Source organism: Enhydra lutris, unplaced genomic scaffold (genome assembly GCF_002288905.1).
Source record: "Enhydra lutris kenyoni isolate GAN:26980312 unplaced genomic scaffold, ASM228890v2 scaffoldscaffold82, whole genome shotgun sequence".
Taxonomy (NCBI): Eukaryota; Metazoa; Chordata; class Mammalia; order Carnivora; family Mustelidae; genus Enhydra; species Enhydra lutris.
In genome coordinates, this window is record NW_019154166.1 from 307,340 (window position 1) to 442,698 (window position 135,359).

Consider the following 135,359-nt stretch of genomic DNA (forward strand, 5'->3'; position numbering starts at 1 on the left):
ACATAAAATCAGCTGTTCTAAGGAATGCCGAGGCCCATTCTTTGCAGTGGTAAACACACACACACGCACAAGTATGATGACTAGAAGAGCCGTGAGCTGATTTCTTCAACATTCCAGCCGAGGGCTGCGGCTGCCGGACTTGGCGTTTCTAAACCACAGAGCCCACTTTCAAAGTCATTTACTTGGGGGGGATGGGAGGAGGCTGAGGGATAACACCCCTGTATTCCCGACCCAGTTCCACACTCTCAGCCTTTCAGACAATCACCCTTACTCATTCTTGCGCTGACTTCTTGCGTCGTCGTTCAGGGTGTGCAAACGAGGACAGCGCAGAGGTGGGAGGCCATGAGGACCGCCCAGACTCCAGACCGAATTCCTCCCCTTCGGGTGCTGTGAGTGCTGAAGAAAGCCAGGCCCGGAGGACTCAGACCGACCCACTGTTTGCCACTTGATGGGAGAAGACACTGCCCTCCAAGAAAGGCATTGCCGCCCCTGGCTGCCTTGTGGGGCTATCCTGTGGCTGGTGTAGGCTGATAGAATTCCATGATCAGAGCACGAACCGCTTTCTCCCTGCCTGCGTCCCTCTCTCTTCCTTCTTCTGGAAGGCAGTGTGGCAGCTGCCTATAGCCCCCGCGGCGTGTTTGCGGGGAGCCCCACATCACCACCCCTACAGCTCCCAGCCCGAGAGCCGGCACACCTCCCCGGCCTGGCCCTGGCTCCTCAGGCCGCGGGCAGCAGGGCTGGTGGCCCCGGCTCATCAGCCCTCAGGCGGGCAGAATCCCAGAGGCACATTCCACACCAGCCCCGTTGCCCCCGGAGGTAACCAGCCTCCCGCTCTTTCTCCTGGCTCGCTCCTGTTTGCTCCCCGCTTTACGCCCCCATCCCTTCCCGGGTCCTCCTGCCTCACCCGACAAGCAAGCCCCGTGCCTTCGAATCTGTGTCTCAGGCCTGCCTCAAGCCAATCCAAAAGAAGACGGGGTACATCGCCAGGTAGCAGCAAAGGCCCTTGGACGTCCAGCGGATCCTCACCATCCGAAACCTCTCTTACCCCTACAGTCACCTGACCTGGCAGCAAGCTCTGAGCCTCGTGCGGGAAAGGGCACGGCAGGGCACTTCTGTGCCCACTTGACTCCTCCTTCCCCTTAGTTCGGCTCCTTCAGGAGGAGAAAGGGCTTCATGTGTCAGGCCGGCGTGAACGTCGAGGGCAGCCACCGTCCCTGCCGCCGACTTCCCTGCTGCCCGTAGCTTCTGACGGTGGAAAACCCCGCACGCACGAGTAAACACGCGCGTGACAGCCCCGCCGCCCCCTCCTCTCTCCACCTCACGCTACCTCGGAGCCAAACCTGAACACTCATTTCACCGACAGCCTTCGGCATCTCTGAAACAGACGGACTCTGTTTTATAAGCGCAACACCATCATCGCATCCCAAATCACAGCTGCTCACCATCACCACTCAGTGCTCCCACATCCCAACAGTCTCATTACTGTTATTCCTCACCATGGCTTGTCATTGCTACCACTTACAACCCTATACTCGTGCAGCGCCCTGGGGCCTCCGTCCGTAAAGCATCTGCCTTTGGCTCAGGCCGTGATCCCGGGCTCCCAGGATCGAGTCCCTCGCGGGCTCCCTCCTCGGCAGGGGGCCTGCTTCTCCCCCCTCCTCTGCCCCTCTCCCCACTTGTGCGCACGGGCTCTCTCTGCCGAATGAATAAATAAAATCTTAGTAACACAGAGTAAAACTGTAACCTTTTAGTTTACAGTCTGCTGAGTTATAATCGAAATAAGGTCCATCTCTTTCAACTGTTCATATGTCTCTCAAGTCTTCTTCAGTGGATAGGATGCCCTCCCTCGCTTTTTGTCTTTCCTTGCAAGTTGCTTGTTGACGAAATGGGGTCATTTGTTCCTATGAAACTTCCTGAGGTCTGGATCTCCCCGATCATGTCGTCATGGTATCATCTTACACGTTCTCCTGTTCCCCCTGTGCTCCCTAACGTGGTGGTCAGAGCTACAGATTTGCTTGGATTGGGATTCAAGTTTGTTCTGAGACCTCTTCCTATGTGGTATTGGGGATTTCCATCAGGAGGCACACAGGCTGATTTTCTTTATTTTCTAGTGTCTATTTTGATTAAAACAAAGCTGTGAGGGGCGCCTGGGTGGCTCAGTGGGTTAAAGCCTCTGCCTTCGGCTCAGGTCATGATCTCAGGGTCCTGGGATCGAGCCCCGCATTGGGCTCTCTGCTCAGCAGGGAGCCTGCTTCCCCCTCTCTCTCTGCCTGCCTCTCTGCCTACTTGTGATCTGTCAAATAAATAAATAAAATCTTAAAAAAAAAAAACCAAAAACAACAAAGCTGTGATGGTCCCGCTGTCGTGGGACAGAGATCTGTGACTCACCTTTTGTAACCTCTGTGGTTCATTCGGCAGGTGCTTGGGGACTGTGGACTAGTCCGTCTCTGACAGCAACAGGGTTTTCCTGCTGATCACAGAGAGGGCAACGTCAGAATGGGACAGGGGCCGGCGAGGGGGCCGTGACTCAAGCTGTGAGGACACGGCCCCGGCCGCAGGGCGAGGCTAACCACGTGTAGGTGGTTCAGTATCCCTGAGCCTGGGTTTGCTCAAATGTAAACTGTGGTAAATAATCACATTGTAAGTCACCCACCAGCTCTGGAACACCCACGCTCTCGGTGCCAAGACATTTCCCCAGCCTCCTTTGGACCCCGGCTTCTGGGAGCAGACTCAGCAGGAATGTCCATCACCCCCACCTGCGGCAGAACCCCCCGGGGGCACCTGGGAGCGTGCAGCCCACCCAAGCCCCCGGAGAAGGACTTTGCCAGGGAGCCAGGGCTGACCTAGGACAGAAACACAGGCGCTCCGATTCTAACACCAGGCAGAAAGGAGACAGAACGCAGGGCAAGAAAACACGTCTGGCTTTGACTCCTCTGATTTTTATTGTTATCTCCCTCTGGTTCCCATCAATGAAAGAAAAGCAAAGCCCAGGACTGGCCCTGGCAGGGGCCTGTGGAGGGAGGTGGGGCCTCGGAGAGAAGTCTGAAGCTCGGGTTTCTCAGTCCTGCCTCCAGGGGGGCTCAGTGCATGGGACAGCTCAGGCCCCCAGCTCCCTCCACAGACATCCTCTGTCAGAGGAAGGAGCTGGGTGGGCCTGGCTCAGGGAGGAGCAAGGGGAGGGCCAGGCCAGGGCCGACCTGCAAAGGAGGCAGAGCCTAATCCTGTAGGAAGGGCTCCCCAGGGAGGCCGGGACCTCAGTCAAAGGGGAGGTCTGCACATTCCCTCTGCCCCACAGAACCTGTTAGGCCGCTGTCTTTAGCTCCTCCTGGGGCCAGCCCAGGGCCTGGCGGGAGACGCAGGTGGGCCGAGAGGTGGTGGCAGGGAAGGCTTCTGCAGGAGAGGGCTGGCTTCTCCAGGTGGGAAGACAGGTGGCCCCCTGCTCGAAGCCAGAGGAGGGCCCTGTCCCTCAGGGGTAGGCAGCCAGGTCTCCTCAAGGCCATTTTGCACTCCCAGTACTTACTCTCAGATTGAGGAGTAGGGTGGGAATCCTCTGGGCCCAAACTCCTGCTCTACAGATGGGAACCGGGGTCTGGGAGAGGCCCGCCCCTGCCCCAGGCCGAGGGGTATCTGATATGCTCACCCGCTTCTGTCATGGCGAGCTCTAGGAGAACAGTGACCTACTTTTTAAATTATTTGACAGACACATAGATGAAACTGAATTTCTAATATTTTGGTGAGTTTGATAGCATTTCACAAAATTCAAAAGACACAAGAAAGGAACTCTCTCTCCCTTGGCTACCTCTCAGGATGGCCTGGGACCCAGGCTGTTTCTTACTTACCCCTGCAGGGAGAGTGGATACATGCCAACGGTTACTTTGTGTGTTAGACCGACTCTGACAGTTAAGTAAAAAAAAAAAAACTTTTTTTTGAATTTTTATAATTTATTTTATTTTATTTTGGGGGTTTATAGATTTCGTTTCAGAGGGAAAAACAATTTAAAGATTGATTTATTTATTTATCAACCTATTTATTCATTTGACAGAGACAGTGAGAGAGGGAACACAGCAGGGGGAGTGGGAGAGGGAGAAGCAGGCTCCCCTTGGAGCAGGGAGCCCGCTGCAGGGCTCGATCCCAGGACACTGGGATCACGACCTGAGGTGAAGGCAGACCCTTAGCGATGGAGCCCCCCAGGCGCCCCTCCTTTTTTTTTCTTTTAAAGATTTTTTAGACAATTTAAATACAAGTCTAAACACAATTACTCTGTCAAAGGCAGCAATAAGGCCAAAACGTGCTCTCACTGCCAGATGCCCGCCAGCGTCTTCCGACTCTCCTGTCAGGGAGGAAAGGGGGTCCGACGTTTCATTCACTCACGTCCTTCTTCTCTGCAATGCAAGCTCCATTTCTCACAGACTCGTTCACTTCTCTGCATCTCTGTCAGGAACCGCAAACCGGAATCCGTCCTCCACGGCCATGGCAATGTCCGCTTGCTCGGACTAAGTCCAGGTCTTTCATGAAGCAGGAATTTACCGAGAGCTGTTCTGGGTCAGTCTTGGCATAGGGTTTCAGGACGTAAGGAACACGGTCATGATTCCCGGTGCGTCGCTATCCTGGCAGTACCACTGCGTGACTGGAAACTGCAGGCGCGCCCAGCCTGGCCGTGGGGCCCCAGGCCTCGTCCTCCCCTGCGGGGCCCCGGGGTGAGGCTGAGCTGCCAGTGGGGTCCCCGGATCGAGTCCCATGTTGAGCTCCCTGCTCCGCAGGGCGTCTGCTTCTCCCTTTCCCCTGTCCCTTCTCACCCCCCATTTGTGCTCTCTTTCTCTCACATAAATATATAAAATCTAGGGAAAAAAAGCACAAACTTTGGGTGCTGTACTGTCTGCTCTGTGCTTTGGTTTTGCTCATAACAAATCTTTTTTTTTTAAAGATTTTATTTATTTATTTGATATAGAGAGAGATCACAAGTAGACAGAGAGGCAGGCAGAGAAAGGAAGGGAAGCAGGCTCCCTGCTGAGCAGAGAGCCTGACATGGGGCTCGATACCAGGACCCTGGGATCATGACCTGAGCCGAAGGCAGAGGCTTAACCCACTGAGCAACCCAGGCACCCCACTTATAACAAATCTTGATCATATCATTTAACTGTAGTACCTCCCACCTCATTCTTTATAATAACACTTAATATTTAATTGTATGGCTGGAGACAGTTTATTTAACTGGCCTCCTATTTAGGCTCTGAACTTGAGGACAGTGGTTCCGTGGAGACCCTGGGGCCGACTGTGTGTGTCTTTGGGCACCTGTATACCTGTGGGGTGACCTTTGGAATGTGGAATTGGAATCGGAGAGATTCGGTTTATTTAATCTTCAGACTGAAATCTCCATTTGCCCTCCAAGGGGGTTGTACCAGGAACTCCCCTCTAATTCTGGGTGGTCCTGCCTGTTTTCACACACCTGTGCTGACCAGCATTCACCTTTGTTTGTTTCCGTTTAGCCAATCTGACAGGTGAACAATGGTACCTCGTAGTGTTAATTTCCATTGCTTATATTATGAACGAGGCTGAGGGTCTGAGATAGAAAGCCAGAGGACAGGTTTGCACATGGAATGGGGTCCGGCCCCCTCCCCAGACTGCGCCGCCCGTGCTCCCCTGCCTCACCCCAGCGGAGGCAAGGTGGCTGAGCAGCCTGGCCGCTCAGCCCTCCCCAGGGCTAGCTTCCCCGCCCCCGGACCTGGGATGAGTAACAGCTTCTCCTGGCTACCAGAGAGGCTTGCTTTATGCAGTGCTTTATCCAGGCACCCTGCTTTGTCCTGCTTTTCTGTACCCCAGGGCTGGGACTTGGCCTCAGATGCGGAGGAGGGATTTGCAGCAGGGGAGTGGCAGGAGGAGACCTGCTTTTATGGAAAGTGGAGCTGGGGTAGGTGTGGGGTGGGGGGAAGGCAGCCGTGGTTCAGGTGAACCAAGCCTGGGGGCGCCGGGGACACAGACCCCGAGACACATTAGAGATGGCCACGCAGGACTGATGGGGGGAGCAGAGGAGGGAGAGAGACAGGCAGGGGAGAGGGAGGGAGGGCGGAAGACGAGTCGGAGTTCGCTTGTGGGACGGACAGAGGACACGAGGAAATGTTTGTGGGATGGATGTCCTCCTCGTGGCTGCCGGACTCCAGCGGTCACATGGCCTCTGAGGGACGGTGGACTTGGCTGGTTTGGCCAGAGCAGGTTAACTCATCTCCAGGGTGTCTCCTGCTCCTGGTTTCCTGCAGGACAGCGAGCATGGAGCTCACTTAACTCCTGACTCACACCCTGGTCTTGCTCCTTTCATGGCACCTCTTCCTATCCCTCTGGCTCAGGGAAGCGTGGACCGGGGGTTGGGCTGCTGACCTGGTGGCCAGACCAGCTAGAGGAGGAAGTGGGTGGCGGACGGGGGATGGGGAGGCAGGGCTGCACCGAACTCAGGCTCCAGTCACAATCCAACTCGAGTGTGTTTGCTGCTGGCCTGAGAGCAGAGGTGGCCGACCAGACCTGGAGGCCGTCACCCTTTGCAGATCTCTGTGTTCTAGATCCTTCTCTGACTTTGGCCCATGTTTCTTTTGGCCGCCCCTCTCCCCGACAGTTCCCAATCCCAAATTGGAGCACCCACGATAGGCACCTTAGTCTCTCTGTCAGGGTTGACAGATCAATTTCCACGTCAGAGAGTGAATGATCTTTCAGTATAAGTACAGCCCAAATAGTGCGTGGGACATACTTATACTTTTTAAAAAGTTGCTTCTCTGATATTCAGATTCAATTGGGTGTCCTTTTCTGAACTGTGCTGACTCTGGCAACCGTGCCAGGCCTCCCCCAGTGGGTGGGGGCAGCCCCACCACCCGACCACTCTCAGGCCTCATCCTTTAGTGGAACCGTCACCCCATGGGAGCACCCGGGGCTTCACCTCCAGGCAGGCATGTGGTCCCATGACCGCACTGTGCGGGGGTTTCACGCCCTTTCAGGAAGGAATCCCAGCCCTCAGCCCTCCTCTCCAGAATCCAAGCTCCTGGCAAGCACCCACTCAGAATGGGGCCTTGGGGTTGGGTTTCCAGCAGTCCCAGAGGCCAGAGGAGAGGGCAAACCTTCTGAGGCCCCACAAGGGGCAGACAGGAGGTGGAGCGGGCACTTGAGGTGATTTGGGAAGCCAGTCCCTCTGGGTAGAGACCCGGCCCCCTCCCCTTGATCTGAGTTCCTGGGGTAGACCCCTTCCTCCCCCCATCCGAACTCCCGGGGGGAAAAGATGCACCCCCATTGAGCTCCTGGGGTAGAGCCCTGCACCTCCTCCCCCCAGCCCTGCTGCAGGGGTAGAGACCAGGCCCCTCCCTGGATCCGCACCCCCCGGAGGGAGAGACCCAGGCCTGCCCCCTTGCACACTCCGGGGGTAGAGCCTCCCGGCCACCCGCAAAGGGCAGGGTTGCCGCTGCACCTGGGACACTCCAGTGGGCCATCCCCAGTGGGCCATCCCCAGTGGGCGACACTTCAGCGCACGTCAGGGATGCGTGGGAAAGCCTGAGAAATCAGTCAAAACGAGACTCGAGTAAACCTAACCTTATTCTCAGGTGCTTTACCTCAACGTCTCACCTGCAGCTGGCGGAGGGTGCTGAGTCGCTGCGTTTTGAGTTTTGCTTCTCCTTTTAAAGTGTGTGGGCTGCTGGGGGTGTGTGTGCTTCAGGCCCCCAGGAACCTGGAAACCTGTAGCTGAGTGACTGAAGCCACGCGGCTGTGGGCCGTCTTTCCACACAGTCTCTGTTTCGTAACTCCGCCTTCCTCTTACCCAGCTCTGTCCTCCGCGAGGCCTGCGGGAAGGTGCACGAGAACACGGAATGACCACAGGCCCCAGTTTTATTTCAAAGCTGCTGCAAAGGGAGATGCTTTGGAAAGACTCAGTTGAAGGATGTCCTCTGAGTAGAATTTTTTTTTTAAGATTTTATTTATTTATTTGACATAGAGAGAGACACAGCCAGAGAGGGAACAGAGCAGAGGAGTAGGACAGGGAGAAGCAGGCTTCCCATCGGGTAGGGAGCCCGATGTGGGGCTCGATCCCAGGACCCTGGGATCATGACCTGAGCCGAAGGCAGATGCTCAATGACTGAACCACCCAGGCACCCCTAGAATTTTTTAATATGGAAAAAAAATGAGATAATCATCTCATCATTAGACTGGACTTTTAAAACCTGGGGAACCATCATTAGCCTGTTTAGCAGAAGGAAGGCTAGTGGTGCGCGTAGCTCAAACTTCCAGAGGAAGTCTTCATCTCAGCAAGGTCTACTTAAAACCGTCCCGGTGCTCTGATCAGGAATGGCACTTACGGAAGGGTCAAGGACCTCCATCAGGTTCTGCCCCGGGCGAAGCGCGGCCCTCTGTGAGACCAGGCCCTCTGGGGCTCATCTGTGAGGGTTGCCCTAGGGTCTGTGGAGCTTCTGGGCAGCTGTGCAGGATGGTCAGGGACAGAGCTGGGACCCCCCCACACCACGCAGGGAAACCTCCGCACACAGCCCTCTCCGTAACCCGCACCTGCCTTCCTCAGTGACACCCAGGACAACAGAGGGCACAGGGCCCCCGAGGGACACGCACAGCGCACATCACCGGCTCCCCAGGCTCCCCCACCCCGCCCTCACCACCCCATGCTGAACAGCACGCCGCCACCTGTTGCTGGCTGCAGGGCTCCCCTCACCTGAGCGGAGGAGCAGGAGGGTGACAAGGCCAGCCTTCAGTACCTGCGGACACCTGGACCCAGAACCCTCACACCTGAGAGCTGCCTCCTGGCCAAGCTCAGAACTCTTGGTGCTTGGTTTCTGCAGTTTTCTAGTGGGTCGGACAGGCTTATCCTCCACTCTGGGAGCTCTGGGAGCTCTGGGAGTCCCACCAGCCTCCCAGACATGCCGGCAGCTTGGGTTGGCGGGGCTGAGCATGCAGCAGTTCCTGCTTCTAGGGCTGGCTTGGGGTCCCCCCAGGGAGGAGCTGGGACTAGTGAGGGGGGCTTTCTCTCAGGTGCTGCTGTCTGTAGATGAGGAAAGTGGCTTCAGGAGGCCACCAGGTGCGATCCCTGGGACTTTCAGACAGAGGCCAGACCCTTTCCAGAAATTCTGAGGAGAAAATGCAGCGACCAACAAAGCCTGTATTGTCCTCACCTGGAGACCTACTGTCCTGCCTCCATGAGACGCTGGAGATGTGTGAGGCCATTTCTGGTCGCGGCAGTGACATGGGGTGCCACTAATGTGCCGACTAGACTTTTGAGACCAGCGCAGTGGGGTGGAAATTGGTCCCATTCAGGGAGAACGGTCCCCACCCAAATATAATGACCCTCCGAGAAGCACCCGTAGGATTGGATGAAGTTCCTTCCAAGGGGCTTTGCAGCCACGAGTGGTTGCCACGTTGACATGCAGGGTAGGTGATACACAGAGACCAGCACAGCAGCATGAGGCAAGGAGGATTCAGGGGTAGGCGCACACAGGGGTGCTCACACACACCCAGGCACACGCGAGTGCACGGGCAGGCACACCCACGGCTTGGGCATACACCGCATGTGCACACAGACACTCCCTGTTACACACAGGAACCCAGTGGCCAGCCGTTCTCTGGGAGAATGTGGGTCAGTAATGGACACAGTGAGCAGGGAGAGGCAGGAGAGAGGAGGGCACCGTGGGGACAAGGTGAGTGCAGAGACTGGCCTGCATTTGGAGACACCAAGACGCACAGCTGCCCCACTTCCCTCTAGAAACTCAGTCTCTCCCTGGCCAACTAGGATCAAGCCTCTTGCTGGGGCTCTGCCCACCAGCAAATGTATTTGGAGCCAAGAAAATGCCACTTGTTTTGAGTGATGGAGTCAGCTGGTAGCTGGCGGACACTGGTCCCTTGGCTGATTCAGACGTGTCCGTCCGTGCCCTGCCTCCCACAAGCCTCTGTGCAGTGGAGCTAAGTGTGCATACGGGGTGAACGGTCCTGCACGGCTCTTGGATGTCCTCTTTCGGAGCCCCTGGCCCGGCCACTCGCTCTGCCCTGACCGCACCTGCCCCCTGTGGACATCCTGCTCCCTGCCCTGGCCTCCGGCTTCCTCCCGCTCCCTGCCCTCCTTGACCATGATTCCCACCTACATGAGGATTTAGCTCTATCCCATGGACCGTCACCTGACCCAGCACCCCCCTCCCCCAGCTGGTTTCTAGGTTGTCTCGGGCCATGTGTGTGACCCATGCTGGACAAAGTGCTCCTGGGGACAGAGGCCGGAAGGGGCTCAGAAGACCTGAGACAGAGAAAAGCTGTTTGTAATAAATGGCTGAGGATGCTATGGTGGGAATATCTAACACGGGGGTATTTTTTGTAAAGCATCACATTTCAAAAAATCACCAATTACCAAAGTTCTGCTTCAAGCTCAAGAATAGCCCCAAACACCTGGGTGTGTTCTTGCACATCCAGGCCCAGATCAGTGTGCACAGGTACGGACAACACCGGTGCGCTGTGCCGACATCGCAGGTGGACGTGGACGGGGCCGTGTGGACGTCGCAGGGGTGCATGGACGGGGGTGTGCGGGCATCGCAGTTACAGGTGGACAGTCCTGTAAGGTGCGTTGGTCGCACTCACGGGGCAAGTTCTCTCTGAGCCTCAATCTCTCTAACCCCGACACACCCATACCGGAAGGTCTTCCTGGAGGAGGAGGGGGAGGACGAGGGGCATGGACTATCTGTCCCCTCTGGGAAAGTACCGCCTCCCATAGCAGGGCCCACCCTCCATTGGGCAGACTTCTCCAGGAGGGGTCAGCGGGGTGGTGGGAGCGGATGGTGGGCTTCTCTCCCCACGTCTGTGTTTGGTGACGTGGAGAGTTTGTCATGGTGGGAAATGATCCGAGACACCCCTCCCCACTTAGTGGGGTGTGCAGCAGCCCCCGACGCACACCCGTGGAACAGGAACAGAATCTGGTGTTTCCTAGCTCTGCTTGGAAGCGCTCAGTCGGACCCTGCCGTGCACGTCACAGACAGCAGAAATGCAGGAGGGGGACAGGCTGGGGAGCAGTCCCTGCTGTGCCTGTGGGCGCTGCGTGACACGGAACGGGGCCCCACTCTTTTGACCGTGATTCACCTTGGCACTCCGATGGGGCTCTTCCCTTCACCGGGAAACCTGCTTCTTTCTCTGCTACGGTCTGATCCTCCAGGCCCAGCCGGACTTCTGCCCGCTCTGGGGGGCTCCTGGCTGCCCCTGCAGGGTGTGGGGATGCGGCGGAGCCCAAGGAGAGCCCCAGCTCCGCTGCGCGCTGGCTGTGTGACCGCGAGTGACCTCACCCAGCAGAACCGTGCTCGCTCTCTCTGAGAAACAGGAGAGGGTCCTAACGCCGGCTCGGTGGGAGCATGCAGCAGGCACAGGCAGGCCCAGAGTCACGGCTGGTAATGGCCGTCCCTCGTCCCTCCTCCCGTCTAGCACTGGGCAGACTGCCGGCCCCCCTGACTGGCCGGAGCCACCATCATTGTAACAGCACCAACTTGGCCAGACTGACCTTCAGCTTGGATTGAAAGAGGCAAGGTTTATGCTGTTTACGAGAGAAACACCTAAAACAAGGATAAGGAAGGTTGAGAGTAAATAGAAAATACTCACCGAGGGGCACCTGGGGGGGGGGGGGCTCAGTCGTTAAGCCTCGGCCTTCGGCTCAGGTCGTGATCCCAGGGTCCTGGGATCGAGCCCCGAATCGGTTTCCCTGATCGGCGGGGAACCTGCTTCTCCCTCTCCCACTCCCCCTGTCCCTCCCGCTCGTGATCTCTCTCGCTCTCAAATAAATAAGTAAAATCTTTAAAGAAATTTGGGTGAAGTAGTGTGGTTTGCGACTTATATCAACAAAGCTGAACCCCGTATAAGGGTCTGTATGTCGGCTCATCTTGACCTCATTCTGCCTGTGTGGCCCCTTCTGGGGGAAGGAACTCTCCCCTGCTTGTCCTCGGGTGTTTGACAGGGACCCGGAGACTGTGTTCCCATGACTATCCTTAGCCCTACGTCCAAATGTGCCCCTGAAAAGCTGCCCCTTCTCTTCTCGGGCTGGATGGGATCAGGACAAGGGTCCTGGGGAGAGGCGTAACCTACTGGAGAGAACAGCCCCTTCAGTGTGTGCGGTGAAGGTCATTTTCACTAAGGACCAGGGTCTCGGGGTGTGTCGCCCTGAAGCCCCAGGCTTTCCCGCCGCCGCCGGCTCTGGGTCTGTCTCTCAGAACCCACACTGATCTCCCCGGCTCCTGCGCACGGCTGCTGACAGAGCATGTTTTATGTGTGTTTTATCTGAAGGGTGAACCTGCCTCTCCCTGGGGGGCACTTGTCTCTCTTCTAGGAGCCCCGAGTGACCTGAAATGGTGTTTCCTCCAAACCAGGGCTCTGGAAACTCTGGTCTGTTGCGAATCTGGCTGATGGCCCGTTTTGGTGGAGCCCTGAGCTCACGATGATTTTGACATTCGCTTGTCTAGAAAAAGATGTTTCCCTTCTTCCCCCAGGACGTCCCTAGCTCTCAGGAGAGGAATTCCTCCAGCCGTGATGGCCCCCACCTCATCAAGGGCATGACAAAACTGCGCCCTGTCGGAGGACGCTTCCCTTGCAACGTGTGGGTGCCAGGAATGCACCCGGGGAAGGACACGGACCTGTCCCGTGGGACAGAGGGAAGAGAAGGGGATCCGCTTCTCCTTTCCTATCCTCCTGCCTCCAGCCCCGATGCTGCCACGGAGGAGGGGTCCGCACTGGAAGAACCGGTACCGTAAGTCTCCACCTGACGGGCAGATGGGAGGACTGAGGCCCAAGGACAACCCAGAGTCCAGCCCCGGGGCCTTTGCCCGGCTGGCCGTGTCACTGGAGATGCCTCACTTAAGGGTCGTCCCAGAAGGCACGTACTGATTGGAGTGTCCCTGGAGACCCTCTCAGGGGCACGCTGACTGCGGAGACTCTCGCCTGGGAATGCGGGTCTCACCTTGGTGTTTGGCGACACCTGGTGGTCTCGGGCCACTCAGCGCCGAATTGCCTTAAAGGCCGACGGATCCTCAGAAGCAAAGAGCTTACCCGGGCAAAGGACTTCATTTCCTAGAGAGGGTTCGGAGAGGAGCCTGACCCACCTGGAACCACGCAGCAGTTCCTTCCTTCCTTTACAGAAACGCGAATGAACGCAGCCTGAGGGCCGTGTACTGTGGCGCTGGTGTACCGCGGCTGCTGAGACTGACAGCGGAGGAAAAACATGAACAAATGAACAAGAAAACCATTGGACCGTGATACGGAGCTGGGACAGGGAGGGACTGGGTGACGTCCTTAAGTGGAGTGGTCAGGGAAGGCTTCTTGGAGGAGGTGACCTTGAAGCTGAGATCTGAGTAAGAAGAAGCCTGGGGTGAAGAGGTCTCCCAGAGCAGCACTCCAGGGGGAGGGGGCAGTTGAAGTCCCTGAAATGGCACTGAGCTTTGAGGACCAGAGAATGCCATGTAGCTCTAACCCAGCGAGCAAGCAGAAGGATGAGAAGATGTGAGGCCAAGACTGTAGGTCAAGGACACAGTAAAGGGCCTGCAGGCAGGGGAGGGGTCTGGTTTTACTCCACCCACGGTACAAGGCCTGGGGAGAAGGTGTTCTAAGCAGGGGAGGGACTTTACAAAGATCAAGGGCTTTGAGACAGCGTATGGACCTAGCGGGGCAGTGGTGAGCCAGTCAGCTTCCCGCCACAGTGGCACAGGCCAGAGGAGGGGGTCCAGGACGAGGCTGGCCATGATGGAGAGGGAAGACGGGATGGACTCAACCGTGTTCTAGAGGCAGGTTGGCCAGATTTGCGGAAGGCCTGGATGTGTGCGTGGAGGGAGGGACTCACTCACACCACCTGTGCCCCACGTGGATGACCGGGCCACGATAGATGCAAGAAGGCCAGGGAGGGGCATTTCAAGGGGGAGGAACCAGGAAGTCTGTTTGGGTCATGCATTTGCGATGCCTAGTAGACATCCAGGTGGAGGCATGGGGAGATGGTCGGAGCTGTGCTGAGGTCCCGGGAGCTGGGAGGGTGGAAAGAGGTGGGGGTCGAAGTCTCAGGCAGATGAGGCATGACCAGGAGGCCCACCGAGGACGTGGGCGAGAAGTGCTTCTGACTTCCTGGCCACAGAAGCTGTGAGAACATATTGTTGACATTTTTACGACTTTACTGAAATACCATCCACATGCCATTCAATGCCTTCATTTAAAATGTGCGATTCAGGTGTGGCTGGTTTTGTTCTTTTGGTCTATGCAGGTGCGTGCAGCCCTGACCGCGGCCAATTTCAGGACTTCTCGTTACCTCCAAAACAAGCCCTGTACCCTGGGGCTGTCCCCCTGCTCCCCATCCCCCACCCACAGGGAGCCCCCTGGTGTGCCCAGCGGAGAGCACCGTGCGCAAGCCAGACTCCCTCGGCAGGTCCCAAGAGTGCCTTGGGTCACGCTTTTGAAACTGAGAGTTCTGGCTCTTTTGCTGGTGAAGGCCAGAGCAGCAGAAACGCCGTTCTGACGTGGGGTCGGCTCTGGCTCCCAGGCCACTGGCCTGAGAAGTGCGTCTCACTCACTCATTCAGACAGGCTGTCGGGCGCTCAGTCTTCCTGCTCTGGTCAAGGCCCCCAGCTGAGGCAGAAAGGGCTCATCCATGACCTCTCCCTCAAAGGGCTCGTTCACCTGTGCAGGAGACAGGAACTCCCAGGAATGGGCAGTAAGTATCATGATAAAAGTAAGCACTCAGCCGGGGCGCCTGGGTGGCTCAGTGGGTTCAAGCCCCTGCCTTTGGCTCGGGTCATGATCCCAGGGTCCTGGGATCGAGCCCCGAATTGGGTTCTCTGCTCGGCAGGGAGCCTGTTTCCCCCTCTCTCTCTGCCTACTTGTGATCTCTCTCTCTCTCTGTCAAATAAATAAAATATCTTAAAAAAAAAAAAAAAGTAAGCACTCAGCCAAGCCTGCAGGCTTCCTGGAGGAGGCAACCTCTGAGCGGGGTTTGGAAACACAACCAATAGGAGGAATATCCAGAACTGTTACCCAGTCCGCAGAGCCCACGTGAAGAGGGGCCTCAGCAGGCCCCAAGTCCTGGCTTTGTGGGTGCAACTTTGCCCTGGGACCTCATGGCCCCGACGCAGATGCAGCTTCGCCCCCTAGACCCCCAAAGCCCTGTGGTGGGCACAGCTTTTCCCTCCAGGACCCTGCAGCCCCGACGTGGGCTCAGCTTTGCCCCTGGGATCCCCGTGGCCGTGAGGCTGGCAGCCACAGGTGTGGGGCACAGACCTGTGTAGCTTGTTTTGTCCCCGCATTACTTCTGCGTGTGATTGTAAACACCCGCGCGTCACTGATTTTTCCTTTCTTTTCTGCTATTCCAGAAATCTGGTACATGCGGAGGAGGGGAGCAGGTAGGTGTGCACGGAGGGTAGAGCACGGCTTGGAGCCAGACAGGGGGTTGCGCAGGCTCCGCGCCTAGCTTCCTCGTCTGACCGTCACAGCCAGTCCCCGGGGCGGCTGCAGGCCCAGCCCAGGGGAAGTGCTCCGGAAGTGTCTGCTGTAGAGTTACTGGCCAGTAAGGAAAGAAAGACAGAGAAGATAGGGAAACCACGTCCTGTAATTTTCTGTGTGGGACCGGCCCGGTGACCCCTTTTGGGTGTATCCCTCTGCACTGTCCCAGTATGTATACGCTATCCACGTGGCCGGTTCCACCATGTGGCGTGCGACCACACGGGCGGGACACTTAGTTCCTTGTAGTGGCCCATGCTCGCTCGTGTCCTATTAGCAAGCCACCTCGAGTGACCCAGAAGCTCAGGGCCTTCCCGCATGCCCTGCGGGGCCTCGTGCCTGCGGTTCCAGCTTGCGGCCACAGGGTGTCACTGTGGAAGCCCGGGCCGCCCGTACCCCGGGGAAGGATGCTCTGGGGCCCTTTTGAAACTGCCCTATGCCCAGCGAGGGGCGCCCCAGGCTGGAGGTCCCAAGCATACAGCTCTCTCTTTCCCGCGCACCTCCTGCTAGCTCAGGAGCTCCAGGTTAGGACAGTTTCCAGCACCTGCTGCCTCTTAGACCCAGACGTGGTGGGGATCCCCAGTGGGAGCTGGTCTCGCCCTCCCAACACACTTCTCTTCCTGGGAACGTAGAGGCCAGCTGGGCACTGCTGTGGTTGGCCAGTCATGGAAGACACTTGCTTACCCAGTGGACACCTGCCCTCCTGGCCTTCCTCACTAGGGGCAGCCTCCTGGGAGGCAACCCTACCCGTGGGTCCCGAGGAAGTGCTCCCTGGGGCGTTTGCAGGGGCGGTTTCCTCCCTGATCAACACACGTGAGCACAGTGGGGAGAAACCTTCCTTCTTGTGTGTGGCCAGCCTGCAAACTGCTGTCCAGTGAACTACAGGTCCCATGATGACGCCCGTGCCATCCCCCCAGCAGTGAACCAGGCTGGCCTGTGTGACTGATGGGGTACAGCAGAATACGGGCCCCCAAGTCGGGTCCACAAAGGCACTGACGTTTCTGCGCCGTCCCTGTTGGATTGCTCGCTTGGGGGGAGGTCCAGCCCCCTCCCTGGGAGGACACTCAGACGCTGCTGCGGAGACCAGCGGAGCCCAGAACCAATGTGCCAGCGTGTGAGGGACCCATCCTGGAGGTGGGCCCTCCAGCTCCAGTCCGGCCTGCAGGCACTGACCCCTTCCTGTGGACACACAGGAGGCTCTGAGCCTGGACGCCCAGCCAGCTGCCCCAAATTCCGGATCCACCGAAACTGTGAAAGGTAATTACAAATAAACAACTTGGTTCTTTAAAGCCCGAAGTTTTGGGGGTGATTTGTCATACAAACGCAGAGAGGTACCAAAGGCCAACACCATAACGATCTCAGGGAGGAAGGGGGCAAAGCTCAGAGTCTCTGATGCTGTCCCGATGCTGTGGGGTTTGCCACCCCCGAGCCCTCCTGCTTCCCTGCGCCCCCCCCCCCCCGGGGAACAGTTCCTGTCTTCGTGTTGCCATTGCTGGGTGGGCTGTGCCTTGGGGCCCACGCGCCCTCCCTGGTCTGTCCTCTGAGAGCCACCCTAGGAGTTTCCGAGGAGCGATTCCCAGGTGATTTTCTGTCGTCTCTAGTGTGTGAGGCTGGACATCACCTTCATTTTTTTTTTTAAAGATTTTATTTATTTATTTGACAGAGAGAGATCACAAGTAGACAGAGAGGCAGGCAGAGAGAGAGAGAGAGAAGCAGGCTCCCTGCTGAGCAGAGAGCCCGATGCGGGACTCGATCCCAGGACCCTGAGATCATGACCTGAGCTGAAGGCAGCGGCTCAACCCACTGAGCCACCCAGGCGCCCAACACCTTCATTTTTTAAAAGGGACCCGCATTTAAACTCTGCCAGGTCCCCCTCTGGAAGGGCCTCTGTTCAAGATACTTTCAAATGAACCGTGTTAGTCCAGTGCACGGGGACAAACCAGCCAACCGCCAAGGTTGCTTCATATTTATTTTTATTACGTTTACCTTGGCGAGGTCATTCTGCACACACCTTTTGTACCCTCCGACGCTTCGCCGCTGTACCCTGAGCCCATGTGAGGTCGCCGCAGACCCATGTTAGGTGAAGTGTTGTCCGTTATTCAGGACAAGTCCCCTGAAACCTGGAGCCCAGAAAGTTGCCCCTTTCTTTCTTTCTTTCTTTCTTTTTTTTTTAGTATTTTATTTATTTATTTGACAGAGATCACAAGTAGGCAGAGAGGCAGGCAGAGAGAGAGGAGGAAGCAGGCTCCCTGCTGAGCAGAGAGCCCGATACGGGGCTTGATCCCAGGACCCTGGGATCATGACCTGAGCCGAAGGCAGAGGCTTAACCCACTGAGCCACCCAGGCACCCCAAGTTGCCCCTTTCTTGATAGTGTGATCACATTTACTCTTTCTAATTGTGGTAAAATACACATCCCACAAAATGCACCGTGTTCACCCTCTGTCCGTGTCCAGTTCAGGGGCACCAAGCCCATTCCCCTTGTACGGCCTGCACCACGGCTTGTCTCCAGGACCTCCCATCTCCCCAGACGGAAGCTCTGTCCCTGTTCCACACTGACCCCCAGCACCCCGGCCCCTCGGCCCCAGCATGCCCGCCCAGTCTGTCCACACGTCTGGCTGCACGAAACCGCACAGAACTTGCGCTCTGGGACCGGCGTGTGTCACTGGGCGCATCCCGTATCTGTGCTGCGGCGGGTGTCGGAAGGCCCTTCCTTCTCAGGGCTGAGTCCTGTCCCACTGTACGGATGGGCCGCAGCCTGCCGACCCGTTTGCTCGCTGATGGACATTTGGGCTGTTTCTGGCCTTCAGCTGCTGCGACCGGCGCTGCTGCGGGCATTTGCCTGAGGCCCTTCTCTTGAGGCTTGGGCGCACGCCCACGGGCTTTTCAGGGAAAGTGATTTTGAACATGTCACACCTTACTTAGCCGAACCCACAGATGCCTCAGGCCGGACACCCCGGCTCTTGCGGTGGGTGGGAGGGGACAGCCACGCCGTGGGGGCTTGGCAGCCGGCACGGGCCCATCCAGCCCCTTCCTGGGACGGTGGCTGTCTTTCTCGCCCGTCGAAAACAGCATTTCCCTTCCCTGTTTCTGCTCCTGAGAAGCAGGACTGCAGTGTCCTGGCTCGCATGCAAGGCCCGATGGTGGCCCCATCTCCTTGGTGATCCCTGGAGGAATGAGCAGGTCTGCTCACTGGACCCTTCAGGGAGCGTGCAGCCCCACCGACAGATAGACGAACACCAACCCGGAAGTCGAGTGGACCTTGGGGGTCTGTCCAAGCAGTGGGGGTGCCTGGGCTCTGTACCCGAACATCCGAGACTGTGTCGTCCTGCTGGTCCCCAGCTTTGCTGCCACGACGCCCCTGGGCACAGCCTCCTCCAGACCCTCCCTGCCCCGGGGACACATCCCATGTCCTTGGTCGGAGGCTGCCCTCTGCCCTCCTGGCTGAGCCCTGCCTGCCTGATGGGACGCATCCTGGGAGCTGGGAAGCCTGGGGCGGGCTGGTGTTCTGGCCTGGCGGAGCGAGGGCCAGACCCTGGAGCTCAGTGACCAACAGCTCTGTCTCATGCTCGTCACGTGCAAAGCTCTCGTGTTGTTGGCAGGACGCAGGCACCTGCGTGCACGTGCCGGGTCTGTTCTCACGCACTCTACCTGAGGATGGATGTAGCTCGGCCTGTCCCGCAGCCGAGGGTGGGTCCGGAATCGACGCCTCCGCCACCTGAGCCAGGGGAGTCCCACTTCACTGAACGGCCACCCCGAGCACTTCCTCAACACCAGGCCAAGTTCTGGGCAGTTTTCAAGGATGACCTTGTCTATGGCACAGCAACCACGCAGCCGCAGGAGCAGGGGTGCGTACTGGCAGGACCCGGATCACGGGTGAGGAGCCTGGACTGTGCGGACCCGAGGGACGCCCAGTGACCTAGCCCTGTGGGCAGGCCCTCGGCCCTGGGGCTGCTCGGCTCTTCTTCCAGGGCCTGATTCTGAGCTTCCCCGTGCTGTGCCAAGACCAACCCACCCCCTGGGCAGCGGGAGCGCCCCTGACCCACAGTAGTAAAGGCCAGCCTCCTCCTCCCCAGATGCCTCCTATGAGTCCCCCCTGCCCCCACACTGGGCCAGCGGGGAAAGCTCCATGCACTTGACCCCGATGGTTCGATGGTTCATTGAGTGACTGTCCCCGTGAGGACCCTGAGGCCCACAGGGGTTGTGGCCTTGCCCTAGGCATGGCTCGGAAGAAGCGAAATTGGAACTTGAGCCCTGGCTGGTCGTCCTGCAAAGCTCACGTTCTTGACGTGTCTCCAGACTGGCTTTTTCTTGGCTTGCTTTAGCGCGTTTTAAAAAGTCGCAGTGAACGTCACATAATGTTAAGACTTTAAACGTTTCAGAGCACACGGTCCAGCGGATCCAGTGGCATTCGGTCCTTTCAGTGTTGTGACACCACCACCTCTGTCCGGTTCCGACACATCCCATCGCCCAGGCGAGACCCCAAACCCACCGAGCATTTCCTGCTCCTCCCCAGCCCCTGACAACCACGAGTCTGCTTTCTGTGTCTGTGGCCTTAACCATCCGGAATATTTTGCATAAATGGAATCACACAGTGTGTGACCCTGGTGCATGATTTCTGTCACTTAGCATAGTGTTTCGAGGGTCAGTGTGCAGCCGCGAGGATCAGGACCCCATCCCTTTTTGTGCCTGGACAATATTTCGTTGCATGCACAACCTGCATTTGGTTTGCTTGTTTTTTTGTTTGTTTGCTCTTGGTAGGCAGCAAAGTTTATCAAGTGGTAGTGAAGTTGATTGAAAGATAGAGTACAAACTCCAGAAGAGGGAGGGGACCCGAGAGGGCTGGCCACTTTGCCTGTTTACCAGCTAGTGGGTTTTTGGGCCGTTTCTGCCTTTGGGCAATGGCAAGTAGTGCTTCTGTGGACAATCATGGGCATGTACTTGCCCGAGTCCCTGTTTTCAACCCTTCTGGGTATACACCTAGGAGCGGAATTGCTGGTCGTGGGGGTAATTCTAAGTTTGACCTTTTGGAGAACCACTACAGTGTTTTCCACAGAGGCCGAACCATTTTCCATTCCCACCAGCAATGTATGAGGGTTTTAATTTACCCACACACCCACACCAAACTTGTTATTTTTTTTTAATGAAAAAAATTTTACTCCCAGTCATCTTAGTTTGTGTGAGTGGGTTTCTCTTTGGGTTTTTTTTTAAGAGACAAAGCATCTTCCATGACACTATTCCAGTGAGAACATTTGCAGACCCAAAGCAGAGCCCACCTGGGAACTGCTCAAAGGACGTCCATCCTCGTTGTCGTGCTGACTAGCCTTTCCTTAGGGCCGAGAGACCCTGAGCATCTCTTCACACGCACGTTGGCCCTTTGTGCATCCTTGCAGAAACATCTATCCAAGTCTGCTGCCTGTTCCTAATTGGGTTGCTCATCATTTTGTGCTTTGCTTATTGGGAAATAATCTCCAGCTTATAGAAAAATTACAATATGGTACGGAAAACCCACGCCAACTTTACCCAAACTCATCTCCTCTTCACATCTTGCCCCATCGGCTCTCGTGCGGTCTCTACCTTTTTTTCCCCTGAATGACTTGAGGGCCAGTTGCATATACTGCGGTCATTACCCTTATATACTTTGGCATAAGGTCTTCATCTACACAGCCATGTCACCATCATCAACTTCAGTAGGACCATGCTGGCGTCTGTCTTCTGGGTCTCCCGTCTTGTCAGCTGATCCAGTAACACGCGATTCCCTCCAGTGCAGAACCCGGCCTGGACACCCTGTTGCACTAACTTATCACAGCTCTTCCATCTCCTTTAATCTAAACAAGCCCTTGGTCTTCCTGAGTCCTTGAGGACTTTGGTATTTTGGATAATACCCTTCCTTAAAGGGGCATCTGGATGGTTTAGTTGGTTAAGTGTCCGACTCTTGATTTCAGCTCTGGTCCTGATTGCAGGGTCGTGGGATCAAGCCCCGTGTCGGGCTTCCTGCTCAGCGGGCAGTCTGCTTGGGGTTCTCTCTCCCTTTGCCCCTCCCCACCCCCATGTGCACGCTCTTTCTCAAGGAAATAAATAAATCTTAAACAGTGAAAACAGTCTCTTCTGAAAAGATCGTGTTCCACACCCGCACCGTGCAGTCTAGCAGTTGCAACCTTGGTATTGACCCAAGGGAGTGGAACCCAGAGCGCACACAAGCACTTGCACACAGATGGTGTGGATGGCTTTATTTACAACCGCCAGAACCTGCAGTCCACCAACATGTCCTCTAGCAGATGAACGGATAAATAAAACGTGGTCCATCCAGACAATGGCGTATTATGCAGCATAAACATTAGTGACTCCCCAAGCCATGACATGACACGGAAGCCCTGACAATGCGTGTTGCTGAGTGAACAAGGCAGTCTGGAGGGGCTCCCTACCGTTGATTCTGACCCTGCGGCTTCCTGGAAGACACAGCTACGGGTTGGTCCAACAGGAGTGCTTGCCAGGGGCGGGCAGGGACGTGGACAGCGCACAGAGGAATTTTAGGGCAATGGAACTTCCCTGCGTGGTACTCTAAGGACAGATAGACCTCAGACTCTGTTCTAACCCCCAGAACGTGCACCATCAAGACCGAACCCTGATGTAAGTGATGGGCATTGGGTTACTCACGTTACAATGTGAGCGTAGGCTCATCAGTCATCACAATGTGCCTGTGGTGGGGGTGTTGACAGTGGGGGAGACCATGGGTGTGAGGGGGCAGCGGGTGTGTGAGAGAACCAGCCGGCTGCTCAATCTTGCTGGGTCCTAAAGCTTCCCTAGAGCATAGTCTAGTAAAAACAATACCATGTCCCGCAGTTTGGGTGTGTCTGACATTTCCTCATTAGATTAGGATGGTGGATTGCTGACGGGAACCCTGCCTCGGTGACATGGGGCCAGCTCGGAGCCTCTGGGGGGATACGCACACGCCCTCTGCTCTTGGCGGTGGTGTTCCTTTAATCTTTGGTCTGGACATTGCCTGGTTCCTCTACCACACGGTTACGGCCCCTATAAACATCCTGTAAAGAGACCCTTGGAGACTGTGCCGTACCCAACCCCTCTTCCAAACCACCCCCTGGATTTTGAATCTGTTGTGCTCCTGGCGACAGCCCCTCCACCACTCCTCACTCCTCTGTTCCCCGCCGTGGGGCCCCAGAGCAGAGCAGGTGCCTCACTCCCAGCTGGGTGCCGCTCTCCCGGCCAGCACCCAGCCTTCCCGGTTCGGCCCAGCTCATGTCCTGTGCTCGCCGCCCAGGTCCTGTGTGGGCAGCTCTCGAACCTCTTTTGGAGACTAGGGCTCCGAAGACTCAACTCATTTCCTGTCGCATGAAGCTTCTCTTCCTCACTGCAGCCGCCGAAGCCACAGTCTAGGTCGAGGGGACCGTCATGTCTGGCCACCCAGTATGGGCCCCCCCCGCGGGCCTCAGAGCTGGGGCTGGTGAAACCTTGGGGGCCAGTCGGGGGCGGGCTCGGCAGGAACCTGCGATAAGATGCTGAGCAGTTAGGGCAGCTGCTCTGAGGTCGGGAGGCCGGGAGCCCACAGGAAGTGACTCAGTGCAGAGCCCATGGGCCTCTGCTCCGACACCTCTGGGACAGGAACTCAGGCTGGCACGGCTGGCGGCATGTCGGCAGAGAGCTGGGTGCCCAGGCCGGGCAGGCAGCCTGGGACCTCGGGCGCAGGTGTGTGGGCCCCCCGGACGGTGTCCGGCCCCTGGAGCCTGTCCCGCGGGAGAGCTCATGCAGCTGCCGCAGTCCTCTGCTACGTCAACCTGCTCAACTACATGAACTGGAGCATCATTGCAGGTGAGGTGGCCCCGGTGGACGGCACCCTGGGAAGCACCTGTGGCCAGCGGCTCACGGCTGCCCCGCCCCCGGCCAGCACCGCACGCCCACGGGGCCCCATGTCCTGCAGACCGTCCCCTTGTGCAGGGCAGCCCTGCCCTTCTCAGCCTTGGAGGGGTTCCAGCCAAGCCCCAACGGGGTGGGGGGGGCACAGAGGTCCCAGCCCAGCCCCCACCCAGGCGTGTGCACATAGCGGGGCGGCGAGGGCCGCAGGGAGGACCGCTCCTTTGGGGGAAGGCCTGGAGGTTCGGGTGGGACGCTGAGGGAGGCCATGGCAGGCAGGGTGGGCCGGAGATAGCGGGTCGTGTGCTTCCAGGACCGGGGGTTGTGTGCAGGCCTTGCACATTCTGACCTCTTTCCTGGAGGCCCTGAGGCACCCGCCTGCTCTTCTCACCCACATTCACTTAACTCATTCATTCGCACATCCAGTCAAGACGTAACCCCCTTTTCTCTCTCCATCACTGAATCATTCAAGACCGACTGAATGACCCTGTGGGCGTGGAGACCCAGGAAGGGTCCGTCCATTGGTTCCAGAGCTTGGGAATGCCCACGTCATGGGGCCGAGGGAAGCCCAGACCGGGCTGGGTGGGGGGCTGTATGGGGTCACCCGCAGCAGCCCTGAGGCCAGGACCCCGGCGACCAGACACAGGCTCAGCCCACCAGGCAGGGACAGAGCAAGCAGGATGCGAGCTGTAGACGCGGATCCATCTCTGGGGAGCTCGGAGGGCGCACACAGGACTGAGCAGGCTGGACGTTTGCCGGGTGGCCCCAGGACAGCAACTGAGGGTTCTGGCCGAACTCAGAATAGGGGGCATTTGGGTGGGTCTGAAGCTGAGAAAGTTGGGAGGCAGGAGGTGGGGTGAGGGGAGGGTGCTGGGCAAGGGGTCAGTGTGGGTCCAGGTGACGGAGTGGGCGGTGTGCTCTGGCGAGGTGGCCAGAGTGGAGACGGCAGGGATTGCTTAAAACGGTCTTGGGACCAGATCACAGGCTTCCTAGGTGCCATGCTGGGATCCTGGGGCCTTCTGTTGAGGCAATGGGGGCCACAGACAATTTTGGGGGGGAGACAAGAATGAGATCGGTGCAGGCAGAACAAGCCCGGGGTTCCGGTTCCGGGGCTGCTGCGATGGGTTAGGCAGAGGCCCAAGTGGGTGTGGAGGTGTGTGGGGCCAGGGCCCAAGCTGAGCCTGGAGGGGTAGAGAGGCGCGGTGGCCACGCAGGCTGCGGAGGCCCCGAGTTCCGCCAGCGGAGGCCCTTCCTGTTGGGACTTCCTCCCACAGGGTGGAAAGCAGGGCCGAGGTCACTTGCCGGGACGAAGGAGGCCCGGAGAAGTGAAATCATGCAGGGTGAGCGGCAGGGACCCCTGTTGGCGGTTTTCCCTGCAGCTCCAATGCCTTGGGGGGAGCAGCTCTTCAGCTGAAGGGGAGGCTGGGTCCACTCCCAGCCCCGGAGGGCTGGGAGGAGCCCGGGAGCGGATACAATCCGGGGCAAGTCCTCTGTCTTATTTGTGTGATTAATGATATTAAAAAGGAAGGATGGAGGGACAGGCTGGGACGGCTGCATGCAGCGGCATTCGGGCCCAAAGCAAATGTCTCAACAAGAATCTTGTACTTGGTTTCTCTGCTTCTTGGCCCTGCTGACAGGTCTTGGAGGTGCGAGTGGGGCCCTATCCTCCCCACGGCCTGGGCATTTCTGCAGACCCCATTTGTGGGCAAAGGGGACTGCCTCTGGCTGGGATGCCCGCAGCACAGCCGTGGGCGTGGCTAGAGCCCCGTGGGGACCCTGACGGCCCCTGCCTCTGAGGGGACCTGCAGACACCTGCAGGGTCCAGCTCGGGTGCCGGCTCATAACCGAATGACCGCAAGGATTGCTAAGGGCTTCCTGACGCTGGGGCCTGAGCCTCCCAGCTCAGCTAAGCAGGTGCCTCCACTCTGACGAACCCCTGCTGAAGTACTGCCAAAGGCTGAGGGGCGCTGCATTGGCCTGTGGCCTGGGGGGAACTTGGAAGGGCTTTTGAGGCCCGGCTGATGTGCAGCAAGGGCCTGTCTCCCTCAGGGAGTTGGGGCTAAGATTGGACCCAAGTGGGACCTGTCTCTGAGGCTCTCGGGGGCACCGTCTCTCTGCTCATGCCTCCGGAAGCGCATGCTTGTGTGTGCGCACATGCAGCCCAGGGCATGTGTGTCTTGGTGTGTCCGTGCTCACGCAGGTATGTACATCCAGGAATGACTGGAGTTTGTACCCAAGCGGGGCTGCCTAGTCATTAACACCGTAGTCTAAGTAAGCTGTGCACTGTGCAGCAACAGGGAGCTGTCGGCCCCTTGGAAGAGTATGTGAACAGCAGCCCCTCGTGCATGCAAATGCAAAGGCCTGTGGCATGCAGATTCCGTGTGTGCGCGCGCGCGTGTGTGTCTGTGCCCCAAGAGTGTGTTTCTCTGTGCATGCCCATTTGTGTGGACGGATATGGATCTGTGTGTCTGCCTCTCTGTCCCGGGGTGGGTGCTCATGCGTGAACGTGGGCATGCGTTTGGGCCTCTGGAGTATGTGTTCCTGTATGTGTGTTGATGTGTGTCTGTCTCTCTGGGCGCCGGTCCCCCCATCTGCACGCATGTGTGCTTGCACGTGCGTGGGAGGGAGGGGACGAGAACAGTGGGCCGTGTTCTGTGCTGTGCTGGTCAGCTGGTGCCCCATCCCACAGGCGGGCCAGCTGCCCTTAGAGGCCCAGGGAGCCCCTTCCCACATCCTGAGCGCTGTCCGTCTGTCCACAGGGATGCTGCTGGACGTACAGAACTTTTTTCATATCAGCGATAGCAATGCCGGTCTGCTTCAGACAGGTAAGGACTGAGTCCTTGCTCTGGAGCTGGGACCCGGGGCTCATGCTGGAGTGGGGGTCAGGCTGAGCCCTGCCGCACACCCCTGACACAGAGAAGGGGCACTGAGGACGCGTGGGGTTGGCTGTGAGGGCCAGCGTGGGTGGGAGGACGGAGAAGGTGGGCTGAGCCCTGGCACCTGAGCAGCTGTCTTGGGTTTGAGCACTGGTGCTGCTGAAGGAGCAGGGGCATGGGGCTGGAGAGCCTCAGGCCGTGCTGACAGGTCACTCATCCCTGCCCGGCTCAGCGCAGTGCCAGAGATTGGCTGGGGCTGGGCAATCCTGCTGTGGGCTTTCCTCCACGGACCTGAAATTTCTGGCCTGCAGAACACAGACGGACGGACAGACAGAGATCTGTATTTGCCACTGGGCTCATATGGGGTCCAGGAGTGGGGAGCAGCGACACCTCCCATTCCAAGGTCACACACAAACACGTAACTAGCCCACGCGTGGCTCCTGCCTGTGCTCCCCTCCCGTAATAGTCTGCAACCCCAAACCTCAGAACAAGTCTCTTAGGCTGGGGTGTGGGGTCCCCGGGGGGGCCAAAAACACTTTCTTGGGTCCACATGAGTAGAGTTTTGAAAGAATCCAGTTACAGACCCTCAAGCCTGGGTTTTTCTTTCCTAAAATGGACCCATCTGAGAAAAAGCCTCTGGTTCTTCCTTCCCACCTCTGTTCAAGCAGAGACCATCCCTCTTCCCTATTCTGAGTGTTTCTTTAGTGCCCTGCCCTGGGGTGAGAAAGCCTCTGGGGTACCAGACAGAGGGGATCCCCACGGGTGCTCAGCTTCTGCGGGGTGGGCCGTGGAAGCCAGGCAGAGAGCGTGTCAGGAGAAACTCACTGGGGAGGCTTCCTCCAGGCCACACGCCCGCGGCCCAGTGCCAAGGCTTATCTGGCTGTCCTGCTGGCGCGACGGCCGATTTATCTAGGATTTACAGTTCAGAAGGGAGATGTCTCACGGATGGGTGTCAACACATTTATTTCAATTAGCAAAGATGAAGCCAGCATTTTAACATCTTTCTGACAGGCAGTAGGCCTGATTTGTCGGCTTGATCTGGCAAATAAGGACTGGTTTTGCCCTTTAGAGCCAATGTGAGGAGACAGAAGCCTTTTCCCGTCAGGGATCGGGTGGGGTCAGTGATCACATCACATTTCCCAATGTGACCCGCAGCCCCAAGGATTTGGATGAAAATATAGTCAAAAAATACCATAGTGGTGGAAATCACATCCTTTGCAACTATTTAAACTTATGACAAGGATGTTTTAAATGTCGGCTGAACACACGTGTAAGGGTACATAGTTCGAGAAGCTTCTCTCTTAAGGCCCTGGGCAAAGAGCCAGCAGACCTTGGCTTTAGACCACGTGTGTTTTCCAACCGCTCTTGTCTCGAGGCAGAGGCCAGCAGTGGGTGCCGACCTTCGAGGAGCCAAAGTGAGACCCTCTGGGCTCAGTCCCCACAACCTTCTAGATTACACAGATGATGGCCGTTGAGTCACGATCCGTCTTCCCTGGTCTTCCCCCTGCTTGGTGAGCAGGGTTGTCACCACGAGGCTCCCATAAGTGAGATGCCGTGGAGAAAGAAGCATGTGCACGTGTGTGCAAGTGTGGGGTGGGTTGTGCACGTGCCCGGGGTGTGCGGTAGGTGAAGGGAGGGTCAGCACTGCAGAAGCGGCCCCGAGAGGTATGTGGAGAGAGCAGGGGGCTGGAGGCCTGACGACCAGGCTCTGTCTCTCCCTTGACCTTGGGGGAGTCTTCACTGGGGACAGTCATGGTGTAAGACCTCATGTAAGACCCAAACCCCCCGCTGATGTTTGTCCACAGGGCGCGGAACGCAGGAAGCCCCTAACTGAGAGGGCGTGGCTCAGCTGTAAGATGGGGCAGAGGGTGCGGTCAGTGGCTGTCCGACTGGACCCTCCCAATGGGACAGGAGGCTCCTGGGGTTGGTCCACTGATGGGTAATATCTAAAACCAACACTGATGTGGCCTTCACCGCGTGCCAGACACCATCTCAAGTGCCCTGTGAGACCAACCCACTCACCCTTCACAACAACCCCACAGGGTTGGGGATTCTTGTTATGGTTGTGCCCGTTCTCCCCATGACAAACCTGAGCCACAGAAAGGCTGTGCGCTTGCTGAAGGTCCCGCAGCCGGGATTCAAGTCCTGGAAGCTGCCTGTAGAGCCCTCCTGTTCACCCCCTGCTCCTTCACTCCTTCCATTTTGTCTCCCAAGTCACCGAATCTGGAGCTGCCAGGAGCCAGGGTGTGCACCTGTGTGAGGGTGCCTTCCCCCCAGGGCAGCTTTCTCCATTTCAGGGCATCTGCAGGGTGAAGCTGTTTATATCGATAAGGGATCCCTGCCCCAAACCTCATAAAACTATTAGAGGATTCAGGGAAATATTTTTACAACCTTCGGGGAGAGAAGATACACCTTACGAAGACAAACAACCCTGGCCAGAGGAAGAGTGATAGGTTTGAGTCTACGGAAGCTACACTCTTCTGTACCACGGCAGTTGACACCACAAATGCAGTTAGAGACGACAATGGGCGACAGTTACGAGGCGGTCACCTAAAGCTAGGCGCTACCTGTCCTATGCTTTGTTTCATTTCATTTTCTCTGTAACCTTCTGTGGGAAGCACAGTTACCATTTCCTATCACTGACTGGAGGAGGACAGAAGAGTTAAGGAGCTTGCTCACAGGCACACAGGTTAGGGTTAGGGTTAGGGTTAGGGTTAGGGTTAGGGTTAGGGTTAGGGTTTTCTTTGGTTCAGGGTGAGAGCCCAGGTCGTCTAGTCCCACGATCTGCATGGTAATTTCAAACGGCAGAGGATGTGAGCTCGGGAACCTGCTCAGCTTCACTGGACAGATGGACGATGCAGACTGAAACACCAGCGAGACACTGTCCGCTTTTCAACCGTTAAAGGAGCAAAAACAGCGCGACCGATGCGTCAGGTGCCAGCCGGGGGCATGCCACGCGCTTCTGTGCCCGCGGACACGGATACGGCCGTGTTGGCAGAAGCTGTTAAATTCTAAACGCCACGGACACCGAGGACCATTTTCTGTGGGGGTATTCGGTCGAACCGTATTAAATTGCCAGATTTTGTGGGTCAAAACTGGCCTAATTTCTGCAAACGCGTGCGGCTCAGCGGGATGCTAGAGCCGCCCGGGAGGTGGGAGGGGCTGGGACCGCGCGGGGCGGGGCTGGCGCTCACTCGGCTCGGGCCGCGTCAATCATCTGCGCTCAGTGAATGGAGGCCGGGCGTGGGGGGAGGCCTCGGCGGAGGCGGGTCCAGGCCTCCAGCTGCACCTGCCGAGGGGGGACTGGAGACGCGAGGGTCCCCGTGCGCGCGGCGAGTCCCACAGACGCGCGGCAGCTTCTCCCGCTCGCGGGGCAGCCGCCGGGCTCGTTCGTCCCGCCGCGGGTCGGAGGGTCCGCTTCACTGAGTGAGCAGCACCACGGACGGGGTCCGGGACTGGCCGCCGACCCCGCGAAACCCTGCTGGCGGCCGAGCCACAGGCCGACCGCCCTCGCCTCCCACCGCCCCCACCGCCCCAGCAGGGGTGCGGCAGCAAAATCGGACCCGGCCGGCTGGCGAGAGGAGGGGGGTTCTGCAGAGACAGGGTCCGGTCAGGGAGCCCTGGGGGCCCCCGCGCTGCCCCGTGGCCACGTCCGACCTCACTCCGGGCCACAGCCCCGCGGGCACTTGGGGGGCTGCTCAGAGCGGTGCACTGAGCCCGCCCGGCCCTCCACTCCCCTTCCCTGTCCCCTGACTCTGGGCGTTGGGTTATGGGTTAGGCGGAGATCGGGGGGTTGGGGTACATTTTCCTCCTCCTGGCCCTCGTCCACTGCTGCGGTGCCCACTGTGGCATCCGAGCCCGGTCCCTCGTGGGGTCCAGGAGGCCCGCGCGCCCTCTCGCCGCAGCGGGGAATGCATGCGGCCCTGCCCGTCCCCTCCAGTCTTCGTCTGCTGCCTGCTGCTGTCCGCACCGGTGTTCGGCTACCTGGGCGACCGCCACAGCCGCAAAGCCGCGCTGAGTATTGGGATCCTGCTCTGGTCGGGGGCAGGTCTCTCCAGCTCCTTCATCTCCCCCCAGGTAGGTGCCCACACCCCTGCCAGGCCCCTGGGGACCTGCCTCCGCCTGGTTTCTCCCTTGGAAAGGCAGATGCGCTGGCCTCCGTCCATTCCGGGCTCTAGGCTGGCGGCAGGGGTGCCCTCCAGGGCCTAGGGAGGACCCCCTTAGATGCTGTCCACGGGAGCCTTCCTCTCCTGCACGATCCGCTGCTGTCTGTGGGGGGCGTGTGCGGGTGACCGCTACTGTCCATGGGAACTGGCCTGCATGGCAAAGGTTGACGCTCAGAAAAAGGGCTCCCTGGGCATGGGGCCGGGGGTGGCTGCAGGCATCAGCAGGGGGCGCCCGTGTGATGCTGGGGGTCCTGGCGGGGAAGCTAGCCAGGGGTCTTTAGCCCCCGGCCCCTCCTCCCCTGGGGGCATGTGTCCACACTCTGGTCCCTCCCCCCATGGGTGATCCTGGGACTCACTGGGGTCTTGTGTTTCCTTGCCCAGTATTCCTGGCTCTTCTTCCTGTCCCGGGGGGTTGTGGGCATAGGCTCTGCCAGCTTCTCCACCATCGCGCCCACTGTCCTGGGCGACCTCTTTGTGAGGGAACAGCGGACCCGGGTGCTGGCCGTCTTCTACATCTTTATCCCTGTTGGAAGGTTGGTACCACCCAGAACCCACTTCCCTAGGTGGTAAACTGAGGCCCACAGGAGCCAGGACAGAAGCTGGACTGGGGATGGAATTTGCATCCCAGCCCTCCCCCTTCCTTGCCATGTCCCTTTACTTCTCTGGGCCTCAGTTTCCTCATCTGTAAAGGTGGTGAGGACACAGGCCGGTGGGCTGTCTTAAGGGTTAGATATAATACAGGTGTTCCCTCTACCCTAGGACACTGGGGAAGGCCTGCTTGGGGCGTGTGTGGGCCTGGGCCAGGCACCCCTGGGGTGGTGAGGGTGGGGGCGGGTTTGTGTATGTCAGAGTGGGATTTGCAATCTGACCTCTGAGCTCTAATCCGGGTTTCCTGGAATCGCCTGACTCAGGCAGGGCTGAGCCGTGGGTCTTCAGATAGGGCCGTATTGGGCAGTGGTGCAGGGGATGGGCCTGGAGCCAGAGGTCACCAGTGACTTGACCAAGGGCAGCGGACACCTGGGCCTCACGTGGCTCACGTTTCCCGTGACAGGGCTGTGAGCAGCAGCAGCTCCTTGGGTGGGGACCCCAGCTCAGGCTGGCCTTGCCGGCTTGTACCTGCCCCCCACCCTCACTGCCTGTCCTCCTTGCCCCTCTATCGCAGTGGTCTGGGCTACGTGCTGGGGTCAGCCATGTTGCAGCTGACTGGGAGCTGGCGTTGGGCCTTCCGAGTGAGTCCAGCCTCCTCTTCTTCCCTCTGATCCCCCTGGGCCGGCAGGGACTTTCCAGCCTCCCGTGGCCTTAGCCACGTGGCATGGTCGCTGGCGCCGTGGGAGGGATCAGACCTTGGCAGCTTCAGACATTCGATGGAACATGGCTGTGGAGGTCACGGCCCTGGGTTCAGATGCTGGCTTCTGGGTTTGCTAGCTGTGTGAGCTCAGGCAAGCGGCTTGTAACGTGGGTGGGGGGTGTACGTGCTGCATCGTGGGGTCTTGGGGAGGGACAGCCAAGGGTGGGAATAGCCTGGGGCAGAACAGACCTGGCAGGCGCAGGTGCTGAGTCCTCCGGTCGGGCTCATGAGCCCTGAGGGAGTTGTGCCTACTGGACACATTAAAGGGAGTCCTAAGGGGACACTACTCCGCAGAGAGATTGTGCTCCTAGGGGTGAGGAAATGTCAAGCTTTCCGTATACCCAGCAGCCAAGAAGTGAGCCCCCTGCCCCACCCCCAGGGCACAGAGCCCCCCAGACCCTGGGCCACGTGGCTTGTCACCGGCAGGAGCTCCTGCGTCCCGGGTGTGTTTGTGTGGTCCTGAGCTTTCCGGGCCCTCCCATGCCCAGGTCATGCCTTGCCTGGAAGTGGTGGCCTTGATCCTGCTTATGGTGCTGGTTCCAGACCCGCCCAGGGGAGCTGCTGAGAAGCAGGAAGAGGCGGCCGTGGGGGACCCGAGGAGCAGCTGGTGTGAGGATGTCAGTTACCTGGGGAGAAAGTGAGTGTCCCCGCTCCTCCCTGCGCGTCACTGAAAACCCCCGTCTGCCCAGCAGCCCCGCCCGGCCCCGCCCGGCCTCCAGGGAGCCCCAAGGATCACAGCCTTCTCCCTCCTCTGAGTTCACCAATGGAGACGCCCTTCCCTCACTTGGAGGCCCTCTTTTCGCCCTGCCGTGGGACAGTAGGGGCTGGGAAGGAGGCGGTGCGAGCCTGGATGCTGGCTCAGTCGCTGCCTTATCCCCGAGTGACCTGAGACTTGGAACCTTATTCCCTTCCTTTATTCAATGGACGTAATTCTCCCAGGGCTGCCGGGGGGATGCTGGTTGTTCATCACTCACCTCTGCAGGCCTCGTGGGAGTGCGTCCATCCGTGTTCCGGGCATGGGCGGGGAGGCAGACAGGAGTCAACCGCACTCCCAAGCCTCCTGATTTACTGGAATGTGGGGCGCGGACGGGACCGGCTCTCTTTGATACAGAGCCATGCGGCCAGTGGAGGGCACTTGGAGGAAGGTGGGGGCAGCAGGGACAGCTTCCTGGAGAATGTGCTCTTGGCTTGGGGCCTTCTGGGAGGGGGAGAGCTGGTCCCACAGAGATCAGGGAGGAAGGGCCGGCGAGAAGGAATGCATGGAGGGGGGAGTGCAGGGCTCGTGGGCGACGCCATGAGGATCCGGAGCACCCGGGGGGCCAGTGTCCCCGGGATGGGGTGGCGCGTGACAGGAGCAGCTAGCCCGCAGCCCTGGCCCTCTCCCAGGGGTCTCAGCCAGGGCACTTTCTCTTGCAGCTGGAGTTTTGTGTGGTCGACCCTTGGGGTGACGGCCATAGCCTTTGTGACTGGAGCCCTGGGCTTCTGGGCCCCCAAGTTTCTGTTTGAGGCCCGTGTGGTGCATGGACTGCAGCCTCCCTGCCTCCAGGATCCGTGCAACAGCCAGGACAGGTGAGGGTCCTCTGGGAGTCCCGGGCGCTGCCCAGGTCAGGGGGCTCCTGGCGGGCAAGTGCTGAGGCCGCTCTGAGCCCCCGAGCTCAGCGTCTCTGTGCAGAAACCAGGACTCGGGACCTCGGCGGCATGGCAGGCCCAGATCTGCTCCGGCTGAGGTCCTAGGGCTCTGGGGGGCCACAGGCGAGGAGCCTCGTCACCTCTGGGCCCCAGTTCTCCCGCTCTTGGGTTGCTGTGGGGGTCCGAGAGGCACTTGGTAGGGGAGTGAGGCTTCTGTGGGGCCTGTGGGACGATGGGACCCGTGGCGTGAGGCCTTCCCAGTTCACAGATGGCAAATCGAGGTCTGGGGATGCCGCATCCCTTCCGGGGCTGGGCAGTTTGCACGTGCACTCACGTGTTCTCTGCCTCGTCTGGGGCCCCAAGTGTCCCGAAAAAGCTGCCAGAATGTTGGGGTGGGGGAAAAAGCCACCCGGAGGGCAGTGTCCTCCTGTCCCCACCTCGTCCTGTGCTGTGCCCAGGCCAACATCTCTCCAGCTCAGTCCCAGGCCCCCGTCACTGCCTTTCTCCTCCTCCTCCTCTTCATCTCCACTTGGCTTCTCAGTCCCCAGAGGCCGAGCTCCTCGAGGCTCAGGGACATGGTGTGTAGCCCCCTGACACCTGTGTCCACCTCCTGCTCCCTAGCCTCCCCTCTGTCTCCATCTTCCCCACTGGAGCCTGGAAGGAGCTCACGTGATTTCTAGAATGCCCCAGGCCTCCTGCGCGTCTGTGCCTTGGCCTGGCTGGCCCGCCAGGAGCTCCCTTCCTTTTTCCCACCGTCGCTTCTTAAGCCTTCTTGTTAGTTCAGGCCGGAATGGGGAGTATTTACCTGGAAGACCCTCTGAGCGTGTATGACAAAACCCTTTGCTCCGTGTTATGGAGCGAGGAGATGGGAGGTCAGAAAGGTTAATGAGCTGCCCAGGCCGCAGACCCAGCCTCAGACCCATCTGGCTCTGAGGCCGGTGCTCCCAGTGCTGCATCCTGGAGCCGCCGGAGCCTCCCGTGACTGCTGGGGACTTGAACGTCGTGGCCCGGGACAGGGCAGGTGCTCACGTGGAGCCTCAGGGACAGAGCGCAGGAAGGCAGCCTGCAAGGTTGTGCTGCTGGTCTCGGCTCTACCGCTAGCACATTCTCTCCCGGGGACACAGATGGGGGCCTCAAAGTCCCACAGCAGCCTGGACACGTCGGGGGTCCTGCAGAGGCCCGGACACATTGCGGGGGGACAGACAGAACTCATGTTCTTGTCTGATGCTCTCTGGCTCTGCATCCTGGGGCAAGTCAGCTCCCCTTTCTCAGCGTTGGCCTCGTCCTCCGACTGGGCTCCTCCATGGACCCTGTGTGGCCAGCGATGTCCTAGGCCCCAGTGGCAAGTGGCCCAGGTGTGGTGCTTAGAGCAACAGAATTGTTCTTCAAGGTCCCGAGGCTGGGCCTCCAGAGGGGTTTCACGGGGCCAGAGTGGAGCTCCGAGAGGCCGCACCCCCTCCAAGCCTTCAGGGGACGGTCCTCCTGCCTCTTCTCCTTTGGGGGCTGCTGGTATGCCCTGGCAGGTGGCTGCATCCCCAGTCTCTGTGGCCGTGGTCCTGTTGCCTTGTCCTCTGTGTCTCAAGTCTCCTTGAGCGTCCCTCTTACAGAGATGCTGGCGGTGGCCTGTAGGGACCCTCGAACATGGAGGATAATCCCCATCCCAGAATGCTTAACGGAATCCCATCGACAAAGTCTGTTTTGCGCCAAAGTCTGTGTCGCACGGGTTCTGGAGGTTAGGACCTAGCCATTGTGGGGAGCACTATTCAGCCCATCACAGAGCAGGTAGAAGGTCCCAGTGCTGGGGTTCCACACCCACCTCAGCTGTTAGTCCCCTCTCCGTGGTTGGGGTCACCCCAGGGTGAGGACGCAGAAGGGCAGGAAGCTCCAGGACACAGGATTCCAGCTCCGGCCCTGGGAGGACTCAGACCACTCAGAGCTGGTGCACAGGGAATGGGCTTTGTGGGGGTAGTGGGCTTCCCGCCCCTGGGGCATGGAAGTAGAAGCTGGACTGCTGCTTCACCAGGCCTGTTGTGCAGAGGGTCAGCATAGAACTTGCAGGACTTTTTTTTTTTTTAAGATTTATTTATTTGACAGAGATCACAAGTAGGCAGAGAGGCAGGCAGAGAGAGAGGGGGAAGCAGGCTCCCTGCTGAGTAGAGAGCCCGATGCGGGGCTCCATCCCAGGACCCTGGGACCATGACCTGAGCCGAAGACAGAGGCTTTAACCCGATGGAAGAGTAAAAGTCTGAAGTGGGGACAGAAACTCATCTGGGGGCAGAAGAGGTTGGAGCTGGGGGCACAGGGTTGAGGTCAACCAGGATGAGACCATGAAGGAAGGGCCACGTGCGTCACATGGGCTGGCACGAGTCCGGCGGGTGTCTGAGAGCTGGTGGACGGTTTCCGGTGGGGATTGGGAGATCTATATTTTGGAACACACGCTCTGGGGACCCGTGGGGGTCTGTTCTGGAGGGCTGGCTCTCCCCGGGCAGGTGCTGGGGAGCCAAGTGCAGCTGGAGGGGGAGTGGGTGGCAAAGGGAGTGCGGCAGGAGGGGGCAGCTCGAGAGCTCTGCCAAGGCCACGTGGAACAGTGGGGTTCGGGAGGGTGTGTGCAAAGCTTGATGAGGGCCGGGTGTATCCTAGGAGCTCAACAAATAAACATTCCCGTGCCTCCATTCCCATCTGTGTGCGGAGTGAGAAGGCGAGCTGGTTGGGGCCAGAGTGGGGCAGCTGAGATTTCTGAGGGGGGAGCTTCGGGATGGTGGGCGGTCAGAGAAGCTCCCTGGAGGTGGGGGTGGTGGGCCGGTCGCCCCCATGGCTGGTGACATCCCCAGGATGAGGCAGGAATGGGGATGGGGGAGGGGGGGTATATGGGCCCCTGATCAGGACCCTGAGGACCCCGGAGCCTTGGTTTGGAGGGAGAGGGAGGGGTCCACGGCCACATTCCCCATAGGTACCCAGTCCTGCCCTGGGGGCTGAGCCCCAGGACAGGGCCAACCCTGCCTGGCTCATGGACCCTGCTCTATTCTTTGTCCTCAGCCTGATTTTTGGGATACTCACTGTGGTGACCGGCATCATTGGGGTTGTCCTGGGAGCAGAGGCTGCGAGGAGGTACAAGAAAGTCAACCCACGGGCTGAGCCCCTCATCTGTGCCTTCAGCCTGCTTGCCGCCGCCCCCTGCCTCTTCCTGGCTCTCATCCTGGCCCGGGTCACTCTCCTGGCCTCCTACGTAAGTGAGGGCCCCTGGCGCGGTGCAGGGCGTGGGGAGTGGGTCGCCCCTGTTCATGGGGGCTCCTTCCGTGCCCGGCCTCCACCTCTGGAGCCGCCCAGGGAGCATCTGGTACCCCCATTTCACAGACGGGTAAACGGAGGTTTACCAAGAGCAGCACACCTGGGAAGGAGCAGAGCTGGGCTTCGAGCCTGAGCCGCTCTGACTGGGACTGATGGCTCGGATACGCTGGGAGCTCGAGGACACAGAGGGTGTGAGGCGGGGCATGAGGCCCGCATGGGCCGTGGCCGAGGCCAGCGCCCCTGTGGGATGGTCTGACACTAACCCATGTTCCCATCACTGCCTCACACCACTCACGCCTCTCGGCCTCTGCCAGGGCACCACCTCTCCTGGGCGTCCTGAACACCGCTCATCTGCAAGGCCCGGCGCAAGGGCTTCTTCTCCAAGAGCCTTTCTGGACTGTCCCATGCTCATGCTTGGGCTCAGCACACGTGTGGGTCCACCGGGCACTGCAGTGTGTTGGGGGGCTGTGTGCACCCCCCACACGTGGCTCCCCATCCCCCAGCCCTGATGGTCCCACCCAGTGGGAAGGGACCCATGATTCTGCCCCCCCACAGACGGGCTCCCCTTCCCCTCCCCTCCCGTCCCAAGGCCCTGGGGTCCCCACAACAGACACAGATGCCCCTGAGCAGGCTGGACTCGGAAGGCAAATCACAGCCCATGGCCAGATCCCACGGCCAGATCCCATGGCTTTTCCTGTTACCCTCATGCCCTGGAAAAGCCAGGTCCCGTATCAACCACAGCTTTGGCTCCGCTTTCCCATACTCTGTGGCCAGGCCCAGAGCCCCACACTGGGGCAAGAGGGAGTTGTGGCCGGCTTAGTTGGGGCAGGATTCCCAGAGTCTGGGGTTGCTCTGCTGGGGCCCAGATGCTGCTGGCTCTGTGCGCAGGGGTCCCTTGTGAGTCTTGGAGCCCTGCTATTTGCATCGTCTGGTTCTCGGCGCGCAGGGGTCCCTTGTGAGTCTTGGAGCCCTGCTATTTGCATCGTCTGGTTCTCGGTGCCGCAGGGGTCCCTTGTGAGTCTTGGAGCCCTGCTATTTGCATCGTCTGGTTCTCGGTGCGCAGGGGTCCCTTGTGAGTCTTGGAGCCCTGCTATTTGCATCGTCTGGTTCTCGGTGCAAGGTGACACTGTTGCCTCTGTCTTGGCACGGCTCCCCCTGCTTGTTTCCAAGGTGGCCTCCCTTCGGCCACTCCTGCCTGGACCCTGCAGGGCTCCCCTCTCGGGACCCTCAGGCCCGTCTCCCCTCTGTGGCATCTGTCGGACCCCTGCCTGCGCTCGGAATGTGCCCGGCCCTGTCATCCTGATGCTCCTGGGCGACGTGCTGGGGTGCCCTCGCGGTGCTGTCTGGCGTGGGAGGGTGGGCGTGTTGCTGGCGTCCTCTGACTGCGGTTGGGCCACCCAGAGCCCCTCACCCGCGTCCTCACTCCTCAGATGAACGCCCTGCAGCGCCTGGGGTGGGGAGGGGGTCGGCGCGCTCCTCCCTGAGCCTGACACGGGGGCTGGCGCGTCTCTCGGTATGGGCGCTGCTCGCCCGTGTCCAGCCGTGGGTGGGCTTTGGCTGAGTCCCTGGCGAACAGACAGGTCCCACCGGCTCGCGTTCTGCGCGTGCCCCCACGTGGCCCTCATAGTGCCCTGTGGGGAAGGGCTTCTCCCCGCCGCTCACAGATTGGAAGACCGAGGGCCAGAGACAGCGGCACAGACCATGGGACAGAGGAGATGGAGACTCAGCCCGCAGACGCTGTACTGATCTTCTGGTCCCTGAGGGGAGGAGCAGAGCTTGGACGGGCACTGGCATCCTGGCTGAGAGAGCGGGAGCCTGAGTGGGACCAGCATCTCGGCTGGCGGGGGCCGCGTGGGCCTGACCTTGAAGGCAGATGGAGGCCCACTACGGGCCTGTTCCGGCAGCAGCCGGGGCCCGAACCCCTGCCAGGCCCGCTTCTGCCGTGGTCCTGGCTGGCTCTGGAGACTGCTCCTTGGCTGTGTTCAGGGGACACAGCTGTCTCCCCTCTGCAGCCTGGCACCTCTCCAGAGCTGGACGGCTCGTCTGCGGATGACGCTGCGCCCTGGCTGACAGGGCCAGCGGGAAAGATTCTCAAGGCCTGGCACGGGGGTGAGGGGCTGCAGGGCAGGACGGCGGGCAGGCCCGGGACGAGTCCCTCCTTCTCGGGTGCCGGGATGCTGCTCCTTCCTGGGGCTCGTGCTCAGGCCCGGCCATGGTACCGACAGCATAGAGCCCCCCTAGGCCAGGCTCCAGCCTTCCAGGAGGAGAGTGGAACCTTCTGGACCTCCTGAGCAGAGGCCCTCTCCGTGCTTCCGTCTGTGCCTCCGACGTCTGATGGATGTTCTGGCTCGCGATCCGGGTCCTGCCCGCCCGCCCGGCGCCGGTCACAGAACCCTCACACGTCCTGGCCTGCAGTCTTCTGCTGGTGCCCTCTGTCTGGCACAGCGCATGCCTTCTGTCTTTCTCTGGGCCCTGTGCCAGGAGCTGCCTTCCTGGGCTGCTGGCCTCACTGCTCACCTACCACAGTCTCTTTTCCCCACGTGGCCAGGGACACCGAGGACCTTCCTGGGCTCCCTGGGGCCTCTGGAACCGGGTCCAGCTCCTCCTGCTGGCTCCCAAAGCCCCCAGTGGACTCCTGGATGGCCTTCACAGCCCAGTACCCCCTGCAGGCCCCTTGTGGCTCCCTCCCTGCCCCATCCGTCCACGGAGCCTCTGCTGACCACTGGGCCCCACCCTTGCTCCACTCCTGGGGCTCTCAGTGTCTCTTGCTCAGGCTCTGACCCCTCTCCCAGCCCCGGGGGACCCAGGGCGGTTCCCATCCTCTCCAGCGCTGGGCCTGTGACACAGCACCAGGAATTCACATCATTCATTCACTCAACAAACACGTGTGAGGGGCGTGCTGGTGAGGGGCAGCGGGTGACACGAAAGCAGTGTGGCCGCTGGGGGTTACGTCCTCCCTGAGGGAGGCAGTGGGCAGGTGAGTCACACAAGCGCATGTCGCGTTATTTCCGAGGGCGCATGCTTAGATAAGGAAGACTGGTGAGACGGGAGCGTTGGGGGCTGGCTCCCCTGGAGGTGGTGCTGGCTGAGGACCTGAGGCCTCCTGCAGGATGTGAAGGGGGGCTGGGGGGTCACTAGGGTCCTGAGGCAGCCACGCACCTGCTGGGTTTGGGGAACCACGAGGACCCTCTCCTCAGTGTGGCGGGACAGACAGGAGGACAGGAGGACGGGGTCGCATGGCGCCTGCATGCGTCGGGTGGGACCAACTTTGACTGGGAGTGAGGGGCATTTGCATGGGGCGGCGGGGTGGGGGGTCTGTCCAGGTGACTGGGCGGCTTCTCCTTTACCGATACGGGGCACTCACCACTGTTGCGTGGTAGCCCATCTTGTATTCCTAGCGTGGACCATGTCTCGGTCGTGGTACCATCACCGGCTGGTGCCTCTGACATGGGCTCGTGGCCTTGTGGCTGGGACCTCGTCTGTGTCCACGAGGGACATTGGCCTGCAGCTCCCTCGTGATCCGTGGTGCTGGCATCAGGGGTCGACCCTGTGGAAAGCCCCGGCAGGTCCATCTTCGGGAAGAGTTTGGGAACGATTTGCATTAATTCATCTTTAGACGTTGTCAGGAGTCACCAGCGAAGCCGTCGGGTCTGGGCTGTTGCCGGTGGGAAGTCTCGTGAGACTGACTTGGCGTCTGCTTGTGATAGATCAATTAAGGCTTTTTATTTCTTTGTCATTCTCGATAGTTGGCGGCTTTCTAAGTGTTTGTACCTTTGTGTCGGTGTCTGACTTGTCCGTGGTAACCCCTTCCAGACCCGAGGTGTCCGTGAGGTCGGCAGGCATGCACCTCTCCCTCCTGGTTTTAGTGACGTGTGTCTGTCCTTTCTTTCCGGTCCGGGTCCGTTTGCTGCCCCTTTTGGTTTTAGTGATTTTCTCTGTTGTTCTTCTGTTATCGGCCCACGTTTAGTAAAGATCAGTCTGGCTTCTGTGGACACAGGCGTGGGCAGTGCTAGACCATGGCCCTGACCCAGCCGAGGTGGCAAGGCGTGGGCCACAGCTGCCCCACGGAGGCGGGAGAAGTCCGTGGATCACAAGGAACCTTGGAGAAATTCCCTGATTACTCCGGGGGGAGCATGGGGGGTGTGGGAGGACGAGGAGGGGCAGGGACTCACCTCCTGGGAGAGGGCCGTGGGCAGGCATGCTGGGTTTGGAGGACGCGGTGGCCGGAGACGGGCGTCCCAGGGGTGGTGCTGATGGAGAGTTAGACGTGGAGTCTGGAGCTGTGAGACACAATGTCACCCCTAAAACCTTAATGGGCAGGGACGGGCTGCGGCCCACCAGAAGGCCTGTCAGCAGGTTTGGGGGACGTCCGGGGTCAGTGTCAGAAAGGGTGTCCAAAGACGGCTGAGGGATTGCCTTGTGTTCAGAAGAAGAGTCACTAGCGTCTCTTCCGTCCGTCCGTCCATCGGCCGTGCGTCCCTTCACTTCCCAGCCCCCAAGAACCAGACCAATTCTTCCTGCATCGTCTCCGACCGTCCGGGGAGACAGAGCTGGCTTCCTGGGAAGGGTGCGTGGAAATGTGGGCACGTGTGCGCGTGTGAGCGTGCGTTGCAGGACGGACATATTCTGGTCTGTAGACGTGTGTGTGGACATGTGTGGCCTCGTGTGTGTGCATCTCTGTGTGACCACGCTGTCGTGCCAGATGGGGCTGGCACGGGTGTGCATGGCTGAGGAGAGCGTCTGGCCCGCTGCTCAGCGAGGATGGATCGGCGCAATGTTGTGCTGGGTTTCCGGGGAGAGAGGGTCCCTGAGCTCATGACGTCTGGTCCGGGACCCTCCCCGGGGGGCCCACGCCCGGAGCCCACCTCCGCAGAGCCTTGCCTCTTGCCCCTCTGCCCTGGCCTCTTGGCAGGGGAAGTAGGCTTCGCGGCTGTTAACGAGGATCCAGACATGCACAGCAGGTCTTGGCTCACACCCCCTTCCCTGGCCGCCTTCCCAGAGCTCCTGCCCTTCGGAGGAGAAGGGGTTCACCGTCGCCAGCATCGCCACCGCTGTGGCTGGAGGACGGCCTGAATGTCGACCATGCCTCCTTGGGCTTCGTGGTCCAGATGGAGGGGCAGGGGTCAGGGGACGGGAGCCCTTGGGCACCGAGGCTTTGGGGACAGACGCACGGTGTTCCCACGACCGCATCACTAGCTGTGTGAGCTGGGGTGAGGGCTGGGCTTTGCTGAGCCCCGGTTCTCTGTAATGTGGGGTACCCGTCCTGACCTATTGGATTCCCCGAGGAGCTTGATGAACTTCCGAGCCTGCGCCAGTCACCAGGGGCACGCGAGGAAACCCAGTGGTTTAAAACAACAGAAACACTTGTTTCGCTCGTAAGTCTGCAGTCTGGGTGGGTTGGGGTGGGGATAACCTATCTCTTTCCCTCTTGAGGTGAACGGGGCAGCATGGGGCAGGGTCGGGAGTCGGACCAGCCGCCCGGGTCCTCCGCTCGTGGCCGGGGCTTCCTCACAACACGGCGGCTGGCCCCCAAGGTCCGGCATCCTGTGAGGGCCTGGTGATGCCATGCTGCCTTTTGACCCGCCCTGGAAAGTCCTGCAGCAACACTTTGTCCACATTGTGCGTTTCGCTGGGGCCACGGCTGCTTGCTCAGAATCAAGGGGGGGGGGTCATTCTTTTGATGGGGCTGCTGACAGAGCAGGTGACATGTTCAGCGGCCGTCTCGGAGTAACTATCTGGGGTCCTCTGGGCACGCAGCTCTGAAACCCCACAGGTGTGGGCCACCCTCACACAGCTCCTAGTCCCACCTGCTCCTCTGGCCTCACAAGTGGGAAACTTTGGTGTGGGGTCTTCAGCCTCCCGCCCATGCAGGGCCCCGAGGGGCTCACGGTGCAGAGCTCAGCAGGGCGAGGTGGCTGGGAACGAGCAGAAACACTCACTCACCAGACATTCCCCAAGCCCCTCCTGCGTGCCAGGAACTGTCTTGGGATCTGGGGATCCCACACTGAACAAAACAGGCAAAAATACGTAGGTAGCACATTAAACACGTGTGGTAAGTGGTACACTAGGTGGGGATGTGTTCTGTGGAGGACGACAGAGCAGGGAAGGGGGACAAGGGGAGGGACTGGGGCCGGGCCAGGTGGTCAGTGAGGACTTGCCGAGATGGTGACACTCACTGGCAGAGTGAGGGATGGGGCCGGGTGGATGTCAGGGTGCAGTGGGGAGGGAGCCGCTGGCGCAGGGGCCCTCGGGGGAAATCATGGCCAGTGGGCTTAAGGAATCGTGGTTGGAAGAGGGGAGCCGGGGAACAGCAGAAGATGTAAGGTCAGAGGCAGTGGCCGTGGGTGCAGAGTCCTGTCCGTGGACGACCGTGGCCTCAAGTTTGGGAGATCCGGGGAGTCACTGCACAGACACGCACTGGTCTGTCTCGTGGGTTTGTAGCAGGGACCTGTTGCCACATGACAAGTCGCCCTCGAAACAGTGATTTGTTACTTCTTACGCTTCGGTGGCTTGGCGGCTTCCACCCGCCCTCCCTCGCGTGGCTGCCTGGGCTTGGAAGACCGGTGGGCTGGAACGTCCATCTGTCTCCTGTCTGTGGGCAGGGGCTCCTGCCTTCTGCGAGTGGACGTGTCCTCTGCTGTGTAGACTGCCTTCCCGCGGGACCGTCTCAGGCCAGCGCTCCAGGGAGGGGCAGACGGAGGCTGCCACAGCTCCCGAGGCCTGGGCCGGGAGAGGCACCGCTGCTGTCATAGCTCATCGGTGGGAGCAAGGTGCGGGCTGGTGGGGTTCACCGTGACTGGCAGCGTGTGGGCACCAAGAAGCACGATTACGTGGTGGCCGCTGACTTCCTCGGGATTTGACGGGGTCTCCCTGGAGGCCACGTTGTCGGTAGAACGAGAACGGACCAAGTCAGAAACAGGGAAACCAGGCAGGAAGCTTGCGGGTAAGACAGGCACGGGCTGGCCGTGGTGCGGGCCCAGGCTGGGGGGAGGACGTGTGGAGACGAGGTCGGATTCTGGTACATTTTGGAAGTAGAATCAACAGGATTTCCTTGTGCCTTGGGAATCGGGGGGGGGGGGGACGAGCAGGGTGGCCCCGGGGGCTGCACGCCGTCAGAGGCCGACCCGGGACATTGAGGGAGGTGCGGAGCTTTGTTTCCGATGGGGTGGGATTAAGAATTTGAGTTTCGACGTGTAAAATTTGAGATGCCTCCTTGGACATTCGCTGCAGACATCCAGGCGTGAGTCTGAGCCTCAGGAGGGAGGTGTTGGTGGTCAGGTGCCGCCGCGAGGCTGAGTGGGCGGCAAGGGGTGCCCATGCATGGAGCGGGAGGCCACGCGGGACTCTGAGCGCGCCAGGCTGGGCCGTGGGTGCCCCCCGCTCCACCGCCAGGTCCAGAGTGGGGCGGACAGCTCAGCCCGCCCCACCGCACCCCATTCCTGTCTTCCTTCGCGGGGAGCTCGAAACACGAACGGCAATGCGGAAAAGCACAGCGAGGAATGTAGCAGTGACCCACGTTCTTGTCCCCAGAATTGCCTCCGCTCAGCATCTGGGCCCCGTTTATCAGCTAGGGGACCGTCACTCCCCGTGTTTCTGCAGACGCACGCACACAGTTCATGTTTCCTTCGGTATTTTGTTAAACTGGGGCACATAGGAGGGTAATTTCAATACCAGAAAGACTGAGAAGGAATTCGTGACCTGTCCTGCCCCGCCCTGGGCCTTCACTGGCTCCGGTGCATTCAGAGCTGAGCGATCATCACATCCAGCTTGGAACACTTTCACCACCCCAGAAAGGAAGGTTCGTGTCTGTTAATCAGTCCCTCCCCGTTTGCCAAGCTGCCCCTCCCCCAGCCCCGGGTACCCCAGTCCACTTTCCGTCCGCAGCGATCTGTTCATGCTGCATATTTCCTGGAAACGGACTCCTCTGTTTAGTAAACTTACATGAATTTTCCTGAGGAAACTGAAGCGAAGTAGAAGGGATTGTTCAAGTTCAAATGACTTTTAAGATTCTGGACTATCTGGTGCATCCCAGCGTTGGGAGAGGACACCTGCCTTCGTTCGTGTCCGCCTCCCGTCTTCCCTTCCGAGCTCCCGGTTCGTGTTCTGTGATCATTTTCACTTTTGCTGGAGTACAACCCCCACACTCCAGGCATGACCCTCACCGTCGTTTGGGGGAATCCCGCGCTGAGTGGGCTCAACGCCCAGCAACGTCCGTTCCTGGTCTTCTCTCGAGTTCGGCTCCTACCTGGTGGTTTCGGGGCTGAGGTCGTCTGTACTGGAGAGACTGCTGCTTGGGTCTGTTTGTCTGTTTGTCTGTGAGGCCGTGTTCCCGTCGACTCTTCCTTGAACAGCACTGACTGGCTCTGATACCCTGGGATCAGTTTCCTTCTCTGTCACTTTGCATTCCTTCTCTTGTGTTTTGGCTCAAATATTGCTATGGAGGATAAAGTTAGCCTAAATTTTAAAAAAGATTTTATTTATTTGAGAGAGAGCGTAAGCATGAGTGCGGGAAGGGGCAGGGGAGAGAACATCAAGCAGACACCACTGAGCACGGAGCCCCACGCAGGCTCCATCTCATGACCCATGAGACATGACCTGAGCCCAAACCAAGAGTCAGACTTTTAGCCGATGGAGCCACCCAGGTGCCCCTAGTTACCCTAACGTTTAAAAAAATGTTGGTTCTTTTTCCCAGCTGGATATCTGAAGATTTCATTAATTATTCTTGAAATTCAGTGTCCCAGTCAGTGAATGAGTTATCTCGTGTTGTGTAGCAAATCACCCTGAACTCGGCCGTTTAAGACAATATGCGTGCTGTCTCCAAGCCTCTGGGGTGAGGTACTGGGCCGGACCTGGCGGGGCCCTCTGCTTCACAGTCTCCCCCAGGCTGAGGTGGGTGCTGGCCCAGGGTCCACAGTGTCATCTGAAGGCCCGACGGGGCAGGGACCCATGCCCAGGCTCATGGGGTGGTCGTTGGCAGCTCTCAGACCCTTGTGTGTCGTGGGCCTCGGGCCTCGGTTCCTGGCTGCTGGTACTTGCCGTGTGAGCCTCTGTCTCCCAGCCGTTCACGCCTTCAAATGTGTGGGCTGGGAAGACGCCAGCCAGGTCCGTTGATAAGGGAGTCCCGGTCTGCTCTGCCCTTCTCATTCCTCTCCGTCTCTGTGCTGAGCCTGGGCGTGGGCTCTGCTGTGTTGCTGAGCTTGCTCTGACCCCGTGGAGTGGCTCTCCCAGGCTTCTCTGGGGTTCCGGTCAGGCTCCGGTCAGGTCCCAGTCTTCTCTGGGGTTCCGGTCAGGCCCCAGGCTTCTCTGGGGTTCCGGTCAGGCATTGGGAGTCCTCGTCTGACGTCTGGCACCGGCGGCCTCTGGGAGGTAGATCAAAGCTCTGGTGCGCACAGAGTCCTCCTACCTACCTTCCCTGTGAGCCTCTCTGGCCTCGAACAGAATGGGGTCATCACTCACCTTCTCTGCTTCTCCCCACTTCTCCCCAGCAGCCCCCCACTGGTGCCCAGTTAGGAGTGGGAATGAAGGACTCCCACTCAGTCTACTCCCCCAGTGGTGGGGGCTTCGGGGAGGCTGGGCGGAGAAGTTCTGCCCTCCAGAACTGTCTGTCTCTCTCTTCACTCGGCTACCAGTATGCCACGTTTGTGCCATTAGGTTTTGTTCTTGGGTGAAAAACAATTTGTTTCCGACTCACTCCTTCTCCCTTCTGGGGAGAAGGGAAGTCAATGGTACCGTCCAGCCCTCTGTCTGTGCCTGGGAGTTGCCCCAGACGATGGGTAAGGCCCCTTCCAGCCTGAATGAGATCCAAACTCGGAGTCTCTACCCCGCTCCAGGTGCCCGCTCAGCGGTCACCACGGCCTCACCCTCTGGTAGGGGATGCCACCCCCCTCAGCCCTGAGGACTCCAGAGCAAGGACCCGGGATGGGGGGATCTGTCCCGCCGGGAGGAGCTCCGGGATCTGTCCCGCCGGGTGGCAGGCTCAGCCACCATGTGTGGCCACCACAGCTATGGTCAGGGGCTGCTGAGGAGCCTCTGGCCGCTGGGGTGGCCTGGCAGCTGGGCTGTGCAGGTGCCCCAGCTCTGGGGGGCCGTCCAACAACCCTGTCCTGGGAGGGCTTTTCCTTGTCTTGCATCTTGAGCTGGAGCAGCCGGCCTTGCCAGGGGCTGTGTGGAGAGACCAAGAGGGACCACCTGCCCTTCCTCTGAGGGCCGTGCCTCACCCCCCCACCAGGATCTAGCAGGTGTCTCTTCTTGGACAGGCAGCAATGCCCACCTAGAGGGCCGCAGTCTGCTGAGTCTTCCAGGAGGATGGCAGAACCCAGCCTGCTCATGGCCTCGTTCCCCGCCTACCTGCCTCCCAGGCCGCCGGCCCCCCAGGAACTGAGCGGGACCCTTGCGCCCTGAAGCCAGTCCCTGCAATTACTGGTTGGCAGGCCCAGGGGCAGAGTGCGCCAGCCCGGCAGCTTGCTGGCGGCCAGCGTGTGCCGGGGCCTGTCATGCCCAGCTTAGCCACACAGGGCATGGAGCTGGTCCGAGGGAGGGGAAGCTCGGGTCTGAGCTCTGTCCCCGTCTTCGGAGCCCATGGGGGATGCTTGCTTGCCATCCCCCTTCCTGGCGAGGCCTAGGATCCGTGCAGTTCAGAGCTCAGTTACGGCCGCTGCAGGACGACAGCCCCTCCCCACCTCCAGGCTGAGCACCCCCTCCCCGTAGGCATTTTGCCTTCCCTCCCGCTCCCTCCCCACGCCCACCTGTGTGTGCACGAGGAGAGGTGTGCACGTCCGCGAGGCCACCAGAACACACATGAACCCGCTCACCCGCCCGCAGGCCCGTCCCGGCACAGACGCCGCTGTCTGGCCTGCTCGGACGCCGCTGTCTGCCAGCACATGCCACACGCAGCAATGCTCTGAGTCATCGCTGTTGGCTACGCAGCGCATGCTTGCGGTGTGAGTTGTGTGTCCCAGGTTATGCGTGTCCGCGTACGTGTGCAAACACGGTGTGCACATGGTGAGGTCTTGCACACATGTGCATCTGTGCACACTCGTGTGGCTGCAGTGTGTGAGAACGTGTGCGTGAGTCATGGCAGGTGCGTACGGGTGTGAGCACGTGTCTCTGGCCGGGGTGACTAAGGCTGGGACATTCATCATCACTGCTCCAGCCCCAGGGGCCGTCTTGGGTCTGAAACGGGGAAGCCAGGGGCTGGGGGGCTCCAGGCAGCGTTGCCAGGCCCTCTCTCCCAGGAACATGAGTCGGGTGCGGGGCGCTGCACAGGTGCTGAGGGAACAAGGGCAGGGTCAGATTTCCCTTTTGCCAGTCCCCTTGGGGGCCAGGGTCGGGAGGCATGGTGGGGCCTGGGAACTGGGGAGGAGGAGAGGGAGGCCTGGAGCAGGTCAGCCGTGGCAGGAGGGGGGCCGATCTGAGCGATGATAGGGAGCAGAGTGGACAGCAAGCCTGGAGGACCCCCACCCCACGTCCAGCTCAGGTGACCGCATGCAGCAGGCTTTCCCAGACAAGAGGCAGCCACGGCGGGCTGCTGGGGGCAGCCTGTGCTGGGGTCTGTCCTGGCTGGCGCGGCTGCACGGGGTGAATGCCGGGGTGTGGCAGCCGGGAGGAGAGACAGAGCTCAGGACCAGCTGATGAGAGGTGCCCGGGGCCCTCTGGGCATAGGAGGGCATCCAGGAGGTCCTGGGGCTGGACAGCCGGTCAGACTGGGGCCCTTTGGTTGGGGTGTTCACTTGAGTCTGAGTCGGCCACGGGAGCCCCTGAGCTCCAAGACCCCATTTGCACGCAGCCCACGGGGGACACAGGGGCACAAGGGAAGCCCACTGCCCTCTGGGTCGGGGGAAGCAAGGCCCAGAGAGTGGTGACCTCCTAGGGTCGCTGGGCAAGGCAGGTGGGGCCGTGGCCGCCCCTTCTTGGGCGAGCCCTCCTGGTGCCTGGGGAGCCTGTGTAATTAAGAGGCCAGGAGACAGCCGCTCCCCACTCCCTACCCGGCCTTTGCCCTGCCAAGCTGCACTGGGCAGTTGGGTGGCCAGGCGGTTTCCAGGTGTGTCTCAGGAAACCTGGCACCCCTGGTGGCTTGTGGCCGCGGCCTCCCTCCGCAGGCTCTATTCTGAGGTCGGGCTCCACCCTGCTCCAGCTGGAGGAAGGAGAAGGCATATTTCAGTCCTGTGGGTGTGGGGGAGCCGGGAAGAGACACGGGCACCCTGCCCAGGGTGCGGGGTGTGAGTACAGGACGGACGACCATCCAGGTGGCTCAGGGAGGGCCATGAGACCGAGCTGGCTTTCATGTGGCCGCAGAAGGCCTGGGTGGGACCCCGTCAGGCTGAGATGTGGGTCTGAGACCTGCCCCAGCGACTTCCCGATCCCCAGCCTGCGGGTGCCCAGCCCCGGGCTGCAGAGGTCCTCGGTCTGGGTGGAGACGGGGGCTGGTTGCACTGAGGGAGCTCGCTCTGTTGCCCCCAGCACGGGGGTCCCCCCAGCATGGGGGTCCGTATTCCAGCTGCTTGCCTCCTGGGGAATCCTGCCCCTTCTTCTGGGCTCCATGCCACCTCCCCACAAGGCCGCCCCGTCCTGGGCTTCCCTCTGACTCCCCTCAGCCAGTTTCTCCTTGCAGAAGGCCAGAGGCAGGAGTGAGGTTCTCCAGAAAGGGGCTTGGTGTCTAGGCCTGGGAGCTGGGTGTAATGACCCTGGACCATGCAGGTGGCCGAGAGGGTGACGGTGGACGTGGCTGGGGTGTGGGAGGCGCAAGCCAGCCTCCTGCACTTCCTCTGCCCTGGGTGTTTGCTGGCCTCCGGGAACCAGAGCGTGGTTTGCCCTGGGCACAGCCCCGTGACTCCAGGAATGACTAATTCCGCTCCAGCAATAAGCTCTTGGAAGCTCTGAGAAATGACTTTCCCCCCACTTCTTGCTGCTTCATTAAGCTCTTCCTGAGTGAGTGGAATGAAGGCTGTCCTAATCCCCTGGCATGGGGCAGGGGGCTCGGGGGGCTGGGCAAGACAGGCCCACAGTGGCCACCCCCCTGCCCCGGTCACCGGCAGACCCTGGGGTGGGGCAGGTGGCAGGGCGGGGGTGGTGGTGCAGGACGGGGCCTAGAAGTCCTGGCCCCTCCTGCTGGGCCCCAGGCAGGACCTCAAGGCCTGGGCCTGGGGGCTGTTCATCAAGGCTCGGGGCCCGGCCCCATCCCCTGGGTCCTGGCTGGCAGCCTGCCCAGACGGGAGGGTCGACCCACCCTGGAGGCCGCCGGGACTACAGACGGGGTTCAGCCTCTCTTCCCCCACCAATCTCGCCTGCCCCTGTCTCTCTGCAGGCGGGAAGAACCAATGCAGGGGGTGTTGGTGACTGGGGTCCTTGTCCACAGGTGTTCCTGGTCCTCGGGGAGCTGCTTCTGTCCTGCAACTGGGCGGTGGTTGCTGACATCCTGCTGGTAGGTGTGGGGGCTGGTCCCGGGGCCTCTTGAGGGGAGGGGGCTGGAGTCTGGCTCAGGGCTGGGAGGACCTTCTGAGACCGTGGGGTAGGGGACCAAGGTCATCCTGGTACTCTCAAACATATCTACTGACCATCATCTCCATTTTGCTGATGAGCAGGTGGAGGCTCAGAGAGGGCCGTGCCCAGACCAAGGTCACACAGCATGCAAAGGCACCGAGCCAGAACAGGAGCCCAGGCTGGGTCTCAAGCCCCCCCTCTTCCTTGACCGCACTTCTCAGCAAGCCAGCTCTGTGGCCTGGGCTCTGGGCATGTGGACGGGGATGGGGGACTTCAGGGTGATAGCCACCGAGCTGGGGGGGTGGGTCCGGCTCGGGCTGAAATGCGGCTGGTGCCAGCCCAGCACGTGACGCTGCTCTGCCCAGAGTGTGGTGTGGCCCTCACGAGCCTCGTGCTCTCCGTCAGCTTCCCTGTCCAGCCTCCTGCCTCCCGCCAGGAGACGTCAGGGGAGGACTTTGGATGCTGGCGAGATTTGTTCAGGGCCCCAGACCTGGGCCTCCTCCTGCCTCCTGGAGGGCTGGCATAGTGCAGCCCACACCCAGGAGAGCCAGGGAGCCTGGCGATGGGCTGAGCGCAGTCCTGAGGCAGCTGGGGCCAGGGCCTGGCCCACACCTGGACTTCAGCCTCGCCTCTGCCATTTCCTAGCCGCCTGTGACATGGGCAAGCCACTCTGTGTCTTGGGCCTCAGTTTCCCCATGCGGACAATGGGGTGAGATACTCGTGGGTTATTACGGGTGTGATGTGACAGGGGTGCTGGCCACGGCTCTGCCCGTTCCGTCTCCTGGCTGCCCAAGGACTCCTGTGCCCTCAAAGCTGAGTTTGAAAGGGCCATGCAGGCCTGCTTGATTACTGCTGTTGATGGAGAGGCTCACTCCCTGCCTAGACATTCCGCCCCCCATTCCACAGCCCAGGCTCAGTGGGTGTGGACAGTGCTGCCCTTTGACGCCCTGGAGGTGTATCAGCTGCAGGACTGGTGGGTCTTTTCTGCTCCTCCCTCCAGGCAGAGGACCTGGGCTCCTGCCCAGACTTGGCCGCAATGAACGGCCTTGGGCCTCAGTTTCCTTCCTGTGAAGAGAAGTGTTCATGACCAGCCTGGTAGGGTCAGCCCGGTGGCCTTCAGGAGAGCTCTCCGTACTCGGGAATGTGCCGGCCAACATCTAACCTGGGGCTGCCCATTTTAGGCTCGGGGACCTTAGCTACCCCCCATACTGGCATCTTGGGAACCCACCCCTGCAGCTTCCTCCACCCCACAATGCCGCCCGCTTTCCACATGGCAGCCCTGCAGATATGCGAGGACAGCACCCGTGTCCCCCCTCCCCACCCGGTGTCTGTGTTTGCAGGAATGATTAACCTCCAGGACCTTTGCAGGGCTGTGCCTGTGCTAGGGGCAGGGGAGGGGAGGCGCGGGGGTGTGGGGGTCAGGGCCAGCCAGCCGTGGCCTGACCTGGCTGGCTCTGCTGGGGAGCTGTCTGGAGCTGCCCAGGGGGCTGTGCTCCCTGCAGTCCTCCCTGGGCTTGGAGGCAGCCAGTCTCTCCACCCCAGGAAAGCTTTCTGCCCCCCCTTCCGGAAGCCCCTCAGTGAAAGGTCGCCTTTAGACCCTGCGGGGGTCTGAGCTGACTGATCCTTGCAGTCCTTGGAGCTCAGAGAAAGTGGGGAGGCTCCAGGAGGGAGTGCTCTTGGGCCGAAGGCAGGCGGGGGACAGGCTGTGGGGGGCCGCGGAGGGGCAGGTGTGGAAGGTGACAGAGGCCTTGAGTGCAAGCAGCTGGGCACGGAGGGGGCTTGGGGGTAGCTGGAGCCCCGAGGATCGAGGATCGGAGGAAGCTGGTTTCCAGCACTCCGGCAGGGGGCTCCTCAGGGGCAGGGAGGGTGGGACCGCAAGAGGGGTCTAGCGGGGGTGGGATCCGGGCTAGAAGCCTGCACAGGAGGGCAGGAGGCCCCGTGGTCCAACAGCTGGCTGCCTGCCCTGCCTATCCTGAGGGTCGCCTGGCATCAGCCCACGACAGACAGCCTGCTCTCTGGCCCTCCGGTGCACAAGGAGAACCCAGGCTCGCCCTGGGGCAGAGATCTCAGGGGCTGGCTGGGCCAGGGGCTGTGGCACCTCAGTGAGCGTAGGAACCAGGTGTGGGGATCTCCTTACAAATTCTGCTTCCTCAGGACGCAAACGTCCCACGCGCTCCTGATAGGGACGCTCCTCAGAGCACCCGGGGAGAACACCTCTCTGACACAGCCGGCTCCCCAGTCCGCGGACCCCCTGCAGGCTCCGTCCTTGATCCCATAACCCTCTGACGGGAGGCTCACCCCCTGAGCCCCAAGAAGCCCCTGCCTCCTGAAGGCTCATGAGGGAAAGGGTCTGGCTCCCTCACCCACCTCCAGCAGCCCCTCTCTGGAGGGTCCTGCTCCCTGGGAGGTGGGGGTCGTGTCCCCCCGGGCTGAGCTCCCTGCATCCCTGACTAATGGTGTCTCCAGCTCTCTCGCGAGGCCCACGAGGGGGGCCTGGAGCTAGGCTCTTAGGGAGTAGAGCAGAAGTGGAACTCACCATCTCTCCCAGGTCAGGTCGGTCCTCTGGGGTCCTCCTCTGCCAGTTTCCTCTGCCCCCTGAGGGCATCACCGTCCCGCTCTTTCTGCATCCCGTACTCTCAGTGCCTCCCTGTTCTGCCCACCCGCCCATCCCACCCTCCCCAGCGCAGCTGGCTGTGGGGGCTGAGTGGGGAACACAGGAGGCAGGCTGCCAGGGAGTGCGTACCTGGTGGTTGCCGCTCTGACGTCCTGTGGGCCCTTGGCCGATGTGGGTTATGCCCCAGGCTACAAAGGGAACAGCTCTTCTGAGAAAGGGGAGTCAGAAACAGAGGTGCTTTGTCTCAGAATAAAGTGGGCCTGCCGTTTTAGGAGCCCAAAGCTTGTCCTTCTAAAATTGCCAGCTTTGCCTGCTCCCCCCACCCCACCGGTGTCATTTGGTGGCAACAGGACAGAACAGGTTGGGGACCTACCACTCCTGCCCCCCGATAGCAAGCGGCTGGTCTGGGCCCAGCACTTCCCAGGGGCATGGAAGGGACCTGACCGAGGGTCTAAGCCGCTGGTGTGGACTTCCCTGAGGCCTACCCTCCAGGACCAGTGGTGCGTAATCCCCTAAGTATGGGCAAGAAGGAGGCACGAGGGGCTGGTGCAAAGCTGAGCTCAGCTCCTTCTCTGGCCTAATGGCAGGTCCCGGTGCGGGGGGGGCAGGTCCAAGTTCTCTGGCCGCCTGGACAGAGTGGCTCAGTGTTTGGCCCGGGGCCCCCGGCATCACCCATTCCCCCTCCCTCTGCCTCAGCTGCGTGCAGAGCTGAGCTTGTCCTTCTCTCTGCCTTCCAAGCGTCCCACAGTGCACAGAGATCACAGGACAGGCTCCTCCTTGCTCGTAACAGCAAAGCGGTAGACGGCCAGATCCTGGAGGAGTGGGCCGGGCTATTTCCTGGCAGGGTGACCTGGAGAGGTGACCCACCCTTCCCAGGGAGAGTTCCCTCATCTGTGACACAGGGATTGTCATCCTACCTCCCTCTTGGCGTGGCTGAGTGGATGTAGATGTGCGGGAGATCTATAAGACGCAGACAGGAGACATTTCATCCACGTTACATGTGTTCCATCTTTTCACCTGGGCTCAGGTTATGGACATCTAGGTCTTGGGGAAGGGGCTCTGGGGGGAGTACCTCCTGTTGGGACTGTGTGGCTGCTGCTTGAACCCCTCCCCTGGCTTCCGGCTGGGTTCTACTGGGCTCGTCCGCTTGGCTGACTTTCGGCAGGTCCCCTCTGAGCCTGGCGCCCTGCTGTGCTCCAGGGAGCGTGAGAGAACACGGACGGGGACCTTGCTGCCCAGACAGTGTGGGAGTAGGGGGAGGACAGGGTAGGGGGTGCACGTTCAGTTGGGGTACACACAGGGGCTGTAGGGCAGGCCCCCGAAATCTGGGAATGTCCGTCCTGAAGGACAAGTAGGGATGCTCCAGCTGGGCCAGAACGGGGAAGGCTGGCCAGGCAGAAGGGTCTGGAAGTGTTCTGGGGTCAGGGGCATTATTTCGGTCTGCTGTCCACAGGAAGAATGGTAATGAACCTGTCCCCCAGTAGGTACTCTGAGTACCCCTGTTTGGGGATGCAGACCCTGAGGTCACACAGCTCGTGAGTGGGGTGTCTGGGATTGGAGCTCAGACATTCTGTTCCAGAATTCATACCCTCTTCCAGGGGTGGCGTGGGGGTCTCTCCAACAGGGCTGTCTTTGGTCTCTGCCCAGTGTGGCTTGAACTTCCTGGGAGAAGGGCCCGGCCCTCTGGGCCCCGTCTGGACACCCACGCGTGCCCATGCGGGCCTGCACTCCTGCCTCCTCGCCCTGAGCTGGGATGCCCCGTCCCTTGAGTCCCAGCCCGGCCTGGTCCCTGCCAGCCCCGCAGCAAGCCCATGAGGAGTGGGGCCTCATCCTGGACCATGGCATCCCCAGCCCTCGGAGGGGCCTGATGTCCCGGTAGTGGGGCGTTGCTGACTCCCCGTGGTCCCACTGGCTTGGCCAGCCTGCCATAGCTCCCGGGCGGTCCAGGCAGGAGCAGGAGGCGGGACGGAGGGGCGCCCGCGCGCTGCCCTCCTCGGGAGCTCCCCTGACGCCCTTGTGTTTTGCAGTCCGTGGTGGTGCCCCGGTGCCGGGGGACAGCCGAGGCGCTTCAGATCACAGTGGGCCACATCCTGGGAGACGCCGGCAGCCCTTACCTCACTGGACTTGTAAGGGGAGGGTTCCCAGCGGGGGCGGGGACAGCCGCTGCAGGCCGGCAGGCAGGCAGGCAGACGCAGCCTGTCTCTGCAGATCTCCAGCACCCTGAGGGCTGCGCGGCGTGACTCCTACCTGCAGTCCTTCCTCAGCCTCCAGCACAGCTTCCTGGCCTGCGCCTTCGTCATAGCCCTGGGGGGCGGCTGCTTCCTGCTGACCGCGCTGCGGCTGGAGACGGACCAGGCCCGGGCCCGGCAGCCTGGCACAGGTACCCCTAGCCCTCACCCCTGTGCCAGGCTCAGGGCTGTGCCTCACGGGAGCAAGCGGCACAGGCCGCCCCGAGCAATCTCACTTGTTAATTTGTCCATTTGTTCAAAAGTGGCCATTAACCCCCTCGTCCCCCCAGCTATGTGCCAGATGCGGGGGGTGAACACCCAGGGTGCTCTAGGGCAGAAAGACAGACGAGAAACAGACAGGAAGAGTAGAAGACAGGGTACGTTCAGGGTGATCATTGCTACGTACAGAGAGGCGTAAAGTAGACCAGGGGGGGAGGGGGAACATGTGGGCGTGGCTTCCAGCTCTTGAAAGATTGTCCTAAAGGTCCTCGATGCACAGGTGACCTGGGAGCAGAGGCTTGGAGGAGTGGAGGCAGGAAGCCATGCAGCTCTCTGGGGGGAAGGGGCTCCTGGCAAACAAACAGCCAGTGCAAAGGCCCTGAGGTGAGTCTGTGACTGACGTGTCTGAGGCCTGGCAGGGACGCCATTGTGGCTGGAGCGGGAGCAAGGGGATCAATGGTAGGGATGAGGCCAGAGCAGGCAGCTGGGGGCCTTGTAGGGACCATGGCTTTTACTTTGAGAGGGAGCCCCTGTGTCGTTTCCTGTAGACAGGCCCTGAGGTGTTTTATTTATAGTGCGAAAGCACGACTGTGGTTGCTGTGTGCAGAACAGACTGGGGAGGTCAGCGTAGAAACAGGGGGGCCACCGGATACTCTGTGTCATTAGGGGAAGCAGTGGGGCTGGGACCTTGGGGGTGGCCTTGAAGGTGAGGAGAAGAAGTCGCATCCGGAGTGCATTCTGAAAGCAGGAGTGAGGGGTTTCCTGGCCTGGTCCCAAGGCACCTTCAGCCTCCCCTTCCCTCCCACAGGGACCCCCGACAGCGAGGACGCCGAGAGCCAAGCCCTGCTTTCCGGCACAGGTTCCATCGCCAAGGACCTCTGAGGCCCCCACGCCTGGCGAGGAGGTCCCACTCCCCTTGCTGCACCCCTCCCTCCGGCCCCGCTGCCTTACTGCCCCAGCGCCCGTCTGGCCCAGGCTCCAGGACCCCGGCTGAGCCGCACCTGCTGCAGCTTCACACCCGGCCCGGGCGCTGGCCGAGCCTGTGGGCTGTGGATTGAGCTGTCCGCGCCCTCTGCGGGAAGCCTGGGCAGCTCCAGCCTGGGGCCTTGCGCCTGGTTCCCTGGGCCCTGATTCAAGCATGGCCGGCACAAAGCCCACGGATTTCTGAACAACCAAGTTATTCAGAGCTTCCAGGTGTCTCTGCTGGGAGTGGGGGCAGGAGAGGAAGAGGAGGGCTGCTCCCCAGCCAGGACCACTCCCTCTGTGGGTCAGGAGGGCACAGGGCATACTCCTTTGCCGGGTCACCCTCTGAACAGAAAGCGGGGGGCAGTCTCGGAGGGGGGCTTCCACTCTGGTGCTGCTGTGACTTCAAGCCCCCAGGGGAGGCATGTTGGACCCCGCAGGGACTCAGCTGCCCTAGGACCAGGCTGGGGTGGGGAGACTGCTCCGTCCCTGGGGCACAGCGTGTGGGCCGGGCTGGCTCTGTGGGACTCGCTGGCCGCTGGGTTTGGAGCAGCTGGGCGCAGCAGGAGCCCAGCAGCTTCCAGGCCGGCAGCGCTGGGGAGGCGTGTTCTTCCTGCCCCAGGGGCAGGAGCATCTCTCCCCCTCCCCTGGGCCTGGCCAGCGGAGGCCTGCCTCCCGGCACCAGACTCACGCACCCCTCCTGACCCTTGCTGGCTCCGTGCTCGCCTCCCTGCCCCTACTGCTGGAGGGCGAGCTCTGGGTGCTGGACCCTCCGGCTCAGCCCCCCGTCCTCAGCCCTAACCCTCAGGAGTGGCTACCCCGAGGCTGAGCAGCCCCTCACCCACAGTTTCACCCTTGGAGCTCACAAAATGGGCTGCCCCTGAACTTGTGAGGAATAGCCTACACCCAGTCACACTGTACGCAGGGGTTCCCACATCTCCAAGCAGTTTTCTCCTACCCCCAACTTGTTTCTGACCTTGTGTACCCTGAGAGAGGGTCAGAGTCCGCCCGGGAAGGGCTCAGTCCTACAAAGCTGCTCCCCCAGCCCCGCCCACTGGACGGGCCAAGCATAGGTCCCCGTCGTCAGCTGTACCCCTGAGTGGCCAGGGGCAAAAATCCAAGGCCCCCGAGCCCCCCTTAGGTTCTGTTAATCGGCTAGAGCGGCTCACGGAGCCCAGGAAGCCCGTTTCCTCGCCAGATCACCGGTTTATACTAAAAGGCACCACTCAGGAGTGGCTGGCGGAAGCGAGGGCCAGGACGCGCTGCGGGGCAGGGGCAGAGCAGTGGCGCCCCCTCCAGGAGCCCACCCACCCGCATCCCCACGCACCCACCCTGTTGCTGTTGGCTTTCGTGGACGCTTCATTACTCAGACACCATTGATTAACCCATTGGCTTTGGTGATTGATTCAACCTCCAGCCCATCCGCCATCTGTCGCCAGAGGTCAGGGGGAGGAACTGGGAGTTCTCCCGGCCACCAGCCCCCCTTACGTGGGGCCCAAATGCCCCCTCATTAACAAACAAAAGGCACCTTTAGGTCTCTCAGCATTGAGGAAATTCCAAGGGTTTTAGGAGCTCTGTGCGGAAACAGATGAAGACCAAACGTGTGAGTCCCCGGTCAGACTCGGTTTCTGCTGAGAAGGAGACGCCCAGTCTGGGGGGCGGGCAGGATGCCAAGGACCCACTGGGCAGCACCGGCTGTGACCTGGGACGCTTCCTGTGCCTCACACTCCCAGCTGTGTGTTAAGAGGGGTGTTGAGTGTGGCTTTTCCAGCCCCCATTGTGCGATTCTTACAGGCTGGGCCGAGGCCCGCGGAAGCCCTGCTCCGAGGCCTGACCCTTCCACCCTGCACCCCTGGAAAGGAGCCCTGAGAGGCTCCCAAGAGTCAGAATGGTCACCCTACCTCCCCCACGCCAGCGTCCAGCGGCTAGGGAGGATGATCGGAAACAGGTGGTGGACGGAGATGTTGATCCGACCCTGCCCCTGGACCTCACAGCCCGACACAGGCAGGGAAACGCCAGGCCAGGTGAGGCACACCACCCCTGTGGGCAGAGGAAGGGGTTCTGTCCCCCGAGAGCCTCTGCGCAGGTTGGGGGGAGCTGGCCAACAGCAGAAGAAGGTGTGAGGGAAGGGCACTCCCCCAGGAGAGGGTGGGCCCGACCAAGGTGCGGGGCAGGGAAGGCAGAAGGCTTCTGTGGTCCTGTGGGGCTGTTTGCTTTGGGGGCAGGAGAGACTGGCTGGGACTGGGACTCGAGTCCTGAACCCGGGGTTCCTTGACTCAGTGCATCCAGGGGTTTGGGTCACTGGGCTCGGCAGGGTGGGGCTGGCTGGGACTGAGCTGGACAGAATGACCAGCTTGGAGTTTACGATGTTCTCATCTCAAGTTTGGGGGCAGGGTGGGGGCCTGGGCTGGCGGCCTCTGGGAGGTGAGAGACTGGGCCTGCTCTGCTGGCTGTCCTGGCCAGCTGCTCACACTCCCACACTCCTGTCTCACCAGGCGGTCACTCAGGCCTTGCCGCCCCGGGGCCACAGGTGCCCAGCCGCTCAGCCGAGCGGAGGAGTGGCCAACCCATCACACCTGTCTGGCCTAAAGGACAATTCTGAGTAATCCCGGAGGCCTGGAGACTCTTGATAGCCTCATTCGTGGGGCGTGTACGGTCAGCAGGCCCAGGCCCTCAAGCTCGACCCACTCCCTCCGCGAGTTCACGGCTCGTGCCAGACAACACGTGCTTTCCAGCTCCCAGGTGTCATCACGGCACGCAGGTGTGCGCGTGTGCTCTTCTCTGCGTCTGTGGGCCAGCAGGGGAGGCTCGGCGGCGGGTCCGCTCTTCTTCCACACGGCCCTCAGGCCTGGATGGTGGGGCACGCGCCTTGAGATGGTCACACCAACCCTCGAGATGGTGTCCCTGCAACACCGGACACGGGTGTTTCTGTCCCATCCCCTGGAGTGCCCGCCTTTCCTCCCCGTCTGAGCGGGAATGTGGACAGTTGGGTTGAATGCGGCCTCTCGACATAGAGCTGGCGGGCGGGGGGTGCTGAGGGGTGTTGCTGGCGCCAAGCTTTCCCCGTAACACAAGAAAGTGTGCCCCCTCTGTGCGACTCTGTCCGGTGGGGCTGGGGGGCTGTGTGCAGAAGGAGCTGAGTGGTCATGCTGGGCAAGGGAGGGATTTGCTGGAAGCATATTTGGGGCTCAGAGAATTAAGGGACACAGTCCAGATTCAGGAGGCCGGGTTCAGTGTACGTCCTCTGTTAAAGGCTCTGAAAAGTCCAGCCCCTCGGTCAGGAAACCTTGTGTGGTCCGGGCATCATGCACAAATGTGGAAGGCCTTTAGCCACCCCTGAGTTCAGGGGAGCCCTCTTCCAGGGGACTGTCCCCAAAGTGCCAGACAAGCTTCCCCGTTTTCTTGCCACCCCACTCAGGATTTAAAGCCTGGGGCAAGAGAGTCCAGTGGGACCCTTGGGCATTTTTTAGCTCCGTTAAGCCCAGGAAACCAGGGTGCTGCTGGGAAGGGGGGAGAGACTCTGAATATCAAAACAAAACAGCAGTGAAAGGAAACAAACACAAGCAGAGACGGTGTCCATCATAACCATCTTGGGCAGGCCACGGGCCCCCTCTCAGATGCAGCCTCTTGGCGGGACCGGGACCGGGAAGAAGCTGGGCTCAGAGTCCTTCAAGGGATCCTTTGTTTCTGATAGTCGGAGTTCCCGATCAGAGGAGACTGAAGCTTCGATCATTTAGAAAGCATTAAAAATGTTCAAATGACAGAACAGGGACTTCTGTGTTCGTGGGGACTCAGCCATCTGTTCTGGGCAGGAGAGAGAGGCAGGGACAGAGCATTCTGAGCAGAACTCGCGAGGCAGGCCCAGGCTGGGGGATGGAGCAGACTGGACAAGTCCCCTGGACGGCAACGGCGGGAGCCGAGGGGGGCTGCCATCTCCCCGGGGCTGGGTGCTGATCTGTGGGAAAGGTAATCAGAGGGTGGAGGCAAATGGCACATGGATGCTGATGGAGGGTAGAGTCCGTCAGGGAGAAAATACCTCTTCTAGAGGGGCCAGGAGAGGAATCTGGTGGCGTGTGAGTCACTCAGAGCAACAGGGAACTCGATGCAAATCAACACACCCTTCCTGTGCACCTGCTAAATGTCATTTACTCATTCAATCAACAAACATGCTCCGAGCACCTCCTCTGCACTGGGCTGTGGGGAGGAATCAGATGGGGTACGGGCCCCTGAGGCTCACGGTTGGGGGGGTGAGGTGTGCTGGGGGGGGGAGTAGACTTTTGTACAAACATAACACAACGAGTTTCGTGGGAAGGAAGCATACACAGGTTACTCAAGTAGCCCAGAGGAGGACATTTTCCAGGTGGGTCAAGGAGGGCTTCCTGGAGGAAGTCCTGATCTGTGCTGGGTTTTTGACGGAAAGGGAGAGGAGTGAGCTGGGTAGACCCCGGAGGCAGAGCCCGACTAAGGGCAGGGGGAGGGGGGCTCCCAGGTGACGCTCTCCGTGGTCCTGAATGGCATTGCGTTGAGGGGAGACCAGAGACTATGTGCACGCACCCCAATTCCTGTAAGCTTCCAGGCTCCGGAAAGTGAGATATCCATGAGTTCAGGGTTAAGTTTGAGAGCCGGCCAGTAGGATCTGAGGCTGGAGATTGGCATGGGTCATGAAGGGTTCTGATGGGTCTTGGAGACTGTGTTAAGGAACTTAGATGTTTTTACCCTATGGGCAATAGGGAGCCGTGAAAAGGCAGTGTGCAAGGTAGTCATGAGGTCCCGTGTGTGATTTAGAAAGTTATTGGCAAAAAGTAAGGAGGAAAGACTGGAGGGGGATGTTGGAGCAGATGGTCTTGGGTTGCAAAAAGGTAAGATGTTGAGTTGGGTCAGTGAGCAACGGGACACTGGGGTTTGGAAGACAAAAAGTGGACAGGCCCCAGATGTGGTTGTCGAGGCAGAAGGAGTCCCCCGTGGCCCCAGGTGCCCTCTGCAGTGACAACGAGGAGGACGGTGCTATTTGGCAAGAGATAAGTGATACCGGGATGGCATGGCTTAAGGGAGCGATGGTGAGTTCAGTTCTGATTGTGCTGAGTTCAGGAAGCTGTGGGAGATCTGGGTGGGGGGGGCGTGAAGATGAGGCCACATCTAGAGATGGAGGTTGGGGTGTCCAGGGCACGTGGGTTATTGCTGAGAGCCTGCTGAGGGCGAGGGTGCCCACTTGAGAAGGGAAGAGACAGGCCTGAGCCCTGGGGGATGGGCAGAGGGGACCGAGCTCCCCGTTATCAGCCTTGGGGAAGCTGTTGTTTCCGAGGATGCTCTGCAAAGCTCGAGACACCATACCGGATGCTCTGTGGGTCATGGGGACACGGCAGCCTACACCTCCCTCTGGGAGACTCACAGTGTATGCCCTCCGTTAAAGGCTCTGAAAAGTCCAGTTCCTCGGTCAGGAAACCTGGTGTGGCCCAGGTATCATGCACAAACATGGAAGGCCTTTAGCCATCCCTGAGATCAGGGGAGGGACCTGGTGGAGCTCAGAGCAGCATCATGGGGCAGCAGAGGACACATTGCATCAGGGGCAGGCACACCTGGGTTCAGTGCAAGTCCATTTGCTCACCAGGCGTGTTACCTTGGACACATCCCTTCTCTTCCCTGGGCCTCAGTCTCTTCACTGGCACTGGAGATAAGGGCCCTGCAAGTCATCTGGCTGATGGTCCATTGATACTGCCAGAGGCTCTCAGGAGACTGCAGTGACTTGCTCAGGGCCATACCAACCAGTCTTGTCCTCCCTGTCATCCTGCCCTCGGCGGCCCAGGATCCCCCCAGATACTTGCTCTAGAGAGTGTCTTGGAGTTAAAACCTCAGGAAACCCCACACAGTAAGAAGAGCTGCTCAGAGGAGCCCCAAATTTGAAAGGCTCGAAACTCTGACCTCTTCCTCTGCTCTGGGCCTACTGGGGCCTGGAAAAGAAGTGCTCCCCTTTCTGGTCAAGAGCTTAAACCATCTCCCCAGGCAGGCTATGGTTGGAAGGAGGAGGACTTTGGTGAGAGGCAAGGGGGCTTGGGGTTGTGCTTTGAGCTGTGGTTGTGTCTCCTTCACAGCTGGGTGCAGCCCCACAGCTGGATGCTGTCCCCTTGCTGGCACCCCCCACAGTTAGTAGGGGACACTGCCAGGACTGAGCCCTAGCCCCACGGAGCTCCTAGGTCTGTGCTGGCCTATTGAGCCCCGGTCGTCCCAGAGCGCCCAGCAGAATTTCCCTTATCCGGCTTCAAGCTGGAAAGAGGCAGCAAGGAACTTTCAGAATGGAGTCTGTTTCCTGGCCCTCCCATGACAGTCATCCACACCCAACACACCGAAGCATATTTTTAGTCACTTTGCAGGATTTAGAACACACCTCGAAGGCGCCAAGAAATACCACCAGCCTGGGGTTAACTCCGTTCTCAGCAGGGAGAGGGTACCTCGTGCTGCCTCACCTCTTAGGTATGCTGTGACTCACCGTGGCCAACACTTTCGTGGGACCTGCACCTGCCTGTGGACATGGGGTCCAGAACAGACCTCAGTGGGGACGGAGCTCCCATCCCAGGAGGGTGGTATCAGAGCGCGGGGTCAGCACCAACGGGGCCACGAGCTAGCTGGATGTCCATGAAAGGGTCTTTTCTGGACGCAGGGACCCGTCTGTGAAACATGGGGTACTTCTGGGTTTCCAGGCTCTGTGTGGTGCTGACATTCTGCCCTCAGCACTTGGCATGGGATTTTAACTTCAGCCAAAGCCTCAAACAGATGGAGGGGCTGGGTCTGGGGGTGGGACACAGAACCACAGCTCCTCTGAGATGGGTTGTGGCCCTGAACACGGAAGTGACTCGACCACTCTCCCCCGGAGCAGGACTCGGCCTCCTCCACAGCGGGTGGCGACCACTCAGACTTGCAGACTGAACCCTGTCCTCCTCTCTACCCGCGGGAGAGACGGGCACCCAGAGAGATCTGCGGGCCTGCCGGGGGTCTTCCTTCCGGGGTTCGTCCCTTCCCTGCGCAGCTGGGAGTCCGCAGCTTGGGGAGGCCCCGTGGGAGCCCGGCTCCCCTTGCCAGGGGCTGCCTCTCGGGGGCGGGGGGCTCGGGGAGGGTCCCGGCGCGCACGCGGGAGTGGGACCAGGCAGAGGTCAGGAGCTGGAGCGCGGTTTCCCCGGGGCGGTGGGCAAACAGCGGTCTGCGCCTGGCCAGGCCCCCGCCTACCCCGCGCCGGGCACGCGGCCGGGCTCTCCCCAGGCCGACTCCATCAGGGCGGGGGGCCGCGCGGCTGGGCGCCCCGCCCACCGCCCGAGACCCTCTCGCCGCTCGGCAGACGCCGCCCGCGGGAGTGGGCGAGCCCCGGCCCGCCCCGGCCCGGCGACCGCGCGGCGCACTGCGCCCCCGTCGGCGGCCCGGGGCAGCACGTGCGGGGCGGGGCCGGGCCGAGCAGCGCGCCGATTGGGCGCCGTGCGGTAGGCGGGGCCGGGCCGCAGCTGTCAGCGCTCCGGCGGCGGCGGCGCATCGGGGGACGCTGGCCGCGCGCAGCCGGGCCGGAGCGCAGGAGCCGACGGGCCGGCCGGGATGGTGCAGCGGCGGCTCCGCGGTGCACGCACGCCCTGAGGGGCCCCGGGCTGGGCCCCGCGCCCCCCGCGCCCCCCGCCGCCGCGGCCGGCATGATGTGCCTGGAATGCGCCTCGGCGGCGGCGGGCGGCGCGGAGGAGGAGGAGGCGGACGCTGAGCGGCGGCGCCGGCGCCGGGGGGCGCCGCGAGGGGCTGGAGGTGGCGGCTGCTGCGGGGCGCGGGGCGTGGGCGCCGCTGGAGTCGCCGCCGCCGATGACGAGGTGCAGACGCTGTCGGGCAGCGTGAGGCGGGCCCCGTCCGGACCCACCGGCGCCCCCGGCACCCCCGGCTGCGCAGCCGCTGCCAAGGGCCCCGGCGTTCAGCAGCCCAAACCAGCCAGCCTGGGCCGCGGACGGGGGGCAGCTGCCGCCATCCTCAGCCTGGGGAACGTGCTCAACTACCTGGACAGGTACACCGTAGCAGGTGAGCGGGTGCCCCTCCCGCCCGAGAACCAGGACCCCCGCCTGGAGGCACCCCGGGAAGCCTTTGGTCCCCGGGTCCCTGTATTCCAACCTTACGTGGGGTTTCTGAGGGCTCAGTGCTCTGGCACAACTGGGGCAATCACAGGTCCAGTCCGCGGACCGACTCCTATCTCCCCACACCCCGCCCTGCCCCGCCCCGCCAGGGGCCAAAGGAGTCCCCATCCCCAGAGTAGCCCGCGCGTCCTCGCCAGCCCTTGACGTCCCATCCGTTGTCCTCTTCTCCGAGAGTCTCCTCTGCGTGTCTCTGTGTTCTCGCCTCCGCGCCCCCTCCCGCCCCAGCCGCAGGTTCCCCGGCTTCTCTTCCCCTTCCCCCAGCCCGGGCGGTCTGTCGGGCCCTAGCGGGTCAGCTCCTTCCTTCCTCCGCCGCCTCCACTCCCCTGCGTGCGAGCGGCGAGTGCGCGCGCCCCTTGCGGGTGTGCGCCAGGGGAGACCGGGTGTGTGTGCGCGCGGGCGGCGCGGATCTGTGTGTGAGCGCGTGGCTGACAAAGGCTCGGGGCTGCGGGGAGCCGAGGGAGGGGCGGGGCGGGTCCGCGGCGCCTGGGGACCCAGGATGCGGTTTGCAGCTGGCCCTGGCTACAGGCCTGAAGACGCCTCCCCCTGCTCTGTGGCGCTTGGGGCCTGGGGTAGGGCACAGGCTGCTGGGGCTGGAGAGGGGTCCCGTGGGAGCGTCTCTGGGAACCCGCCTTGGGGATAGGGTGGGGGTCGATAACCCTGCTGGTTTCTAGTCCCAGATTTGCCCCTCAGGTGCTTGGTGTGTGACCTTGGACCAGTCTCAGTGTTTAGGTCTGTTTCCTGTTGGTGAGGTGGTTGATCCCTGGGCCCTGGGGGGATGGATGGGCTTCTGGGGTTCTGGCTGCTCACTCCTCCTCCCCCGTTCTCAGGGCTCTGCAAGTAGGGCCCTTCTGTGGACTGACCTGCCTCTAGGTGAGAATGGTGTAACCTTGAGAGGAAAGCACTCTGGCCAGCCGGCATGGGGGCTCCCTGCAGGAGAAGAGCGGTGACTACACAGGGCACCTGGGCCCAGAACCAGCCCAAGCACAGCCTAGCAAAATCTGGAACAACCAAAAGAAAAAAAAGAGAGAAATAGGAGGAGGAATTTTGGATAGACTGTAAAGAGAACTTTGTAGGTTGGGGGAGAGGAGAGAGGAGAGTCCTGGTGTAAACCGTGTGGCCCTGGGTCCCCTTCCCTTCTCCTGGCCTCAGTCTCCTCTGTTGAGTGGGGTTTTGTGTCAAGTTAAAGAGAAGAGCTCTGATGGGAGATCCTCCCCCACCCCCCACGCTCAGAACCCCCTGGCGCTCCATTCTCTCCCATTCCAGGGAGCTGGAAGCGAGTGCCTGTGGCACCAGATCCTGTGCTGGGCCATGCCCGGGAGGCTCTTTGGTCTGCTCAGCAAGAATACTCCGGACATGCTGCCTGGGACCTGGGGGCTTAGGTGTCCCCCTAAAATGGGGAGAAGTCAGAGAACGCTGGGGACTTCTGAATATAGATGAGACTAAGGCCCCCGTGCCCCCCATTTCCGAGATGGCCCAGGAGGTCGAATGAGGCTGGCACTCGGCCCCCTAGTAAGCCTCGGCCTGGGGGGAGACTTCCCAGTTCCCGCTGGACGCTGAATGGAGCTGCTTCTGGCTTGTGACACTTTACTGCTTGTTTTTTTCCGGCCCCAGACCATCCCTCCCTGGTGTTCTCAGGGACAGTGACTCTGCCAGGGACTGAGGGGAGGGGGTGGGATCAGGGAGCTGTGGAGCTTATCTGCCCAGCCCTCCTCGGGTCCCAGAGTCAGCATGGGAGCACGAGATAGGAAATTTCGAGTGAATGGGTAAGAGGGGGATGGAGAATGGCAGCTAAGAGGGGCGTGGGGCCGTGGGGAGGAAGGCCCGGAAAACCCTGTGCAAACAGCAGGCCTGGGCTGCCTGTCCCTCCCTGTCCCGGCCGGCCCCTCCCCCAACACCCAACAACATACACAGATTTCCTCTCCGGATAAGCCTGGCTCCCTCTCCCTCTCTTTATGGCAGACTCCCCCAACGCCCCTGCCCCGAGTTCGGTTTGTAGGAAGATTCCTGTCTCTATGACAACTGGTACGGTGTGATGTGTTTGGTGGGGGAGGGCAGGAGAGGGCTCATCGTAGGCCCAAGTCCACCTGTCGCTGGCTGCCCCAGCTGGGACACGAGAGGGGAGGCAAGCCCTGAATGGCTCGGTGGTCTTTGACATTCGGCCCACCTGGCCCCGAGAACCTCCCCCACGTGGCCCTGGCCTCCTCGTCAAAGAACGGAGGGTTTCCGTCTCTGTCTTTAAAGCTGTCTTGCGTCTTTCTGTCTTTATGGTAGGGGCCAGCTCTGTCCAGAAGAAATATCATGCAAGCCACATACATAATTTAAATATTCCTAGCAGCCACATCAGAAAAGTAAGAAGAAATAAGTGAATTAATGTATTTTATTCAACCCGATTTATCTGAAAGCGTCACCATGTCATCCATATAAAAGCTATCCATGGGACAGCTTGCTCTTTTTCTCATACTGACGTTTGGAACCCGGCGCATGACCTACAGTTGCAGTGCACGTCAGGTGGGTCCGGCCACGGCGGCTGGGTCACTGCGGTGGGTGGCAGGGACCCCATCTTCGATGCCAGAGCTGGAGTTAGGCTCTTCAGCTTCCCGGCTGGGTGACCTTGGGGGTGTCCCCTGAGCCTTCGGGTTGCCGCATCCTCCTCTCCACCTCCTGGGTTGGGGGAGTCCAGGAGGATGTTCTTAAGCACCTAGGCCAAGCAGACCCCCAGGAGAGCTGCACCCTGTCAGTGCTGTCCCCGCCGGGCCTCTGCACCCGCCAGGCCGGCCCTGCACCCTGCCCATGTTTGTGTGGCGTAGTCCCTTCCAGGTCCCTCTGAGAACCCCTCCCTTCTTCAGCAGGCCGGTCTCCATCCTGGGAACTGCAGCAGCATCTGGCTCTGTCCCCGCATTCCCAGCTAATTATGGCCTCTCCTCCTCCCCATGAGAACCCCCTGAGGGCAGCAGGCCTCAGAAGCAGGTGAGAAGGGCCCAGCCCTGGCCCTGGCCTTTCTTTTGGGGTGGCTTCAACTGAGTAAAATCGACGTAGCCCATCAGTCACCTCTAGATGCTTCGGTCCATCTGCTGTGTGCACAGAGGGGACAGGCACCTATTAAAGCTCGCAGGGCAAGACAAGCGGGACCAGGACCCCACCCCCTCCTGGGGCAGCGTCCTCTTGGTGGCGGTGGGGGTGCATGGCCCCTGCTTCCGGCCAGGGCAAGGGCCCTCCGAGCAGGTGCACTGTGGCTCGATTTGACAGAGGCAGTGTGAGGCCCCCCTTGGGCACATGGCTCTGCTCCCGGGGCCCCTATGGACCTTGCGGCCCCTGCTCTCCACTCTGAGTCCAGTCATGGCTAGCAGCTCAGGAGGAAGAGAGGCCCATCTAGTGAGGGTCTTGGGGTCCCTCTCCCCAGCTCTGTGTCCTGGTGCCAGGGCTGCCTCTGGGCTCCCCCTCTTCCATCTGTGAAATGGAAGCAGAGCCAAGGGTGTAGGAGGCATCACTGGGCTCCTGGAGACAGGCCCAGCCGGAGGTGCTGGCTCAGGCCTTGTGCACCGCCGGAGAGTGGCTGTTGGGAGTGGAGGCCCTGCCCCAACTTCCCTGAGACCCAGTTTTCTTTGCCTCTGATCCAGGCTGTGGTGGACGGGGCACTGGAACTGGGGCAGGGTAGGGGCTGTGGAGGAGAGGCAGAGCCCTGCCCTGGGGGAGCCCTTTTCTGGCGTAGAAGCCGTGGCTGTGGCCCACAGCAACTGCTCCCCAGCACAAACCCAGGAGGGCCCGTGGGCCTGGCAGGACACCTGAGCTGGGGGTGGGATGGGGTGGGGGGTGCTGCCAGCCTGGGCTTCTGGCTATGGTCAGCCTGGCTGAGTCTGTCCGCGGCTGACAGATGGGGAGGCAGAGGCCCAGGGCTGTCCAGGGTCACTTGGCTGGGTGGAAGCCAGGTCAGGCTCCCCGCTCTGTGGCTATCTTCGTGGATAGAGATGGTCCACACCTCAGGGGGCCTCATCCCCTTGGGTGGCCCGGCCGCAGCCACGTCAGCGGTAACTTCTGCGGGGCGCGGTGTCCCAGGGCCACATTCCAGAGGGCCTGTCTGGCAGGCCAGCAGGCAGGTGAGCGGCCGGGCCGGCCTGGACCGCCAGGGCCAAATGACTCACCGCCAGGGCCCGTCTCCACACCTTCCGGCTGCGCTCTGGGCCTGTCAGAGGACATGCCTTGAAACACGCTACTTGGTCTGGGACCCAGGGCATTACCGGCCAGCTCTGCCTCTGTTTCCTGCTTTGTGAGGAGCGGCAGGGCTGCAGGTTACGGTCAGAGAGGAGGGGCTCCCATTCTTCCCCGGATAGGAAGGGGCTTGAGTTTCTGCCTGGGTATGGGGGCCTGAAGCCCTGCGGCAGAGGGGATGAGAGCAAGGGAGGTGACAAGGGCCCTGGCTGGGTCCTTAGGCTCCCTGTATGGCCCTGACTGTCCCCGTCCCCCCAGCCCAGCTTCCTGTTCCTGGCTGTGTCGGACCTGCTATGTCACCTAAGGCAGAGCCTGACCCTCTCTGAGCCCTGAGTGCACCATTGATGGTTCTGTCCCTCCCTTTCTGTGGTTAGGGTCTTGCTCCCAAGGGTAGTGTGAGGCACGTGGTCCCTGCTGCCTGCCCTGTCCCCCCACCAGCTCTGCCTATGCCCTCCTTCCCCAGGACAACCAGGCCAGTTCCCTAGTGGCTGCTAGCAGCTGAGCCCAGTCTCCCCTGGGGGGGTCTCCTTGGTGCCTTGGCCTCCTTCCGGAAGGCTTCCCAGCTTCCAACCACAGCCTTCAGCACACCTGCCCCATTTTGAGGGTCCGACCTCAGTCATCTGCATGGGGGGCTGGACAAGGTGCGGCCGGGTGCCAGGGGTGGTTAGACCCAGTCCCGCCTCAACCCCGCGGGTTCTTCTAGACTGGGGGCCCTGGTGGGTTCGGATGACCCTGCTGAGGCCCGGGTCCTGGTGCTGGGGACAGTGAGGCGCTTCTCTTCCCACCATGGCATACAACAGGCTGTGGGCCCTGCATGAATGGGAGGGACAGGGGGATGTGGTCTGGGGACACCCATCTCCCCCTACACCAGCCCTGGCGGAGGGGTCTCATTGCCCCATGTGGGGCAGAATGGCTTCTGTATGTTCCGGAGGTGACTCTCGGGTCTCCTCTACAGCCTGGTCCTGGGCCACACGGTGAGGGCCTGGCCCTCTCCTGGCAGCGGGGAGGCTGGTGACAGGAGCCCTGAGGGTAGCTGGGTGAGGGGCAGAGCACCTACGTTGGGCAAGAAGTGAGCAGCGTGGAGGCTGGGAGGGCGTCCCCTCACAGGGGTCCCTCCGCTGCCCTGGGGACCGGACTGGGGCCGCGCCCTGCCGACGGCGAGCTCTGTGTACTCATCATGGTCCTGTCACCGTCCAGTGCGGGTTTGCCCAACAGGCTCCCGTGAAGCAAGGAGCACAGGCTGTGTCTGGGACGCTGCCGTTGCCGGGTCGCTCACTGTTTCCAGCAATCATGTGGGCAGTTGGTATGGAGGTAGAGAGGGGTGTTGGGTGAGGTGAGGGACACTGGCTGGCCCCCGCCTGGCCTGGCAGCCTCTGCCCCACGTTCCCTTCTGAATGTCCATCTGGCGTCTGAGAGGTGGGAGCCGCCGTGGGTCTCAGCCACTGAGGCTTTATCTCCCCCCTACGCCCCGGCCTCATCCAGGGTCTGTGGGTCTGGATAAGCATGGCCCTGGTGGTCTCGGGAGAGTCCCTGAGCCGGTCCAGGGCTGGGGGTGTGTCAGGGAAGGAGTGGCTGTGCAGAGCCCCCAAATTACTAAGGCCAAATTGGTTCCAGGAAAGCTGGCCCCAAATGATAGACTGGAACCTCGGGACAGAGGCCAGGCTGCCTGTCCCTGCCCACTCTGGGCACGGAGACTCGGTGGGAGTGGGGGGTCTGGGCGGTGCGGGGGGTGCTCCTTCCTAGCACCCGCAGGAAGGGGCTGCTGCAGCTGCAGGGCTCTTTAGGGCCACACACTTGGGGTCTGGGTCCTCTAGGGCAGAGGTGGGTCCTCTCCGTGAGGCTGACCCTGAGGTCCCTTCCTGCCTTGTCAGCCCAGGGCTGGGGGCCTTGGCCTCACGGTCCCTGTAGAGAGGACTGCCGAGCTGTTCCCACAGAACGCCCCCGGATCTATCCAGTGACGTGGGGGTAGAGGTCAGTGGACCTGGGTGTGTATATGACAAGTGTGGAGGTGGCAAGGATGGGGGGCCCTGGGGAGCTGTCTGAGGGGTGGTCGGAGTCTCAGAGCACGGGCCAGATGCTCCCAGAGGTCCCTCAGTTCCTCCCCAGGGGATGGGGGCAGGATGTGGCCCCACAGAAGCCCTGGAGGCAGGATAGATGCGACTGTGCATGAAAGCAGGTCCGGCTCAGGGACAGCCTTGGCCGGTCCCCTCGGGCTGGGGGCGGTGGGGGGGCGGTGCCCGCAGGGCCCGCCTGTGGCTCACAGCCCTAGCCATCCAGAGCCAGGCCCTCGGGCTCCTGTAATTATCGGGGCGGGAGCTCTGGCTGAGCATTGGAGTGGCAGTGATCCTCCCAGAGCAGCTAGCTCTGAGCTCTCCACAGGGGACCCAGTCCCTCTGAGACGGACCAGCCAGTGGCAGGCGTGGCCCATCCCTTCCCAGCCCCAGCCCCTGTCTTTCCTGCCGTCTGCCCCATTTTGGAGAAAAGAACTGTGAGGGGGGACTTTGCCCTGCTCTTTGGTCATGGCCGAGGCGCCCGTCCCTGAGGACATTTCGTAACTTACTGATGACCTGTTGTGTGCCAGGCTATGTTCTAAGCACTTTGTACCGATTAATGCATGGAAGCTTCACAACCAGGTGACTCAGATCTTAGAATTAAGACCTATCACAGAGGAGGATACAGACACAGGTTAAGTAATTTGTCTTTTTTTTTTAATTAATAGCTTTATTTTGCCTCAATATACATTTAGAAAATAGGTCTAAGGAAAGGTTTCGTGTAATAGACCAGAGGACTATATACAAAGTGAAGAGTTGCAAATCAGCGACACCAAGGGCACAGACGGAGCACTCCTCCCCGAGGGCCACAGCAGCCTAGGGCCGTCCCATCAGAGGGGAGGCAAGCTCTTGGACGGCTTTTGAGTTCAACTGAGGAATTGTGCTGATCTTCAGGAGTTTGCCGTTTGCATACTTATTCTTGATGGCAATGAATTTTGTTAGGTTTTCATTAACTTTCACTACATTTTTGGCCATGTGCTGCATGACTTCCAACACTTGGTTCTCTGTGTATCCAGTATAATACTGCTGCTTTAAGTTCCATTTTCCTTGGCTCAGAACCTTCTGGGACAGGCAGGACGCAGCCGCTGCCACCTTGGAAGGGTGATAACGCACCATGTCGTAGTCAATGAGAGTCAGCTCCATAAGTGGAGAAGCCGAGTTTAACCCAGATGGTCAGCCTCTGGAGGCCGTGTTCTTGGGAAGTCGGCTAAGTTGTCTGCTGCTCTGAAAAAGGCAGGGTGAATGTGGGGTGTGGGCATCTGTGTTTGGGGGCGTGCCCAGCCCTGGCTGACAAGGCGGGAAGGGACCTCAGGGTCATGTGGTCCAGCCTTGCATCTGAGGCTGGTCTGGGGTGGGGGCTCCTGAGGTCAGTGTGATTTCCTCTTCTACCTTGGTCTTGGGGAGGCCTCCGTGATTGCAGCAGGTCAGGATCCGGACCTGGCTCCTCTGCGGTCTCCTGGGCACCAGCAGTGGCGGGGGCTGTGACACCGTGAATATCTGTGACCAGCTCCCACGTCAACTCTTCAACAAGAGCATCAGAGGAGGGAGGCAGGGGTAATTGGGAGACATGACCTTGGGTCTGGCCCTGGACACGGGTGGAAGCGGCCCCCCCCCCCCCCCGCCCCCAGGAGGAGGGCCCAGCTGTTGTCAAGGCTCAGAAGCCTGAAGGCTGGGAGGTGCATCTCACAGGGGCCTTGGACTGGCCTGGCCAGTGGCTTCCAGTCTCCCTGGCAGCGGGTTGGTGAGTCCCGGTTCTCCCCTCTAAACTGTTGGTTGTGCGGACCTGGGCCATGGGGCCTCCCGTGCTGGAAGTCTGGGCTTCACTGCGGTGGCACGAGGCAGCCGTCACCCTCAGCTAACCCAGGGAGCACCGTGGTGGGTAGCATTACTGATGTTGGGGTCGGGCCAGTGAACGGAGAGGAACTTGTGGGTGACTGCTCTTGCCAGAGCTGGCGGCCCCGGGCCTCAGTGTCTGCTCCTGAGCCCGGGACTCAGGCGGAGATGTACAGTGCAGGCAAGGTCAGGCTGCAGAGGGGTGCTGGAGACCCAGAAGGAGGCCGGGTGCAGAAGAAGGGGGACTCTTGGGGGTCACTCATGGGGCTGCAGGGGTGAGGGGGCTCTGGGCTGGGGAGCGCCATGAGCCACTCTGGGGATGGGGAGGAGGGTGGGGCCAAGCCACCAGGAAGGCTGGTTTCGGGGGAGACATGGAGAGGAGGACACTGAGTTGGGGATGGGGGGACTCTTGTACAAACTCAGCTATGAAGGAGGGAGAGAGAGGAGCGGCTGGCAGAGGGAGCAAGCCAGGACCGTTTCCACCACCAGGACAAGACTAGGGGCTGCCGTGCAGGAGGCAGAAGGGAGGCCCAGGCCAGGGGCGCCCCAGGGCAGCGTCCCCAGGGGGCAGTAGGGACGGTTGGCTTTGGACGAGAGGCGAGACCCTTGGTTGGTGCTTGGGAGGAGTGTAACTGGGGGTCAGTGGGTGAGCGCATTTCCTTGGGCCAGGGAGGAGGCCCCTGTGGGATGATCCTGACTGTGGGTTGAGGGGCTGGACTGGCAGCTGTGGCTGTGGGGTGGCTGGGGGCCCCACTTGGCACGCCCCAGGCTGGTACAGGGGCTTGGCCTGGGCCAAGGAGGCTGCTCCTGGGCGGGAGGCCTGTCCTGTGACCCCACCAAACCTCAGCCTCCAGGAAAGAGGCTAAAAATAAGGCTGTGGTGGGAAGAAGGGAGGGGTGTGTGGGCCTGAGCCAGGCTGGGGCCCAGAGGAAAATCCGAGACAACCGGCAGGCTGCTGTGACACATGCTTCCCGAGCCAGCGGCCAGCGGATCTCACCCGCCTGTGGCCATAGCCCCTTCCTGGCCACTAAGAGGGAAAATGGCCCCTTACAGCTTCCACGAAGCCCTGTTCCCAGGGAAGTTTCTTCTTGGAGCTCAGGCTGTGGACACAAGCCCAGGCCCTGGGGTGCTGAGCTCCTTTGTCTTGGGCTCTGGCCGTCCAGGAGTTCCCAGGATGTCCGTCTAGATGTGGAAAAGTGTCCTTCCCCCTTCCCAGGAGCCCTGTGCATCAGAGGTAGTCAGGGGAGGCTTCCTGGAGGCAGAGGCATACTCTGGGACTTGAAGAGCTGCAGGGGTGAGGCATGGTTAGTCAGGGGGCTAGGCAGAACGTGCCCCAGGGAAGATGCAGGAGTGTTTGATTTGCTGGGGACATATGCCATCTTCATGACGACCGTCTTGCTATGGCCTGCCTCCCCCAGGGCGGCCCCCTGCCCTCGTCTTGCAGGGGCCCTGGGACACCCCCCCCACTGCACCTGTCTGTAAGCACACGGAACCTGTGACGTGTCTCCTCTGGGGGCTGCAGATGACCTGTCACCCCCCCTCCCACCACTCTGCAGCAGTTCCTGCAGGAGGGGGGCATGGAGCGTCCACTTACTCACTCTCTCTGTCCACAACTGGCTGTGTGGGTTGGCTGGGTGTTGCGCCCTGGGCCGGGGGCCGATGAGAGCAAGGGACATGCAGAGGCCGAAGGACATGCTTCGGTGTTTGCTAATAGACCTGGTCTCCCATCTCCTCTCCGACCCTGACGTGCTGGGTGACTAACGTGACATGCAGCACGGGGTCGAAAATCCTAGGTAGCAGCGGGTTAGAAGGAGCACGTTCAGAGCCTCTCATGGTGCTCAGACCTTAGTGGCGACCACACCTGGTGGCCCTTAGGTCCCAGCAGCGGTGAACCCAGAGACCGCGTATCCATGTCCCTAGGCGCCTTCCCCATAGAACTCGCTAATCTGAGTGTGACAAGGGCTAAAGCAAGAATGGGCAGGGGCGCATGGGGGCACCTGACTTATTGAGGGTGATGGGAGGGGAGAAACCGGGAAGACTTCCCAACGGAGGAGGTGCTTGAACTAGTCTTGAAGGAGTGGCCGGAACAGCACAGTCCCCAGGGTGGATGGGGATGGGTGGGCGGTCAGGGGGCCTCGGAGAGCCTGGGGGCTGCAGCGGGACACGGGGGCGGTGGTATTCCGAGGAGTGTGGCTGGCGTGGGGTTGGAGGGGCTGAACCTGCAGCCTGTGGCCTGGTGAAGGCCAGGGTCCTTGTCTGAGGCACTAGGGAGCCACGGGAGAGGCTGGCGGCTTGAGAGAGGGTGGGGAACGGAGGGCTCGGATTGGGAGTGGGCACGAACAGTCTGTGGGGCTGGGAGGTGAGCACAGGTGGTTCCCCGAGATGGGGCCCCTTGGTAGCCCTACCGTCCGCAGGCCCCAGACAGGCCCCCGGCCTCCGCCTTCGGGGCATGGCCACAGCCCGCCTTGGTTATTAAGTCATTAACTGGGCCTCACACAGCCTCTTCATTATGGGTAATTATGGCAAATCCACTCGGCGTTCACAAGGAGGTGGCCAGTGTTTCTCAGTTGTCAGGCCGCATCCCAGGAAATGGCTCTTGGGGGGGGGGACAGCCGCCAACAGGTGCCTCCGGCAGGCTCGGGGCTGCGGCTCTGCCCACGTCGTTGCTGTGTGACTTGGGGCACGGGGCTGAGCTCCCCCTGCTTTGGTTTCCCTGTCTGTCTGGGGGTGGGGGAGAGTCCCGGCCTTGTGGGCCGGGCTCGTAGGGTCGCGTGGGGCCTGAGCCGGGAAACCAGTTACGGCGTGGAGGTGGGCTCCATCGTCCTCACTATCATCGTGACGAGGGCCAGAAGTCCCCCGCAGGCAGGCCCTGTCATCTCCTCAGCGTGGGGGGCTTCTCCTCCTCTCTCCCCGTCCCTTCTCCGTGCACATATGTGGGGGCCCAGCCCTCCGCGGTCCTCTGTGAGAAGCAGGGCTGGGGGTCTCCTGGCTCAGGAGCCCGGTGGAGCACTGGGAGAGGGAGCGGGGTGCAGGAGCTGGCTGGCCCGTGTGGCCGTGGCTGTCTGCCCACCGTTGCTGCTGACGTTAGCTCTCCTGCTTGTGCCCCTTCTCCACCGCTCGCTCGCCCCCCGACATGCTGAGTCCTCATGGGAGAGTAGAGATGGCTGGGACTTGGGAGAAGGGCCAGCAAGGCCTCGAGGGGTCCCCTTCCCCACAGGAAGCCTGGAGCCCCGCCTGCTTCCCTGGGCACCTCAGCTCTGGTGTCGGGAGAGTGGGGGTGCTGGTGATCACCCCGGGGACAGCCCGGGGGGTGTGTGCACGTGCAGGGGAGGGGGTGTGAGCGCGGCCTGAGACCCCTCTGCCTGCTCCTGGGCTGGAAGGCCTCCTTAGTGACTGTCGGGGGCTTTGTGGCCTCCCCTGAGGGCAGGGCCACGGGCGGGTGGGAGTTCCAGGCCGGCAGGTGGGAGCCGGGTTGGGGACAGAGGGCCGGGTGTGGCTCGGGGGGAGAGGGGAGGCCAGACATGACCTGTAAGCACCCTCTGTCTTCCCCTCACAGGCGTCCTTCTGGACATCCAGCAGCACTTCGGGGTCAAGGACCGCGGAGCCGGCTTGTTGCAGTCAGGTGAGGCCCCGCCGCCCCCCACAGGCCCGGCTGGCGTCTCTCTGACTCTCGGGAAGGGACGTGTGCTTCGTGTCCACATCTCATGGCTGAGGCTCCTAGAAGATAGCTTCCCCGAGCCTCTCCCTCTTTCTTGTAAAACAGACAAAGAATAGTCTGAGGGGTCAGTGGGGGACAGACAGGGTGTGGCCCAGGTCCGGGGCCCGGGAGGTGACCCTTCCTTTGGGGTCTGGGGCCTCCTCTGGAGCTGGTGGTCCAGGGTCCACCCTGAGGTTACTGGAGGGACTTCATTAGGTTGCTGTGCAGGATGGTGTCGGTGGAAACTTGGTGACCATGTCTCCGCAGCACACCCCTCCCCCCGCCCCAACTGCTTCCATCACCCATTGGGCTGGGAATCCTCTCCCAGATGTAAAAGCAGGAAATCCCCTTGGCCGGTCCCAGGCAGGGGCCTGAGAGCCTGGCTCCTGGGTGAGTTCTGGGCGTGATGTCCTCCGCCCCCTGGGCTGGGGCAGTGTGGCAGGCCGTGAGCCGTTGTCCCTGCCTATCTGCCCCTTGCGGCCGGTCCCATGTGTCCTTTGCCCCTGCCTGACCCACCCAGTGTCCCAAGCTGGCTCTGTGGCTGAGGGCCCAGTTCCTTTGGCTCCAGTTCCCTTTGGCCCTGGAGTCGTGGTCAGATGTGTGGGAGGAAGTCCGTGGTGTGCATTCCAGAGTGTGAACCCCTTGCCCGGCCTGGGCACCCCAGGGAGGGCGGAGTAGAGGGAGCCGGCCCTGTCCAGAAACCTGCCTGACCTGTCTCGGTGGCATTCCAGGGAGGGCTGTGCCAGGCCTCCATGGCCTCCATGAGCCCCCAGAGCATCACCACTCAGCCAGGGCCTGCAGCCTGGGCCCGTTCCCAGGTAGGGTCCTTGGGGCACAAAGGGAGGGCCTGGTGGTTACAGGGCTCAGCCCGACAGACAGCTGAGTGAGCTGGGGCAGGGGCAAGGCTCGGGGGCCCGGCCCCCTAAGGGCAGCCAATCCCCACCACTGCCCCCAGCACCACGCTGAGGACATGAGCCCACACCCGTCCCCTGGCCCTTCCCTCTGGCCGGGCCTCCCAGTTGGGCCAGAGCCAGTCAGCCACCCCCAGGACAGGTGCGGCTCACCTCCCAGGCTCTGAGCACACAGTAACCACCACGCAGCCTGGAAGGGAGTGTTTCGGCCGGATGTAGTGGGGGGTGGGGCTGGGAAGGCAGGAGACAGCCCAGCTTTCCAGCCACCCCCACTCTGTGGCCCCTGAGTCCCGGGGACCAGGCCGAGTCTCCTCCCCTCCTGGCCTTGGCCTTGCCGACCGACCAGGAGCCAGGTCTGCCCTGGCTCCCTGCACTCAAGCCCCACCGGTGAGGTTGAGGCCCGCACAGCCTCCCCGGGAGAGCCTGTTGCCATGTGTCCTTGGCCACCTCCCTGGCTGAGAGAGGGAAGTCACGGCGGCCCCTGCTGGCCCCCGGGGACCTGGCTGGAGGGGGACAAACAGCCAGCAGCGTCCTCATCTCTGGCTGCTCCTCCCAGAAGCTCTCTTTGCAGCTTTATGTCCCCGACGAAGGGGCAGAGACCGAGAGGAGCCACGAGGATGTGCGGGCCTGGGATGGGGACCCCGTGTGTGCCACACTCTCCAGGTGCGGAGGGCACACAGGTGGCTGCTGGCTTGTCCGGGTCTTGTCCCCAGCATCTGAGCTTCTGTTATCCCTGTTCTCTGGGCGGTGGTCTCTCAGAGTCCTGTACCCCCATGACCTTTGCCTTAACACCCGCTCCCCGGTGCTACCGGGCGGGCCCCGGAGCCTAGAAGCCGGGCAAGCTAGACCAGGATGTGACTCAGTGGGCAACGAGGCCAATCAGCTAACAGGCCTGGGCCCCGGGCACCTGTCTCTTCCCCGAGCCCCTGATAAGGTCAGAGCCGGGTGGAGGCGCCCAGATCAAAGGGTGAGGCTGCGAGCAGAGTCTGCTGCTTGTCTGTGGGCCCCGGGGGCTGCTGTGCTCGGAGATGGGGTGGGGAGAGCCGGGGGTCAGGCCTGGGCCTGCCCCTGCCTTTCCCCGGGACCCAATCTTGAGAGCCGGCTTGGGAAGAGCCTGCTTTTGGCAATCCCTGGGCAGAGGGCTGCCAGGTGGGAGCCGGGCCCCGAGTCCAGGGAGGAGCAGCAGCTCAGCCTCTATGATTACAGCTCATGCCACCCTGGGAAACCAGGAGCCTGCAGAGCCTACCCCCTGAGGGGCAGCTGCTGCCCAGCCCACTGCTGGCCAGGCCCTGGGCTGGGCTCTGCCCCAGTCTCTGTCCCTGCTTTCCAGTGGGAACAGAAAACATGTCCAGTCGCCACCAGGCATAGGGAGCACCTTGGGGCCTGGGGTGGGATGGGGACAGAGCAAGGGGGCAGCTAGCTCTGCCTGGGGGCAGGTGGGCAGGCCTTCCCAGAGGAGGGGACATGCGAGTGGGGCTCGGCAGGGTGAGTGGGCGTTTGCTCGGGTACCTTACGTAGCTGAGCCTGAAAGCCCAAGTGAGCAGGGGGATTTCCAGGGCCAACGCAGAGACCTGGACCCAAAAACAGGGTGGGCGCTGGTATGGAAGCCAAGTGGGCCAGTGCACCCGGCGGCCGGGATCTGTTGCCGGAGCTTGTGACGGTGTTTTTAGTGTAAACATTTTTACGATGAAGAATTTTAAATACACATCAAAAGCAGGGAGAGCGGCGCCAGGAAGCTCCACAGAGCTCTCGCCCAGATGCATGGGACCGTCTGCCAGTCCAGGACCCAGGCTCCGGGGTTCCCCGGCTCTGAGGATCGGCTCATGCAGCCTCGGCTTCCAGTGTCGTGTGGGTGACCTGGTCACCCCTCAGAGCCCAGGGCAAGCTCCCTGATGTCTGGCTGCGCCCTCAGGCCAGTGACAGTTTGTCTGTGAGGGCACACATCCGTGGGCCAGAAGGGTCCAGGCCCTTCCACATGTAGGACCCCCCAGAGGCAGACCTAGCTGCTCCATGGGGAAGGCTCCGTGACCCGGGGCCTGTGTGGGACATAGATGGCAGTGCCTGCCGAGGACAGAGTCAAACAGAAAATGGGCAGAGCCTGCAAGGAGGCGGCCAGCCGAGGCTGGAAAATGGGGAAACTGATCCCTAAGCAAAGTACAGGCACTAGGTCTGCCTTCAGGGCGTCCAAGCTGCATGAGCTCCATTTCCAAGGTGGCACAGAAAGAGTCGAACTTAAAAGACAGGGGCAGCACCTTAGTGAGAAGGAACGGGGAGCTCCTTCCAAGACTCAGCTCAAAATTCTGGAAGTGAGAAGGTAGGCACTGAAATTCAACACTGGAGCAATTAGACCCAGTCAAAGAGAGAATTAGCAAATCAGAAGACGGGCCTCTGTAAGGCAGCCAGTCGGGGAAGGGGAGCGGGCTTCAGGCTCCAGGGACTGGACTGTGGGGGAGCGGAGGGAGGGAAGGCTGGGCAGAGGGCAGGGTCACGTCGCATAAGGAATCTGGCTCTCGTCCTGGGATGGTGGGGGGCCAGAGAAGGCTTTGGGATAGGCAGGTCCCTGTGCGACAGAGGTGTCGGGATGGTCTCTCTGGGGCTCAGTGTGGGGGTGGGTGGGAGGGGGAGGCAGCCCAGGGCTGTGGTCGGAGTGGTCACGAGGATGCTCCAGGATGGGGTCGGGGCAGAGTGGGGACGGGGGACAGAGGAAGAGCCAGCTCAGACTGAAACCAGACAGCAGCTCTGCCTCGGGGCCGTCTCCTTCTGGCCTTTTCCCCTCCCCACTTCATCCAGCAAGGCTGCCCCCGGCCCCGTCCTTTCCCAGGGAGGCCCAAGAACCCATCTAGCTGAGGCCTGAGGGGCCAGCCCAGGGTGTCTGTCCTGAGCAGTGGGAGGGAGGAGTGGTTCCCATTCTCTCTGCAGGAAGTCTGCACGGTGATGGGGCTGGGCTGTCCTGGGTCCTCCCCGTCGTCTGGCTGCCTGGGCCTCCGTCCACCACGTCCTGTGGGCAGAGCCCGCCTGAGTGACTTCCCTGCCCACAGGAGATGAAGGATGGCAAGTCTCCCCAAATAACAGTTGGGCCAGATTTGGACTTTGTAAAAATAGCCTCGTTCAGCTGAGGCTGCGGTGGGGGCTGGATCCGAGCTCCAGGGCCACTGTGGGGAAGCCCGGGTCCCCCAGCCCAGACCTCAGCTGCTCCGGCCCCAGGACCATCTTCTGGGGATCAGCAGGGCCGAGCGCGCCCCGAGAAGGGCTCGACAGCCCCACAGGTGGGGTCAGAGGGGCTCCGAATGCTCAGCGGCGTGGTCCCGGGCTTTGGGTGTGGGCCCGCAGAGAAGGTCAGGGGCCTGGGCAGCCCCTCCCTGAGCTCTCCCTGGCCCTGCATGGCAGGGGCACCACCCGTCCCACAGAGAGGCTCCGAGGCCCTGCCCCCTCTGGCCTGGCTCCCTGCCCGCGGGCCCTATTGTCCCCGTCCTGTGGGCTCAGCACACGTGAGCTGCCGAGGGCTTCCCCACACCCGGACCACAGGATGTCCTCGTGTGGGAACTGCTGGGAAAGCCGTCCCGCTGAGACCGGGTGGGGCCGCCTGGCTGCGCAGAAAGCTCTCCTCTAGCGAAGGTGGGGGGGGGGGGGGGGGGGCGTGGGCAGGGGACGCCCAGCCGGCTTCACCCCCGGCCCGTGGCCGCTGGCCAGAAGCCTCTGCACACCCGCCAGGGACCAGGTCCCCTCTGCCGGTCCTCCTGCTGGCCGCGGTTTTCCTCTTCTCCCTGCCCTGGTTGTGTTCGGAACCCCACGCCACCCTACGACGTCCCTGAGGGTCTGGGCGGGTCCCCTCTCTTATCTGTCCCGAGCAGAGGGGAGGGCTGCAGAGACAGATGGATCTGTCCCTCCTGACCCCGGACACCCTTGTCCCCGAGGATGCAGGCTCAGGAGGGTCACTGTGTCCTTTTGGGCGAGTTCCTCCTGTCAGTGGCCCAGCTCTATAACAGGGTGACACAGTGGAGCTCGGCTGGGGCTGGGCCGTGAGGACAGGCTGTGTCTGAGCGGCCATCCTCTCAGACGGGCCGGCAAATAGCCTGAGGTCCGCTCTGTGGCAGGCGGTGGGTGGGGATGGCCCGGGGCAGCTCTCCCCTTGGGTCCGTCCACCCTCTCCTCGAAGGGGAAGAGCAGACATGCCATGGTTGTCCACGGGCTCCTCCAGCACCTTCCCCTGCTCTGGCCTGGCCTACCTTCCTGCAGTCCCCCTTCCCCGTGCTGGGGTCTGTAGTGTGATTTAGAGCGAGGACCCTGGAGTTAGACAAATGGGATTTAACCTCTGGCTTGGCCGCCCTGCAAGCTGTATGACCTCACTCCTTTTGGCCTCTGTACCTTCCTGTCGGGTGAAGAGAAGAGTGTGGGGCAGTGAGGTGACTGGTGTTGAGGTCCAAGGCGTGTGCTTGGGCCACCAACGGGAAGTGAGGTTCTTGGTAATGGGAAGCACCCCGCCACCTTCACCTTCCTGCGGTATTGCTTCTAAGACTGGTGGTGTAAGAATAGTCTTGATTTTAAGTATTATCATCCCGGTAAACTCCTATGCACCCTTTAGAGCCCTGCTCTGGTGTCACCACCTCCACGAAGCCTCTTTTCACGATCCTTGTCCTCCTCACTGGTTTCCAAACAGGGCAACTCATGGACAGGGGTCACTCTTGATCTGATTCTTTTTGCCAACCCCCCCCCCCCCGCGACCCCCAGCACAGACAGGCATAGAAGGAACGGTTCCTTCTCCTCCCCTAATACATGTGAGTCCTGATGAGGCCCACATCCTGGTCTGATCTCAGGCAGGTCCTGGGAGGCAGGCCCAGCAGGAAAATTCTTTTTCTAGATATGAGGAAGTAATTTCTGTGTTGACTAACCTAAACAAGAGCTCAGTGTTGACCAAGGCTGTGGGCCCTGTGCGGGGCGTGGCATCAGGCTCCTCAGGCGCTATCTTACCTTGCGCTCTCAGCAACCCCGGAGTTGCCGTTTTATCTTTGTTTTACAGAAGAAGAGGCTGGCACGTGAGAGGCTGTTGTTAGAGTTTCAGGAATTGTGTGAGCCAGTGGTTGCACACAGCCGTCAGGAGCGGCTGAATCGTGCAGACCCAGGGTTCAACATCCTGCGTTCAGAACCCACATAGCAGATACCCAGATCCCTCCCTCCCCGCTTTGCAGCCTCCTGCCGTCCTGGTGTTGGTGAGGCTGTGGCCCGCCCTTGCCCCGGCTTGGCTCAGCGGAAGGAAGCATGTGGTGCACACCTCCCCCTGACTCTGGCAGCCTGAGGTCAACCGTGGTGGGCGTCTCTGCACCACGCCAGCTGGCAAATCCCACCCGTCAAGGTCCCCCGCTACACCCCCACTGTTTTGGAAAGCCATCAGTATGGCCCTGAACAGAGAGGTGGAGGCCTGCCCACCGTCACCCAGCTGGGAAGGAACAGCGGACTCTGGGCCCAGGGAGGGTCTCTGGTGCCCAGACCCATGGCCCTTGATGCTGGCTCTGTCCCCAGCAGCCACACGCTCACCATCCTGCTCACCAGGACGAGGGGGACACTGTCCCCCTCCTCCAACCCAGCCCTCTCCCCGCGATCTCCCTGTCCCTCCTTCCCGCCACCCCCTTTCTCTTCCCGCCTGCCTCTGCCCAGATCAGGTCTGAGGGAGACACCAAGTCTGCTTGCGCACTCGGCCTGGCGGTCAGAGCCCGGCCCGCTGGCCACCTCATCTGCCCACCCCTGGCCTTTGTCTGGCCATCTGCCCGTCAACTGTTGGACGGTCTCTGGGGGAAGCGTGGGGGAGTGGCCTTGACCCCTGGCCCCTAGGGTGTATGCTGCCCGGCTGGGCCTCTTCGTCCCACCTGGGGCCCCAAGGCCCTACCCGGCGCCAGCAGTGGCATCCCCACGGAGTCCTTGGAGACGCTGCTGCTCTCTTGTTCTAGAAGAGTAAAACCAGGTCACGTCACTGCCCTGCTCAGCATCCCCCAGTGTTTTCCTTCTCAGCCGTGGAAACCACAGTCACCACAGTGGGTCGCAAGGCCCTGCTCCATCTGGCCGCTCCCCCCCCTGCAACCCATCCCTCTGCTCCAGCCACTCTGGCCTCCTCACGGTTCTTCAGATGTACAAAGCGTACTCCTGCCCCAGGGCCTTTGCACTTGTTGTTCTTGCCCCAGTATTTACAGGATTTGCTTTCTGACCTCCTCCAGGTCTGTGCTGAAGTGTCACCTTCCCTGACCCTTCTGTTTAAAGTCGTAGCACCTGCTTTGTCTCTAGACACATACTTCCCGCCTCCTGTTTCTGCCCTGTTACCCTTCTTGGCACTTGTCACCGTCTGACACACCAGTTTTTGTTTGATCTTCGGTTTCTCCTGCCGAAGAGGGCGGGAATTTTTGTCTGTTTCGTTGAACGGATGGACAAGTGAATGAACAAAGGCCTTGTTTGCGGAGGTCAGGGAAGTGTCGACAGCCCGCTGGGAGTGAGAGTGGGAGACCGGGGCTCCGGGCCCACTCGTACGTTGCTTTTTGACCTTGGGCAGGTCCCTTCCCCTCTCTGACCCTCTTTCCCAAGGCTAATAAGGGGAGCAATGTGGGAGGTGCAAGGAGCAGCCTCCAGAGTCCGGATCAAAGCACACGGGACTTTGGCTGCCAGTGGGGCCCTGGGCACGTCTTGTTTCCCACCTCTGTGAGGTGCGGCGGTCTGGGGCACACCCATGATGCCGGGTGGTGAGCTCCCGGCACGGCTCCTGGCACGTACCACACTCAACAAATCCATCTTTGCTGTTTGGCGAGTTCTGCAAGGGCTGCCCACTGGACCAGCCGGGCCTGCGGCAGAGCGGGTGGGGCAGTAGGACCCTTCACCTCTCCTGGGCCCCTGGTCCCGGTCGAGGGCTGTCCCCGGACCCCGGGCTTGGCAGGTGGCGTGGGGACCCGGCTGTGGCCATGGGCGCCCCATCATGCTCTCCCTCTCCCCTGCAGTGTTCATCTGCAGCTTCATGGTGGCCGCCCCCGTCTTCGGCTACCTGGGGGACCGCTTCAACAGGAAGGTGATTCTCAGCTGTGGCATCTTCTTCTGGTCCGCGGTCACCTTCTCCAGCTCCTTCATCCCCCAGCAGGTGAGGCCTGTCAGGCTTCCTTCCCGGCATCCCCGCAGTCCCGCCGCGCGCCCCGCTCCCTCCAGGGCCGCCACCTCTCATTGACTGTCCTCGTCCGGACTGGGGTGCAGCCTCGGCTGGAGCCCCAGGTGTCTGTCTTCCAAGTGCAGTGGACTGAGGGGTCTCGGGTACTTTTGTAAGCGGGTCATGCAGATAGGGATGGTCTTCCCTGTGCTGGCCGGAGCCAGGGGACCTGGAGCCCTGCGTGGCCTCCTCTTTCCGAGCTGCCTCTGATTCAGGGAGGAGGTAAGGAACAGCAGAACCTTCTGGTCTAGGAGTCAGGGCCCTCTGGTTCTAGTCCGAGCTCTGCCATCATCCTGCTGTGTGACTCCAGGTGAGTCACTGTGCCTCTCTGTGCCTTGCACAGTTCGCTTTTTTTTTTTTTTTTTTTTTTTTTTTTTAAGTAAACTCTGTGCCCAAGTTGGGGATTGAACTCATGACCCAGAGGCCAGGAAACATGTGCTCTACTGCCTGACCCTCCAGGCGTCCCATACATAGTTTGCTTTGTCCAGTAACCAGCTGACTGCTCGGGATGGAGTTCAAGGGCGTCCAGCATCACCTCCACATAAGAAAGATGTTTCTCCACCAGCCGCCATGGTCCTGGGTCTGAATGTCCCGACTCCGTGGTCCCTTCAGCCCTGTGACCTGGAGAGCCTCATTTCTGCATCTGAGGAATGGAAGGAATTCACAGCTTGAAGTGTCACTGTGTCCAGAGCCTGGAACATGGCGGGTTCAACAAACCGTAGTTTCTGTTCTCTCTTCCGCGAGGGAGACACGCTGCTCTGAGAGGGAGTGAGTTCCCATCACTAGGCGTGTTCCAGCAGAGGAAGGACACGAGCATGGCGGTTGCTGTGGAGGAGGACAGAGGAAGGAGAGAACCAGGGTCTGTCTTCCAGGAGCTTTCAGCCTCGGACATAAAGGAGAAGACCCTTTCCCCGTCCTCGGGAGCACGCAGGCTGGGCGTGGGAAGACGGGGTGGGGCCCCCACACTCACAGACTTCATGATGTGCAAAGGGCTGAGAGTTCTCACCGAAGAGACAGTGGTCTCTGGAACTCCATGGGGTCAGGGAAGGCTTCCTGGAGGAGGTGGCCCTTGAGCTGGAAAGGCAGGCAGGGAGGTGAGGCTTTTTGTTGGGTGGGATAGGAAGAGGGCACAAACCCATGGCAGCAGTAATGGTGCGGTGTGTGGGCGGGTCCCCAAATGAGGAGAGTGTTTTGGCAGGAAAGGAAGGCAGGGACCAGGTCATGGAGAACCTCGGATGCCTCGTTAGAGGGTCTGGTCTCCGTCCTGAGGGCAGGGGTGAGTCACAGGGACACAGACTGGGGAGAGGCTGGAGCAGAGGCAGAAATCCAGCAGGTTTGGGGTACAACTTCTTGGAGGAGGATCAGGTGCTGGTGGGCTCTGGATCACAATAAAAAATGGGGCCTGGACCAGATGCCTCCTGGGGACCTTTGGGCCCTGCCCTGCCCCAGCCAGGGCGCTGGTCCTCTGACCCACCGCGCCACTTCTGGGATGAAGCCGTGAGTCCGGGACCGCCATGCCAGCAACTCTGGAGGTGCAGGAGGGTGGGCGGAGGCGGACGGACGGGTCACCAGTTTGTGGACTCACTGCACGCCTGGTCTGAGCCCCGTGGGGGTCCTTCATGGCCTTGGCAGTGTGATTCTGAAGTTGATTTGGCAGAAGAAACGCTCAGGAACAGCCAAGAACCTGGTGAGAAGTGACCGTGGAAGGGGCTCGCCCCGTCGGTCTCCACGGTGCGCTCCCCTAATCCACACAGCGGGCCGACAGAGACGCCCTTCCCGCGGGGGCCCAGGCTCGGGGACAGGTATGCCACATGCGGCTCGGGCAGTGCTGCCAGTCCGTCTGGATGGAAGGGAGACCGTCTCGCAAAATCAGTCCAGACAGATGAAAATAGAGTGGAAAGCAAAGTATAAAAGTCCAGGGCTATAAATCTGCGTGAGAAGGCCAAAGAACCCGGCAAGACTGCGGGCAGAGGGTGGAGAAGGCCACGACTCCAGGAGGAGCCGGTGCCCGACTCCCATCCCTGGGGAAATGCAAATCCCAGCGACAATGAGATGCCGTTTCACACCCCTCCGATGGGCAGCTGTTGGGAAGGCCGCCGCTACCAAGTGTGATCAAAGCTGCTACGGGCGCGGTGACAGGGCCCCTCCGGAGAGCAAAGCACCAGGATTCCTCGGAGCCTGCCACGTGCGCCCCAGCCACCTGCGCGCCCAGGAGAGCAACTCCGGCCCGTGGACACTGCATGGCACGGTGCTCGTGAGGGGCTGGAGCAGAAGGGGACACGCAGGACGAAGCAGGCGCGTTCCCACAGAGAGACTTGGCAGCGGGACCGTGAACTGTGTCTGCGTTGAGCCACGCAAACGGGCTTCCGGAATGCGTGAAGGAGGGCAAGGCGAAGTATGGGGCAGGGGGCACGGGACGGACACTTTGGGGTATGCGTTTTGAATGCACACGGGGGACACGGGCCGTTCGGTGTCCGGTGTGTGGGGACAAGGTGGCGCCGTGTCACGGGTTTCCGGGGGGGCGTGGGATGGCCCCTACCCTCCCGTGCTAAGGACAATGAGGAGATCTCTGAGACCCAGCAGATGGCGCATTAGGGAGCATTGTCATCGTCTTGGATGGGGCAGGCCTTCCTGAGCGAGGTGAGCGGTCCAGAGGCCAGCGGGGGCCATCGCCGGGCCGGAGAGCGTCGGGTCACACAGACCCCGCAATCGGAGTAGAAGGAAGGTGACAAACGACGCTCATCACGTATGTCGTCAAGGGTCCAAACGCACGATCCCTAAATGCTCATAGAAATCAGGACAAGACGGCCAGCCAGCAGCAAAGTAGGCGAAGGCACTGGGCAGCAGAGCCCTGGAGAGAGGGGCTGCACCAAGGGTGTGGGGGACACAGAGATGGAGACAAGGCACGGGGCTGGATGGGCGTCCGGCGCTGCAGGGGGCGGGCCCGGATGGAGACGGGCAGACGGAGGGAAGGAAGCGGGAGACCCGGAGGAGGGCAGCATGTGGGCGAGGTTGGCCGGATGGGTGGTCAGGGTGGGGCTGGGGAAAGATGACCGGGCCGGGTTCTCAGGCCCTGGGCAGCCGGGGGGACGGAGGGGCTGGGTCCACATCAAAGGGGAGGACCCTGGCAGCTGGCACGGCCCCTCCCTGCCCAGCTCAGCTGGGCTTTGCTCTTTGAAGTGTGTGTGTGTGGGGTGAGCACGGAGCCCACCAGCTGCCTGGCCTGGGGGTGAGGGGGGCCGTGTGGCTCCCGAGGTGGGGCAGGGCCCAGGCAGGAGGTCTTGCTCTTGGGGGCAGGCAGGGCAGACCCCGGGGGTCCGTCTGGGCCACACGCGTGGCCATCTCCCTGCAGCCATCCTGGCCAGAGCAGCTGGGGCCCGGCTCAGCCCCTGCCCGCTGCCCCGGCCTGGACACTGAGGGGAGCCCATGTTGTCTGCCCTCCCGCAGCACTTCTGGCTGCTGGTCCTGTCCCGGGGGCTGGTGGGCCTGGGAGAAGCCAGCTACTCCACCATCGCGCCCACCATCATAGGCGACCTCTTCACCAAGAACACGCGCACGCTCATGCTGTCCGTCTTCTACTTCGCCATCCCGCTGGGCAGGTGAGGGCCCCCTCCCTGAGGCTGGGGCTCCATGACCTGGCCCCGTGGAGGCCGTCCTCGGGCCACGCCAGCAGGGGGCGGTGGGGGGGCGGACGCTGCCTCACACACCGGTGGGCACCCCCGCCCCGCTGCGGTCTGACCGTGCCGTCTCCTCTGCAGCGGCCTGGGCTACATCACGGGCTCCAGCGTCAAGCAGGCGGCCGGAGACTGGCACTGGGCCCTGCGGGTAAGGACATTGCCGACCGGCCCCCGCCCAGGGTCCCCGGGGACTTGCCCCCAAGACCAGCATACTGGGGGCGTGAGGGAGCCAGGCCCATTCGGACAGGACGAGGGACGGCCTCCCGCGCGTCTGCACACTCCGGGTCTGCGAGGGCGCATCCCGTTCCAGCCCGGCCCCGGGTTAGCGGGGGCCCAGTTGACCTCTGCGTAGGGGCCCCCAGGGTCTGGAGCCCCTTCCTGCCCCGAGCAAGGGTTCAGGCGAGTCCGCCAAGGCCCCAGGACGGCGCGATCAGAGGAAACAGAGATGCCCCGTCCCGTGGAGGAACGGAAGCTTAAGACAAAGTGTTTTTTCCTCAAAAGCAGGAAGGAAGCAGCCTCCGTGGAATTTCTTGATGGGGCGCGTGTGGTGGGTGGGGACAGGCCTGTCCAGCGGGTGGGGGAGGCGGGTGTCCTAGAGGCTCTGCTCCCGACCTTGGCTGCCCTCGGGGACGATGGCGTGGGCCCCTCCTGATCAGCAGTGGGAACCCTCCCCGGGCCCCCACCCTCTTCGTGGCTCCAAAGTCAGTCCCTCTGCACGTCGGTCCTTGTCCTGTCCACCATCCATCTTTCTGTCTTCCGCCCGTTAACTCATCCCGCAGTCTGTGCATTCTCCTTCCGTCCGTCCTCCTCCTGCACAGCCCAGCGGGCGCCCCCGGGGAGCTCCGCCGAGATGACGCCCAGGGGCCTGGGGTCCCAGCTTGTGCTCCCGCCCCACCAGGTGTCCCCCATCGTGGGCATGATCACAGGCACGCTCATCCTCATCCTGGTCCCAGCCACCAAGAGAGGCCACGCCGACCAGCTCGGGGGGCAGGTCAGGGTGCACAGCTCGTGGCTCCGTGACATGAAGGCCCTGATCCGCAAGTGAGTGCAGCCGGGAGGGGTCTGGGTGGGCGGAGGACCCTCCCTGCCAGGCTGCCCATGGGGCAGTGCTCCTCACCCCTGCAGCCCGAGCCCGTGGGGACAGCGGGGACAGGCTCGGGGGCCTCGCTCAGTGCCGCTGCCCCTGCCCCTCTCCAGCCGCAGCTACGTCTTCTCCTCCCTGGCCACGTCGGCCGTGTCCTTCGCCACAGGAGCCCTGGGCATGTGGATCCCGTTGTACCTGCACCGCGCTCAGGTCGTGCAGAAGACAGCAGAGACGTGCGGCAGCCCGCCGTGCGGGGCCAGGGACAGGTGGGGCCGGCCAGGGGCGCGGGTGGCGGTCCCCCTGTCCCGGCTCGCACCCACCCCCACTGACCCTGGCCCCCTGCTCTCTGTCCCCGCAGCCTCATCTTCGGGGCCATCACCTGCTTCACCGGCTTTCTGGGAGTGCTCACGGGGGCGGGAGCCACACGGTGGTGCCGCCTGCGGACCCAGAGGGCCGACCCACTTGTGTGCGCGGTGGGCATGCTGGGCTCCGCCATCTTCATCTGCCTCATCTTTGTGGCGGCTAAGAGCAGCATCGTGGGCGCCTACGTGAGTGCGGTGGGGGGGCCGCGCCCGTGGGGGAGGCGGGGGGGGCGCGAGGGTGTGGGACGTGCAGTCTGGCTCGCGGGGCTCCTCCCCACGGGGAGGCCGTCGTTGGCTGCCCGCCCTTCCCCCTGCTCTGTCCAGGGCCCTGGGCGTCTTTTCGAGCTCCCAGCCTGCCTTGAGGTCCCTCTGTATTCTGCAGACTCCTGTGAGCCTGAGTGCCCAGACATGCAGGCCCCAGGGAGGGGTGGGAAGCCTGGGGGGCTCCCTGCCAGCCCCCAGGAGGAGGGCCCTGATAGCCGCTGTGGTCTCTCCTGGACAGATCTGCATCTTTGTCGGGGAGACACTGCTCTTTTCTAACTGGGCCATCACCGCGGACATCCTCATGGTGAGGCCGGCCGGGGTTCCCTTGTGCCAAACCAGGCTTCTGGACTCCTGGGGCAGCTAGAGGGGGTGGTGAAGAGGTCGGAGGCTGGCAGGCCTGTGGGGGGTGGACAGAAGGCCAGGCAAGCTGGGGAGGTGGGCCTGGAGGCAGGGAGGGGACCAGGCTTCGGGACCTGAGAGCTGAGCCCTGAGCAAGCAGAGGGATAGGCTGGGGCTGGATGGGGAGAGGGGTGTTGGCAGGCTCCACGCGGCCGGGAGGCTGGCACTGCCAGGCTGGCCTGAGGGGGTGCTGCCTGCCAGCGTGCACCCCCCACCTGGTCCAAGCTCCCGGGGCCCGGCTCTCCCAGCCCAGCCTGGGTCCCGGGGGCGCCTGCCTGAGAGCCCGCGGCTGGGCTGGGCGGACAGAGGCGGTGTTCACAGGCCAACAATGGGCGCTGGATCAACCAGCCAGGGACAAAGGGCCGTCTGAGCAGCGGCAGGGGCCATGTCCCTGGGAGGAACCAGGAGGGGGTGGCACTGTGGGGGGGCGACTTGGGGGGACATCCTCCCTGCTCAGGGCCAGGAGGGGCTGGGAGAAGGGAACGCAGGGCCTGCTGTAGGGAGAGAGGGAGCCAGCAGGCCAGGCCTCCCTGGGAGGCGGGAGAGGGATGTCACTTGGGGTCTGGGCCACACTATGGGACAGCCCAGGGGATCAGAGTCAGCCTGGCGTGGGGGGCTCCTACTGGCTTTTCTCCTCCAGGAAGCCCACCCTGCTTCACTGGGAGGCCATCCGTGGGTGGGAGTGGGGGGGTCTGACTCAGCCCTGGGCTCACGTGGACCCAGGCCAGTGGCAGGGGTGAGAGTGAAGGGAGGAGCGAGTCTGTGGCGCTGGGCGGGACTCCCGTGCCTGCCTCTGCCCCTGGGGGCAGCCCCAGCTGCTGGCAGGGTTTGGGTCCCAGGGAAATCCTGTCCCATTTTATTGTCACAGCCACATGACTGATCACTGCTGGAAATGGGGCCACGCAGTCCCATTGTATCCAGCTGCCCCTCCCCCAGCCCTGTAAGGAGGGGCCCTGTGGGCTGCCCCCCCACAGCTGCTCCGAGGCTTCGGAAGACCTGCCTAGCCTGGTGGGCTCCTGGCTCTGGGGGCAGCGGGAAATCGGTGTGAGGGTTGTCCCAGGCAGAGCAGCCTGGGCCCCGCCACGTCCTCATGGAGGGGAACCAGCACGGTCTTCGGCTTATAGGTTCCAGTCCCAGCGCTGCCGCAGCCCCCGTGTCGTCCATGTGCCGGGCCTCCATTTCCTGCGACCCCCGCACAGGCTCCCGGCCACACGCCCAGGGCAGAACCTCAGGCAGCCTGCCCCCAGGGACCCTAGGAGTATGGGGACCCCAGGGACGAGGCCGGTGGCTGTGCCCTGTGGCGTCTGACCTGCGGCCTCTTTGCAGTACGTGGTCATCCCCACGAGACGAGCCACGGCTGTCGCCCTGCAGAGCTTCACCTCCCACCTGCTGGGGGACGCCGGGAGCCCCTACCTCATCGGCTTTGTGAGTACCGGTGGCTGGGAGCGGCCTTGTGGGGTGGGAGGCACCTCCTGACCCACTCCCGCTCCCGCAGATCTCGGACCAGATCCGCCAGAGCACCAAGGACTCCCCGCTCTGGGAGTTCCTGAGCCTGGGCTACGCACTTATGCTCTGCCCCTTCGTGGTGGTCCTGGGCGGCATGTTCTTCCTCGCCACCGCCCTCTTCTTCCTCGGCGACCGCGCCAAGGCTGAGCAGCAGTGAGTGGGCAGGGTTGGGCACCTGCTGGCAGGGGGCACATGGGGTCCCCTTGTGGCCCAGGCTTGCGGGAGGGGGACAGCTGACAGCTGGCCCATGCATGTCCCCTGGCCACCCAGGCTTTCAGGAGGGTCCCCTGGCTGCCCAGGCTTGCAGGGCTGGGGACAGCTGGCACATTTGGGTCCCCTGGCTGCCCAGGCTTGTGGGAGGGGGACAGCTAGCAGGTCCCCTGGCCGCCCAGGATTGCTGGAGGGACCCGTATGCCCAGCCCGCAGGAGGGTCTGTGGACAACTCGCACGCCCAGGCTGGGGACAGGCTTTCAGGGAGAGGGGCTGAGTGGTTGGCCCGCCTTCTCCTCTGGTTTTCTGACTTCTTTCTTCTCTCCTCTTTGCTCCTCTATCTCCTCTCCCCACCCTTGGGCTCTCCCACCTTCCCCTGGGGCTGACGAGGTCCCTGCCCGGCACGTCCGGCCAGCCGGCCCCCGAGATGCGATGTGCCAGAGCAGTGCCCGGGCCCGGCCGCCGCTGACCCACCACCTTGACCCCCGCCCGTCTCTCCCCCAGGGTGAACCAGCTGGTGATGCCGCCTGCATCTGTCAAAGTCTGAGGCCGTGAGTGCAGGCGGGCTGAGCAGCTCCTGGCAGGAGGGGAGGGGTGGGGGTCTTGGGGAATGTTCCAGAAGCAGGAGCAGCTTCTCCCAAGGCACCTCCTACCAGCTCTAGGACCAGGGCCATCTTCCTCTTGAAATGTGGCCCGCACCGACTTGCTGGGTCAGGGGGCAGGCAGGCTCCCGCTTCCTTCCTCAGAAGGGATTGAGGGCAGAGGTCGGGGCTGGGACTGGCGGGAACCCCTACTCCATCCGGGACTGTGCTCCCCTGCCCCCAAGAAGCGTGCCAGGTCCTAAGCTGACCTTCCTCTGAGCCCAGCCTCTGGGGGCTGCTCTTCCCAGCAGCCCTCCCCTTCGTCCCCGTGATGCCCCCAGAGCCCAGGGACAAGCCCGTTTCTTCAAAGAGCAGGAAGACAAAAGGGACAGTCTGGACTGGCCGCTTCCAAAGCCCCTGTGACCTGGCCCCTCTTTCTAGGTGCCTCTGGGACCATGAAGACCCCTCACTGACACCCTACTTGGGAGGCGTTCCACGGCACCCCAGCCCTGCTGGGCCATCTCGAAGCTTTGTGTGTGACCCGAGGCTGGGCACCCACCCTCTCTGGTCTGGGGCTGTGGAGTGGCTGTGGCTCCGAGAGGCCGTGTCCTCGGCGAGCGTGGAAGGATATGTGTGGGGAAGCCACACGGCTGCACAGACTCCCAGCCCCGGGGCTGGGCTGCAGACCCCCTGGGGCCCGGGACGAAGACCACCTCCAGTCGGCTTATGGGGAGAGCCTGGCCTGTCCCTGCCTTACAGGGTCCCGGGCAAGCCTCTGCCGTCCCCAGACCATGGGGCTGGACGGCTGGATTTCCCCACATGGCATCTCTGAAGGCCTAGCGGCTCCTGGACTGTGGAGAGGAGGGGGGTCCAACCTCACGCTCGGGGACACGGGGATCACTCTGACCTCGGGGACGATGGACTCCAGCGGGCAGAGCCGGGTGCCCGTGGCTGGGCGCTTCCCAGCCTGGCTGGTCCCTGCGAAGGACACTGGTCTCTGCTGCCTGCAGGACCCCCGGGGGGGGGGGGCCAGCTGCTGGGGAGCCGGCGTCTCCAGGGGTGAAGGCCCTGGCGGCCGCTGCACCTGACCTGTGCCCCAGGCCTGGGTGTGGGAGCCACACGCCCCCCACCCCAGGGGCAGGGCCCAGGGTGCTAGCTGCTGGAGATAGTCGTCACCCCATGAGGCTTCCTGTCCCAGGAAAAGGGCCAGGAGCGAGGCCCTTACCCCAGGCCGGCTGCCGCAGTGCTCAGGGGCCCTGCCACCACCCCCACACCTGCCTACTGGTGGAGCTCACCCTACCCTGCCCCACGCGCTCCCGCACACCGGCTGGAATCGAGGTGCCGGCCCCGACGACGCACTACCCCGTAGTTAGCTGGTGTGGCTTGTGGGTGTGCAAGCTAGCGGCACCCGCTCCTCACCAAGCTCTGGGGCACCTATGGGGGTGGGACCCCCAAGACCAGCCCGGCCCCAACAGGGGGCCCCAGCGATGTTTTCTTGTTGTACAAGAACCACGTCCAAGTGTTGCCTCCTCTTCCTTCCGGAAGCCAAACTGCTCCTTTATTTTTCAGAGCTGCTGATCGTGAATCTCAGAGTCTTAAGAGAGAAGCCAAATATGTTCCTCTTGTAAATGAAGGAATAAACCTATTTAAATCACACCGCACTGGCTCCCAGGGCACAGCCGCCCGGGGGGGGGGGGGGGGCGTGCGGGGACAGAGGACACGCGAGTCCCTCCAGTCCCGGTACTCGCCGCGGGGCAAACGCAGGGCTCTCGGGGCTCAGGGCTTCCTGGCCTTCTTGAGCGACGCCTTCTTTCTCTTGGCCCCGCTCTGGAGCAGGCTGGGGCTCCTGCTGGCCAGAGACAACCTGGCCTTCTTCCGCGGCAGCGTGGACTGTGGTGACTTGCCAGACACCCCCTTCTCGGGCAGATCCTTCTGAGGCTGCTTTCTGCCGGCGGGCGCCGCGGGGGACGCAGGCCTGGCTCCGTTCACCTGGGAGGGCTGCTGCTGCTTCTCCTGCAGCTTAGGGGTCTTGGCAGGAGCGCTGGGACTCGTGGCATCTGGGGCCGGCCTCTTGGTGGCAGCTGTCCCATTGGCCTGGGCGGGCCTCTGGGCTTTCCTCTTCCTCCTCCTCTTCTTGCCTGTGCTGGGGGGCTGGTCGCCCCCAGAGGCCGTGGGCTTGGCCTCCTCCGCTGGTGCCGTGCCTTCCAACGTTCGCTTCTTGCGCTTCTTGGTTTCCGGCAAAAACCCCTTTTTCTTCCTCTTCGTGCTAAGGGGGCTCTGCGTGACCTTGGGGACTTCCCTGGCCTCCTTCTTCTGTGACTTGGGGCGCCTTGGAGACAGGGTGCAACATAAGGGCGTGCCCAGTGAGAGGTGTGGCCCTCTCCACCGCGCTCCCTGCCCAAGGGGGTCGCCAGGCCCCCCCAGAACCTACTGGACTCCGAGGGCCTTCATGGCCTGCCAGTAGAGGTCGCAGAGGCGGCTGCAGCCGGTCGAGCGCCCCCCCAGCTGCAGCCTCTGCTGCTGGCTCTGCAGCACGCCCAGCACGCCGGTCAGGTCCACGGTCAGCTTCTGCGGGCGGGACACACCGGGGCTGCCACAGGGACCAGAGACAGGGCCCCTGCCAGGCTCTGGGTCCCACATTCTCCCACCCCCACCACCAGCATCCTTGCTAAGGACCCCGTCCTGGGCTGGACCAAGGGACCGACCTCCCCAGCTGCCACCCAGTCCACGAACACTTCCCTCCACTGGGCGCGGCCCTCCCTGGCATCTTCCTAAGGGGCGGGCCCCCCTCAGCCCGGCCCGCACTCCGTCCCTGCCACGGCACGCCACCCACCTCCTGATGGACGGTCCTGAGGAGGGTGTTGAGCAGCCCCAGGGAGGACAGCTCCTGCTGCTGCTCCGACTTGCTCTGCGCATCCCCCAGCGTCCGCAGGTTCTAGGGAAGACGCCTGCTCAACACCAGAGCCCCGAGGGGGTAAAGGCCCTGATGGGGCAGCCCAGCCCCAGCTGAAGCCCAGGGTCCCAGAGACCCACCCCAGTGGGAACGCAGCAGGGGCCCACAGACCCTCACCTCTGTGACCTTCACCAGGATCTGGCTGACCAGCTGCTCCCACTCAGGGTCCTCAAAGCACAGCCGCAGCTCCCGCGTGGGCAAGGTCTTCTGGAGCAGCACACAGGCTTGGGCCTGGTTCGGGGGCAGGATGGGGGCCTCAGTGCAGCTGCCCAAAGCTCAGGGAGCCACAGGCGGACTCCACGGGCCCCGGGAGCGGCCGCCACCTGGGCCCAGCCCTCTCCCCAGGCAGGTGCAGGAGCCGAGGCCAGGGGCAGTGGAGACAGTGCACGGCCCACTAGTCAGCTCAGTGCCCTCCTGAGGCCTGCCCGTCAGCCCGGCCCTGGGTGACGGCCACGTCCGAGTGCACACGTCAAGGAGCTCGGGGTTCAGGCCACATGGCGGGTGGCAGCGGTGGGGGTGAAGCTTTCCCTCCCGACAGTGACCCTGTGCCCTCACCAGGGCTTCTCCAGGGCCTCCCAAACACCCGGGTGGAGACGGTCACGCGGGTAACTTCGACAGGCCCGGGACTGGGGTCCAGGGCTGGGGTCCGGGACAGGCCTACCTGACGGCGGGGCCGTGCCTGGCCTGTCACGTGCCGGATCACAACGGGGAGCAGGCTCTTACAGAGAACCTACGGACGACAGCATGGGGCAATGAGCTGGGCCGGGCCGCACAGGGATCCCGGGGGCGGGCCGGCCTGGACGCTCACCGGGTGCCGCGAGAAAAGACTGAGGAACATAGGCACGGTCAGTGGGCTGTTGCGCTTGGTCAGGAAGGAGGTCAGTGCCGAGGAGAAGATCGGGGTCACGAGGCTCAGATCCAAGCCGCCGCTAGCCTACGCCACGGGGGAGAGCAGCTGCATGATGCTGGGGAGAGGGACGGGCACAACCGTCCTCGGGGAGCTGGGAGGCGGCTCCTGGGAGTCACAGCCTCCACTTCCCCTCCGTGACCCTGCAGCCAGGCTCCAGCGGCCGAGGCTTCCTGGGCTGGGGCCGGCTCACCTTGGGGTCCCTGGGCTTGGGGCCAGCTTTCTCCTTCTTCTGGGGCTTGCAGACGGCGGCGGCGGTGCTGTTGCCCTTCAGGACGCGGAGCAGGTAGAGGGCAGCGTTGAAGTAGTAGAGGGAGAGGGAGGCATCGGCCTGGCGGCTGGCCTGCTGCACCAGCCGCTCCACCTGTGCGTACAGAGCCCCCACGCTGCGGCCTACGTCGTGGCAGTAGTGCCGGGAGCGGCACAGGTGGTGTCTGTGTCGGGGGAGAGGGTGGAGGAGCTGGTCACCACTGTCCGCCTCGCCCCGCCGAGCAGAGCCCGCTCCCCCGCGCGTCCTAGTACACGGGGGGGGAGACAGGAACCCAGAGGACAGGGGTCTGACCGCGGAGGCAGAGGTGGGCCTGGGGCCACCTGTGGCTCTGCGGAGAGTGAGAGAGAGGAGAAACCAGCGCCTGGGGCTGAGCCTGCCACACGGGCAAACCTGCCTCCCCTAGGACAGAGGCTTCTGGGCCCTGAGACTCGGGTCCGCAGTGCTCAGGGCACGAGGACCAGGTCATCCACAGACTCAACCCCGGCAGGTGGCGGGGACAGCCGGCCGAGCGAGCGCAACCTGGGCTGGCAAGGACGTGCGGTGGGGGGCGCGGTCCGTCCCGCCCTGCCAGCTCCTCCGTGAAGCTCCTCGGGCCCTCAGGTCTGGCCCCGTCCTCGCTGGGGCCGGCAGGTCCACATCCCCCTTTCCTGCGGGGACCTGCGCCAGGCTCTGGTCCCAAGCCCCTGCTCCCGCCGGCCCCGCCCGCGCGCTCACGTGAAGATGCGGGCTGTCTTGTGCAGCAGGTCCTGCTCCTGCTTGGAGCTGCTGGTGCGCATGCTGCGGCGGATCATGTCCAGCAGCGGCTCCAGCAGCTCCAGCACCAGCGGGTTCTCGGGCTGCTTGGTCACCAGCACCTCGACCAGGTCCAGGACCTGTGGCCAGGGGGACGGGTCAGTGGGTGCAGGGCGTGCAGGGGGGCGGCGGGGGGGCGCAGGTGCCTCCTGCACTCACCCGGATCTGGAAGTCTCGCCGGAGCACCTTCTCCTTCCGCAGCTTGTTCTTCTCGTCCCTCCGGGCCTGGATGCGCAGCTTCTGCTCAGCAAAGAGGCTGGCGAGGTTCTGGTCCAGGGCCATCATGGCCTCGTCCCCCAGCTCCTCGTTGTCGTCGTCCTCTCCGTCCACCGCGCCCTGAGGGACAGATGCCCGCTGAGCCGCTGGCCGCTGGCGGCAGGCGCGCCCCGCCGCCCTCCCCGCGCCCCGCCACTGCTCACCAGCGCCTTCCCTGCCTGCAGCACGGCCATGAGCTGCTCCCGGAAGCCCTGGTCCACGTCCCCGTCCCGGTCCTCCTCGTTGCTGTCCTCGTCGTCACTGTCATCCTCGTCGGCCGAGGGTCTGTCGTCCTCACTGTCTGAGCTCTTGTCCTGCGGGGTCCCCTGTGTTACACCTCCCGTTGCCCGCCCCACATCCGCCCGCCCACCTCTCCTTGCACGCACCTCACCACTCTCCGACTGCTTCTCGGAATCATCCGTGACCACCACGTTGTCCTCGTCTGGGCTCTTCTCAGGGTTCAGCACCTGAACAGATTACCCGACAGCTGACGCACCTGTCACCGCAGTCACCGCCCCCCACACCAGGCCCCTTCCGGTCTCAGCCCAGAGACCCCCATCTCAGGGAGGAGGATGGAACCGGGAGAGGAGGACACACCCTGGGGGACAGCACAGCACTGTCCGGCGAGGCTCCCAACCACTCAGCACGTTACGGCAATGACGAGGGGGCCCTCATCCTGTGGCAAGCCCCGGCCCAGACCCCACTTCCCCACACACCCCAGCTTACATCCAGGATCAGTTGCAGAGCCCGTGGGGTCAGGTGGACACACACGTGGCTGAACACAGTCCGGGCCACCTGGCGCATCAGGTGGCTGGGCTGGGCCAGCAGGGCCAGCAGGATCTCCACCAGCACCTCCACCCATGGTGGCTCCTGGGGGGCTGCAGGCGGGAGAGGCTGAGCCGGGTCCATGGGCACGTGCCCAACCCCCCAGCCCTGGGGACAGTGACCCACTGGCAGCCTTGGAGCGGGTCCGGCGGGGCTTCTCTCCCAGGCTCTTCTGGATGCAGGTCTGGATGTCTGCCAGCAGCTCGCAGCTCTCCGTGGGGGACTGGGGCAGGGTGAGGACAGGATCAGGGGCAGGCCCCACTCCCGGCCCCGCTGAGCCCCTCCCAGCCAGGACTGAGCACCCCAGGTACCCACTCAGCACCCAACAGGCCACCGTGGGGCCTGGGAGCTCGATGACGCTAGATGTCCCCCCACACTGACTGCAATGTCCCTACAGAGCACCAGGACCGTTAACTGGAGCTGATTCCAGGACACTTCGCCCCCATAGTGCCGGGGTTAACCCAGACCGCAGCCCCGCCCAGGAGTCGGGGGAGCCGAAGCCCCCATGGGGCCCGTCCCAGCACAGCACACAGCTTCCGCACCTAGACAGGGTGACGGAGCGCGGCCGGGCCGTCTGTGCCCCATACCCTTCATCTAGGAGAGCTGCACACACAGCTCCGGGGTGAGGTGAGTGCCCAGTTGGGGGGCGGGTGCCAAGGGCATCCCGTGCCTGCTGCCGCCCTGCTGCCATCAGAGGCCGATGCCAGGATCCGAAGGGGCACTGAGGCCCCCACGTGTGCACACACGCCACGTGTACGCATACAGGCAAGCACACGAACACCTCACACACAGAGACAGATGTGTGCACACACAGACACTGGCACACACATGCCGTGCACAGACCCACACACACGTCACACGGACATGCAGAGACCACACACTCACCCTCTGCACAGACTGCACACACAAAGACCGACAGGCACACACGCCGCTAGACACGCAGACCGACACACGCTGCACGCACACACAGACCAGTACACGCACACGTCATACAGACCGGTGTAGACACAGACTGACACATACTACACGCACACACAAAGGCCACACACCCCACACAGGTGTAGACACAGACCGACACACGCCACACACGGATGGACACGTGGAGACCGGCACGTGCACACAGCACAGATGTGCACACACCGATGAACACGCGCTGCACACACACCTCACAGAGACTGGCACACGTACACACGACCCGCCTGCAGGCTGGCTTGGGCGTCTGAGGTCTGGAAGCACAGAACACAACCCCGACCCCGGCCCAACGGGCAGAAGGCAGCTCCAGAAAGCGCAAGACCGTCCTGTAGCCTGAGGGGAGGCCTCCGGAGGAGCCAGGATGAACCCCGAGAGTTGAACCCTAGCTTCAGTAAGAGCTTCCGGGTGGAGAGAACGGAGACATCGAGAGATGTGGTCATCAGCGTGGGGACACAAACGTGCAGGCCACAACCACGGGGCACAGAGCCCCACGCTGGGGAGCCACAGGGACACGTGCTCGCCCCCACCTGCCATGGCGGCTGTCAGTGGTGAGGTTCGGGGGACAGGTCAGGGCCTCGCTCCTTGTGGACCGTGGACTACGGCCGCCGCAAGTGCTGAGGGAGCAGGCCCGGCCCAGAAGGCTGCATGTCCTCTGCCACACCTCCCACCTCTGCGCGGGCAGGCAAGTCTGGGGGTCCGGCGGGAGATCGCAGTCAGACCCGAGGGCCCATCCCAGGCCATGGCTGTGTGGCCTGCACCATGTTACTCGGCCGGGAGTTCCGCCCGCCCCACCGGGCAAACAAGGCGGCACCTGCCGCAAAACTGGGGGGGGGGGGTAAGAAATGCTGCATGGGCAGCTCGGCACACGACGGAGGCCCAGAAAGCAGACGGAGCGGCTCTTCCTTGGACTGTAACACCACCAGAGCCCACACTGCCAGCCTCGACTCGCAGAGCCCCCAGGCCACAGCCCGCTCCCCTCCAGGCAGCCGTACCTTGAAGAGGTAGATGCCCACGAGGAAGAGTAGGTGCTGGAAGGCACTGGCCTTGGCCTTGGCCTCCGCAGAGCAGGCCTCCAGCTCCTTCAGCGTCTGCAGCATCCTGCGTGACACAGGCAGGCTCTCAGGCCTCTGCTGCCCCCTGGGCCCTGGGGTGTCCCACCCGCCCCCTGGAAACCGCAGCCCCTCACCGGTCCCAGGCCTGGCGCTGCTGCGTGGTGAAGGGCGTCAGGGGGGTCACGTTGCGGCTGTGGTTCAAGAGCAAGTCTGCGAACTGTACCAGCCGGTGGGTCCAGGGCTGCCCGTCCGGGGTCTGCGCCGGCGCCTGCCGGAACTGTGTGCTGACGGTCTGCAGCAGGCTGGGAGGGCGGGGATGGGGTCACAGCCGGCCGCAAACACGGCCGCCTCCCAGCACGCCCACACCCGACCCGCTGGAGCTCACTGGGCCTCCACGTGCTCCCAGCTGAGAACCAAGGAAGCGAGCGAGCTCGTCCCACCCTGCCCGCTCCGAGGCTGCCCACGGCCCACCTGAAGAAGGCACTGCTGACCACCTCCCGGGTCCGGCTCTCCAGAGGGAAGGAGAACCGCTGCTCCGTCTCTGGAATCTGGGACGTGGGCTTCTTCGTTTCAAAGAATGAGTGGAAGAAACAAAACCTGGGGAGGGCAGGAGCACCACGGGTCTCAGCAGCCCCCGCCCAGGATGGCATCGCTCAGGGCCCAGGGCCAGGTAGTGGCAGAAACAACATTTCCCAAGTCTGTATCTCCAGACGAACCGGACTTGGCCTAACTGTGGCGAAACTGGAGTCTGTCCCTCGGAAGCCGGCCACACGTGAGGCCGCCACATCAGAGCATGCCACGGCCTCTGCAGACGCGGGCTGCCCACCCCCCCCACCCCTTGGCTGCGTGGTGAGGGCTGAAAGCAGCTGGCAGAGGCGAGCCCAGCACTGGGGCCTCCCTAGCCCCGCAAGCGTCTGCAGGGCCCATGGCTAACCCTAACCCTAACCTTTCCTTTCAGGAGCTCCTGGGATTTTTCCCTAAACCGCCTTCTGCCTAAGAGGCAAGAATGGCCTACTCCCCCTGGCGACCTGATGTAGGGCTCCTGGCTCCAGGGCGACCAAAGACTAGGCAAGAGGCCTGATTCTTGGACTCCTACGAGGGCAGTGGGGGCAGAGCCTGTCCCACCTGGCCACCTCCTCAATCAAGTCATCCTCCTTCTCCGCGTGCAGGGCGTCCACGGTGCTGACTAGACGAAGGATGACCCACTTCCGCAGCCGGAACACCGCTCGCTCGGGCCTGCGGGGAGCCGGGTTACCGGTTCCTTACCACTCTGTCCACCTCAAAGACAGAAGCTGAGCTCTCCTAGCCCGGCCACCAGCACAGGAACACGCAAGGAAACTCGGGCCTTCCGGGAAAGCGGCAGCTCGGCTCAGCCCTCCCCTCCCCTCCTGGGGCCGCCATCCTGTGGGAACACGGCCCGGCACCCCCACCCCGAGCTCCGCACGCCCCCTCACCCGTGCAGCGAAGCATCCTGGGCTTTCTTCTGGTTGCTGGTGCTGAAGTCCACCAGGGAGTCCAGGTCGGGCTGGAGAAACGTGGTCTGTAGCCAGGCCACGTAGCCCTTGAGGGCACGGGGACTTAGGGACCGCACAACCCTCCAGAACGTGGGCAGGACAGGGAGGCCCTGGTTGGTGATGCGGGTGAAGGCCACCACCACGGCCAACTGCCGCTCAGGGTCATCCCGGCAGCCCTCCAGGAAGGCACCCACGTACTCGTTCATCTCTGGAGCAAACTTGAACTGGTTTGGGAGCTGTGAAAGTCAGGCCAACAACCGGGGTCACCTACCAGGAGGGTCCAACGGTCCCACCACCCTCTTCTCCAACAGGTGACACCAAGGCCTGGCAAAGCCCTATGTCGTCCGCGGCCAGGCCAGGCCGCAACCCGTCCCCCGCCCCCAGCACTCCCACTGTGCATCACAGTAGGCCACCGTCCACCCACTCCCCGCCCAGTACAGGCTGGGTTCCCGGCTCAGGGAGGGCGGAGCAGGGTCCCAGCTGGGGAATCAACGCCCTTGTCCAGCTCCTGGCTGTGTCACCATGCCACGTGCACCACGCCACATGACTTTGTGTGGCCGCAGGTGTCATCTTCATGACAACCCCGCACTGGGGGCCTCTTCTGTCATCTTACAGATGAAGAAAACTGGCCACTAACTTTTCAAGGGCACAGGGTTCCAAGTGGTGCCTGTGGGATGTGGAGCTCTCGGTGCGGCTGCCCTGTCCCCGCTGCAGCCAGAACAGGGGGGTGGCCGCACCCCATGCCCAGGTGCCCGCGTGAGTGCTCCAGGGGACGTGACCCGTCATCTTCATGGAGGCTCTGCCCAAGACGCTGGGCTCACAGAGGCGAGGCAGGCCCGGGCCAGAGGGCAGCCCAGCTCCCAAGCCTGAACTCCCAACAAGCATAGGACTCTCCCGTCCAGTGTGGGTGCAGCATGGGGGCGCACACTGCACTCAGCAGTCACAGACCAGGACGGTTCCCCTCATTGGAGAGCCAGGTGGTGGCCGCTGGCCATGCACGCCTGTGCTGAGGGACCTGAGGCTGGAAGGACTGACCCTGCCAAAGTCCACTCAGAGGGGAAGGGCGCGGGCAGCCAGGTGGCTCACCTTGCCCAGAGGTAAGGGACCCCCGTTTCCCCAGCAGGACTGCCAAGACAGGAGACCAGATATGCTGCGGCAAAGAGCAACCATCTTCCCAAGAAGCTGGCTGACCCCCGAGGCGCCCACCCTCCTGGCAGTGCTGGGGCGGGGGGGGGGGGGGGGGGAGGAGACCCACCTTAGCGGTAACCATGTGCTCCCCAAAATGCCGGATCAGGTCGCCCTGCATCACCAGGGGCAGCTGCTCCTCAGACAGCAGGGGCAGCGCTGCGCCCAGCAGGCGGAAGCACAGATAGCTGGGGGAGCAGGGACAGCCCGCTCAGAGCCCTGCACAACCGGCCGCGCACCTGGCTGCCCCCCACCCCCGAGATGGACCCCCACGCACCTGGCCGGCCAGAACTGCTTCTTCAGGAGTCCCTGCTCCACCACCTCCTTCCAGAACCTCGGGAACTTGCCCTCCCTCAGTGACAGGCGGAGCAGGTCCAGAGCCACGGCAGGCAGTTTGCGCTCCTTCTTCACGGAGGTGGCCGCTGTCTTCAGGACGTTCACCAGTCTGGGGAGGGGTGGAGGGACTCAGGGGGCGCCGGCCCATGGGCGGCAGGGTCCCCGGGGGAGCCCGTCCTCCCACCGCCCTCACACCTGGGGATGTTCTCGTCCGAGAACAGGTTGACGGGTCCCATCAGCTCCTTAAGCTTCTCCGGCACCTTCTGCTGGGCCAAGAGGAAGAGCTCCAGGTGCTCGGGGGAGCCCAGGACTGAATTCAAGTCCGCCTTGAGGACTTTCGGCAGGATCGCCTGCAACGTGGCTTCTGGGACCTGGCGTGGGGACACGGTTAGGGGAGGGTCGCGCTGTCCAGCACCTGTGCCACGTCCCCTGTGAGGGGAGCCCTGTGGCCCTGTTGTACCTGCCAGGCTTCTGTGAGGCCCCCCACAGTGCCAGGTGAGGTGGGACAGCCGCCCCCACCCTGCTAGGCACCAGCACTCCGAGAAGCTGTTTGTTATGGAGCTCACTCCACGGCCAGTCCTGGGGCCTTGGGTTTTTAACAACTGCCCCACCGATGCTGACTAGCTACCCTTTTAATTACCCCCCTTTTGGTTGATTCAGGACTAGTTCGTTTTAAATATTTATCAGAGCAACTGAAAGAGCAGGCACGCATAGGGGGAGCCGCAGAGGAAGAAGCAGGCTCCTCACTGGGCAGGAGCCCGACATGAGACTTGAACCCAGGACACCGAGCTGAAGGCAGACGCCTAACCCACTGAGCCTCCCGGAAGCCCCCAGGGATGAGTTCATTTCCTGTACAAGCTGCGCCAAGCGGAGAGCTGGGACTTGAGTTCACGCCCCCGCCTCTTCCTCCAAAGCAAAGGGTTCTAGGTACTGGCCCACCTCCCTTTCCCCAGCAGGGCTGCGGGGCCCTGGGGGTCAGCTCTGCCCAAAACAAAAATGGCAAACATGTTTAATTCGGTTGCCACGTGGCAGGTGCTGCTCTAGAACGGCGCCGTCCAGCGCAGCAGCCGCTGAGCTCTCAGAGCGCAGTCATGTGAATGGAGATGGCCCCCAGGACAAGAGGCTGGCGGGACTCTAGGGACTCGACAGGAGGAGAACATAAGGATCCTCTGCAACTTCCGCACCGATCATGGGTGGAAACATCACTCCAGATCCATGAAACTGAACACCTCCCCGGGGACACTGCTGCTGTGGGGTGTCCAGGCTTCCGCTCTCAGCCTCTCCACCTGGGGTCTCACGGCGGGAAGCCCGTACCTCAGAGAGGATGTCCACCAGGGCCTTCTGGGGCTGCTCCTGGAGGTGGTTGTGGTGCTGGGCCAGGCTCTGCAGCAGCTTTACCGACTTCAGCAGCGCCTCGGAGTCCTGGTGCCCAGAGAGGGGACACGGTTATGAGCAGGGCATGCCACAAGTCCCCCACTCTCCAGCCTGCCCACATGCCCCCTGCCCCCAAACCTCTCACCTTCACCAGCCTGCCGGACTGAAAGAGGGCTAGCACCCCAAAGAGGTTTGCAAAAAGAGCCGGTCTCATCATCGCCTAGAAAGGAGTTTCAGGCATCAGTGAAAAGGGCCCAGGAACCCCGGCCTGGGGCTGCCCATCTCCCCCAGGCCACGAACACTCACCTTCTTAACTTTCTGCAAGTCGTGCTTCTCCTGGATCTGCTGCAGGACGCTGCACAAGGGGATGTCTTCGAAGGACTGCAGCAGCTGCCAGGGGTTTGCAGCAGGAGGGCGAACCGTTCAGGGAGGGGAGGTCCAGCCCCACCCAAGAGACCCCAGCCTCCTTCCTAGTCTCCCTTCAACTTCTGGCGCGAGGCCCGCGGTGCCTCTGGGTGCCCACCCCAAGCAGTGCTGGTGTGTGAACACGGCTGCTGGAGGGAGCTCAGTCTCGCCTCCCCGCCCGGGCCCATCAGGCTTCAAAAAACCACTCCTCTGGCTGAGACTCCGTTAGCCCATCTCCACAGCCTGCTGTCTCCACAACCTGCTCTGAGCCGCCCCCAGCGAGGGTGCTAAGGGACTGAGTCTGGAACACCCTCCCAGCTGCCCACGTGCCTCCAGGGCGGCCTCTAACCCCCTGGAGAGAAGAGCGCGCCGAACCTCGCCAAGGAACGGTAACCCACCCCAGAGCTCACTCTGCCCGGTCTGTGACCCCCCGAGGCTGGTCCACCCACGTCCCCAGAAAGAAAACTGCTCACCCCCTGGCCCACCCGCCTGGGCGTCCCTGGGCACGGGCTCCGCTCGGTTTCCCACGTCCGCGCGGGGTCGGCGCCTCGGCTCCAACGCCCGCCCTCCCCACTCCCCAGCGCCCCGAGCGCCCGGCTGGGCCCCTTCCGGAGCCGCCGCTCACCTGCGCCAGGGCCAGACTGTAGCAGGGCCGGGCGGTCTCTCGGCCGACCCCGAGCCCGGTGATGAGGCGCTTCAGGGCGTACTTCCTCTCGGGTCCCTGCCGGAGCGAGCAGGGCCGGCGGTGAGGATGGCGGTCCGGCGGGGCGCACCGCCACCCCCGCCGCTCGCCCCTGCCCTGTCCCTGCCCTGTCCGCCGCGCGCCCCCCGCCCGCCCCCGGCGCCGGCGCACCTGGGGCCTCGCGCGCAGGTACCCCAGCAGCTTCTCCGTGGCCTCCAGCCGCGTCTCCTGCTCCGGCTTCGCAATGTCCCAGAAGAAGTCCAAGAACTCGCGGCTCTGCTGCAGCAGCCCCTCCCGGTCTGCCGGCCGCGGGCCGCTCGTGGCCGCCCCCACGGGGGACGCAGACTCGGCCGAGACCCGACTCTCCATGACTGCCTCGCGCCGCGAACACGTGGGCTCTGAAGACGGCCTCTTCCGGGTCAGGTCGCGGCGCGTGCGCGCTGGGCGGACCTCGGGGGCGGGGCCTCGCGGAGCAGGGGGCGGGGCCTCGCCGGCCGGGGGCGGGGCCTTGTCGCGCAGGGGACCGGCTGAGCCGCCTGGGGGCGGGGAGTCTGGGCGGGCCTGGTGCGCTCGCCCCGGGGTTTATTTAATTTTATTATTTTTTAAAAAGGATTTTACTTATTTGAGAGAGACCAAGATAGCGACAGAGGTAGCGAGGAGAGAGGGAAAAGCGGGCTCCTCACTGAGCGGGGAGCCTAACGTGGGGCGGGGGGGGGCTTCCATCTCAGGACCCGGGTTCAAGACCCCGTCCGAAGGCAGACGCCTCACTGCCGGTGCCACCCCGGCGCCCTTATTGACTCACTTTAGAGATTTACTTATTTATTTTAGGGGCAGAGGGAGAAGGGAGGGCGTCTCAAGCAGAGTTCCCAGTGAGCCTGCGGAGTCCCGCCGGGGCGATCCCAGGACCCCGAGTCCGCGGCGGAAGCGGAAACCTAGCGCGGGATGCTAGTGGGATGCTTGGCCCACCGAGCCACCCGGGAGCCCCTCAGACTTCAGCCTGAGCGCAGTGGGGACCCCGGAGGGCTTTGTGGGCGGGCAGGCCTTGAAAAGATCACTTGGCCCGTGTGGGGTGGGGGTCGCAGGACCGCAGCGGAAAAGCAGGAGGGGCCCCTCGTGGGGGTGGATGGAGCCAGCCCGTGGGAGTCCCGCTGGTCCGGAGCTGATCCGGAGCTGGTCGGGGGTGATGGGTGTGGGGGAGAAGAACAGACAGGGCGGACATAGCCGGGTAGCCGGTGCTGCCCTTCACTGAGGGAGGGGAGTGAGTTCCAGGAAAGCAGGGGTAACTTGGCAAGGGCCAGGAGGAGGAGCACAGCGGGTCACCCCGCGTCAGCACTGCAGCGGCTGTCTCTGGAGGGTTGTCATCCCCGGGGACCCCAGCCCTGGCCCCCCAGGGCGTGGGAGGCTGGCAATGTCAGGGCCAACACCCACCTTAAGGCCCACACCCCCAGCTCTGGCTCCCTTTGACCCCAGGCCCCTGGGGCCCCTTCTGCTCCTCCTCTCATCCGCTTCCTTGTTCTGCCGTTTTAGGAAGTGAGACGCAAACGTTTACCTTTTGTCTATGGTGCCCCAGGAGCAGAAGGCGAACAGGGTTAGGGGAAGCTGGAGGACCGTGGCCCAAGCCTCTGCCTGTCCGGGGTAGGTCTGCGATGGTGCCCAACGAGGAGGTCATGACACCCAGCACCTCACAGGCCGATGGGAAACTGGGAAGCAGGCAGCACAGACATCCGGGAGATTTGATCTTTATTTTGTTTCCAGCTCAGTTGAGGGACATCGGCAGAGGGTGGCCTGAAGGGGAAGACAGAGAGGCCAGCGGGACCCCAGGCTCTGCCTGCTCTGCCCACCGGGTCTGGAGCCAAGGCAGGGGCTTGGCACCCTACTATCTGTCCTTCTCAGAGCTGGATCTGAACTGGAGTCTGGGGCTCTTTCCCCAGTACCCTCAGTCTCCTCAGCTGAAAAAGAACCCGATCTGGAGTCCAGGGTACTGACTGGGCCAACGTTGTGGGCCTGAGCTAGCAGCGAGCCGGTAATTAGGCATGCTTGCTATGCACGACCTCATTGCTGGGTCTGTTCTGCTCCTGCCGCCAGGTGGGACACCCCCACCCTCCCACCCCCGGCTAGACACATCCCCCACTTAGAACCCCTGGACAGTGCAGCAGCTGCTGGGGACACCGGAGACATGGGCATGCTCTGCCTGGACAGCCACCTGGAGCAGGGTCCCCTGGCCACAAACGCTAGTGCTCAGTGTCGGTCCCTGCCGTCGCTGGTGCTGGACCTGGGTCTGGGGCCCAGCCAGGTGACTGAGCAGGGCACGAGTCACAACTCTGGCCACCGCAGGAGTTCCCGAAGCCACCAGCCCTAACATGTCAGCCTCTGTGTCATCCGAGCTTCCATGGAGGAGGAGGGGGCAGGCCCAGGCACTGTCTGTAGGCTTGGCCACCAGGTCACTAAGGAGAACCCCAGTGCTCGGGGACAGGTGTCCGGAGCCAAAGGGGCTGCTGAGTGAGGAGGTAAGGAGCAGCACCGAGCCACCGCTGTCTACAGTGGCCAGGACAGTGCCCACAGGGCCCACGGGAGCTGGTGAGCGTGCCGGGCAGGGGTCGGGGCCGGGCTCTCCTGAGCGCAGGGCTGCCCCTACCATCGCCAGCAGCTCTGGGCAGGCTGAGGGGCCAGGGGTGATGGACAGGACGCCTTGGGGTATGGCTTGCTGCACCGCGGGCTCCAGGGTGGGCATGGGCCTGGAGTGGGGCCTCCGCAGCCCCAGGTCTCTGACCAGCAGGCTCAGTAGGGTGTCCCCGGCCCGGTCCGGGGCTTGGGCCTCTAGGCGCAGCACGGCTGCCAGTTTGGGGTTGGTGGCTCGGGCCCCGGGGCCCAGGGGCGTTCCATCGGCATGGCACAGTACTGGACAGAGGCCCTTTGTGCCCCGGGCTGCCAGAGCTGTGGCCAGGGCTGTGTCTACCAGGAAGCCGTCTTGAGCCAGCGAGGCGGGGCCCCCCAGCAGCCGTGGCCACGGCAGGCGGCCGAAGCGCGCGTGCAGTAGGCGCAAGCTCGGCAGGGCGGACGGCAGCCGCAGGCCGGGGGCCAGGGGCCGCGCGGGGCCTGGCGTCAGGGCAGTTGGGCTGCCTGAGGAGCTGTTGTGGAAGAGGGCCCAGAACGTGGCACCTGGAGGAGACAGAGGGGTCACCCAGGACTCAGGGGCCATGGGATCAGGCTCGCTCAGTGGTCCCGGGGGGAGGTCACTACCTTCGCCTGAGGTTGGGCCTGGAGACAGGGGTCAGTAACTAGGCCCAGGGTCAAGACCACATGCACCAGGGAGCAGAGCTCACAGCCTAGGTCCTGCCACTGAGCGGCCCGGGGTGTCAGGACCTAAGGTACAGATCACGGAGCAGGTCCAGGGCTGCGGGGCACTGACCTAGCCCCGTGGTGTGAGGGTGCACCACCGCCAGACACAAAGCTGCTCCCACTCCCGCGTCCACGACGTTGCCCCCGGCGATGAGCAGCTCTTGGCCCAGGTGGGAGCACATGGCTACGGCCAGGAAGACATTGTCTTGGGGCATGGCCAGCGACCAGTGCCCTGGGCCCTGCCCTCCCCCCCAAGCGGCTACTGGCTCTGACCTGCCGGGCTGATGATGGCACCGTGGTGGTACACACCAGGGGCATGGGAGTGCCCGCCGGGCCGGGGGGCTGCTGAGCCCTGGCTTCCTGTAGGGTTACCCCTCATGTAGAGTTGCCTCGCAGCCAGGGAGAAGCCAGTGACCAGCAGCAGCAGGGCGGCGCCAAGGCGAGCCCAGGCCCCGGGCAGCCTGCCAACCTCGTTCCTGCCGAGAAGGGTGTCCTGCGTCAGGCCTGGGACCAGGGGACGACCGAGAGTTCTGAGGGAGCCCAGGGACTATTTTCCAGAAAGGCCTCCTGGCACCACATAGAGAAGACATGGTGACTGAAAGGGGCTTGGGGACACAGGCCAGCCAGGGAGAGAGTCTCTGGGCTGAGACCGGCAGGAGGGAGGCCCGGGGGCGGGGGGCTCGTCTGGCTTGAGGAGCTAGGCCCAGCCAGGTGTTGCCAGACCCCAGCCTGCCCAGCAGGTGCCTCCTGCACCGGGGGTGGGGGTGGGGCCCTCTGACGGAGCAGCGGGCACGGCTGGCTGGGGGTGATCCGAGCACAAACCTCGGAATAGCTGGTGGAGACCGGGTCTGGGGCTGCAGCCCGGCTTTTCCCCATTCACCCAGAAAGTTCCTGGAGCCAAGTCGAGCCAAGCATGGGGGTGTCTGCCCTCTGCCCCCACGTTAGCGGCTCCAGAGGGAGGGACTTGCCAGCCTCAGGCCCAAGGGCCCGGGTGCGCAGACCCCTCCTTGACTCACCCCAAGGAGTTGTGGGGCCTCCAGGAATTCGAAACGACCAGCTCAGAGGTCTCCTCCTCATCGTCCCCATCATCCTCAGACCCCAAGCTGGGGTCCCAGAGCAGCAGCTGTTGGTAGAGCACGGGCCTTGCCTCCGGTTCCATGGCTCCACGGTGCCCACACCGGCTCTGCCGCCTGCCGGCCTTCCCGCTGAGTCCTGGCCTCGCCTGCTCCTGGCTGGTGGGAGGTGGAGGCTGCCTTGGGGAAGGGTGGTGTGGAATCCAGAACAGGTCTGGGCAGGGCACCGGGCCAGGGAGGCTGCGTGTGAGACTGCCCCATCAGGGCACAGGCCTGGGGGCTCTCAGGGCTGGGGGGCCTGAGAGGGGGTGCCGCTCAGGGAGGCAGGAGGAGCCCAGCCCCGGGGACCACAGCCGTGGCCCGAGACCCAGCCAGCATTCCCGCAGGTCCCCTGCCTTCTGGGGATGCAGCTACCAGATCCCCCAGCCTGTTCAGGACTCAGTGTGGCTTCGGTCAGGGCTCAGCTGGGAACCAGGTGCCGGTGTGGGCCGTGTGGGGGAGCCCGGCCTTCTCTGTCCGGGGAGCCCCCTGGAGGGTGGGGAAGGGGACTCCATGGTGCATCCTGTGGCTCTCGCCAACAGGTGGCATGGCAGACCTCCTGGGCCCACAGCCTGGCCCCAGTTCCCCACACCTGCTCCGTGTGACCCATCTCCCCGGGACCACGTCACAGCCCCCTGGCCTCACAGCCAGACCCTGCCTCCCACATCGTACAGCTTCAAGGCCACCCCCAACTGCAAACGCACTCCCACTGGGTTCTCTCTTCCCCACTGCAAGGGCAAAGCCATCCCTGCCTCCGCTTCTGGCCCCAGCCCCTCCCGGCTCCTGCCTCCGCCTGGCCCAGGGCCCCACACCCTCACCAGCCCCTCCTCTCCCTCCGCTTCATGATTTCCCCAGTGGTTCCTGTCTCCCTTTGAGTGCATCAGAATCACTCAGAGAGTTTGTGTGGTCCAAGTACTGACTCTGTAGGTCTGCGGGAGGCCCCAGGAATCGGCTTTCCCAGGTGATCCTGGACCACACTTTAAGTAGCACTGACCCACAGAAAGCCACGAACACCTGCGGCCTCCACTTCCCTGCCTCCCACGTCCCCCTGGGCTCACGCTCGGCTGGTGTCCCAGGTTTCTGATTTCTCAGACGGATCAAAAACGAACGACCCACGTGCAGACTGTGGCAGAGGTCTGCGTCCTTTCCCTTTTGCCCAGTGTGTGTGGGAGTGATCTTGAAGACCTTCTGCTCTCGTTTCGTAAACTAAGGGAAGCCTATAATCTCAGGGTGAAGGTTGTCCTTCCTTCCTAGGAAAAGGCTGCCGGGGACCATGGAAGTCCGTGGCGCCCCTGTGTCCTGCCACCCGCAGCCGGCCCTCGGGCTCCCAGCGCCAGCTTCCGTCGCTCAGCAGATGGGATCCTTTGGCCCCTGGGAACGGACATGACTCTCAGAGCAGAGCCTGACAAGCTCTTTGGGACCTAGACTCCCCCTGCCTGGGTCCTCCTGTGCCCTCTCTCCCTCCCACAGCCCTGGGCCCAAACAGCACCACACCCCACAGGTACCTCTTAGCCACGCTCCACTTAGAGGCACGACGGACTCCGGGAATGCCTGGTGGTCAGGCCAGGCAGCGCCATGGGCTGAGGCAGCCCATCCTCTCAGCAGGGCTGGGGAGTGGCATCGGCTTCAGGAGACCTGGATCTCGGCCAGTTTCCTCCACGGACTCACCACGTGGCCAGGCACGTGGTGTAGCCGCTGGGAGTCCTGACTCCACTTCCATAAAACAGGACGGGCAACATCTGTCCTCCCCGAGCTGAGGTGTGACTCAAAAAGGAGATTCACTGAAAGCCTGATACACGCTGGACCTTCCAGAGCCGTGGGTTCCTTCCCGGGCCTGTGATTTATAGCTCAGGATTTAGGTTTCACCATCCTGTTTGCCCACAGAGCTCCTACCCCTTGCCAGCTTCTAAATACTGAGAGACCTGTAGGTGACTTTTGCTTGTTAATGAGGGGAGCCGGTGGCCTGGCGGGGAGAACTCCCAGCCCCACCCCTGACCGCTGGGGACGGATGGCGGACGGGCTGGAGGCTGCGTCTGTCACCGGCGCCCAGGATTTGATGAGTCGTGCTTTGTCGTGAAGCCTCCACAATACCCAGGACAGGACTCGGAGAACTTCCGGTCGGTGGGCATGTGGGGGTGCTGGCTGGCAGAGTGGGGCTTTTGTAATAAATGGACGATCCCGGGAATAAAGGGTTTCTCTGAGCTCTGTGAGCCCCTCTCGTCAAGTCGTCTGACCTGAGGAGGCAGTCGTGGGAACCTCTGATTCATAGTCATTTGCTCAGAAGTACAGGGAACAGGGCACCTGGGAGGCTCAGTCAGGTAAGCATCTGCCTTCGGCTCAGGCCATGATCCTGGGGTCCTGGGATCGAGCCCCACATCGGGCTCCCTGCTCCGCGGGAAGCCTGCTTCTCCCTCTCCCACTCCCCCTGCTTGTGTTCCCTCTCTCGCTGTGTCTCTCTCCGTCAAATAAATAAAATCTTAAAGATAAAGTACAGGGAACAACTCACTTGCTACTTAGGTCTGAAGCAGGGGCGGGGGCGGTCTTACCCCATGGACTCTGACCCTGTCTCCGGGTGCACGGGATCAGAAACAAGTGGAGGCAGGGGAACCGGCTGGTGTGGGAACACCCGCCCCCAGCCCCGCTGGAAAGGGGTCCAGGAAGCTCTTCACCCCTCCGCCATAGGGCTACGATCTCCCCGGGCTATAGCGGTCTGCATGAGTCACCCCAGCAACCACATGTGCATGCCCGCAGGTGGCTCACCTCTGGCCATCGGACCAAAGGTACACTCACTCCTTCTCTTAGTCGTGGGTGCACATCACAATCACCTGGTGAGCTTAAAAAGCTCCTAGAACCCAGGCAGACCCATTAAATAGTTAAGTCAGAATCTTTAGGTGGGTGTTTAAAAGATATGGTTACAGGGTTTCCCAGGTGTTTCCAATGTGTAGCCACAGTTGACAACAGCTGCCTTATCTGGCCCCTCCAGTGAGTTTTGCAACGGGAATCACTGTTAATTTTTTTTTTTTTTTTTTTTTTTTTTTAGAGAGGGAGAGAGATCAAGGGCACATGTGTGCACCTGTGCCTGTTGGGGAAGGGACAGAGGGAGAACAAATCTTAAGCAGGCTCTGAGCCGGGCTCGATCTCATGACCCTGAGATAATGACCTGAGCCAAAATCACGAGTCAGACGCTTCACCTACTGAGCTGTCCAGGTGCCTCCTCTATTACTTTTAAGGTTTTTACTTAAATTCCAGTTAGTCAAAACACACAGTGTAACGGTAGTGTCTGGCGGAGATTCAACACTTCCCTATGTCGCCTGTGCTCCTCACACTCCATCAGTTTAAAAAAAAAAAAATACCAGGACCCTGGTCTCCCCGCTCCCACCGCCATCAGACACCAGCTGAGTCACTGTCTCTGCCAGGGAGCCACGTCATCATGAGGCTTTGCGGGGGGGCCCCCAGCAAGTACTGCCGGACTTACACCCTCCCAGACCCATTACTCGGTGGGTATCTTGCCTGAGACCGGGTGGTCCCCCAGTCGACCACGAACTTCCTCCCACAGTCTCGTGGCTCTGCCCAGAAGGTGTCCCCGCAGCAAGGAAGGGTGTGTGGTCAGCAGTGCTTCCGGCTCCTCAGGCTCCAGGCAAAGCTTTCCTGCTCAGCCTTGCTCCAGCTCAGGCCTGCGAGCGTGCGCGGGCGCGTGCGTGCGTGCATGGGTGCATACGTGCGTGGCTGCTTGCGTGTGTGCACACACGTTTCTTCAGGTTGGCTGTGTAATCAGCCCGCGGGACATGCTGGGATTTGACCCTGGTTATAGACTGGGAGGGGATGAAGTGTCAGGGTAGAAAAACCGGCTTTTCCTGGCAGGTGATTCTGTGTGAGGTGACCGGAGTATCGGTATAAAAAATCACTCCAGGGCTCCTGGGTGGCTCAGTTGGTTGAGGGACTGCCTTTGGCTCAAGTCACGATCCCGGACTTCCAGGATCGAGTCCTGCATTGGGCTTCCAGTTCCTTGGGGAGTCTGCTTCTCCCTCTGACCTTCTTCTCTCTCATGCTCTCTCTCACTCATTCTCTCTCAAATAAATAAAATCTTTTAAAAAAAAATCACTCCAGGTGATTCCAGTTGCAGGAACCCCTGAAAACAGTTTTGAGCAAGTCAAGAACGCCGGGACAGAGGGAGGAGGCAGCGTTAGAATGAATGTATGCCGTTTGCCGTCGGAATCGTGCACCTGGGAAATGAAATAATCACGTCTTTCTGGGGTTATTAAATCCTGGTGCTAAGCTAATAATTTCTGAATGCCGCCGTGGTCCACAAGTCAGAAGGGGGACTACAATGGTGTTTGGTGTTGGTCTCGGGCTGTCACCCAGCAATGCTGTGGCTGGAACGGCCTTTGTGAATCTTACTGTAACTGTGAGACATCTCCCAGAACCACCAGGAAACTGCACAAACAGGAGTACCTGGGGGCTCAGTCTGGGAAGCGTCTGCCTTCGGTTCAGGTCCTGATCTCTGGGTCCTGGGATCGAGCCCTGCATTGGGCTTCCTGTTCTGTAGGGAGTCTGCTTCCTCCCTTTCTCTGTCTCTGCCCATCCCCACTGCTCATTCTCTCTTTCAAATAAATAAAATCTTAAAAAAAAACAAACAAGCGTTGCAGAAACAGAGGTCTACTACCTATAGGACCTGGAAATTACACACCTGGGCCACACGGTGAGGGGGTCTGAGCTTCTGCTTCTTTGGGGGTTGAGGATGGGGCCCAGGGCTCACTCTTTATTGGTGAATTTAAAACATAATAGCAGGAACTTAAAACACAGGTGAGAAGACACAAGTGGCCCAAAAGGCCATTATTAGAATCAACAGATCTCGAGAAGAAAGAGCAGCTTGCTCTGCGGGGACAGTTCACGACCACCCTGAACTGAACACAGGACTGTCTTTCTCAGCAAACAGTTCCCAGGTCACTTCAAGTCACGAAAGTCTCATTTCAGTAACTGCAATTAAGAAAGCCATACAGGGCTCCTGGGTGGCTCAGTGGGTTAAGCCTCTGCCTTCAGCTCAGGTCATGGTCTCAGGGTCCTGGGATCAAGCCCCGCATCGGGTTCTCTGCTCAGTGGGGAGCCTGCTTCCCCTCTCTCTCTGCCTACCTCTCTGCCTACCTGTGATCTCTGTCAAATAAATAAATAAAATCTTAAAAAAAAAAAGTGGTACAGGATGGCCAAAGGCATCGAGACAAGGACAGTGGTTGCCAGGGGTGGGGGGCTGCGGTCAGGGGTGATGAAGTTTCTGGAGACAGACGCACGCTGATGTGAGTGAACTTGCTGCCGCGGGGTTGAACCATTAACAAGGGCCAGCAGCGGTAAATTCGATGTCAGATATATATATATTTTTAATTTATTTATTTGACACACAGAGAGAGAGATCACAAGTAGGCAGAGAGGCAGAGAGAGAGGGGGAAGCAGACTCCCCCACTGAGCAGAGAGCCCGATGCGGGGCTCGATTGTAGGACCCTGAGATCACGACCTGAGCCGAAGGCAGAGGCTCAACCCACTGAGCCACCCAGGTGCCTCCGATGTCAGGGATATTTGACCGCAATGAAAAACGCAGAAACAGCACAAGGCTTCCCCAAACAAAACAAAACTGAAAAGTTCGTTCAAGGTTAAAATCCTCTTCTTTATGCCTTCTCAGTCTGTTTTGGGGAGGTCTCCAGCAACAGGGGAGACAAGCGTGTGTGTGGGCATGTGTGCCCCTGTGCATGAGACAGTGTGTGCGCGTGTGTGTGTGGCCGACTCCTTCCAGACCTGCCCGCCCATCCCTGCACCCTGAGACCCTCCTCCTCACCCACCAGACCGCTGTTGGTTCTTCCGGGGTGGAGGTAGGTGAGGGGGCAAGCAATGTCTGCGACCTGCACCGTCTGAGCCGGCACACGGCCTCTCCCGGCTTGGTGTGCGTACGAGGCTGACTCATCTAGAGCGGGGGCTCTTCTGCAGGCTCTTCTGCAGGCCCCCAGCCTGAACCACGGCCCCCGCCCCCCGCCCCTCGCCCGCACCCCTGGGTTCCCGCAGGTGGCCCAGCCTCCTGCGCTCCCAGGGGTAGGCGCCTAGCACCTGGCTGTCGGGATCCGGCCTCCCGCCAGGGGGCGCGCGCGGGCAGGCTCCCGGGCGCCCGGGTCCGGTCTGAGCACCTGTCCCTGGGAGGCCGGCAGGCGCCGGCCCTTCTCCGCGCGGACCCGGGGTTCTCGGCGTCCGGGGGGGCGAACCGTCTTCACTTCGCCAGCAAAACCGTCGGTGGCCAGCAAGTCGGCCATGCATCCCATTTTGAAAATCAGATTTTGGGGGTATAATGCATAGAATGTAAAATTCACCAATTTTAATGTATTAAACAACACCACAATCAAGATACTGGACGTCTGTATCACGCAAAAAGTTTCTTTGTGCCCCTCGGCCCGCCTTTTACCCCTGGCCCTCGAACCACGGAGCTAACTTGTGTCCCCCGGCGATTGCCCTTACCAGGCTTCCTGTTTAGAGGGAAGACCTGTAACCAGTGGAATCATACAATATACCCTCTTCCATTTCTCACGCCTTTAACGAAGGGGAGAGCCTTTGAGAAGCACCTGTGTTGTCGCAAGTACTTGTACTTTTTTATTGATGAGCGACGTTCGCTGTATGGATAGACAACAATGTATTTGCTCATGGGTGAGGATTGGGTTTTTTCCAGTTTTATTATTATGAACACAGCTGTTATAAGCATTTCCACGCAAGTTTTTGTGGGAGCATGTTTTCATCCCTCCTTTTAAAAATTTTTAAAAAGACTTTATTTGAGAGAGAGAGCCAGCTCGAGAGCAGGGGGAGGGGCAGGCAGAGGGAGAAGCAGGCTTCCCCTGAGCCTGTAGCCTGATGCAGGACGCGATCCCACCATCCTGTGATCATGACCTGAGCCGAAGGCAGACACTTAACCCAATGAGCCAGCAGGTGCCCCAGTTTCTGTTCTAGTTTTAGTTAGATCTATGATTCATTTTGAATTAATTTGGGGGAATGGCATGAGGTACAGGTCAAAGTTCGTTTTACCTTTGCGTGGAGATACCAAATTACTCCAGTGCCCCTTGTGGGGAGAAAACTGCCGTCTTCCGCGTTTCCAACCCTCGTTGCAAGTCCACAGACTGTGTGCACGTGAGCCGATGTGTGGACTCCGTTCTTGCCCACAGCGAATCCCGGTCGGCTCATACCTCCGTCTTTCCCACACTCTGAGCACACTATCTCGATGGATGCAGTTTATGTATCAAAATCAGCTAGATTCTGAGACCGCCAGCATAGTAGTTCTTTTTTAAAAGAATTCTCCGCTAGCATTTAGAATCCTTTCCGCAGTTTTTGGAAGGAAAGCCTGCAGTGGTTTTGACGGGTGTGGCAGTGCTCGTTAGGCCCACCGGGGGTGAACCGACAAAAATCATCTTACGATTCATGAGCCCGTTTATCTCACCATTTGCTTAGGACTTTTTCCACCTGGGCTTGCGGTCTCTCGCGGTTGCCCACTCGCAAGCCTGCTGTATGTTTCCTTAGGTGGTCCTTCCGTTTTCCGCTGTCACGAATGGTACTTTCTGCTGCTTGACTGCCACTGTAGGCGGTATTTTAGAGAACATCTCAGGGCCCTGCTAGTGATGTCTTGCTCTGGTAAAGAAATCCGATAGGTTTTTGTGTGTTGACCTTGATCTCGTGTCCTGAGACCTCGCTAAGCTCATCTATTAGTTACAGCAGTTTCTTTGTATTTCTCTGAAGATTTCCTAAGTGGACACTTCCATTCCGGAACAAAGAATTTTACTTTGTATCCAATACGCATGCCTTCTGTTTCTTTCTTTCTTTCTTTTTTTTTTTTTTTTAAGATTTTATTTATTTATTTGTCAGAGAGAGGGAGAGGGAGAGAGAGCAAGCACAGGCAGACAGAATGGCAGGCAGAGGCAGAGGGAGAAGCAGGCTCCCTGATGAGCAAGGAGCCCGATGTGGGACTCGATCCCAGGACGCTGGGATCATGACCTGAGCCGAAGGCAGCCGCTTAACCAACTGAGCCACCCAGGCGTCCCTGCCTTCTGTTTCTTATCTGTTGCACTGACGAAAACCCCTAGCACAGTTTCGAGCCGAAGAAGTGAGACAAGATACGCTGGTCTTTTGTCCCCTAATCTTAAAGGAGACACCTTTAGCCTTTTAAGGTCAAGAACAGTGTTAGTTGTAAGGTTACCCTGTCTGCTTTTTACGGGGTTGAGGAAGTTCCATACCGTCTCTAGTTTACTGAGGGTTTTTTAAAAAAAAATTAATCGTTTACAGTGGTTGTTGTACTTAAATGGTTTTTCTGCATCTGCTGAGATAACCCTATAGTTCTTCTGGTTTGCACTATTAATTTGAATTATACTGATTAATTTTCAAATGCTAACCTAAGCTTGACTTCCTGGCATAAACCTTTGATGGTCATGAGGCATTATCTTGTTAAGTGTTATTGGATTTGATTTGCTCAAGTCTTGGTGTGATGTTCTTATCTAGTTTGAGTATCAGGAACAAACAAGCCAGGCGTAGCTCCTTTCTTTCAAAAATTTCCTTAATTTCCTAAATGTTTCCTTGAGCATTTCTTTCTTAAATGTCTGGTAGACTTCATCAGTGAAGTAATTGGTGCCTGGAGTTTTCTTTTAAGAAGGGTTGGCTCTTCTTTTTGAGTGGGTTTTGACACTTTGTATCTTTGGAGGATTTATGCATTTCATTTAGTCAAATTTATAGTTCACAATATCCCCCTCATTACCCTCTTGAAGCCTGAAGGGTCTGTGGAAATGTCCTCTGTTACACTCTTGATAATTTGTGTATTTTCTTTCCCCGATCAGTCTGCCTAGACTTTCCCTCCTTCCCTCCCTTCCATGTTATATAGATCATTTCAAAGAATCAGTTTTTGGATTAATTTCTGGCATGATTGACTTTATTATGTTTCTGTTTTCCACTTAATTAAATTCTGCTCTTATATTTATGATTTTCTTCCACTTATTTCAGACTTGACGTGTGCCCCTTCCTTGAAACCCTTATGATGCTGAAGCCAAAACAATGAGTGGGGGCAACGGAAGACCCCACCTTCCCGACGTCACCGCTAGAAAACTATTATTTCATGTGTTTTGTCTATTTTTAGAGCATGTGGGTAAGAGGGAAAACTCAGTCCTTGTCATTCATTCCATGTTGGCGACAAGTGGGATCTTCTGGATCACTTTTAAGGTTTTCATTTTACATTGCCTTTTTTCCCCCTAGCAATTTGATTACGATGTGGGTTGGGGTGGTTTTCTTTGTTCCTTTGCTTGGATTTCGTTGAGATTCTTGGGTCTATGGGTTGATCATCATCATTTCCTTTGGAAAATTTTAAAGCATGATGTAATGAAATATCTGTTCTCGGTTCCGCAATGTTCTCCTTTGCTTCCGGGTTCCCAGCTACACCTATGTGAGACCGCTGAATGCGGCCCCGTGACTCTGCTCCCGGCTTTCCCAGTGGCTTTTCTCCTGGTGGCTCATTTGGGGCAGGTTATGTCACATTTTCTGCAGGTCCCCTGATTTTTTCTTTGGGGGTGTCTCCTCTGGCTGTAACCCCATCAGGTGTATTTTCATTTTGGGTGTAGTGCATTCACACCCCACAAGCCCCACTTCGGTCTTTTTTGTAAATCTTCCATTTCTCTCCTCGTCTTGCCCAAATTTTCCTCAGTGGTGGTTATGAGTCTAAACAGCTGTTTTAAAGTCTTTATCTACTAATTCCCTCATCCCTGTCTTTTCTGGATCGGTGTCTAGTAATTGTTTTTTCTCCTTCTTATGCATCACCTTTTTCCATTCTGTTGCAGGCCTGGTAATGTTCTAATAGGTGCTGAATGTTCTAGATTTTATATTGTTTAGTGCTGTATTCTGGTGTATTTCTTTAAAAAATAACGGGTTTTGTTCTGGCTCGTGGTTAAGTAATCTGTGAGCCAGTTTTATCCTTTCGGCTTCTTTGGAAGCTTTGTTAAAGCAACTTCTATTCTGGGATGAGTCAGCCTTGCTACTAGTGCAAGATTCTTGTTTTTCTTCTCTTCTCTTTTTTTCTTCTTCCCTTCCCTCCCCTCCTTTTTGGCGGTTTTATTGAGCTATAATTTACACATAAATTAGTAACATATCTAAAGTGTCCAACATGAGGGGGTGAGTGGGTGGCTCTGGTCTTGATCTCAGGGTCGTGAGTTCGAGCCCCACACTGGGGGTAGAGACTACTAAAAAACATAAATTAAAACAAATAAAGTGCACAACACGGTAATTTGATGTACATACACATTGTGAAAGAAGAATTCCCACAAAGTTAATCAACACATCCATCACCTCACATCATTACCTTTCTTGTACTTGTGAGAAAGCTTAAGATTTATTCACTTAGCAAATTTTAGCGACGCAATTCAGCGTTTCGACTACAGTCTCCGTGCTGTATGTGCTGTACATGCTGTACATTAGACCCTCAGAACCTACTCGTGCTGTAACTGAAAGCTCGTCCCCGCTGACCGGCCTCTTCCCATTTCCCGCAATTCCAGTCTGGCCACCAGCCTTCTACTCTCTGTTTCTGCGAGTTTGACGTCCCACCCCCAACCGCCACCTGGGAGACCATGCAGGATGCGTCTTTCTCTGGTTATCACATGTCACATCATGCCCGGCCATGAATCCGAAACTGGCGGGATTTTCTTTCTTTCTTTTCTTTCTTTCTTTCTTTCTTTCTTTCTTTCTTTCTTTCTTTCTTTCTTTCTTTCTAAGATTTTATTTATTTATTTGACAGACAGAGATCACAAGTAGGCAGAGAGGCAGGCAGAGAGAGAGGGGGATGCAGGCTCCCTGCTGAGCAGAGAGCCCGATGTGGGGCTCGATCCCAGGACCCTGGGATCGTGACCTCAGCTGAAGGCAGAGGCTTTAACCCACTGAGCCACCCAGGCGCCCCAAGGGATTTTCTTTTTCGAGGCTGAATAACATCCCATTGTCTATGGAGTGCGTAGTCACACGGTGTCCACAGCAGCCGCACCCCTTGGCACGCCCACCACCAGTGCTCGAGGTCCCCTCCCCACGTCGGTGCCAACATCTGCCCTGTGTCTTCCTGAGAATGGGCCTCTCAGGAGGTGTGCGTGGTATCTCCCTGTGGCTTTGATGATCGTTTCTCTGATAATCTGTGGTTAGTGCGCCTCTTGGCCACCTGTACATCTTCTTTGGAAAAATGTCTCTTTGGGTCCTTTGTCCATTTTTAATTGGGCTGTTTCTTTGATATTGAGTTGTGAGTTCCTTATGTATTTTGGACATTAGCTCCTTATTAGATAGCTACAGGGCTTGCAAACATTTTCTCCGGTTCTGTAGGTTGCCCTTCCTTTGGCTGAAATGCATGACTTTCTGAAGACTCAAACCGTGCCCGCTGTACCGCGTGGTCTCTCCATTCTGACTGCTGGCGGCCCGGACCATTCCTGCCGCTGTGTGAGCCCCACACGTGGCTTGGCCTGCTACTTCGTGGTTGTTCTTTCCTCCCACGGACAAGCACGTCAGTTCTCAGCAAACCTCCAGGAGATGCTCTGCAGACCCCCGGAGCTCTTTCTCTGGAGTCTCCTTCCTCCTCGGCCCTTGGTCTGTGACCTCCAGCCGCTCCCCTCAGTGAGACGGGGGCGGTGTCCGGGCACCCGCCCCTCCCAGCCCGTCTGCAGGCAAGGGCCGGCACCTGGCTCTCTCTTTTCCCAGGGACCCCCATCCAGCTGCCTGTTCTTCTCCGTGTGGAAGAATGCTTCCTGTGTTCTCAAACTGCTTATGGTAGGAGGGGGCCATATCTGAGGCCTTTAACCCTTCCAAGGCAGAAAGGAGGTCCTCCTTCGTGGAGGCCTGAGACACGAGCCGTGTTCTCTGTGTTGCCCCTCGTTTCTGGAACTGGAGCAGTTACTGACTTTCCCCGTGGTCCCCGTGAGGCTTCTGTCCCTCGACTACGGTGAAGAACCAGCACATCCCTGCCTCGTCCCCGTCACTGGACTTACAGGACCGGTCTCCCCAGAGAACTGATGCTTCTAGTGCTTCCTAACCTCTCTTAGCCTCATCAGCCTCTTCTGTGAGCTCAAGACGGGGGAGAGGGGTCAGCTTAGGGTCTGGTTCTCACCACCTCCCTCGAGGGTCTGGCTTTGGTGGGCCCCCCTCCCTCTGGAACGAGGGAGGCACAGGCACCTCCTGTCCTCAGGTCTTAGTGCTGGGACAAGAGCGATCCTGGTCTCACGTCCTGATACACCTATTTACCACACAGCGGGCAGGTTTCTGCCACGATTCCCAACTCATAGGAGCACCAAGAGGGAAAACAGCTCCTGGGATGCCTGGAAAATTTTGACAGAAGGAGAGGACCTGGAGCAGGGTCACCGAGAGGTTCTGCTGGGTGGGGTGGACATGGCGGGCAAGGGTGGGATGAGCTTGGAGGGCTGGTAGGGGCTGGGAGAAATGGATGGGGCCAGGGGTAGTGACTCGGGTGGGTGGGAGGCTTGAGGTGCTGGATGTCCTGGAAGGGTTGGAGGAAATCAGACGGATGGGGGAGCTGGGAGGTTGAAGTGGGGAGGGAGGGGCTCAGCCAGTGTGGGGCAGGGAGGACAGCATAGACAGAAAAAGCTGTTAAATGTTTGAAATTGTGGTAAAACATACACATCGTTGATGATTTTAAGCGTTTTTAAGCATATAGGTGGGCAGCAGTAAGCACGTTCCCAACATTGTACAGCCGTCCCGCTGTCGTCTCTGGGACCCGGTCATGTCCCCAAACAGAAATCACTGAACCCTAACCGGCGTAGCTACGGTTTGTTCTGTCTGGTCATGCGGGGATGGGGGCTGGGGGCAGGGGGGCAGCAGAGGCTACGAGGTCCTCGGAGGACTTGGGGGCACTGGGAAGAGGAGGGCTCAGGGACTGGGGGGCTGGGGAATGCTGAGAGGGTCTGGAGGAACTGGAGCCATCGTGGGGAAGCACAGCCATCCCCCAAATGGGGCTGTTTGGTCCCCCTCTGGGACCACCTGCTGCAGCAGCCTGTGCTCAGGGACAGCTGCTGAGACCCTCGTGCCCGGCTGGACTTGGAGCTCCCTGGCTCAGGGCGGACTCTGCCCCCTCCCTGTGTCAGCCTGCTGTCACCCTGCTTGGGGTAGGGAGTGAAAGGGGGCCCAGGGGACCCCCCCGCCTTTCCTCCTCACTGGAGCAGGGGCTGGCCGGAGGGGGCATTGCGTCTTGTTTGTGTTTTATGTGTGAGTGCGTGTGTGTGAGCACTGTGTGAGTGCACGTGCATGTGTGTGAATGTGCGTGTGTGTACACGTGTGTGCGTGCGTGTGTACTCGCACATGCTGGGTGTGATGCCACACTCTGACTGCAGCGGGACGTCCCACAGTGGAGGAGGAGGGGGATGGATGAGCTGTAGACTTGGGCCCCGTACACCTACACAGGCCTCCCAAACCCGCTCGGCCCGCCTCCTCCCTGCCCACTCGGACGTAGCAGCCTAGGACTCGGCAGAGGCCTGGCCACAGCGGGGGTGGGTGGTTCTGCCCTTTTTCTTCTCCCACCCTACCCTGCTGTCAGGGAAAACCTGGAGAATGAAGAGGAAGGTGAATACTGCTGTTCTGAGAAGCAAGGGTTAACACGCTGCCCCATGGTCATCCCTCATTCCAGAGATGCAGAGTGGCGCATGGAGTCAGAGAGGCATACCTGGAGGGGGTCTGTGGTGGGAGCCCTGGGAGAGGGGAGAGGTCGCAGGGGAGGGCTGGTGGGAGAGGCGCTGAGCCCCTGGGGGCCTGGAGTGCTCCAAGGCCTGGGGCAGAGGGGTCTGAGCCCTCATGGGAGGGTGGGGCTGGGGATGGTCTGGTGCATCTGGTCCCCTCCCCGGGCTGCTGGCCTGCTGTCCCTGGGACTGGGGACAGGTGTCCTGCTTCTCCACGCCCTCCTCCTGCGTGGGGCCAGCTGGCCCGGCCCCCCCCACCCCCCGTGCCAGTGTCAGGTTCCAGGCTGTTCCCTTGGGGAACTTTGATCTGGAAAGAATGAGGGTGACCAATCTGGCTGCTGCCCAGGGCCTCGCCATGTCACTGAGACCTGGCCTGGGCTGCCCCCGCTGCCTTCCCGCCCCAGGGACACCAGCCCATCCCTTGGGGCTCAGAGGACACAGGACGGGTTTCTCTCGCTTCCTTTCTCTCCCTTGTTCTGTCCACCTCCGTCCAGTCCCGGGTCCGTGCACCCCTCATCCAGCTCCGGCCCCTCATTCACTCTTGTGACTGCGGTGGCTGATGGAGCTGGGGGGGGTGGGCAGAAGCATGAGTGAGGCGGGGTCTTGCCCTTTGAGGAGCCCCCAGCCCCGCACCCCAAACAGAGATCCCCACTCCAGACAGACATGAGCTGCACATTGGAGGACGGAGACGGGACCAGAGAGAAGGGATGTGTTCCAATGGGCACGGCGGGGCGGGGAGTGGAGGTGACCGGGGACAGACCTCATCAGGGCAGGGTTCCCAGAGGAGGCAGCATCTGGGTGGGCTCTGAAGATGTGGAGAATGAGGAATGAGCGGGAGTGGTAGACAGGACAGGGGGAAGGGCGCTTCAGAGAGGGAGGAGTGCTGCCTGCATGTGGAAGTGAGTTTTGTCCAGGAAGGGCTTTCCTCAGTACCAGAAGGCGTTCCCTGTTGGTGGAAGGGACCCTTGGGTCAGAGGGACGGTTTTGTTAGAGTGAGGTGCCTCTGGGGCTTCCAGGGGAGGTGTGAGAAGGTGCTGGTGGGCCCTGGGGCCTCCCATGGACACGGCAGCCCCAGCTATCTCCAGCAAGCTCCTGAGCAAAGCCTGAGTGGCTATGGCTACAGGAGGCTCCAGTAGGCCCCCTCCCCCACCAGCGAGGCCTGACCTCCCCACCCCTACCGCTCACTCGGAGCTAGTGGCCTTTTGCTGGGCTGAAAGGAGACACTGCCCAGCCTGCGGGGGGGCCCCTGGGGAAGGCCCCAGGAGCCGGTGAGCCGTAGCCCTGGACCTCTGGCTCTTCTCGCCCTGGAGGCCACTGAGCCAGGCTCTATAAATAGTCCAGGAAGGGGGAGGGGAGCAGTCCAGGCAGGGCTGGAGGGGCCAGGCCTTTGGGGGGAAGGGGAGGGAAGGGCAGGGAGAAGGCAGAGGGAGCCCAGAGCCTGAGGCCCAGATCTGCCCCCAAGGACAACTGCTGGCCCCTGGGTGAGGGGGTCCTCCCTGGTGGGAGCAGGGGCAGGACCGTGGGGAGGGGGGGCAGTTCTCCTTCCTCCCACCTCGGCTGGTTTCTGGAGGATGTGAGCTGTGAGGGCTCTGAGCTGTCCTGCCCCTAAGATCTTAACCCCAGAGCCCAGGGGCCTGGGACAAGCTGTGGCTCTTCCCAGACCTCGGTGTCCCCTCTTGGGGCTGCCGTTCCCAGGGTGAGCCCGTGCAGACCTCCCCAGGCCATGGGGCCGGGGCTTAGGGGCTGGGGCTCAGGGGCTGGGGCTCCTGGAAATGGAAAATGTGAGCCCGACGGCCTTATCTGGGCTGGAAGCAGCTGTCTCCAGTCCACACCCTGCAGAACCCCTGGGTCAGCGCGAGGACCTCAGCCGCTCAGGCCGGGGTGGGTGTTATTTTTTTCTCTGGCTAGCCTGAGCCCCAGCAGAGGTCCGTGGGAAGTTCCTCCCCCACCGGGACCCAGAGGCCCACCCTGCCCTGACCCGTACCACCACGTCCTCAAGCCAGGGCCGTCCTTGGCGTCTTCTGCGCAGCAGAGCAGAGCAGCCCACGGCACCCGGGATCTGCACCTTCTGCGGCGTCTGTTCCCACCAGCTCCACCAGCCACTCGGCCGCAGGAGTGAATGACCGGAGCTGGATGGGGTGTACGGTCCAGGGACCGGACGGAGGTGGAGAGAAAAGGGACAGGAAGGAAGCAAGAGCGTAGGATACAGCGGACATGGGGACACGCGTGTCGGGTGTGGGGCCGCTTGGGCAGTGCGTGACGGGCTTGCACGCACCCCTGTGTGGTATTGGCATCACAGGACGCGTCCCAGGGTTCGTGTCAGCACATGTCCCGGATGCACACGCGTGTGTTGAAGGCACTCTCGGCCCCTGCAAGCACGTGCATGAAGGTCCCTCCTCCAAACGCGTCCACGTGCCCTCCTCACAGCGTGGAGCACCACAGACTCTGTGACGCCCGCATGTCCCTGCCCCCGCAGACACACTCCCCAGGGTAGGTGCACAGACGCGCCCTCCGGTGCACGGGAAGAGATGAACAGGCCATGCTGGTGGGCAGCTGCAGAGTGTCCCCTGGGGATGGAGCCATGAAGTCTGAGACTTGGGTGGAATGACCCAGGGACCCCCCCCCGAAATCCCAGGGGCCTCAGGGCCCCAGAACCAGCCCCAGGGGTCCTGTTTCCAGTGGGCAGAGCCCCACCTGCCCCTCTCTGGGGTCCTGGCCAGACACAAGACTCCAAGGCTGCCTGCTCTGGGGCTGGGCTCCTGCACGCCCCCCCCCCCCACCCCTTCTGTACTTGGCTCCTGAGCCCGGCAGGGTACATACACGCCCTGCGTGCCCACTCCTACGGGTCTCACAGCAAGGCGGCCATTTCCAGGGCGGAGGCGAGGCAGATTGAGGATTTGGGAGGAGGAGTGTGGGGGGATATGTCTGCCTGGGGATCGACCCAGGCCTAGAGTGTACCTCCTGGAGCCCTTGTTAGCGTGCTCCCTTTGGCACCTGTGGCTGTGGGGCACGAGGTGTGGGGTGTGGCTGCTTTCCTGCACCTTCCTGGTTATGGAGCTGGATGGCCGGGGCAGTTAGCTGCCCTGCCCCATGAGCTGAGGTCTCCATGGAGGGTGTGGCAGGCCCATCTGCCCTGGCCCATGACACTCCAACCTGAGCTCTTCTTGGCACAGGGGCATGGAGGGATCTCTAGGGCAAAGGCCGAGGTGACCTTGGAGATGGGCCGCGTATGGCCTCTGTGAGTCCCCAGGGCTCACTGCTCACTCTAACCCATCTTAGCAAATGGCATCCCCACACCTCCCAGGTACCCAAGCATCCCTTCCCTCCTTCTGCTGTCCAGCCACCTAGCAGCCCATGGGCTCGCTGGTGAGCCTCCTTTGCCCAGGCGTCTAGGAGTCATCCAGGACTTCCTGAGCACTTTCTAAGGCCAGTGCTGTCCCAGGTGTGGGAGTGGATGGACAGCTGAGATGGAGGCCCTGCCCCCCGAGGAGCGGAGCTGCACATGTACACGAGCATCTGTGCGCACGGACTGGGGTGCGGAGGGTGGAGGGGTGGTCCCAGCCTGGTGGGCACAGGAGGGTGCCCTCCCTCAGTCCCTGCCCCCCTGGCCCCCTCTTCCCGCTCCTGGTACAGCTCTCCTCTCCCAGGCTCATCTCCAGCTACTGACTCAGTGGTGTGACTACGGAGGGAGAGCGGCCAAGGGGGGACGGTTTGCTTCTTGGACTGTCTGCTTTCCCAGAACTCACAGTGAGCCCCGTCTCTGCCCTTGACGGAGTCCCCACTTCAGCGGCAGAGGGAGCCCTGCCCTGCCCCTAAGCAGTTCCTCCCAAATATTCTCCTGGTGGATGGGGACAGCAGACAATTCACTGTGGTGGGAGATGGGAAAGGGTGGGTGGACCCCTGCCCACGCCCACCCCCATGGATGCTGCGGGCCCAGGCCCAGGAGGTCACACTCGCCAGTGCCCCCTAGGACTTCACCATGTGGTTCTTCCATGGGTGAAGAAGGGAAGGGGCTTCTTCAAAGGAAGGAATGGGAAGGGAAGGGAATGGGCTTTTCTGGCTGAGATGGGGGTCTCTGATCCTCGGGCTCCCATGCTCAGACCTGCAGGGGTCATGAAGGCTGGCAGAGGGGTGGAGGGGGTGGGGAGGGCTCTCCCAGCCTCTCCCAGCCTCTCCCAGCCTCTCCCAAAGGTTCTGCCCGGAGAAAGAAGGCAGGGAGTGGTTTGGCTCACCCCAGTGCAGACAGCTACTTGGAACACATGCTCGATTTCAATCTCTCTCTCTCTCTCTCTCTCAATCTCTCTCACACACACACACACACACAACATGCACGCCTTTTGGCACTTGACTTTCTCATGAAATAATTGCTGGAAGGCTCCTTGGATTAGGTAACCCAGCATTCCTTTGGGTCCCCATGTTGGAGGGGAACAAGAGCGGGGCGGGGGGGGGGTGTCTGTGCTCAGCTCAGCATCTGCCAGGCTGATCCACAGTCCGGGAAGCCTGACATGACAGGAACAAGCCCTTCAGACCTCTTGTTCCTGAGCCAACAAGCTGAGCCCGCCCAGCCACTGGGCCTCCTTCAGGTGGGCCTGGCCTACTAAGGTGAAGGCTAGTCAGGAAAGGTTCCCAAAGGTTTTTGGGAAAAGAATGGGATGTTCCCATTTTTATTTTATTATTTTTTAAAACAGATTTTATTTATTTATTTATTTGACAGACAGAGAGAGATCACAAGCAGGCAGAGAGGCAGGCTGAGAGTGGAGGAAGCAGGTTCCCCGCGGAGCAGAGAGCCCGACGCAGGGCTCGGTCCCAGAACCCTGAGGTCATGACCCGAGCCGAAGGCGGAGGCTGAACCACTGAGCCCCCAGGCGCCCCGCCCCCCGCCCCGTTTTTATTTTAAAGCAGATGACAATGACCCGGGAACTCGGAGTATCTTTGTCCGTCATCAGCTGGTCTTCTTGAAGCAACAGCTGTCCGCATTCTTCCCTCTCAGGAGGCTTGTCCGGCGGGGGAGGTGGAAGGGAGGAATGTCTGGGTTCAGGCAGGAAAGCAGCGTTGAGAGGGAACAGTGCTGGGAACCCTGGCCTGTGGGTAGAGGCCCTGACTGAGACTGACGGAGAGACGGGCCCACTAGCCCAAAACTCACTCATTCGGGATCTGGAGATTCACCCTCAGTGCTCCCTTTCCTCTCTGCCAGACCTCAGCACCTCCTGGATCCCCTACTAGGATCCCCCACTAGGGGCCCCTTGGGGAGCCTGGAGCCCCTTCTGACCAGAGGCGAGGAGGACACAAAGACGGAGCCACACAGAGTGGGGCTGGGAGGGGACTTCCCGCGGGTCTCCCGCTCCCGGTCTTAACAACAGGTGCAGGAGATGGCCGGCAGAGCTCCGCCAGGTGAGTCTGTGCCCGGGAGAGCCTGACGCAGCGTAGAGAGGGCAGGGACCCGGACAGGGCGAGGGTTGGGACGGCGGTTCTGGGGGCTCCTGCTGCCCTCAGCTCTCTCTGAGCAGGGGGGGGAGTCCCCACCCCCAGCGCGACCAGGCCCTGCGGGTGAGAGCCCGAAGAGAACGCAGAACCCGCGTCTGTGGTCTCCAGGGTAAAGTCCACTTGGGGGTCGAGGCCTTCTTCCGGTGGGGCGGCCGCCCCTCGCCCAGGCCGCACGCCGCTCCTCCGGGGCCGGCAGCGGGGGTGGTCTCAGACCGGTGCGCGCCCCCCCCCCGCCCCCCGGGACTGCGGCGCCAGGAGGGCCCGGATCCGCGCCTCTGAGACCCCCCGCCCCGCCCCGCCCCGCCCCGCGCGCCCCGGGCCCGCCCCCGAGGCCCCGCCCCCGCTCGGCGCCCAGTCCCGGGGCTCGCGGGCCCGCCCCGCCCCCCGCCCTCCGCCCGCCCTCCCACCGCCCCTCCGGCGAGCGGCCCAGGGGCGGACAGTCGCGGCCGGCAGCTGCGGAGGAGCTCGACGACTCCCCGCCAGGCCAGCGCTCGCCCCGCGCGCTCCGCTCGGCCATGGAGCCGGGCTCCGACGCCGAGGAGGCGCGCACGGTGCGGGAGGCGCTGGGCCGCTACGAGGCGGCGCTGGAGGGCGCGGTGCGCGCGCTGCACGAGGACATGCAGGGGCTGCAGCGCGGCGTGGAGCGGCGCGTGGCCGAGGCGCTGCGCCTGGCCGGCCCACTGGCGCGCACGGTGGCGGACCTGCAGCGCGATAACCACCGACTGCAGGCGCAGCTCGAGCGCTTGACGCGGCAGGTGGAGGCTCTGGGGACCGGGCCGTCCTCCGCGGCCGGCACTCGGGGCACGCCCAGCCCTCCGCCCGGTGTCCCCGGCCGCGCGCCCCGCCTGGGTACCGCGCGCTTCGCCAGCCACGCCACCTTCTCGCTGTCCGGCCGCAGCCAGGTGAGGCTCCGGGAGCGCCGGCGCTGGTGCGCGGGCGCCGGGGGCGTGGGGCTTCGCGCCCCGGGGCCGCCCCTCCGCCGCCAGTGCGTGCGCCCGCCGGCGCGCGTCTGCTGGGCTGGGGGCCGCTGGCCGCTGGGACTCGGTGTGGGGGTCCGGCCACCTCTCCGCCGTGGGAGAGGGCCGGAGAAGCCTGCCCGCTGCACCTGTCTCGGGCCCCCTCCTTTCTTTGGAACCAGGCCCTGGTTTGCCCAGAGTTCGGTCTCCCTCTCCCCTTTGTCCCGTGACGCTAAGGGCTTAGGCGCTGAGTTAGGGCCCCCGACCATTTCCACATCGCCTGCTCGCCTCCGTTGTGTCCCAATGGTCAGCAACCCCCACCTCCATTCACGGCCCCCCGCGTTGCCGCTCACTGAGGCCTGACGGCTGACGTTATTAATTAACCCAGACTGAGAACTCAGGCGCCTTGTGTGTGTGAGCCGGAGGCCAGGAGGACACAATGTGGCTGTGGCCACCTCATTTGGGAACTGGTAGGGGGTTAAGGGATCTGGGGAAACCAGCCTTGAGCAGTCTCTAGCTTCCTGGGGTCAGAGACCAGCAGGGAGTTCGTGGTGGGGGGGTGCGGTGATAGAGGCCGGTGTGGACCAGTTACTTCCCTGAGCACGGGGCCTCCAGGAGAGGCAGGTTAGAATGTTTCCATGCTGTGTGCAGTGGCCCTTATGTGGGATTTTCCACTCTGCTCAGGCATGTTCTCTGGGGTTGGGTTTCCAGGGTCTGGGTCTGAGCCCTTTGCACCTGCTGCCCCTCCTTGGCTCAATCCCTCATGCAGTCAATCTCCTGTGTGGGCTGGGCTGCCCCTCGGGGGGCCAGGCGGAGGGGGATCAGCTCAGCGCTTGCCCCAGGAGGTCCCAGCTGGGTGGGAGATGGACCCAGATGGTGCAGTGCCAACTGTGTATGGGCGGCCAGAGCCACGTGCCTGTGTGCCCGACAGAGGCCCAGGGATTGCTGCTGCTCGGGCAGGTGGAGGTGGGATGGGGCGGTGCACGCAGGCTCGGCAAACCCAAAGGCACTGCCTGGCCAGAGGGGAGCCTGATGGGGGTGAGAGGGGGAGGGTGAATTGTGAGGGACCTCTGGGTGCTGGCTAAGGGAACCAGGCTTTGTCCCTGGGGGCGAGACCTTCCTCAACCTTCGGGGGTGGCAGAGCCCCCAGGCGGGCCAGTGCTCTGTGCAAAGTGTCTGCAAGTACAGATACAGTTAATTCTGTCCTGTGAGCACAAAACACAACACATCCATGGCATACAGTCACCACTGTGAGCTCGCACGTGCCTAATAAACTGTGTCATCGGCTGTTTTTGAAGTTGTATTCTGACACACACTCATGGAAGCAGCTGCCCAAGGTTTCAGAAAAATAACGTCTGCGTCATACATAGATGAGCATGTATTTGCACGTGCTTGCTCACACACGTGTCGGGGGGCTCTCTGGTCATCTGCCTCGGTGGGAATCGGCCAGAGGTGAGCTGGTCCTCTTGGATATGGGGGTGGTGGGTGAGGGGTGCTGGGCAGAGAGAGACAGGGTCTTCCCACTAGCCATCTGCAAGCTCCCGCAAGGACGGATGGCAGTGTGGAGGGCGGCTGGAGACAGGGTGGGGTAAGGTGGGACAGCCCCAGGAGAGAAGACAGTCCGCGTGGTGAGGTGGCGTTTGGGCACAGACAGGAGCCTGCCGGGGATCTGCTGGGTCACAGCTCTGGTGGGGTCATGCTGCGTGGGCGGGTCTGCGGGACATCGAGGGGACGCTGTCCCAGAGCAGGTGGAGTCACGGATCTGGGGTGCCAAGGGCAGTCGAGGGTGGACATCAGGGAGACACCAGGCCAGAGCTGGCCATTGAAGGTGGCAGCGGGGGAGGGCTGCAGGGCAGAAGGAGAAAGTGAGGCAGGAGCCCTGGGTGACGTGCAGGAGATGCCAGGGCCCCCGAAATCTCAAGGCTGGGGTCACGGGCCAGCAGGGCCGCTGTGGCTCTTCAGGGATGGGGACGGACACCCAGCTGGAACGGGGGTTGCGGGCCTCAGAAAGACGAACATCACTGATACCTGGGTGGAGGACGGGGGGTCCCATCTGGGGGCGCAGCTCCCCTTTGCCTGGCTTCAGAAGCGCTGGTCCCCACTGTTCACGAGCGCGGACCCGTTCCTGGCAGCGAAAGGGGCTGTGCGGAGCCACGTGCACGTTCACGTGCACTCACGTGGGGGGACGAGCCTCTCGGGCCCACACAGGGTGCCCCGTCCTGCATGGGGAGTCAGCTTCAGGCTGGGCACGGGGCTGCCCCTTGTCTCTCACACCCCGTGTCTGTGTCAAGGGGGTAGGGTCCCGTTATGGCTGTGGTGGGTTGGGCGTCGTGCAGGCTGGGGTTACCCCACCCCTCTGTAATCAGCCAGATTTAGAGAGCCTTTTGCTTTCTGCTGTTTCAAACTGGGGATTTGTAGGTGTGGGAGGTGGGTCCTACTTAGTGTAGAAATGGACCCTGAGCCTAATGGGGGAAGAGTGGGTTAATCCACTTCCCAGTGCACACACCTTGGCCTTGCTAGGTAGTGAGAGGACAGAGCTGTAGCCAGGGAAGGTCTGAGAGAAGGGAGAGGGCAGACACACGTGGGAGCAACCAGGGTGGACTTCCCATAGGAGGCCCCAGTCCCTGGAGCAGATGGGAGCTACTTTGGTCACATCCACTCTGAGGCCTCAGAGCGTCTCTTCAGAGGCGGACCGCACTTTTTCTGTATCTAAATCAAGGGGGATGGGGCTGGGCAGGTTGGGTGGGCCCCTTGTGCTGGGTGGACTGGGTTCTTCAACAGTGACATCCGCCAGCAGGGGCCTGCGGTGGACGGCAGCCGCCTGAGGCCAGGCCGGAGTTGTTCTCTGGAAGGGTCCGGGGCCAAGCCGGAGCCATGGCGTTCTCTCGTGGTGGCGGCGGGGGAGGCCCTCAGGGACAGCTGCCAGGAGCTCCGGTCCAGGCCCGCCTGCGAGAGAAACCAGACTCCCTTATCTGCCTTCCTCTCCCAGACGCACTGTGTGATAGCAGAGGTCGCCGCTCTCGGGAGGCCCGCGATGGGACTGAGTCTTGAGAACCTCGTGTAGGGGAGGTGGGGGGAAGCAGCAGTCCTGGGGGGGGGTGCTGGTCACTCCGGGGCTGCCTGCGGGTTAAGGGTGTGGAGGGTCAGGCAGAAAGGAGAACACCCGAAATGTGCCCGCCCTCCTAAAAGTGTTTCCAAACTTCCCAGGGAGAGGACTGTCCCCAGAGACCCTGAAATCGCTTGCCCTGTGGCCCTGCCCCCATGAATGTCCTGAGCCCTGGACTCCCGGACAGGGGCCTCCGTCCCCGTCACACAGAGCCCAGGTGGGGAACTCCGCAGGACGAGTTCCTATCCCCAGGGCTCCCCATGGGTCTGAGGCAGGCTGACCCTGATGCTGGGAGAGCCAGCTGGAGGCCCCAGGGTGTGCTTGGGGACCCCGGCAAGGGCTCGCTCGAGCCCCTCCTTGGTTTGAGGGCTCTGTGCACAGAGGTCCTGCTGGTGTGCTTACTCCATCATTACCCCGTTTCCTCTCCCTAATTGGACTAAGGGGGCCAGGGGTCCGTCTTGCCCTAGGCTCCGGGGACAAGTTCGTGCTGAGTTGTCCTCTGTTTTCTGGAAGGCTGGAGCACTTGTGGCCAGTCTTGGGTTGGGTTGGGAGACCTGGGTCCCAAACCTTGGTTCCGCTGCTGCCTATAGTAGGACGGGGATTTAGGCTTCTGGGTCGTGTGGTGACGGGGTGGAGGGTGGGCTCCGAGGAGTCCGTTGGCCTGGGACACGGGCAGAGCACAGCCCTCTCCTCGAGGGAGGGGCTGGGGCCCCGGGGGGTCTGGGTTCGGCCCCCACCCTGGCTGCAGTGTGGCTGAGACCCCTTGATGGGAATCTGGCTGGTCCAGAGCTCGTTTCCTGTCTGGTTGTGGCGGCTGGTTCCTTGGGGCTTCCCAGGGTGGGGGACCTGCGACGTGCAGGGGCAGGCGTCTGGGGGCCCCCCCATAAAGATCCACATTCCTAAGAAATGGTTTCACCATCAGCCTGTCCCTCCAGGCTCCTACCTGGACCTGTGGCACCGGTTGGACCAGAGTAGGGTGGGTGGGGGGACACGGAGACCCCGGAGCGGAGTTGGCCCTGCTGACAGGTGGGGGCTGGGGTTTAGGGGGGACGGGTTGTTTCTCCTCCCCCTGCTCAGGTGCTCAGCCCACAGGTGCCTCTGCGGGGGCTCCCAAGTGCCCCCCCCTTTGCACTGCACCTGCGAGGGGGCCTGGCCCCTTCCCCGCCCTCCTGAGTTGGTCAGGGGTCACCCGAATTCTGGCCTTTCTCACTTCTGCGGGACTGCACCTGCAGAGGGTCCCCTGTCCCACCGCGTCCATCTGGAAGAGCCCCTGTAACTGCCCTGTCTCCCAGCACAACCAGCGTTTCCACCGGCTTCTCCCCCCACCAACCCAATTCAGTCCCTGAGCTCACCAGCGAGCTCTTCTTCCGTGAACCCAGCAGGAAGGGTCTAGAGCTCATCGCCACCTTCTCCTTGACCCCAGGCCACCCATGGGTGCTGTGGCACACCTGCCTCCTTGGTGCCCATGCTCCCACCTCCCCCAGTCTGTCTGGCTACTCCCCTCTGAGATGCCGCTTCTCCCCACCCCAGGCCCCATGCATCCCAGGGCCGTCTGTTCCTCCGCTGTGCTCGGGAGGCAGGACTCCTGTTACCCCCGGTCCTCCGTCCATCCTCTTCAGCTGCGGGCGCAGACACCAAGCTGTCTCCTGACCTCGTGTCCCAGCTGCCCCAGGCTCACCTTACACTCTGTGTATCCCAGACCCAGATCCTTGCGTTCCCACCGACACTCCCCTCTTCTTCCTGGACACTCTCCTCTAGGATCCAAAGCCCAAGCTCTGAAGAGGCCTTGTCCCTCCCCATCCTCCTCCTCTCCCTCCTCCCAGAGCTCTGGTCCTGCCTTTGCAGCTGGGGCCTGTGTCCCCTCCCTCTAGGCCAGCACCAGGGCT

The 135,359-nt window shown here is 61.5% G+C and overlaps 5 protein-coding genes across 11 annotated transcripts in view; 3 read left to right on the forward strand and 2 right to left on the reverse strand.

Annotated features, from left to right (window-relative positions):
• The first annotated feature begins 23,103 nt into the window (after positions 1 to 23,103).
• On the forward strand, positions 23,104 to 57,465 carry LOC111161189 (sphingolipid transporter 3 (putative)). Of its 4 annotated transcripts, none has more exons than XM_022524759.1 (13): positions 23,104 to 23,290; positions 26,092 to 26,157; positions 30,149 to 30,285; positions 30,756 to 30,907; positions 31,537 to 31,603; positions 32,211 to 32,359; positions 33,139 to 33,291; positions 36,388 to 36,577; positions 49,994 to 50,059; positions 54,760 to 54,858; positions 54,941 to 55,112; positions 55,445 to 55,563; positions 55,988 to 57,465. In XM_022524759.1, the coding sequence occupies exons 1-13, from the start codon at positions 23,110 to 23,112 to the stop codon at positions 56,171 to 56,173; spliced, it is 1,737 nt and encodes a 578-aa protein (XP_022380467.1). In that variant the 5' UTR covers positions 23,104 to 23,109; the 3' UTR covers positions 56,174 to 57,465. The 4 variants fall into 4 exon arrangements, with proteins under 4 accessions (XP_022380467.1, XP_022380468.1, XP_022380469.1 ...); XM_022524760.1 differs by having other exon boundaries at positions 55,460 to 55,563; XM_022524761.1 differs by lacking the exon at positions 54,760 to 54,858.
• Positions 57,466 to 63,794: 6,329 nt separating this feature from the next.
• LOC111161069 (sphingolipid transporter 2) lies at positions 63,795 to 93,709 on the forward strand. The gene is made up of 13 exons (XM_022524536.1): positions 63,795 to 64,179; positions 75,939 to 76,004; positions 83,965 to 84,101; positions 87,612 to 87,763; positions 87,923 to 87,989; positions 88,740 to 88,882; positions 89,039 to 89,191; positions 89,284 to 89,473; positions 89,790 to 89,855; positions 91,277 to 91,375; positions 91,446 to 91,609; positions 92,171 to 92,217; positions 92,689 to 93,709. Exons 1-12 carry the CDS (start codon positions 63,810 to 63,812, stop codon positions 92,211 to 92,213), a joined length of 1,650 nt encoding a protein of 549 aa, XP_022380244.1. The 5' UTR covers positions 63,795 to 63,809; the 3' UTR covers positions 92,214 to 92,217; positions 92,689 to 93,709.
• Positions 93,710 to 93,769: 60 nt separating this feature from the next.
• Positions 93,770 to 106,148, reverse strand: LOC111161068 (MYB binding protein 1a). Of its 2 annotated transcripts, XM_022524534.1 has the most exons (27): positions 105,942 to 106,148; positions 105,714 to 105,809; positions 104,990 to 105,073; positions 104,829 to 104,903; positions 104,624 to 104,731; positions 103,505 to 103,680; positions 103,251 to 103,418; positions 103,044 to 103,161; positions 101,729 to 102,024; positions 101,400 to 101,510; positions 100,746 to 100,871; positions 100,409 to 100,576; positions 100,215 to 100,320; positions 98,377 to 98,473; positions 98,152 to 98,303; positions 97,812 to 97,892; positions 97,590 to 97,739; positions 97,330 to 97,506; positions 97,093 to 97,250; positions 96,301 to 96,541; positions 96,009 to 96,134; positions 95,862 to 95,930; positions 95,318 to 95,431; positions 95,081 to 95,182; positions 94,679 to 94,815; positions 94,054 to 94,576; positions 93,770 to 93,841 (listed from the first exon to the last, which is right to left on the reverse strand). In XM_022524534.1, exons 1-27 carry the CDS (start codon positions 106,137 to 106,139, stop codon positions 93,806 to 93,808), a joined length of 3,993 nt encoding a protein of 1,330 aa, XP_022380242.1. In that variant the 5' UTR covers positions 106,140 to 106,148; the 3' UTR covers positions 93,770 to 93,805. The 2 variants fall into 2 exon arrangements, with proteins under 2 accessions (XP_022380242.1, XP_022380241.1); XM_022524533.1 differs by lacking the exon at positions 93,770 to 93,841 and having other exon boundaries at positions 93,955 to 94,576.
• A 1,740-nt stretch (positions 106,149 to 107,888) lies between these two features.
• Positions 107,889 to 110,338, reverse strand: LOC111161228 (gamma-glutamyltransferase 6). Of its 3 annotated transcripts, none has more exons than XM_022524823.1 (4): positions 110,126 to 110,338; positions 109,383 to 109,585; positions 109,180 to 109,293; positions 107,889 to 108,929 (listed from the first exon to the last, which is right to left on the reverse strand). In XM_022524823.1, the coding sequence occupies exons 1-4, from the start codon at positions 110,266 to 110,268 to the stop codon at positions 107,902 to 107,904; spliced, it is 1,488 nt and encodes a 495-aa protein (XP_022380531.1). In that variant the 5' UTR covers positions 110,269 to 110,338; the 3' UTR covers positions 107,889 to 107,901. The 3 variants fall into 3 exon arrangements, with proteins under 3 accessions (XP_022380531.1, XP_022380532.1, XP_022380533.1); XM_022524824.1 differs by having other exon boundaries at positions 109,180 to 109,269; positions 109,377 to 109,585; XM_022524825.1 differs by lacking the exon at positions 109,180 to 109,293.
• A 19,588-nt stretch (positions 110,339 to 129,926) lies between these two features.
• LOC111161241 (smoothelin like 2) overlaps positions 129,927 to 135,359 on the forward strand; it is a 15,689-nt gene continuing 10,256 nt past the window's right edge. The window contains exon 1 of the mRNA XM_022524838.1: positions 129,927 to 130,313. Within this exon, the coding sequence (XP_022380546.1) occupies positions 129,927 to 130,313 (387 nt within the window). The remainder of the gene's footprint in view (positions 130,314 to 135,359) is intronic.

Bases quoted from the DNA above. Each gene is read 5' to 3' on its own strand.
- LOC111161228 (XM_022524823.1), bottom strand. From the start codon at position 110,268: ATGGAACCGGAGGCAAGGCCCGTGCTCTACCAACAGCTGCTGCTCTGG. The intron at 109,586-110,125 runs GTGAGTCAAGGA...CCTTCTCGGCAG, and splicing joins AGGCCCCACAACTCCTTGGG to GAACGAGGTTGGCAGGCTGC. The intron at 108,930-109,179 runs GTCAGTGCCCCG...TGTCTCCTCCAG, and splicing joins CCCTCACACCACGGGGCTAG to GTGCCACGTTCTGGGCCCTC.
- LOC111161068 (XM_022524534.1), bottom strand. From the start codon at position 106,139: ATGGAGAGTCGGGTCTCGGCCGAGTCTGCGTCCCCCGTGGGGGCGGCC. The intron at 101,511-101,728 runs GTGAGGGGGCGT...GGCTCCCCGCAG, and splicing joins CAGGATGCTTCGCTGCACGG to GCCCGAGCGAGCGGTGTTCC. The intron at 98,304-98,376 runs GTGGGTCACTGT...TCCCGCCTGCAG, and splicing joins GACCCGCTCCAAGGCTGCCA to CCCCCCAGGAGCCACCATGG.
- LOC111161069 (XM_022524536.1), top strand. From the start codon at position 63,810: ATGATGTGCCTGGAATGCGCCTCGGCGGCGGCGGGCGGCGCGGAGGAG. The intron at 84,102-87,611 runs GTGAGGCCTGTC...GCCCTCCCGCAG, and splicing joins GCTCCTTCATCCCCCAGCAG to CACTTCTGGCTGCTGGTCCT. The intron at 89,856-91,276 runs GTGAGGCCGGCC...GCCTCTTTGCAG, and splicing joins TCACCGCGGACATCCTCATG to TACGTGGTCATCCCCACGAG.
- LOC111161189 (XM_022524759.1), top strand. From the start codon at position 23,110: ATGTCGGCAGAGAGCTGGGTGCCCAGGCCGGGCAGGCAGCCTGGGACC. The intron at 30,286-30,755 runs GTAGGTGCCCAC...TTCCTTGCCCAG, and splicing joins GCTCCTTCATCTCCCCCCAG to TATTCCTGGCTCTTCTTCCT. The intron at 36,578-49,993 runs GTAAGTGAGGGC...CCTTGTCCACAG, and splicing joins TCACTCTCCTGGCCTCCTAC to GTGTTCCTGGTCCTCGGGGA.